The 135,318-nt window shown below is 44.3% G+C and overlaps 1 protein-coding gene across 1 annotated transcript; it reads right to left on the bottom strand.

Moving 5' to 3' along the window:
• Window positions 1-4,594: 4,594 nt before the first annotated feature.
• SCML4 (Scm polycomb group protein like 4) lies at window positions 4,595-109,960 on the bottom strand. Its single transcript, XM_081251124.1, has 8 exons — window positions 109,845-109,960; window positions 64,086-64,300; window positions 43,867-43,996; window positions 41,457-41,657; window positions 36,896-37,090; window positions 16,701-16,991; window positions 7,797-7,942; window positions 4,595-5,214 (listed from the first exon to the last, which is right to left on the bottom strand). The coding sequence occupies exons 2-8, from the start codon at window positions 64,239-64,241 to the stop codon at window positions 5,089-5,091; spliced, it is 1,245 nt and encodes a 414-aa protein (XP_081107250.1). The 5' UTR covers window positions 64,242-64,300; window positions 109,845-109,960; the 3' UTR covers window positions 4,595-5,088.
• Between the last annotated feature and the right edge of the window lie 25,358 nt (window positions 109,961-135,318).

The raw sequence follows: 135,318 nt of genomic DNA on the forward strand, positions 1-135,318 counted from the left end.
ACTTAACCAACTGCTGAGCAGCTCTTGGCTCTCGGACGCATCTCCACCCTTCTTGTGCCCCGTATCAACTATGCGTACCGCACGCTGACCTGGAGGAAAGGGTCATTCATTAGCTCTGCTTGCTGTTTTTCCTCTGGAGGAAATCAAGCTCAATGCTGAGTGTGAGGAGAACCCCAGGCTCTCTGTGTAGGATTTTAAGAGCACAGGTCTGGGGCCCTGTTTAGAAAAGCAGGGAGCAAAGAAAAGCAAAACCTCCTCTAAAAATACGCTTTTGCCCAGAACTGCTTCTAAGTTAGGGGAATTTCCTGCAGCCTAGGAGAGCCAGAGTGAGCGTTCTTCTCAAGTACAGCGATTTGGTGAAGTCCATGTGTGATGATACCACTGTAACCACAGAGGAATTTACCACAGGAAGTGTCCCAGCTGTTGCTTATTAGCATTAGAACAAATTACACAAAGCAAATTGTTAGCAGACATGTTTCCATAATATTTAACTGGTGGCAATAAATAAGAACGATTCTCTTTCAAGTAAATGCTAGATTTCCAAAAATCCAGCTTCCAATTGTCCATGAAGGAATCGTCTTCGATTAGGATAATGGTTGGAGGGAAGCGCACCCTGGAAGCTGAGGCTCCCAGCCCTCTTCCCGGGGCAGCACGGCCGGGAGTCCTGTGAAAGGAGCCACTGGGGTAACATCACAAGATGGGAACAGGACTGTTTGTACCTCTAGACGGCGGACCATCTGCTGGGTTCACCGCTAGGCTTCTCAGCACGGTCATCTCATGCCACGGGGAACATGGCACGTGGCAAGACCACAGCAGAGCTGGGCAGCTACCTAGTTCTTGGAGTGAGTTTGTAACAAAAAATAAACCATGCCCACGGACAGGTGTTCATCCCTCTCCTTAACAAAATATTGCAGTTTTGAGAAATCACCTCCTCCTTCCCAATTGCCTGTCTTGTTATCTGAGGTTTAAGGAAAAAAACCGTGAGTCCCATCTCCTCCTCCTCCTCCTAAGCCCATTGGAGAAGAGTTGAAAAAGCACCGGATCAGAGCAAATGTCACATAGCACTCACCTCCCACTCACACGTATGGAAACCTGGCTAGTTCTTTAGAAAGAAAGCAGAGTATCTCCATCTTTCAAGATCTTCTGACAATGACTAAATTCAAGTCCCTGGTCACTTCTGGGCACTTCCAATCATCTTCAGAGCTATGACAAAATTCTCCTAAAACAATCTCAGAAAGTAATAAAAAACATACTTTTAATTTAAAAAAAATAAGAAATCTTCCATACAGCACATAGATACAAAAATAGGTTACTGTAGCTTAAAGGGTTGGGCCTGTTAGAAGAGGTGCTCTCTTACCGTCTTCCTAGGACAGTTATTTTTGTCTTCCCTTCTTTACTGTTTCCTTCTCACGCAGTATTCCTCGCCAGTGTATTTTAATATCCTATTTGGTTTTCCTGAGGCGCTCCCCACTCCTTTCTCCTGCTGTAAAGGCAAATATGAGGCAGCCCTGCCGAAAAGAAATGATGGAAGCGCAGTATAGCTCCGGTGGGCACTAAACCAGCCCACTGGGCTCCCTGGTGAGGCCTGTCCCCTTAGTCAGACGGAGCAGAGCCTGGGCTGGCTTGGTGAGTCCAGTTAGCACCTGACCTGAGCAGGCCCAGAACCCCAGCACTGTCCCCCAGTTGCCTCCAGGGCGCACCCTGCTGGTGTTAGAGGGGATACTTGGCAGTAACAGCTTAGAGAGGGTTCTGCCTCAGGGCTACAAAGCTGGGAAGGCATTTGAAACCAAACAAATGCAAAAGCTGATACACTCCCAGCCACTTTCAAAGGCTCTTCCCACTACAGTGTAAGGAAACACACACACACACACACACACACACACACATACAGACGAAATGCACTTCTTTTACCTGAAGTCCTCACAAAGGGAATAATGTGCCTCATAAAATATTTTAAATGCCTTAGGCAATAGAACTGTCTCTAGATTTTTTTTTAAAGTGTTTAACAGACAAGTGTAATTGGAAATGTTTGGAACATGTACACACACACTAATTTGAGATTATGCAAAACTATATCATTGTTTACCACAACCTGGAGAAACCTACTGCCATGGAATAACAAGTAACACATCTGTACAAGTTCAAGGGCCCCCAAATAAGCTCTCCCATTCAGATGAGAATGACACACGTGGCATGACTCTGTCTAAGGTCCGTTTAGAGGAGATGGCCTGGCATGTTTTACATTTGCTAAGCTATTTAGCTGCCTGGTTTGACAAGATTTTTGAAAGGGGTGAAAATTAATTTAATTGCAGTATTGCAACAATAATTTGGTCGGCTAACTGCATTTCATTGCAAAAACAGGAAAGGAAGAATTTCCTCCTTAGGTTATTCTCTGCTGTGGCAGCATTCCTTTCAAGAGTAATGAGATTTTTAAAAAGTCACACCTTAAATATCATGGTTTCAGCAATCTGTCCTGCTTAAAGTTTAATGCAAACTGAGATAGCATCTCTGTGAGAGCGGTTCCACAGGAACATGGACCCAGTTTTCTCCTGGACTTGAGATGGGAAAATCTCTCTCCCCTGAAAACTACTCTGAGTATCTCCTTGACATTGTTTGCAGATGATTTTGATTTGGCGGCACCAATGTTGATGTGTTGTACCGAGGGAGGCACTCCTAAGAATGGTAGAAAGTTTTGAAAATCTCCATATGAGGTATATGTGGATGCAAGAGGCACCACAAGTTTCAGAGGATTGAGCAAAAATGGTGGAGTGAGGAACATAGGCTGTCGTGGGATTTTCTGGATCTCACTGCTATCACACTGGCCGTTCTGAATATATACACTACCCATGTTTGGGTTTTTTTTGTTTGTTTGTTTTGTTTTGTTTTGTTTGCGGTATGCGGGCCTCTCACTGTTGTGGCCTCTCCCGTTGCGGAGCACAGGCTCCGGACGCGCGGGCTCAGCGGCCATGGCTCACGGGCCCAGCCGCTCCGCGGCATGTGGGATCTTCCCGGACCGGGGCACGAACCCACGTCCCCTGCATCGGCAGGCGGACTCTCAACCACTGCGCCACCAGGGAAGCCCACTCATGGTTTTTTGAGGGCAACTATCTAACTCCAGATCAGCAGTGAGCACTTCACGATTTACAAACTTTGAGGGACAGAGTCAATTTATTGTTTCAAAATCTTGAAGACGCTGTCCCAAGGCCTGATTCAGGGTAGTTCTGTGAGGTGCTGAGACCAACAGACATTCAGCTCTCCTGCAGCCTGATAACTCAAGCTCAGTTCCATGGGCAGTTTTAGAACACTCTGCTCTATCCCTTTTCTGTCACGCTTTAAGTCCGCCACCATTTGCGTGTCTAAAAAGGATTTTGCTCTGATGTGCTTTCTCAAATACCACTCATCAAAGTGGGTCTAAGAGCGTGGCATGGAACGTTTCTTATGATCCTCATCCAAGTTCTAACTGATTTATAGAGGATCAATATACAAATCTCTCCAGGGCTGCCCTCAGGTTTGTCCAGGTCTTGTCCTGCACAAGGTCACCTGGTGGAGGGGTGAGAAGGCTGCAGTCCCCCCCTGCTCCACTCGCCGGCCAAGACGCCCGCCCAGGCTGCATCCCGAGGATGGCTTGCCTTTTCTGATTTGCATTTGGGCCAAGGGAGGCCCTGAGTGGCCCTTGATCGTCCCCCTCCCAGAGATCACAAAGGCTAGTATTCATCTCCTCCCTTACATCACTACGGATGTCTTTTAAGGAAGAGGACATGCCCACGGCAAAGGCAAATTCATTTTGAAGATATGTTTCCTATTCAGTGAGAGAGGAAGGAAAAAAGAGACAGGGAGAGAGAGAAAGGAAAAGGATAAAAAGAAGAATGGAGACAAGGCTGCCCTTCTGCCTAGTAAATTGTAGATTCATTGTGCATCCCTGGACACAGCTGCAAAAGGGTAGAAATCAATTTTTTTTCTATTACTCCATGGTGAGAAAGGAAAACCTATTTGTAAATTCAATTAAACCCAATAATAGCATGTCTGTGTACATGCTATTATTATTAAAATTAGCCACACACACAACTATATAATCCCACGATGTAACTAGAAATCAACACTCTCCCATTTCAAAGCTTAGTAGAGACATCTTTCTTCTTTTTTAAAGAAGCACCATGGCTAAATGTCACTAAGCTCTTCGGCATGCCAGTACATCGACACCTCAGTAATGACTCTGGAAGGGAAGGAACTCCAAAGCCCCATCTGGGAAGAACGTGCTTCCAAATTCTTGACTTTGGTGCTGGTGCACCTCAGTCAGTCAGTAATGAGTGGATATGAACTAGAACCTTCTAGAAGACGGTTTCTTCCCAAGTTGCAATCTGTGGTGCTGATTGTGGAATAAATTCCTTGTGTCTGTGTAGGCTAGGTCTTGTTCACAGAAACCCTAATCCATCCACTGGGTATTGAATATCAGGCTGCTGAAGTGAGGGTCTGGAAACTACATTAGCAGTCTGCCCTCTAGTGGGGCAACACAGTACTTCAGATAACTAGGAATAGAGAAGATTTTTTTTCCCTTCTCTTTCAGAGAGCAAAAGAATTCAAGTTTTCCAGATAGTGCAAGGTGAGGCATTTATCCTCAGAAGACAGCTTCCAGAGCTGAATTAAGCAAGGCTCACAATGATAGGGTCCCCAAGTCAGAGCTAAAGACAGGTAGTGCTGCGGTGGGCGTCCCCGCAGAGCCTGTAGGGACAAAGGTTCTTCTCACATCCTTGGACGTCTCCAGGGTCCTCCTTGGGTGATAGCATTCAGTTCCCCACACTCTCATTATAAAAACAGTACCCACCCTAAGAGCAACCAACCTACCAGAAATGTTAAAAATAACAGGCTTCTTCGTAATTTTTTTGGCAAATCATTAACACAGAAGAACCTTTCAAAAGGGCCATGTTGAATTTTTTAAAAGGTCAAGATGCACGAGTTTTATAAAAAGACCAAGTCTTTGTGGCTGTTCTTTTTCAGGAGAGAATCTTTGTGATGGTGGCAAATGTTGGTAAGGCAGAAGATGATCTGGAGATCTGTTGTCTGGATTTTGCTTCTATCTTTTAAACACCTTCAGAACTTGGCTTGCTTCAGTTTATCAATATGGTAGCAGAGTTTCAGTGCAGGTCCCAGCTTTAGGCCCAAGTATTTCATGATCATGTCACTCTTCAGCAACAGGAGGGCATTGCCATCAATCTCCTGGTGGAACAGAATCAGAAAAAAGAAAACCCAGAAAGTGGTCAAAGTAATCAAATAGTGACCACAGTTAGAGTATGGTCAGGGAATAAAGTAAGGGAATATGGACTTACTTAGATGCATATGCTCTTAGTCCCAAGGCAAGACCTTAAGAAAATAAACGAAAGCCTACAAATACTATGTGCTCCTCTTCCCATATTCTCCCTGGGGTCATTTGATACACTGGATCTTTCATATTCCTGCTCTCTCCTGATTGAAGGAATCTAACATAATCCCAGCCATATTCCCAATATCTCACATATGTTTATCTCTTCATCCAATCTAGGGCTAAACAAGCAAGAAGTGCTTGTTTAGAAGGTCTTGTTCACAGAAACCCTAATCCATCCACTGGGTATTGAATATCAGGCTGCTGAAGTGAGGGTACCGAAAATACATTAGTAGTCTGCCCTCTAGTGAGGCAGAACAAGACCCCTACCCCCTCCCCAAATTCATATGCTGAAATCCTAACCTCCAAGTGGTGGTATTTGGAGGTGAGACTTTGGGAAGTAATTAGGTAATGAGGGTACAGCCCTTGTGAATGGGATTAGTGTCCTCATGCAATGGGAAGATGGCAGTCCGAAACCTGGAAGAAGAGTCTCACCAAAAGCAGACCTTGATGGCAACCTGATCTTGGACTTCCAGCATCCAGAACCGAGAAATAAATCGCTGTTGTTCATAAGCCAGCCAGTCCGTGGTACTTTGTTACAGCAGCCTGGACTGACTAAGGCAAAGTATCATTCCATTAGACCCTGAAACTAGTAGTTACCTTTCCATTCCAGGTGCTGGTATAAGACCCTGACTTCCATCCATCATCCTAATCTCTGGTTTCTTTTTGTGGGACACTCACTTGCCTTTCGCTGCTTACCAAATTGCTAATAACACTCTATAAGGTATTTCAGGTGTTTTTTGGCCGTCAATAATACTAGGTGGCATACAACTAAATAATGCACCCGCTTCATCTAAAGTTTAGCACAAATAATTACTAAGGGAATGCCAATCCTCTGAGTTCCCAATATTGCTCCCATTTGTCTCTGAAAATGGTAACCCTCCAGACTGCATGTTGAATTCATGAACTTAGTAAGGTTGGGTTTCCTCCTTCACCTATAGTGCTATTTTCAGATTACTAGAGACAAAGGGTAGAGATTTTGGGTGCTCAGGTGGGGAGAAGAGGCACAGTACAGGACTGATATAGCAGCCCCTCTCATTCCTCTATCCAGCCAGCCACTCAGCCAGCACTGATGAAGCACCTACCCTGCGTCACTCAGAGCTCATCTGTGGGCCCTCCCAGGGGCCTCATTGCTGAATGTTCTCTCTTTCCCCCACCTCCTAGACTTCCACTGCCTCCTGTCATGCTGGAAGGAAGCCAGAGTCCTCCCACCCAGATCTGTCTAAACATAACCCCACTGCAGTCCTTGCTCTCAAGGCCCCACTGTTAGCTGAGGTCAAATATATCCCTAATAAAATATGAGTGTTGGATTAGATGATGATTCTCCTCAGGTCTGAGTGTATGATTTCTATGATCTTCAGTTCAAATAAAATGAAAGACAGGGAAGAAAAAAATAATGGTTAACTCTGGTAGACAGAAGAATGCTCCCTCTCCTCCCCACAAGATGTCTACGGCCTAATCCCTGAAACCTGTGAATATGTTAGGTTACCTGGCAAAGGGGAATTAAGGCTGCAGATGGAATTAAGGCTCCTAATCAGCTGCCTTTAAAATAGGAAGCGTATCCTGGATTACTGGGGAGGGAGGAGACAGTGCAATCACAGGTCCCTTCGAAGTGGAAGAAGAAATCAGAAGAAAAAAACCAAAGAGTTGGCAGCCTGGGAAGGACTCAGCTTGATGTTGTTGGCTCTGAGGATGAGAATAGCGAGGCAGGAGCCAAGAATGAGGGTGGATCTCAATGCTGAAAAGGCAAAAGGAAATGAATTCTCCCCAGAGCGTCCAGAGAGAACGTCAGCCCCACCGACACCTTGGTCTTAGCCCGGTGAGACCCCTGTCAGATTCCTGACCCACTGAACTGTAAGATAATAAACTTGTGTGGTTTTAAGCTACTACGTTTGTGGTAACGGGTTATAGCAACAATCGATAACTGACATAGTAAGCTTGGCAGGTAAAGTACTAATTCTTACCTTTTAAAAAAAATTACCATCTTTATATACTTTAGAATCTCCTGACTAATTATGCAAATATGTAGATGGCCTGCTAACCAAAGGCCATCTACGAGCCAGGCGCTGTGCGGAACACTTTATGTGCATTTTCTCATTTAATCCTCAAAGCAGCTTAGGAATAGGCACTGTCTGTTGGCATATTGTAGGTGTGCTATAAATGTTTGTTTATGCACAGACAGACGGATGGATGGGCAGGAAAACAGGCACTCCTGATAAAGGCCAAAGTGAGGGAACCGATGGGACAAACAAAACTAGGTGGTTGTTCCGCTCTGAGAACCCTGTGGTTCCATCCGGCCTCCCTTGAGTGGTGCCCCCGGGCATAGTGCAGAGGCCCCCCGCAGCCCCCTGACCGCCCCCAGGCCCACCACTGCGCGTACATGCTTCCGGAAGAGCTCCACGTGGGGCCCCAGAGCCTGCGGGTCTGCGTCTTTCACGAACCAGACCACATCCTCCACGGACCAGGTAGAGGGGTTCCTGCTCCTTGGCCGCCGGGTGTCCTGCCTGTCCGGAGAAGGGCTTGAGGCTGGAAGGTAGAGCACAGAAAGGGAGGCCATGAGACAGCGGGCCTCGGGCCTTGGCACCTACCTGGTGCCTCCTGTCCCCACCTGGCCCTCGAGTCCAAGGCAGCGGCCTGAGTGACCTCCTGCGACAGAGAAAGGCCAGGAGTGCCTACTCTTGGCAGGACCCTGGAGCACCGGAGGCCAATCCTAAGGGCAGCAGCCTCCCCCCTCAATACAGAGGTTCTCTGCTCTCCCAGGGAATAGAGCATTGGAAAACGGATCTCCTCCAGCAGGTTGAAATGCTGACCCATGTTAGAGTTTTAAAGACCCCCCCTGATCAGGCCGGTCTCAGTGGGCCCCGGGCCTGCTGTAACCAGGTTCCATGAAGCTCCAAATAGACCTCTGTAGTGCTGTGATGCCAAAACGACTTCAGGTCCTCTCTGCCTCCACTGGTGTCACCCTGAGACAAGAAGGACGTGGCAGAATGGAGGGGCATTTGGTGCTTGTCCTGGGTCTCTGGTGCCACAATCTCAGAAGCCCTGTCTGTGAGAGGTCCGTGCCCTGCTCCGCACGTCCAGAAAGGAGACTCACCGCCTACACCGAGCACCTCGCCAGCCCTCGGGTCTGTCAGAGCACGCGCTCCAACCTCCCACTAGACGAGGGATCCCTCGACAACAGGAACCTAATCCTGTGCCCGGTCCACAGCTGGCCCCTGGTCAGTGATTGTGGCATGAGTTGCGTTGCTGCATAAATGCTTTTCCCACATGGCAGATTAAAAGGTGCAGGACATATGAAGGAGGAGAGAGTAGTGAATTAATATTTAAGCAATATTTAGGGGGTGACTTGTTTTGTATGTCCCAAAGGAATTCATCCTCCTTCCCTAGAACCAGCATCCCCTCCTATCTCTCATGTTTCTGAAACCTCAGTGATATCTCTACCTCCTGTCCCTTATTTGCTCCCCGCATTTAATTATTCTGAAGCTATCAGAAGGATGCCTCTCACACTGGTCTCCTCTCTTCCATCCCTGCTACCCCAATCCGGGAACTTCTTACCTGACCCTCTACAAAGGTTTTCTAGCAGATGTCCTCACCTCACGCTTTATTCCTAGAGCAAAAACTGTCCCGGCTTCACACTCTCCCTAGTGCCCCCTTGTGGATGGCCCTCGCCGTGCACCAAGTCCGTACTCTACCACAAGATCAAGGGCTCTCTTTGGTCTCAATAACATCCTTCCTGCCTGGATAGAGAGGAAGAGCTTTGGTGCCAGAGAAACCTAGGGACAAATCCTGGAGCTGCCCGTCGCTAGCTGTAAAATGGCAATGCTCTCCACCTGGAAGGGCAGGTGTGAGGATGGAAATGGGATTGGGGCTGGCCTTATGGCTGACCTGCATCAGGTGGTCCACAGAGGGAAGGAGGCACCCTGCCTGCCTCCCTGCCCGCCTCCCTGCCCTTCTGCGCACCCCCATCTGGGCATACTGGTTCTGACCGAATGTTCCTCCAGCTTCCAGTCTCCACCTTAGCTAGTGCTTTTGCTTCTCTCTAGAAGGTGTTTACCTGCCCTCCTTTCCAAAGAAGCTCTACCAGCCGTCAAAGCCCAGGTAGACCCCTTCACAGACAGCATTTCCATGTCCTGCCATCTGGATGTCATCTTCCTCTACCTGTAACTCCCAAATCTTTGTTTGTTCTTTTCTTAAAGATGCTTTCCACATCTGCCTTGTATTACCATTATGCCTGTGCTTGACTGTAACCTCCAGTTAGTTTTAATTTCTTGAGGATGATCTTTTTCATCTTCCCCCTGTTCATCCACGGACATCTACTGAGTGTCTCTTGTGTACCAGGTCCTGGGCAAAGTGTTTGGTGAAAAATGGGATCCTCTCGTTACAGAGTTTATAATCATTGACTCTCCACAGCTCCATGCAAATATATTTGTAATATGGGTTCAATGAATGTAAAATGAATCAATACACTTCGCAGAAACAGTATAAGTAACTTACACAAAAGCTTTGTGCGAGTAATCCTTAATCCTATTTTCAGGCCTGAACAATGAAGCAGCTTCCCTACAGAATACTCCTGAATTAGACGTTGAGAAGCCTTCACTTCCTTTCCCTTCTTTAATCTCAGGGTGCAGTGGTTTTCTGCTGTCCCCTTTTTTCCTCCTCTTTTCAATGTACTTGAGAAGTGCACAGTTCTCCAGTAGTGCTGAGAAAAGTACAGCATCACATTTGAAGTCTGTCCTAAATACATATTAGTTTGGTTGAGAATTGGATTTACTCTGAGATTTTCCCTGCCTTTTCCTTGTTGGACCTGGAAGGGTCCCCTAAGGTGATTTGGCACGGGCTGGGGCGGTGCATTTTGGCGGGAAACTGTTAATACACCCTAGGGCCATCTGAATGCCAACGCATGCTTATTAGAGATGATTTCACTGCATTTAAAGACATCTGCACTCAACATGGGGAAGAGGAACCACGGAAATCGCATTTGCCTTTGGAGCCTGCCCCATCGGAGCGTCAGCGACAATCAGGGTGATAATAGATGCTCTGATTACAAAGGCGGGAAGTCTTCAGTGCCAAGAATGATTTTAGAGTGATCAGAGCGGAGGTCAAATCTAATTTCCTGTGTCTGACAGGAAGGAAAACCACCAGACCGACTCACAGCATCATCCATGGGAGCCTAAGGTCCTTTGAGCAAGGCCAGGGAAATACTTTCCCCATGAGCCACAGCCATGGAGTTGAGCAAGGTGGTCTGGCTTGTCTTTATGGGGAGGCTCTCCAGGTGATGAATGTGGAGGGGAAGTGGCTTCGCTCCTGGCACCTGGTACTAGCTGTGGGTATTTTCATTTGGCTCTCTGAGGTGCCTCACAGTCATACAAGACAGCAGCGGGAAGCTGGCACACCTCGGGACCTGCTCAGGATCCAAAGCACCTGAACTAGCTCTAGGAGGAAGAGAGGGAACTTTCTAGCAGGTCTGAAGAGGCTTTGCAATGGCCTGTGCTCACACAAAGATAATAAGCACACTAGCCCCTCCAGCTGCTGCGGAGATCTCAGGAAGACAGATGGGTCCAGGCCAGGCAGATGTGACTGGACAGCAGTGAGACTTGGTGAAAATCTCTTTTGCTCCTAAAGGAACAGAGCACGCAAAGCACTTGCCAACCGCCCTTACGGGAGGTGGCATTCTCCAGCGCCGAGAACTTCATACGTGGCCAGGTCTGTTCCCTGGGCAATGCGGGAGACGTGTGTATAGTAAAACCCAGCTGTGAATGGATGTAGAATGAAGGATGGTGGTGGCTGTTTCTAGCGCTGAACTCACATCCACCAGGAACAGACTGACTGTGAATCTGCCTAAAGCAACCCTGGATATCTTCACAGCCCCGGTACTCGTGCTGCTGCCTGTGAGTCGCTCTCTGTCTCACACAGACCCACAAGCACATGCATAATTTCCTTTTGTTCATTCATAATTCAGAGGAAACTTTTTAGCTAACAATAGAGTCATGTGGAAGAATGAAAGGAACAGTGAGCTGGGAGTCAGAAGCCCCTACCACCCGCCCTCTGTGCAAGCGTCTCTGTGCTTCTTTGGTGTGAAATAAGGAGTTGGGAAGGATCTCCAAGGTCCCTTCACACCACAGGCTGTCCCGGGCAACACGAGGGAGCTACTTTCTCACACATCTGAAGCCTCATCAGTGTGTCTGTGTGCAAAGCACAGTGAATGCAGAGCCAATGGCCAGGTTTTGAGCCCCTTCCTGGACCTGATCATTCTATTCTCTATGAGCCTCCGTTTCTTCATCTTGTTTCTCAAAAGTATTGTAGGAGTCAAGTGACTATATGGCTTTGGGCTGGAGCCTGACAAGAAGCATCTTGGAAGGAAGCCCATCAGTCTCCAAAAGGGGCCCCTCAGAATCATCTGTTAACTTTTTTCTCTCTGGAATTGGACGCTGTCAGTGAGCAGGGCCCACGTCTGTCTTGCTCACAGCTCCATCCTTGGACCTCAGAAGAGGCCCTGGCACACTGTGCTCCATAAGTATCTGCTGGCCAGGACTGACCAGCATCTCTTTGAGTCTTAGTTGCCTCACCTGTCAAACGCCTACCATGTTGTGAGGATTAAATAGGATAATGTGAAGCATTAAACAGTAAGAATTAATCAAAAGCTAGTTGCTATTCTTCTTATTATGTATCATTCCATAATGGCCAATAGATTTGTCTTCCTAAGTTCTGTGGTTGTCAGCTCACTTCCCTGTTCAGCCATGTCTGGTGTCCACAGAGTAAAGAAAGCCCAGTCTGCTTGACTTGAACCCCAAATTTCCCACATGATTTCCCTTGGCGTCCCTGCACAAACTCTTCTCTTTCCTTGGAATGAATAAGCCGTGCCGCACCTTCACTCATTCCCCGCCCCCCACATCGAGCACTGTCCCCATTCTTCTTTCTCTTGCTGAATTGTTCTCTATCCGTCACCCAAGACCATACCCTATGGAATCAAACTCCAACCCATGGAAAGCATATGAGTGCTAATAACAATGTCAGAGTCACTTCAATTCTGAAGCTTGGACATACTTGTGGTTGGGAATTCTATAGCATCTCCTGTTAATGTAAATATCAGGAAGCTTTTGTTATCTAAAACCTCTTTATAGTTCTCAGTGATTATATCTTGGATGAGAGACAGAGGAGAGCTCTCAGATTTTCACCTGAGTATCAGCGAAAAACAGGGAAACGTGTCCTTTGAATACATCCCTTCAGAGTCCACTGACAGAGGCGATGGGCATGATATATCAAGACAGCAGGAGGAATTACAAACAGTGCTGCAAAAAATTTCCTTGCACATGTCTCTGAGGAAGTTTCTATAGGTTATGTTCCTAGAAGTATTATTGGGTCATAGGACATGAACATATTTAATGGAATATATACAATAATTTGGGGAGCATTAGCACCATCATGATACTGGGTCAATTGATGGGTATAATTTAACTATTGATTTATTCATTTTTATGTCCTTTAATAATATTTTATAATTTTTTAAATAAAAGAGTTGCACATTTCCAAAAAAAAAAAAAAAAAAAAAAAGACAACAGGAGGCCAGGGTAGGTATTCACATGAGAGAGGACTAAGAAGTTTGTCATGTCGTCGATACCTACTGTCCTGTGCAACCTCATGCCATTTTCTGGCTTCTGCGGTTTTAAACCATTTTGATTAGCACCATGGGGGAGAATCCATTTCTAGGTCCCTTCCAGGTTTATGACTTAGGTCGAACCCCCTTAAAGAGATATGGTTTCTTAATACCAACTGCTTTCACTTGGGATGCAATTTCAGAGCAATACTGAGCACTTCTTTGGGTGGAGGGAAAACTTAACAGCCCTCCAGAGGGCCTGCAGCTGGCACCTGGACTGGCAGCTAGGTGACAAATGGGTAAGGAAGCCAGGGGTTTTCTCTCCTACTTTAATATACTGCCACTCAGTTCAGCATGGTTTATCTCCATGGTTTCCAAATGCATTTAGCTGTGCAAACTTTGTTCAAACTACACAAATGTAGAACCCCACTCTTCAAATGTGAAGAGGCCCTGGTTAAAGAGGGCAGTGTTGAGGTACTATCTGCTCCCATCCCCTCTCTCCTATGCCCTAGAACCTCTGAGGGACCCCTTGAAGCCCATTTTGCATGGTTTGAAAATCCCTGGGATAATCTTGAAAGCCACCTTTGGAGTCAGTTGAAGTCAAATCCTGACTCAACACTTGACTGACCTTCTCTTGATCTTCAATTGCTTTATATGTAAATTGAATATAATAATACCTACAATAATAATATATACTTGCTATAATAATAAATTATAAGATATAACTTATAATAAGTCATAAATATTGTGTGGAAAGTGTCTGGCCCACAGTAGGTGCTCAATAAATAGCTATTTAGGATATGCCTCAAACAGGCCCCTTTCCTGGGGCTGCGGAGGACTCAAATATGAGTGAGAGACCTCATGAAGCTGAGAGTCTGGCTCCTACTATGGGACAAGAGAGAGGAAGTACTAGAGATGAGGAGACAAAGTGCCACAGGAGGAAACAGGATGGAAGGGACATTTCTAATCAGCAGGGCATGAAACTGCCAGTTGCTGACCCAATCTTTTTTCCACTTCTGCTTACATCTTCCTGGCCACAGTCAGTGGCTTGCTTGGAGTGGAAGGCAGCAGGCACTGGTGGGTTCCATTTCTCTGGTCTCACCCAAGATCCTGAGAGGCAGAAGTCCTGAGCTAGTGGGGCTCTCCTGGGGTGCATCTAGGGCTCTGACAGAGAGGGCTCTCTCAGAGCTTGTTCTGAGCAAGGGTCTGGGCTTCCCTTTGGCTAGATTACTCAGACAGTAGATGAGGACCTAATTCCAGGAGAACAAAGGGCTGAAGCAGAGATGAAAAGGAAGGACGGGGGGCTGTTGGAGTTGGGATGGGAGTTCGTCCCAGGACTCTGTTGGGAGGAGGCAGAAAGAGAAAGGGGGAGGGAGCTAAATACCTGAGACCCCTTTGAAGGGTCCTGGATTCCCCTCATCTGGGCCACCAGATGGGCTGGGGTGGGGCAGACAACTCTTCAGTGATGGAGTGGTAGAAGTTCTCTCCATTCAAATCGTGCCTTCCCCTTACTGCTCGAAATCCTACGCTTGAGACATAGGGTCTAAGATTTCACCAACTTAAATGGGAGAGTGAATATCTCCTTTTTAAAGAATGGCAATACTCTTAGGTTTATGAGTCCATTCAATCAGCCTGGTGTCCTGTGATCACCACCTCGAGCAGCTGGGAATTGCATTGAGGAGAAGAGGTTGAGAGAAGGAGACGTGTGACGGGCAAAGGGACCGCAGGATGAGGGCTTTGACAAGCAGGGGCAATGTGAGGGCACTGGGCTCCGTGGGGGGAGTGGAGTGGGGTAGAGAGAATGAATGTTGACTGAACGCCTACTATAGGTCTGATATTACACTAACTCTGGGGATACACCTAGGAGATAACTGCTGCCCCTCATTTACTTTATGAGGCGGGTTTGTGCCAGATTTTGTTCCCTTCTCTTGTTCTTAGAAATCAGATGCAACAACGTCTCTCCCCTTTGGAAAATGGGCTCTGCCCACTCAAACCTGCCTGGCCGACGGCCCTGCGTGACAATGTTGGGGAGCAGGGCCATCCACGTTTGGCAAGAGCCCCCATGGCTGAGGGAACAGTGCCTTGCCCCTCAAAACTGCCTCCCCTCCTCGGCCCACAGAGGCTCACCTGTGATGGTGAGGCTCTTTGAGGGGAGTGTGTGGAGGATCTGAGATCATACGCAATAGCTCACCACTGTGGCTGTCAGGGCTACCAGTGGACGAGCCAAGGCTCAGAACAGAAATGCCAGAGAAGACAGCCAGCCCGCAGGAGGCACCAGAGGGGCAAGATGAAGACTCCCTGACTCCTGGGCCTCTGGCCTCCTTTCTTTAGCAGTTCTCAGGTGTAGAGTTGATGGGTTGTGATCTGTTGAGGGGTGTGTTCACGTGATCTGTGATTGCTGATATTTATTGAGCTCTTACTAACTCTTAGGCCTTGTACTAAATAAATACACATATGAATTTATGTAATCCTCCCAACAAACCTATGAAGTAGGTGCTATTATTATTATTCCAATTTCACAGGTGAGGAAACTGAGGCACAAAGAAGTTCAGACTTGCAAAAGGTCACACAGTCAGAAAATGGCAGATCCAGGATTCCAGCCCAGGCCATCGGGCTCCATAGTCCATGTGATTATCCACTATGCCCTATTCATACTCAAATACTGAACTGAAAATGATTTTATTTAATAACATAAATCAAAATGGACATCAAGCTACCCCTAGAATGACAGTACCTTCCTACACTGCATTCCAATAAGCTAACTTTAATGGGTGAGACAGAAGTAGCATCATAACCAGTATTGTGGGGGGCCTTCCCTAGTGGTCCAGTGGGTAAGACTCCGGGCTCCCAACACAGGGGGCCCGGGTTCGATCCCTGGTTGGGGAACTAGATCCCACATGCATGCCACAACTAAGAGTTCATTCACATGCCACAACTAAGACCCGGCGCAGCCTAAATAAATAAATAAATGGAAAACCAAAACAAAACAAAAAAACTTACGGGACAAAAAAGAAATAACCAGCATTGTGGGAATTTTACTTAACTCTGGTCTGCCCATGTATTTGTACCCTGCAAGAGTCACCCACTGTGCAAGAGAAAAGTCTTTAGCAACTTCTGGTTCTTCTTTTTCCGGGCACAGAGCTAGTCTACACCTCTCAGATTCCCCCAGAGTGAAGTGTGGTAAAATGGCCAGCTCTTGCCAATGAAACGTGAGTAGAAGCAACGGTCATCACTTCCAGGCTCTAGGGATACATGTTCATCTTCCTCGTTTGTTCCTTCCCTTTCTACCACTAGATGCATGGGGCATGGAGGCCATAGGGGACAGGAGAGCCATGAAATGGACAGATCCTGGGTCCCTGAGTTGGGTGCACACACCAACTAGGAACACCCACTTTGGACTCCTGGATAAAAAACTTCTATTGTACTTGAACCACTGTACATTTTGGATTCTACTTATTCCTACAGCCTAACTTACTCTAATACACTATTTTCTTTGCTTATGGTCAAAGGTTGAAGTCAGCTGCCCTCAAGAACAACAAAAATCCATGAAGGGATTTGTGGAAACTTCTAATTTCCCAGTGTTGCTGTGTTCAAACAGCCACAGTCCCCCGGTCTCCCTACATTTGGTGGTCCCAGGGCAAGGGCAGAGGAGGTTAGGTCATGGGGAAGCCAGTGCACGCATTACATTACCACATCTGTTTCCTTCAAGAGAGGTCCCGTTTCTCTTGGGGCTGGAGCCAGGGGGCCTCAGCCCAGGTGCTGAGGGGCCTCCAGAGGACATGGGGCTGGTATGGGGACCGCCGACTGTGGTGGCTGAGCCTCCCCCAAGGTGGCCGTCTCCAGAGTTCTGCCTCTTGCAGTACAACGAAGAGGAGATGGGCAGGGAGCCCCTGTGGCTAAAGGCGGCGGAGGAGGAGTCCACGCTGTAGCGGTTCATGCTCGCAGGGCTCACCAGGCACTCCTCAGTGGTGACCGTTTTTGCTAAGCAAGAAGGCAGGGCAGAGAAGCAGAGATCAGAGAGCAGTTCAAGAAGACACCTGGTGCTGAGTCTTGGAAAACCTTTCCCCAGCAGCACAGGTGCCACTATCTGTGGGGATGGCAGATGAGAAGGAATGGATACCGCGGCATAACCCCAAATAGCTCACCTCTCAGCAGATTGACACCTCACCAACGAAGCATATTTTAGTAGGGATTGGGACATGTGACCCTCCATGCTCTGAGAAAAATGTGATTATCTTGGTTATTGATGACGTGTAAATAAAATTCAAACGAAGGTCTTTCTCCCTCCATGGCTCTGTTCCTCCAGAAGTTTCCGCCAGCTTGTCAGAATCTCCCTGCTCCCTCTTTTCTTGCCCATCACCACTGCCTCCCACACCTGGCCCATGATTCCTGGGAGAGATCAAGCCAGAGTCACAGTGTCCCAGGGTTAGGAGTAACAACTTTGGCCTGGGTTCTTTTTTTTTTAACATCTTTATTGGAGTATAATTGCTTTACAATATTGTGTTACTTTCTGCTTTATAACAAAGTGAATCAGCTATATGTACACATATATCCCCATATCCCCTCCCTCTTGCATCTCCCTCCCACCCTCCCTATCCCACCCCTCTAGGTGGTCACAAAGCACTGAGCTGATGTCCCTGTGTGATGCAGCTGCTTCCCACTAGCTATCTATTTTACATTTGGTGTGTGTGTACATGTCAATGCTACTCTCTCACTTTGTCCCAGCTTACCCTTCCCCCTCCCCTTGTCCTCATGTCCATTGTCTATGTCTGCGTCTTTATTCCTGTCCTGCCCCTAGGTTCTTCAGAACTTTTTTTTTTTTAGATTCCATATATATGTGTTAGCATATGGAATTTGTTTTTCTCTTTCTGACTTACTTCACTCTGTATGACAGACTCTAGGTCTGTCCACCTCACTACAAATAACTCAATTTCATTTCTTTTTATGGCTGAGTAATATTCCATTGTATATATGTATATATATACCCAATATATATATTTACCCATTCATCTGTTGATGGACACTTAGTTTGCTTCAATGTCCTGGCTATTGTAAATAGTGCTGCAATGAACATTTTGGTACCTGACTCTTTTTGAATTATGGTTTTCTCAGGGTATATGCCCAGTAGTGGGACTGCTGGGTCATATGGGAGTTCTATTTTTAGTTTTTTAAGGAACCTCCATACTGTTCTCCATAGTGGCTCTATCAATTTACATTCGCACCAACAGTGTAGGAGGGTTCCCTTTTCTCCACACCCTCGCCAGCATTTATTGTTTGTAGATTTTTTGATGATTGGCCTGGGTTCTGACACAGGTGTGATGGTGCTTCCTCCCCACACTTTTAGTTCCAGTACACACAAGGGCACTAACCTTCCACCAAAGATAACAAACTAGGGACACAAATCCTGATCTGGATGGCCCCATGGTTTTCCCCAAACCCTGCAGATGAGAGAGAAAGAACCAATCTAAAGTGCAGGGGGAGGAGAGGACCTGGAGACTCTACCAACCTCATCATCAGCTCCCCCACCCAAGTAGATCAGGCCTTTCTACACTTTTAAAGCTCATTCTTGCAGCCTGTTGAACTCTGCAAGCTATACCTGTGGCCAAATGGTGTGGGGTGTTTTACTTTGTTTTGTTTTGAAGAACAAAGTCCAGAGGAATTATAGGGATAGAAAGAGGAAGAAAAATATTCTAGTAATTCCTTTTCTTCAGTCCCTCCCACCCCAGACAAGATCATATCTGTCTGGCCCCATCAACAATCATCTATATACTACACATGATCAAAACAGATATAGACATTCCCCAAAGGCATTAGAATAACAAAAACCAAGGGATCCTCCAATGTTGGCAATGAGTAAACACATTTGGGCCACAAGATCCAGATGTCTTCTTCATGTATGGATTCCTTGCACAACATAGGTATTGAAAGATTAAGAATTGATTTTATTACGGGAACTAGCAGGTCTTCTCACAGATGGGGATGCATATGGAGCTTGCCTGGAAATAAAAACCATTGCATATGGAATGCAGCTAAAGCAGTGCCTAGAGAAAATTTGTAACTGTAAATACTTATATTTAAAAAGAAGAACATTCTCGGGCTTCCCTGGTGGCGCAGTGGTTGAGAGTCCGCCTGCCGATGCAGGGGACACGGGTTCGTGCCCTGGTCCAGGGGGATCCCACATGCCGCAGAGCAGCTGGGCCCCTGGGCCATGGCCGCTGAGCCTGCGCGTCCGGAGCCCGTGCTCCGCAACGGGAGAGACCACAACAGTGAGAGGCCTGCGTACCGTGAAAAAACAACAAAAAAAGAAGAACATTCTCAAATTAATAACCTAATCTTCCTCATTAAGATACTGGGGGGAAAAGGGCAAACTAAACTTAAAGCAAGCAGAAGGAAGAAAATAATAAAGATTAGAGTGAAAATTAATTAAATAGAGAATAGTAAAATAGAGAAAATCAAAGAAACCAAAAACTGGCTCTTTGAAAAGATCGACAAAATTGGCGAACTTTTAGCTAGATTGGCTGAGAAAAAAAGAGAGAAGACTCAAATTGCTAGAATCAGAAATGAAAGAGATGACATTATCACCAATCTCACAGAAATAAAATGGATTATTAAGAAATATTACAAATATTACAAACAATTCTATGACAATTAGGTAACTTAGAAGAAATGGTCAAACTACCAAAACTGACAAAAAGAAATAGACAATCTAAATAGACCTATAACAATTAAAGAGATTAAATTAGTCATCAAAAAACAAAGAAATTCCAGGCTCGGATGGCTTCATAGGTGAATTCTAACAAGTATTTAAAGAAAAATTAAAACAAATTCTTCACAAATTCTTCCAAAAAGTAAAAAAAGAGTGCTATGGACTGAACTGTGTCCCCTTCAAATGTTCATATGTTGAAGCCCTAGCCCCCATTGCAACTATATTTGGAGAGAGGGTCCATAAGGAGGAAATAGAGGTTAAGTAAGGTCTTAAGGGTAAGACCTCAACCTGATAGGACTGGTTAAAAAGAAAGTACTGACAAGAAGAGGAAGAGACATGAGAGAGCTCTCTCCCTCTTCACACACATGCACAGAGATGAGGCAACGTGAAGACACAGAAAGTGGCTGTCCACTAGCCAGGAAGAGAAGTATCACCAGAAACTAACCCTGATGACACCTTGATCTCCGACTTTTAGCCTCTAGAATTGTGAGAAAATAAATTCTGTTGTTAAAGCTACCTAGTATGTGGTATTCTGTTATGGCAGCCAGGCAGACTAATATAAGGAGGGAATACTTCCCAACTCATTCTATGAGAACACTAATACCCTGATACCAAAACTAGACAAACTCATCACAAGAAAACTACAGATTAATGTCTCATTAATATGGATGCAAAAATTCTCCACAATATACTATACTTAACATACAAAATGACTTATACATCATGATCAAGTAGGATTTGTTTCAAGAATGCAGGGTTGGTTTAACATCTGAAAATCAATTAATGTAATATGTGATATCGATAGAATAAAAAACAAAGGTCATGTGATTATCTCAATAGATGCAGAAAAAGCATTTGAAAAAAATCCAACATTGTTTCATGAGAAAAACACTCAACACACTCGGAATAGAAGGGAACTTCCTCAAGCTGAAAAAGGGCATCCATAGGGCTTCCCTGGTGGCGCAGTGGTTGAGAGTCCGCCTGCCGATGCAGGGGACACGGGTTCGTGCCCCGGTTTGGGAAGATCCCACATGCCGCGGAGCGGCTGGGTCCGTGCGCCATGGCCGCTGAGCCTGCGCATCCGGAGCCTGTGCTCCGCAACGGGAGAGGCCACAGCAGTGAGAAGCCCGCGTACCACACAAAAAAAAAAGGGCATCCATAAAAAAACCTACACTTAACATACTTAATGGCGAAAGACTGGATGCTTTTCTTCCTAAAATCAGGAACAACACAAAGATGTCTCTATTCTTGCTACTTCTATTCAACATTGTATTGGAGGTTCCAGCCAGGGCAAGTAGGTAAGAAAAAGAAAAGGCATTTAATTTGGGAAGGAAGAAGTAAAACTATCTCTTGTATGTAAAAAATTCTAAGGAATCCAATAAAATACTTTTATTAATTGAAATTAATAAATGAATTCAGTAAAGTTACAGGATACAAAATTAATATGCAAATATCAGTTGTACTTTTATACATTTGCATTGAACAATATGAAAATGAAATTGGGGAAAGAATTCAATTTATAATAGTATTAAAAAGAATAAAATACTGAGGAATAAATTTTACAAAAGAAGTATAAAACTTATGCTCTAAAAACTACAAAACATTATTGAAAGAAATTAAAGAAGATCTAGATACTTAATTGGAAAAAATTCCATGTTTATGAATCAGAGGACTTAATATTATTAAGATTATTACCATCTTACACCCTAAATTCATCTATGGATGGAATGCAATTCTTGTCAGAATCTCAGCTGACTTTGTAGAAATTGACAAGCTGATTCTAAAACTCATATGGATTTTCAAGGAACCATAAATAGCCAAAACAACCATGGAAGAAGAAGAACAAAGTAGAGTAGTCACACTTCCCAATTTCAAAATTTACTACAAAGCAATGGTAACAAAGACAGTGTGGTATTGACTTAAGGAGAGACATATAGAACAATGGAATAGAGTTGAGAGTCCAGAAATAAACCTATGTGTCATGTTCAACTGATTTTCAGTGAAGGTGCCAAGATCATTCAATAGGAAAAGAATAGTCTTTTCAACAACTGATGCTTGGACAACTGGATATCCGCATGCAAAACAATGAAGTTGGACCCTTACTTCATACCATACACAAAAATTAACTTGAAGTGGATCAAAGACCTAAATGTAAGAGCAAAAACTTATAAAACTCTTAGAAGGAAATATAGGGGTAAATCTTTATGACCTTGGGTTTGACAAGGTATTATTAGATTTGACACCAAAGGCATCAGCAACAGAAGAAAAAATAGACATATTGAATTTATCAAAATTTAAAACTTTTGCATTTTGAAAGACACTATCAAGAAAGTGAAAAAATAACCCACAGAATGGGAGAAATTACTTGCAAATCATACCTCTGATAAAGAATTCATATCCAGAGTATATTAAAAAAAACTCTTACAACTCAACAATCAAAAGACAACCCAATTTTAAAATGGGCTTGAATGGACATTTTCCCAAAGAAGATAGACAGATGGCCAATAAGCACATGAAAACTTGTTCTAAATCATTAGTTATTGGGGAATGCAAATCAAAACCACAATGAGGTACCACTTCACACTCACTAGGATGGTTATAATCAAAAAGTCAGATGATAGCAAGCGTTGGTGATACTGTAGAGAAATTGGAACCCTCACACACTGCTGGTGGGAATGTAAAATGATGCAGCCTCTTTGGAAAACAGTCTGGCTCTTCTTCAAATGGTTAAAAATAAATTCACCACACAACCCAGCAATTCTACTCCTAGGTGTGTGTGTATGCATGTGTATATATATATATGTGTATATATATATGTGTGTGTATATATATATGTATATATACGTGTGTATATATATATATATATATATATAATATATTCCCAAGAGGAATGAAATTTCCACATAAAAATTTATATATAAATGTTTACAGAAACACTATTCACAATAGCCAGGATGTGGAAATAACTCAAAAAGCTATCAACTGATGAATATATAAACAAAACATGGCATATGCATACAATGGAATAATTTCAGGCATAAAAAGGAATGAAGTACTGATCCGTGCTACAGTGTGAATGAGCCTTGAAATGTTATGCTAAGTAAAGAAACTGAGCCACAAAAGACCACATTTTAAATGATTCCATTTGTATGAAATGTCCAGGATAGGCAAATCTATAGAGACAAAAGTAAATTAGTGGTTGCTTAGGATTTGGAGGTTGGGGGAATAGGGGTTGACCATTGAATAATACACTTTATTTTTATTTATTTATTTTTTTTGCGGTACGCGGGCCTCTCACTGTTGTGGCCTCTCCCGTTGCAGAGCACAGGCTCCGGACGCGCAGGCTCAGCGGCCATGGCTCACGGGCCCAGCCGCTCCGCGGCATGTGGGATCCTCACGGACCGGGGCACGAACCCATGTCCCCTGCATCGGCAGGCAGACTCCCAACCATTGCGCCACCAGGGAAGCCCGAATAATACACTTTAAATGGGTGAATTGTATGATGTATGAATTATATCTCCATAAAGCTGCTTTTAAAAACTCATTGCAGAGGCCCAGTGTTTGGCTGTGAACACATTTCTGCGAGTGTTGTACAGTCAAGTCCAACAGTGCTTTGGCCGCTTGGACACAGGGAAGCTGAGCAGCAAAGGGTAGGCATGCATGCTCTGTGCCTCGTGCTGTGTGGCTAATGCAGTGCTGAACGATGTCTTCAGGAACCTGGAACCCTGCACCTTCCCCTAGATGGCCTCTATGGCATCTTCCCTCCTGGTCAGAAGACATCAGCAGGAAGGACCTGGCTATGGAGCCAGATACTAGGCTGCTTCTTGAATGGAGCGAGGAAGAGAAAGACTAACATTTTTTGAGCACCTACTATGGGCCAGCACATTCCAAGCCAGTGAGCAGGAAGCCTGCCATTATATTCCCTTCATTGAAAAGTTTTCATAGTCTGGGATACTGATCCTTTTAGTGTCCCCAGTGTCTGGCATGGTGCTTGGCATTCAGAAGGCACTCAATAAATATTAAGTAGACATTTGGGCAGTAAGGCTGCTGTTACACAGAAGACGTGTTAAAATTCAGATTATAAAGAACTAAATATAAATTCTTCATGTAGATGCACGGTTAACAATGAAAAAAATCTAAAACATTTATTCTGTTTATTACATATTTTAAATCCAAATTAAATATGCCTATGGAAGTCTGATAGTCTAAGGTAGAGAATGCAGATAGTTCACCAATCTGCACTACAGCTGGAAAATAGAGACGCAGATGGAATATTGTTCTCCTATGACAACATGTGGAAACGGGGAACAAGGGGATATGGACCTTATTGGTTTAGAAACTGCTGACAACCATGGGTGAGATCAAAGGTAATCAAAGCCAGCTTCTGGGCTATGATCCAAATGAGTTCATCAGAAAGTAAAACCTACTTGAGAGAGCGTCAAGCAATAGCCCTCTACCCAGCAAAGAATGTGACAGTGATTCCAAAGGCGGCCAGGTGGATGGCCATGGAAACAGGTCACTAGGACCCAGCCAAGGTCCTACACAGCCTGTAGCTCCCAGGAAGCCTGGGAGTGATTAGCACGTTCAGGTGCACACATCAGGGCGCCATTCAGAGTTGACCAGATGGATCTGCTCAAACCCGATTAACACAGCCTTTTCCTCACCTTTATAAATAGGGGTGCTGACACTTAACATCATACCTGAGTGTAAAAATGACTGATACAATGAAGGCCATCATCATTCAACCACAGGACTGAAAAGGACCTTCATAGAGCACCCGGCTCAGCATTTCCCCGAGTGTTAAAATGTGTCCCACTGGCCCACCAGGGGATGATTCTTGGCGGTACTTAGGTGTATTAGTTTCCTAAGGCTGCAGAAATTACCACAGATTTGGTGACTTAAAACAACAGAAATATATTCTCTCCCACTTCTGGAGGCTACAAGTCTGAAATCAAGGTGTCGTCAGGGCCATGCTCTCTGCAGGCTCTAGAAGATCCTTTTTTGCCTCTACCTGCTTCTGGAAATAGTCAATGATCCGTGGTGTTCCTTGGCTGCAGACACACCACTCCAATCTCTGCCTCTGTGGTCACATGGCATTCTCCCTTTTTGTCTGTGTCTGGGTCCAAATTTCCCTCTTATAAGGACATCAGTCGCTGGATTAGCGCCTGTAATCCAGTGTGACCTCAACTTGATTACCTCTGCATAGATCCTATTTCCAAAGAAGGTCCCTTTCACAGGTACCTGCAGTTAGGACTTGAACATGTATCTTTTTGGAGGACACAAAAACAGGTGAACGTTATTTTATTACAGTCATATATTTTAGTGCACAGCAATAAAATATAGTTAGCTCATCAAACTATGATTTCACTGATAAGGTATCACTGCTTAAGATGACTAAAGGCTATGGTTAAAAGAAATGAATCCATTTCAAGGAATATCTTGAGTAAACATTTCTATAGGTTTTAGTCAGACATAGCAAAAATTGTGAAGGTGGTAAATTAACGGTGGAATGCCTTGAGCTTGCCCCAAATTCTCTTTTCAGGCAGGGTGGTATTTGGAGCGGAAAATAAAGTAAATAACTGAGCCTCTTATTTAAAAGCTTCCCCAAAAGAGATCTTACAATCTCCTCACAGTTAGGTCACAAACCTCGTTGCCTGAAACGTCTTCCTTACACCTAACCCCAATTCCTCTTGCTTCAGTTAAAACGATGACTTCCGGGTACCTACCCTTTATACTATTAAAACCATTAAGTCATCCAACATACAGGTAAGTTGAATTTAATAAAGTGTGGCTCGTGAATTGTTTGTTACACAAAACCACTATTTAAAGTTGGTAAAAAAAAAAAAAAAAAAAAGGACCAAATCTCCTTGGAGAGAGAACTACACTTTTCAAGCAGTTTTGTGGCTGACTGGTGAGTGAACACCAGATGGGGCCAGCAGACCTGGGATCATCTGCGGAGAGTGCCCTGCGTGGATCCGATTCCCGCACACGGACTTGTGGTAAACCACAGGGCTGACAGATTAAGACGTTCCCAGTCTTTTTTCCTGGATTCTTAGAAAATCCCTTCTCATCTGCAATGAGGTACCTTGTCACCCTGGCACCTCTCATTAAACAAGAGGATCCAGCCCAGCCTCTATTTAAGGCCGTTTCATCGCTGTGCACACCAGCTCAGCAAAGCAGGGTAAACAAGAGGCATTTTATGTGCTTCTCTGCTATAACCCCCTGCCTCTATCCAAGACACTAAGGATGCCACTTATAAATCATTAAATCTTTCCTCCAGAAAAAGGATTAATCTGCTTTCATACGATCACAAGAGCATGCTTAAATAGAAAGGCACAGGCACAAATGGCACATTCAAAGAAGGCTGCCACGTTTTCAAGGTTTGGTGTCTTAGGAACATTCAAAAGAGGCTAACGTGCCTTTTTCATCATAGCTAATCTGCTTGTGGACTATGGTTTCCCCAGCTGCTACGTATAAAGCCTATTAGGCTAAAAAATACTCTAGAAGACTTCAAACCCACTCAAGCCTCAAAGGATACCCCTTTGCTCCTGAACCTGAACCAGGTCTAAGCCTCCTTGTTTGGAGAACAAAGCTCTAGGGTCTGAGTCAGGAGTGTGTGGACTCCTCCCTCCACCCACAGCCCTGCAGAGGCCTGGGGGACGCCCAGCACAGCCCTTCCTGCTGCAGTTCTGGAGGGTCAGCTGAGCACCTGGAAAGTGCAGAAACTCCAGAGAGAAGCAGGAAGAGGCAGAGGGACAGGAAGGAGAAAGCCAAGAGCCAGAGAGAGAAAGAGAAAGTCCCAAAGCGGCGACAGCCGTCCAGGGAGGGAAGAGGCGCCCACGTGGATGAGACTCCAGACTCTGCTGCCGGAGGTTTAGCTCAGGGGGTGCTAGCCCCTCTTCAGGTAGGACACAAGAGCCAACTGCTCACAGTTAAGTGAGCTTGGACTATTTAATTTATTTAAAGAATTTTAAATGGCACTTTACTTGGATTCTCTGACCAAATGAAGCCCTGAACGGCGACAACACCACCGTCTGCAAAATTATTCTCAAGTCATCTCTCTGCGTGCAATAATAACCCTACATCCCAGAGTCTCAGACACTGTTCTTCCCAGCACTAAACAGTTCTCTCTCTCTCATACACACACACACACACACACACACACACACACACACACTCACCCTCCACTCCCCTTTCCTCACATCAGTCACAACTTCCCAGCTGAAGGAGCAACTGCAGAGTGAACCCCTTCTGCAATCAGCTCTGCTACCTTCCCCCAGGCTGAAAGCCATTGCCTCTCTTGGGATTGATTGCCAGCGGGTCTGCCCGGCCCAGCAGGCCACGTGACCCTGCTCAGGCTGACAAGAAGGTCAGACCCCTGGACCAGTGTCCAGAGGGCTCCGTGTGTGAGCGCCTTGGCTCTGCTGTTTAAAGAGATAGCGGCACCACGGATCCCTAGCCCTGAACCCCAGACGAGAAAAGGAAGTAACAGAGTCGGCCTGATAACACCGCCACGTGAATACCCGTGGAATAACTATTCCCCTCTGCTTAACCAGGTGCCACCACCTAAGGAGCACAGCCAGTGAGTTCAGGAATGCAGGGAAAGAGACCTGCAAGGAGAGAAGCAGAAAGAGGAAGCGGGGCAGGAGGGAGAAGGGCCAGGAGACACCAGCAGGTCCCGGTAGAGCTGCCCCTCCCCTGCTCAGAGCCGGACCTGGGCTTCACTTCCTACCTTGAGTGGCTGGGTCTCCGCCACCAGGCAGCCGCATGCACGCTTCTCGCCAGCACCGCCGCCAGCGCCCAGCGCGTGCTCAGCTGTGGGCGGCAGGGAGGCCCTCGGCGGGACTCCTCGGTGTCCGAAACCAGCAGATTTCCTCTCTGCCCTCCTGCCGCCTTTCACTGCGGTTCTTGTGGAGGTCTGCAGGTTTCCTTTACTCCGGCTCGGTCCCGCCCCTTGTTCTGGCTCAGATAAGCTCATCACGTTTTCCCTTAGGGCCCCCTGTGGCCTCTTGTCCCAGCCTTCCTGGTTCAAAGGGCACCAGGCCACACCACCTATGAGGCTTAGCCTTTCGTTCGCTTCAATTAAATTTTCCATTAACTTGGCCTCTGGCCAGTATAGATTTTCTCTTCAAGCTCGTCTCTAAGTACAGATCGCTCAGCCCTCAGAATCTACCTTATAACTCCCCTTGGGTCCATTTAAGTACATTTATACTTTCCCCCTGACACCTGAACTTCTTTAGTCCTTTCCAATGTTGCTGGTTTGCCTGAGACTTTGTCTTTAAGAGTTAAGATTTCCTCTTGTGGAAATTTTGCCCAAAGGCAATTTTGCCCAGCCTCAGCCGTTTGAGAATAGTGAATGCCCTTTCAGTCTCCAGAGGAGAGCAGGTTCCCTAACCACCATCCCTGTGGTTTTTTCTTTGCAGCTTTGCCAAGCCTCTACCCCAAGGCTTAAGGGAATGAATTCCCAGAAGGCGGGGGAGGGTGAGAGTGTGGGACCTCCCACAGTCAAGTTCTGTTTCCTCAATAGCACCCCCCCCATCTTTTTGGTCTTTCATAGAACTCTGGGGAAATTTAAAGTGACCCTTAATCAGGAAAATGTTGGAGTCCCTGGAATAGAGAACACCATATAACTTTTGGTTCTAAATGGACATCCTAATTTTTAGGAAGCCTTTCCCGTATTTCTCAAGTGGGTGACGCAGGCTGCCATGGTGTGAGAAGCTCTGTGGAGAGGCCTATATGGCAAGGAACCAATGGCTTGTGGGAAATGGAATCCTGCCAACAACCATACGAATGAGCTAGGAAGTAGATCCTGCCCTAGTTGAACTCTGGGATGCTTGCAGCCTCGTGAAAGACCCAGAACCAGGGGACCAAGTTAAGCTGCACCTGAATTCCTGAGCCACAGAAACTGTGAGATAATAAATGTTATTTTAAGCCACTAAGTTTTGGGGTAATTTGTCACACAGCCATAGATAAATAATACAGGTGGGAAAGGGGAATTTGTTTCATTCCTCTTGACTCTGCATATCTAGGTTGGAAGTTGTAACTATTAATTCGGTAGCAGCTAGCATGTATCTGCTATAGAATACCTAATTCTCTGTGAGGAAGTTTATGGGATTTTTTTTCCCCCAAAATCAAAGGGTTTGCTACTTATGTCTGAGACCCAGAAACTACCAACTAATAGGAGAAAGCTCATGGAGTTTATCTTAGAAGGCTACTGGTTTCCAAAGCTCCTTCAATTCCTCTTGGCATGGTTTGCCAATTTAACCCTAGTTCTGAGGCACGGTCAGTAGACACTGGTGTGGATAACTTGCAGATATTACCTTAGGACCCACCACAGGGGCTCAGGGTATTAGTCCAGAGGAGCAGCCCAAAGAATAGAGTCTCCAATTACAGCTCCTCTGGGCCCTGGAGATTTGGGGACGGCCAAACCTCATATACTTGATCCTTTGTTTCCATCAGTTCTTGTGCTTTCTGTGTTCTGATGTATAAACCAGAGACCTTGGTCACCATCTCCTTGGATCTCCTTAGAGACCTTGCCCATTCCCTAACATCTACTCTTCCATCAAGGCAGGAGCCTCTTTGGACAGGCCTGCCAGAAACACAGAGGGCCTTCCGCACCTGACTCAGCTGTCCCCAGCATCGTCCCCAGTTCAAGAGTGTCTCATGGAGTAGGGGTAGGGATGTCACATGAAGGATAGTTTCATGGAACAAAGGGGAAGATTTCCAGTAGATTTCTTCATTTGAAGAGAGGCATGGGGCAGGGGTAGGGGTGTCTTTCAGAGGATTCCTGAGACCAGCCTTGTAGGAAGAAAGAGTTCATACCGCCTATTTCTTGGCAGCCTCTTTTTCTCCTCCACACTCCCTCCTAGAAGGAGCTCTCCCAAGCAGTAGAAAGCCTACTGGGGATTTACCACCATCATCATTCTGCTCCTCAAGTCTTTGGTGTGGGCATCTTTAATCCACAAAATGACTTTATTTGTGATCTTGGACAAGAGGAGTGTTATCTTCATTTCTTTTTGTTTCATTTTAATGTATATACTTTCTATTAAAATAGTACCAAATTGGTCACCATGATTCAATAGTAGCCTATTTATCCCATATTTAAAGTACCTTGGGAGGTTCCAACAACTTAATTGGAACATTCATTCATTCATTCATTTAATCAATAATTATTGAATCCTTGTGCTTCCTCAACATCTACAGGATTCAAAAGAGAAGCAAATCATTACAGTGCAAAGGGATCTAATAAATTACTGAGCATTGTGAAAATCTATTTCAAATTCTACAAAACCCAGTGTTTTCCTTAGTGGTTACATTTTTCCCTTTTAGCTCAATGTTTTCAAATAGGTACAGATATTATACTTCAATGAATGATATCACTGAAAATATGATAAATAGTTTTTCCTAAATGAATTCATATTGGCACACAGGAAGAGCTAAGATCAGGAATTCTACAATGGCAAACACTCCCTATTCCATGCTGTAAGAGCTCTGGCTGGGCTTCTCCTGGACCTATCTGTCCGAAAATAGAGGAAGCCCTTTTATATTTGCTGCCGAACTTGCGGACATTCTTCTTTTCATCTTTCCATCAAAACTTTCTGCAAAGATTCTTAAGAACTGAGCTTGACACTGATACTTTGTTCTCCTTCCAAATGACCCCCTTTCCAATGCATGGCTTGAGAACCAGATGGCTCATTTTGTTCACATGGCCCGTGGCTATGACAGGGTGAACATAGCTCTGCAATATTCTAATCATTGGCCTGCACATGCCTTCCTTCATTTCCTTTTTCCCCCCATCATTTCATATATTATTTAAAATACCAGGTCAAACCACACCTACTGTCGGTGGAGTAGGCCACTTTGTGTGGGTTTTGTAGGGATGAGAAAGTTCTCCTGGTGTCCAGGATGATAGGCTCTGACTGTCCTGTGGATGTCATCTAGCAACGATGTAGCTAGGGCACAAGGATAAGGATGAGACACTCCTTGGGGCCAAGATATTAACCCAGAAGGAGAAAAGATAATTGATGTCCCTGGAGTGCAGTTTCTGCCTAGATTTTGCTAAGTGGGCATTTGTGTTTGTTTTGTTCTTTTACATCTGTGCTAGAAGAGGTGACACAGGGGTACCACAAGCCACTTGTGAACATCCATTTTGTGCGGTCAGGCTTCTGAGCAAGGGAACAGGACACACACACACCCCAGCAAGTGTTGGGTAATGGGGCCCTACCGATAGGCTTGGGAGGAAAAGCAAAGGGCCAGAGAGGAGAAGACCTAGGCTCGGCTTCCACCCTGCTGCTGCCTTTCTGTGTGACTCTGAACAAGTAGCCTCAGCTCTGCAGGTATCACACGTAGAGGGAGCTCAGAAAATGTTTGCCAACTGATCATATGGATATTTCTGTATAATGGAACTCATGCCACTTGATAAGCTCTATTTCCTTTTAGAAATAAACAACCTTTTGGAAAGAGAGATATGCTCTGGATAGTCATTCTCTGTAGAGCTATTACATTAGACAAATTTGTAGTTTAACAAGGAAGCAGATTTGATTTCTAGATGCTGGGTATGAAGGTTCAACCACAGCAGAATGTACCGTGCGTGTCTGTTACTCCAGTAGTTTTCTGGTGCCTGGCTCCAAGACCACCAGCCAAGGAAGAAAACATCCAGTCTCAAGAATAAATGTCCTTTCTCATCTCCCACCCCCACTGTCTGTGTATCAAAAAAAGCTACTCAACAAAAAGTAAACAATTTGTTCCCATCATGTCAAACCTTCAAAAGGCAGGAAACCAATCACTAAACTAGATCGTGCAAGAGTTCAGCTATCACACTTGTGGTTTCCAAAGACGATCTCCCCAACGCTTGGTGAGCAGTTTGTTCTGTTGTGTCGCATAGAATTCGAAACAGTAAATATTTACTGTGGACTTGTTACATCTCAGGCTCTGCTGGGGACTGCACGTCCCTGCCCTCAAGGCTACCTAGCAGGGAGACGAGGTCTGGACCCAGGTTCTAGCAGTATAAGGCAGGGAGGGTATGTAAACAAGGGTCTGAGAGAACAGATCCCTAGGGTCTTCTAGGAATTTGGGGAAGCTTAGAGGGCAACAGAGACCCTGCTGCCGGTGGTGGTCAGGCCACACCAGGAAATTTGCCTGTCAGCATTCTTTCCTTTCTTTCACTCTCTTCCCCAGCACTGCAAACCTCCTCTTTCTCACCTGGATTTGCACATGTGCCACCTTTCCTGACTACTCTGCCTCCTCACGCCCCTCTCTTCTTCTCCAGCCCACAGACACCTCCACGGGGCACCAGATCATCTTCAGCAGCAATGCTTTTACAGGTTTGGCACCATCCTAGCACAGAGAGACTTATTTTACCGAAAACCTGAAATAAATTTACCTCTGGGAGCAGGACTCCATCAGCACACACTTTCTCGTTCAAAGTGTGGTCCCCAACCAGCAGCAGCACGGACATCACCTGGGAGCCTGTTAGAAACCAGACTCTCAGGCCCCACTCCAGCCCTCCTGAGCCAGAATCCACATTTTATCAAGATGCCCCGGTGGTACCAGGGCATATTAAAGTTTGAGAAGCACTGGCTAAAGCTTACTTAAAATTGAGACTTTTTTTTTTTCAACATTCAAAGATAAGGTAAAATTTCCCCATGATCATCTCAGGACTTGTGACAGAACCACAAATGTTATCAAATCCATGTTTTTGCTTCTGTTCTCCTAAAGCATCCAGAGAACTGCTCTTCTTCTGAAAACATGAACATTTGGCTGTAAGGTTAATAGATTTGGAGGAGAATGACTAAAATTCTTGGTCTCAAGCCAAGAACTCTACCTTCCAGACTGAATTCAGGCAGCTGAGTGGGTCTGAAACCTGGTTTTCCCTGAATGCAGGAGAAAGATCATTTGGTGACAGAGTTTATATTTCAAAGGTCTGAGGAAGAGATTTGGAAGAAGCCCTCTCTCTGCTCTAATGTGAGCCCTTCTGTCTTGGTATCCTCATCTGCCCCTTAGGGGGACCCCTCCCCAGGGCTTCTAGGGCCTCTCACGTCCTGCTGTCCACGGCCTTCCTCTGCCACCTCCAGCCGTGACTGTCAGCTTGGAAGGGACCAGAGGGGACAGCTTGCTCTTACTCCTCTGGGTTGCCAGAGTTCACCCTAATGGCCCTGACATGTGGACATTGCACTTGTCGCCAGTAATGAGGAGATCTCTCCATCCAAGCAGCTCCTTCTACTTCTGAATGGCTTTGACTTGTCAAAGTTCTTTACAATGTCAACCCCAGCTGAATCCTGAGGGAGCTGTCTTCTGAGAGTTCCACCTGGTTATTCAGCTGCCGAGTCCTCTACGTGGGAGAGTATTCCTGAAACCAGGCTTCTCCAACTTCAAGTGTCTTCAAAACACCTGGGATGTGTCGCGGGCGTGAGGGAGGGCCACTGAGCTTTCCCTTTCCCAGGTTATGACAGTGCTCCTGAGCAGAGCTGGGGTGGCAAGACGTGAGGTTTAATTAAGTCTATCTTCAGGGCCACAGAGGACAAATCCACATGGCCTGCTGTCATACCCTAGACAGAAAACGGTGTCTCCCCAAATCACCCATTGTTTTATATAGTTCCTTATGTGTCACGGCTTTGCATGTTCTCGTTGTCTGATTAACTGTCTTTTGGAAATGTCCTAATGAGGGTTGACAAACCCTCTAACTGTGTGGCACCAAACCTGGAACACTCCAGCTTTGACTGCACAACCTTGGGGCAGAGGAGGATCTGGTTCAAATGAGTTCAAGACTGTACAATCTTGTTTAGGAACGACGTGGTCCTATGGGTGGATACGAAGCCTAAAATCAATGAAGACCTCCATCCCTTCGCTTATAAATACACCTGCCTTTCTTGGCACAATCGTGGGAAAGTGGGTAATAAACTAATTCCTCATCCAAGGTAATAATAACTTGATATGTTATCCTTTAAGGGAACTTTGACAAGGCAATCCTAAAGAGGCAATGTCTTAGTCTAAAGGCAAACTCTTTCGTGGTGTCATCCTAGGCCCCATGGCAGACGGGTAGGAGAGATGTGTGCCAGGGGGCTGCTCAAAGCTTACCGTGCCGTAGCTGCTTCCTCCACCCTCCCTGGGGCCCCAGACACAAGAAACACACAGTGCTTGGTTCTGTAGCACCCAGGGCACGGGGAACAATTTCCACAAGAACTGGAGCAATTCATTTTTTCAAAGCAACCACAGGCTAGGGACGGGCTCACGAAAACAACTGGAGTCGTTACTTCCAAAGCCAAGCCAACTAGGAAAGAAACCAGCTTGCAGGCAGAAATACCGGCCTCAGCCAAGGGAGGAAGTGAGGCGGCTACACTACACTTTTCCCAGGAAAAAGACAGGAACTCCAGTCAGCATGGTGAGCTTGGACGGAGAAAGCGTAAGGAGGAAACCAAGGCAAAGGTGTCCTCAGTGATCACTTAAGGAAAGCTGAAGGGGGGTTCCTGGGACAGGAAGTTAAAATGAAACTAGTTTAGTTTCAGTTTTGCTGAAGCTGCAAGACAACGGTCTCCCCATACCAGAGTGAAGTGTGGAGATCTAGCAAAAAGAGGTGGTGGGAAGCCAGTTTTACCTGTGTAGATGACCACCCACATGCAGCCTGCAAAAGAAATTGTAGAGGTTGAAAAGCAGGTTGAATAGAAGATGAACTGTGGAGAGAACTGCCCCATGTGATCCAAGGGCTTCAGTGTGGCCGTGTGAATAGCTTGATATCTGTCCCTGGAGCTCAAGAGACACAATGGATTATTGCTTGATTTCCATGAGAAACCAAAAAGTCTGGCTGCTGTGATGGCAGGACAAAGGCGAGGTGCCTGCTGAGATCAGCCTGCACGCCCTGAGTTTGTTTGGGCAAAGGATGTTTCTAAGGGACCAGATGCGGGCCATCAGAAGAGAGATCTGAAGTGAGATTTTCTTAGATCCTTTCCATAGGACTGTCTGGAGGCACAAGGGGGCCTCAGCAGAAAGAAGCTAGAGATGTACCCATGGATGCCTTGAGGCTGTGGGAAGAATTGTAAGTGACCAGCCAGAGAAGAGTTACCTTTGTCCATGTCAAGGAACGTGCAGATGAGAGATGGTAGGATCACCAAAGGACCCATGCAAGAGCCCACAGGATGCAGAATCAGCTTGAAACACCTGCCAGAACCAGGGAGGCTGATGCCAGCTCACAGCGGGATTAGTCAAGTAAAAACCCTCCTACCTCTTGCCTCTCCTCCTTCCCTCACTCTGATCAGGAAGGATTGGGAATCATTATTAGCTAGATAAGGAAGGGGCAAAAACATAGGGTTGGGCAGGAGGTGGGGAGAAGCCAACCATGCCCTCCTTTACTGCTGCAGGCAACTGGCCTGAAGCAGGGCTGAGCTGGGAATGGGGAGTAGTTCCATCTTTGAGTGAAATTTAAAGTTTGATGATCACACTGACCTGGACATATTAATTATTTACTAGAGAATGTTTTGTTATCTGAAAGGAGCCAGAAAAGTCACGAGATTTGCCCTAAATTTCATCCAGGGACAGGGAAGAAGTGGTCTCACAGGAGACTTTCATTTAAAGGAGAATGGGAGACATGAATTATGTGGCTTTATGATTATGTCCATGGGTCACTGCTTGTTCAATGTAACCATGACTTTGGGGTGTGCGAAGTGAAATCAGATCATCATCTGCTATTTTCATTGCAAGATTCACTGGAAGATACGTGAGCTTTACAATATGTTTCTGAGTCAACTAAGGTTTACAGGAGAGGCCAGATTCATAGACTGTCAGAAGTGGAACATTACACATGAGCAACTCAGCCCATCATTTCACACAGGAAACTGAGGCCCAGAGACATGAGAAGACTTTCCCAAGCTCACACATATAGAGGCATCAAGAAAAACACAGAAGTATATAGCATCTGCTCACACAAACTATATTTAATTAGGTACATTTCTTTTTAAAGGCCAGATTTCTTCCTGTTTCCCAGGTCTCTGAAAGTTTAAAGTAAAATTGTAGACAAGGCTCTTGACAGGTTGTGAGAAAAATCTGTGCTTAGAATCTAACTTTATCCTTCCCTGATGTCCTCCTAGGCTTAAAACATAGCCACTCCTATTATAAGTATCCTTTTGTTGAATGCTCTAAGGCTGTCTGTGAGCACATACCTGCAAATGTAAGTTTTTCATCATTCATACTGGTCACTCAATACCTCAAAAACTTTCCTAAGCTCACATACATATTTGCCTTATTCCAAGACAGGGTCTCACATGGTGCTTGGAACAGAAGAGGTTCAGCATGTGTTTGCAGAATGACATAATGGTTAGATTCCATTTCACTGTCTATGTGTTCTTTATGTATCAACAACACTACTTCCAGAGAAAGAAAAAAGGCAACATGCCTGTTCATCCTTGGGAACCTGGAATCTAGAACCTGGACTCATGTTCAACTCCTTGCAAATCCATAAGTGGGGGGGGGGAGTGGGGAAGGAAGGAGCAGCCCACTGGGCAGACAACGGTGTGGCAAGTTTGCCCATGTGGCCTTGCTGCCCTTTCCACTGGCCACTTCCCTATGCTGAGCTATTCTGGGGCTGGTGATAACAAAAGGCGTTCAGCCCCTGGGTCACTTTCTATCCTGTGATGAGAGAGAAACACTCTCACTGGAGGACATATGTGATTTATGGGTGGGTCAAATTCCTGCCACGATAGACACTCTGTTACACATTTTATTGACCTGGATAGGAATCTGAGGCCCCCAGACAGGACCAACGTAATCAATTCGTTCATTAGCCCTTGTTTCTTCAGGATTTCTTTGTTCCCTAGGCTAGTAGTCCTTCAATTACTCAACGATGATGAATAAATGCCCAAGAGACTTAATTAGAAGAGAGGGAAAAAATCACTCATTTCATGTGACGTGGTCTCATTGTCTAAATTCTAATAACTTAGGCCTAGAAGCTATAATGTCAGCTCTCAGTAGCTGGAGCCATCTCTTCCCACTGCAGCCTGGGCAGGGACCGTCGGGGTGTCCTTGGTCCTGGTCAGCCTGGACTGTTCCCCGGGCGCCCAGAGGAGCAGCCCGTGAGCTTCCAGCAGCAGAGCTCCCAGGAGCCCCCTTAGTGGCAGCCTCACCTGCCCCGGGAGGGTGGGGACACCTGGAACCACCTGCAGGCCCAGGAAGACAGACGGGCAAACCCTACCTGACTCCATCCTGTCTTCCTGGCTCTCAGGGGCTTCCTCGGAGGCGCTGGTGCCCCTGGGGAACGGCTGGTGGCTGAAGAGGTCGTCACACAGGAGGCTTCGGCACAGCTTGGCAAGGAAGCGGAGGACGTACCCAGTGCTGTTCACCACGGGCAGACTCCTCAGGTGCTGCTTCCCGTCAAAGGACGCGGAGACTGGAAGAGCACAGAGACAGCGACTCAGAGCGGGGCTCTGGAGAAAGCCGTCAGCCCGTCAGCCCTGGGGAAGAGGTTTTGGTTTGTTCAGTTTTGTTTTGTTTTCAACTAAGTTGTAGTGGGATTTCACCAGTTTTTTTCACTAATGTCCTGTTTCAGTTCCAGGATCTCATTCAGGAGACCACATTGGGTGTAGCTGTTGTGTGAACTCGGTCTCCTCGGGTCTGTGACTGTTTCACAGTCTTTTCTTGTTTTTCATGATCTTGACAGTCTTGAAGAGTACTGGTCAGGCATTTTGTAAAACATCCCTCGATCTGGTTTGTCTGATGTTTTTCTTATGATTTTACTGGGGTTATGGGTTTTTGAGGAGGAAGACCACAGAGGCAGTGGGGGGTGGTACATGATAGCCACAGTTCATCACTGGGATGTTAACCTTTATCTCCTGGCCAAGACAGTGTGTGCCACATTTCTCCACTGTATTCTTTGTATTCTGTTCCTGGGAAATAAGTCACAAGGTCCTACCCACAGTTAAGGGCCGTGGAGGGATTAAGCTCTATCTCCTGGAGAGGGAAGAGTCTCTATATCATTTGGAATTCTTCTATAAAGGCAGACTTGTCCCATTTCCTCCATTTATTTATTTGTTTATTCATTAATATCAGTGCAGACTCAATATATTTATTCTGGGGGAATTCCCTGGTGGTCCAGTGGTTGGGACTCAGCCCTCTCACTGCCAAGGGCCTGGGTTCGGTCCCTGGTTGGGGAACTAAGATCCCACAGGCCACATGGTGCGGCCAAAAATAAATACATACATACATACAAGTTTAAAAAATATATATTTATTTTGTGTTGTGGGTTGTCCAATACTATATTATGTATCTTATTGCTAAATTATTCCAATTTTTGTCTTTGGGATCTTTCAGACTGACTCCTGTGTCCCTATGACATACCCTCATTTATTTTAAGCAACTCTAGATAGATAGATCTAGATCAATAGTTAGGTCTACATAGATACGTCTAGATCTAGACATATAGGTATATTCAAATAAACCTGAGTTCGTACTGAGGTCTCCAACTCTTAACACAGCACCACAGTGTTCAGGGTTCATTCAGCCTAAAGGGGAGGAGTCTCTATAAAAGGACAATAATGTCTCCACAGTGATGTTAGATCAAACTCATTTTCTCTAGGGTGACCAGAATTTAGAAGAAACACCTGGTTCTTCCAGCCCAGTGCATGTTTCTTTCTGTAATCCTCCTCACAGCCCTCTGCTGCTGCATGAAGCTCGCAAAGCAGCTCCAGGGTGCAGAACACATGAGAAGATCCCCAGCAGGACATTCTGCTCCCACCTGGGCTCTGCCCTCAGCACCAGCACCTGGAAGGCAGCCTGGATTTTTATACTATATCTCTCAAAGGCTAGCACACTGTAAGGGCTGGGGCAGGGCTACCAGAGCTAGTTTTGATTTCAGAGCTAAAAAACAAACAACAAAAACACTCCACACCCATTTAAATTAGAAAGCCAAACAATCTATTTCTCTTGTGTAGCTTTTTATAGTTGGACAACCTGTCACCTCATTTAGGCCTTCTGACTGCCCTGTGAGGACAGTGGAGAAAAGGTTGTGACTCCATAATACAGATGAGGAAACTGAGGAGAAGGCCTAGGGTGGTTTTTTCCAGCTCATGAGGCCTGCAAGTGGCACTTGCCTGTCACTTTAATACTCCAGATGACTCAGATTAGGAGAGCCAGCAAAGAGCTGCTTAGATGATCAGTAAGGGGGTCATCCTGGCCACTCGAAAACTCTGGGAATTCCCCCTTAGGTGGGCACTGCTGCTTGCCTCCGATACCTTGAAAGAGTAGGTGTGCTGGAAACTGAACCCACAGCAGGAAGGTCTGGGTCATCAGGCCTGTGCCATAAATCAGTGTGTATACATTCCCAGAGGTGCCTGGATGGTCACATAGTAGGAACATTCCACCTCCTGGAAGCAGACATGGAATTTGTGAGATCACAAAATCTACCCCTCTGGGAGAGTGTGACTAAGGCAGAGCGTCCCAACAGGTGTGCCAGGAATGGGTCATGGGTACTGAGATACTATTCCCCCTCAGCCTATGGGGTGGCCCAAGGCCCAGCCACAGCAGGTTAAATTCCCATAGCCCATGGTGCCAGCACCAGTGTTCACCATTTTCTACATGTTATGCCATGGGGATGTTTAGAAAGCAGTGCCCTAAGGATCAGGTTCTAGGTGGAGAGTGCGAGAGTCTGACTATTCCTCCCTGTGACCCTCCCTAAACCACCTGGGGGCTAGCGCCACCTTGCTGGGCTTCCACATCACCATTAGAAACATGAACGCCCACCTTGCCACCTCACAACCTAAGGAGGTGGCATGAGGAGGCCCCTCAGCGCTACTGCATTCTCCATGACCAGGTCCTCAGCTCCGGCCTTCCTGGGAATCCCTCAGCCAAGGGAAACCTGGCAGGGCTCTGCCCGCTCATGCATTGGTGCCAGGCACTGCAGAGCCTCCTCCCCAGCACCGAGGCCCCTGAGGCCACAGAAAAGCTGAGCAGGAGAGCAGGGAGAACGGGGTCAGCTCTCCCAGCTTGAGGGGCAGGGGCCGCAAAGAACTCAGACAGGATTCGCTCAACAGTGGGGACACACGGTACAGGAGGAGCTTTCTCTTAGCACTGGGTCTGCGTCTTGAGCCCTGCTGTTTAGCAAGGAAAAGGACAAGGGCTTCAACCTCAGAGGGCAGGCCAGGATCAAGAACCTGGCTCTCAAAGAGAACCCAGAAGAAGAACAGCCAAGGAGCTCTCAGAGGCCTGACAGCAGGACTCTCCTCCTGGCCTCTCTTGGTGCAGTACTTCTTCGTCCTGTCTCTGCGCACATCTGCTGAAGTCTCTTAAAAGTCACCCTGGGTCAGACACATGCACCCAGACCTTGCCAAGTTCTATTTTAATCAATTACCAGCAAGTCAGACCCAGCTTCCTGCTCAGAGGGAGCTCCAGAAGGAGGGCTGAATCAATCAGAGCTGGTAAAGCTGTGTTGGAAAATCTCCCCGTCTGCAAGCCCTCGGGATCAATCTGGAGTTAAATAAAACACTTATGCTTTGGTTTTTCAGGACGCAGCCACATTAAAGGCCCCTCTCCCCGACCCTTATCTTAGCCAGCCAGCAAGGTCACCTGCACTGCCCCGAGGCTGGGGAATTGTATCCCTTTTCCCTGGTGATATGGAGGCTGTGTCTATGATGCTGGGCCAGAGAAGACACCAGGCTGTCCCCTTGGAGTCAAAGCATCTTGCAAAGGCCTGGAGCTCCAGGGCTTAAGGGCAGGTGGTAACAACCACTGTGCGTGTGGGGAGCCTCGGGTAAGACAGACAGAGCCTCTGCGGGGAAACATTTGAAGTGGGCAGAGCTCCCAATTCTGCCTCAGACTTGTGGTGACAGTTTCCACTCCCTCTGGATGCTGTTGGGTCAGGGTGGAAACTGGAGGAGGGTGGTGACAATGGGAGATGGGATTGACCCTGAAGGCTCTTGTTTAAAAAAAAAAAATGTCCTGTGAGGTGGGGTTTAGACCATGAACTTTCCCCACTTCCCTGCATGGTGTTAAGTGCTATGAATAAGGAATAAAGCAGAGGAAGGGAGAATAAATAGTGACAAGGGCTGATGTGTTAGCAATGTGGTCAGGGAAGGGCTTTTTGATAAGGTGGCATTTGAGTAGGAATCTGAAGGAACTCCAGGAGCAAGTCACATGGACAGTTGGGGAAAGAGCATTCCAGAAAGCGAGAACAGCAGGTGCAAAGGCCCTGAGGCAGGAGGAGCATGGTTGGAGGACACAGGAATGAAGCCACTGTGGCCAGAGCAGAGTTTGGGACTCAATAGAAGTGACCAGGAGATCAAGGAAGTTCCCAGGACCAGGTCACATAGGACCTGGGGGCCCTTGTAAGGATGTGGGTTTTTTCTCAGAGTGACATGGGAGCCATTGAGGGTTTGGAGAAAAGGAGGGGCATGATCTGACTTTGATTTTGAAAGAACCAGAATCGTGAAAGGATTCTGGATATATTTTGAAGTTGATTCTGAAAGGATTCTGGATATATTCTGCAGTTAGAACAATAGGATTTATTGATGGGCTGGCAGTGGGAGGTGAAAGAGGCAAGTCAAAGGAGAGGATTCAGATGTCCAGTCTTCTTATCCAGATGAGGAAGTATCTTCTCCTCAAGCCCCAAGAGACACCTTTGGCACATAGGCTCATTTAAGGACCCTGGAGCCCAGAAGATGGGGACAGACCCTGGCCACAGTCCCCCAAGCCTGATTATAACTATTTTCCTCTTTGGAGACACACCCACGGCCCTCCTCATACAGCCTGCTCCAGGGCTTTACCTGACACCATCTCACCACCGTAGCCCTGCTTGACCAGGGAGAAGACCAGCTTCTGCTGGTGTGCACAGTCGATGCATGCTTGCACGGCCTGCTGCAGGACAGCCGACGGCCTCTCAGGCCCAAAGTGCTCGGGGAGCTGCTGTACCTTCCTCCTCTCCAGGTATGGCCCTGCGTTGGCTTGCTTGTTGATGTAGAGGCAGACTGTGGAAACAGACCCACAAAGCCCTCAGCATCGAAGCACGTCAGGCCAGGGGCGGCTCCTGTGCACACTGGGGGTGCCTCAGCCATGTCCCCTTGGCCCTGGTCTTGGGAAACCGAAGGCCAAAGTGGGACCAGTTCTTCCCAACTTAAGAAGTAAAAGAGGCAATAGAGTCAATCACTTCCAGTTGCCAGGGCTTGCTCTCAGAAAGGCCTCCTGGTTGGGAAGAAATAGGCATGTCCCCTCCAATGTACTCAAATCTGAATTGTAGACAATTATGGACAATTGTGGACCATGTATATAAATGTATTTATGTGCTGGGAACATACACAAAATCTTCCCTTCTCCTCCCAGGAAGCTATCAAGCTATATATAATGTTTGCCATTTTTTTTGTTAACCTTCAGTAATTTAAAAAAATCAACATGTTGCTAATTACTCCAAAGACTACATATTCGATGAAATTCTAAAGAGGATTCTATTTACAATCTCAGGATAATGAACACTCAGCAGTCCATTTAGGTGAGCCCAACCAATGGTCCCCACACTTTTAAAGTAATATACCCCATTGGTAAAAAAATTTTTACCACATGCCCTAACATGTGTTTATTTATTTATAGATTATATACATTCTCAACCGTATTAATGTATTACATACATTTTAAAGATGTAACCAAAAAATAGAAAATTTTAAAGGAGATAAAAAGAAATATTAATAGTAGGTATCATATTTTCTTCCACATGTTAATGACTCCTCTTATGTCTCCCCCTGCCCCCAGCCCAGGTATGAGCATCTTACCCTGGGGGCCACTAGTGCAGAGAAGCGTTAAAGAGGGACTTTAAGAGGAGACCAATAGGACTTTGGAAGGATTAAACAGTAACAACAAAGTTGAAGAAAATTAGTTTTTATTGAGCACCTACTATATTCCAGGCACTGTGTATCCTTTATCTTGTTTGATTCTCAAGATAAGCCTGAGAATTAAATATTATTACTTCCTCTACTAAAGAAGAAACTGAGGTTAAAAGTGGTTAGTGGCTGCTCAGAAAGCGTAATTAATGGTGCAATAGGGATTTTAACTAACGTCTTTCTGATGTCATGGCCTGTGCTCTTTTCACTCTACCAGGCTTCCTTCTTCAACTAATCCCACATGATTAAGGAAAATCTAATTGCTAAGGGACCTTCATGCCAGGCAGTGTGCTAGACCCTACAGAGAAAATCTACACAATCCCTGACTTCAGAGAACTTAGGGCCCAGAAGGGGAGACAGACCTACTCAGAGAATCACAGGAAGTGATGTGGGACCTTGGCTACAAGAAACATTAGGGAGATGCTAGGAGAGCCCGTCCTGGGAACCTTGGCAGGAAAGTCAGTGAACGCTTTCTGGAGGGATGTACCTGAGCTGAGGTACAAGGGAGGAATAGATTGACCCCAGAGGAAAGATCATTCCAGAAGAAGGAAAGAGAATATGCTACGATCCTATGACAGGCCCTAAAGACTAAGAGCAGGGCCTTGTTGGCCATACTACAAAATTTGGTCTTTACCTAACAGCATTAGGAGAGCACTGAGGGATTTAAGTGGGATGGGGCTGCGGATGGTTTGTGATGAGGGTGAACTATGGATGTGTATGTGTATGTGTGTGTGTGTGTGAGAGAGAGAGAGAGAGAGAGAGGGAGAGGGAGAGAGAGAGAGAGAGAGAGAGAGAGAGAGAGAGAGAGAGAGAGAGAGAGACCATCCGACTGCTGTTACTCTTAAGATGGAACTGTTGGCTGGTGGATGCCCCATGAGAGAGACTGGGCCGAGCTCCACCCTGAACTGGACTGGAAGGCACTGGGTGGGATTGAGGGGCATTAGGATCCTTACGAGATCTGGAAGTACAAACACAGGGATAGAAACTCTTCAAGGTGAGCAGGCTCGCTGTTGGTGCAAAGTAAACGTGGCTCTGCAGATAGTCTGGGCCGCCAACTGCTCTTTCTAGACTCCACCCACCCACAGCAACCAGCTGAACCTAAGATGAATTGAAAACCAATTTTACATAATCCAAGCTGTGAGACACTAAACTCCTGTTCTCAGAGAATTTGGTCATCCTATCTATTGTCCAGCTGACACACTGAATCCTTCATTTGAGCGACCTCAGTGGCAGCTCTCTAGTTCACAAAGTAACTTTAGCTGGCGGGCAGGCCATCCCAGCCTTGGAGTTCATTCGCCTCACCTACCTGTGAGAGCCTGTGGTGCTGCCAAGCTGGGTATGGTGGCTGCATCCTGAGGGATGGAGCTGAGGTCGGGCTCCGGTGTGCTCCGCGGGGGTGAGAGGGCTAAAGGCGTCATGAGAACCCGAGACTTGAGCTGCAAGAGAGAACCCAGGGAGGCAATGAAAATCTGGAGATGCTCTCTACACTTTCCCAGGATCCTTCCTGGGCTCAGTTAACCACTGCTACTCTGTCATTCTTCCACACCTTTCTATTGTGCAGCTTTGGGGGCTGAACTTCAGATTCAAGTTCACGATCAAGATTCAAGTTTGGGTCACACCCAGAGGCCAGCTCTGCACCCTGTCCTTACAGTGGAGCCACCCAGGAAACGACTGTGTCAGGCAGCGGGTGTGGGACACACCGAGGTGTGAGGAGTTGCAGCCTATAAGCCTCCTGAGTGCAGGATGCAGGGTGGGGGACAGTTCCCAGCCTGAGCCCCTGTGCTCCTGAGGTTCCTGTGGACAGGTCTTTCCTGACAGCCACCCAGTGACCAGTCCTGAAGCTTTGCTCACTCTGCTGAGTTTTCTGTTCACAAAGATCACTGGGTCCTGCTAGAAGAGACAGCAGGAGCCATTCTTCCAAAAGGTGACATGCTTCTCAGGGTTTATTTCCTGCAGTGGAGACCATCAAAGGCTGATGCTGATGCTGCTGGTCCATGGACCACACTTTGAGTAGCAAGGGTGTACATTCTGTTGTTAATGTATATGCAATCCCCATCCATATCCTAACTTGATTCCTGGATTTTTAGGACGTAATAATAATAGTAGTCCTGGAGAAATAGTATTCCTACTGCTAGTTCTCCAACCATTCTACATTCATTCATTTAGGTCATACCAGTGTTTAAGGAAAAACATTCCAGTGGATGAGAATACCATGTGCAAAGGTCCTGAGGTAGAGCATGCCTGGAGCGTTTGTGCCACATGAAGGAGGCAAGAGTGAGGTTGGAGAGGTGGTAAAACCACGGGGCTTTGCAAGACACTGTAAGTTCTTTGACGTTTGCTCTGAGCTCTTCTGAGCAGAGAAACTACAGACTCTAAACTGACATGTTTAACAATCTTTCTGACTGTTGTATTGAGAAGAGATGAAAGGAGCAAAAGTGAGAGGACCACTGATCTAGAGTACATGAGCGATGATGGTAGGTTGAACAAGGGTGAGAGCAGTGGAGGTGAAGAGAAGGGGACAGATGCTGGACAGATTTTGAAGGTGGAACCAGAAGGACGTTCTGACACACTGAAGGTAGTGTGTGAGAGAAAAAGAAAGAAGTCAAGGATGACTCCGAGGGTTTGGGCCAGGGAGTTTGCAGGTGGGGGAAGGAGGAGGGGAGAGTGGAGACAACGAGGGAAGGTCGGGTTGATTTTGGACATGTCAGGTGTAAGATGCTTAGATCCAAGAAGAGATGGTAAGTAGGCAGTTATGTATACTGGACTACGGAGTTCTGGGGGAAAGTCTAAACGGAGATCGAATTTTGGAATCGTAAGTAGCGAGTTGATATTTAAGGCTATGATAATGAATGAGATCATCAGAGAACTGAGGGTAGGTGGAGAAGAGGATGATCCGTTCATTGAGCCCTGAAAGACTCCAACATGAAGAAGTCGGAGAGAGAGGGGTGACCAGCAAAAGAAACCAGGAACTCTATCCAGTGGGGTAGAAAGAAAAGCAGGAGATCATGGCACTGTGGGGACAAGATGGAGAAAGTCTCTCATGGAGAAGAGAGTGACCAACCATGTCAAATGCTCGGTCAGACACGGAGGACCAGAAGTGGCCACGTAGCAACTTTTCAACAAGAGAGGCTGTGGTGCAGTAGGTGAGATGAGAACCTGATTGGAATAAGCTTAAGAAATAGTGGGAAGAGAGGCACTGGATCAGGAAGTAAAGCCAACTCTTGCAAGGAGTCTTGTCTTAAAAAGGAGTGGCCAGGGCTTCCCTGGTGGCGCAGTGGTTGAGAGTCCGCCTGCCGATGCAGGGGACACAGGTTCGTGCCCTGGTCCGGGAGGATCCCACATGCCGCGGAGTGGCTGGGCCTATGAGCCATGGCCGCTGAGCCTGCGTGTCCGGAGCCTGTGCTCCGCAACGGGAGAGGCTGCAACAGTGAGAGGCCCGCGTACCGCAAAAAAAAAAAAAAAAAAAAAGGAGTGGCCAATTAGCCATAGCAGCAGGAAAAGTAGGACTGAAAGATTTTTGCCCCACAATGAGATACCACCTCACACCCATTAGGATGGCTACTATTAAAAAAATAAGATTTAAATTAAAAATAACACATGTTGATGAGGGTGTGGAGAAACTGCAACCCTTGTGCACTATTGGTGGGAATGTAAAATGGTGCATTCCTCAAAAAATTAAAAATAGAATTACCCAGAAATTCCACTTCTAAAAGAATTAAAAGCAGTGTCTCCAAGAGATATTTGTACACTCATGTTCATAGCAGTATTATTCATAATAGTCATTGTGGAAGCAACTACAAATGTCCATCAGCAGATGAATGGATAAACAAAATGTGGTATATACATACAAGGAAATATTATTCAGCCTTAAAAAGGAAGAAAATTCTGACACATGCTACGACATGGATGAAACTTGAGGACATTATGCTAAGTGAAATAAGCCAGGTACAAAAAGACAACTACTGTATGATTCCACATATATGAGGGACCTAGAGTAGTCAAATGCACTTAAACAGAAAGAAGAATGGTGGCTGCTAAGGGAGGGAGGGAGGGGGAAAGGGAGAGTCATTGTTTAATGAGTATAGAGTTTCAGTTTTGCAAGGTGAAAACGTTCTGGAAGTTGGATGCACAGTGACGTGAATATATTTAAACTACCGTACTGTACACTTAGAAATGGTTATGATGATAAATTTTATGCCATGTGGTTTTTATCACAATTACTTTTTTTAATTTTTTAAAAAATTTATTTTTATTTTTGGCTGCATTGGGTCTTCATTGCTGCATGCGGGCTTTCTTTAGTCACGGCGAGTGGGGGCTACTCTTCATTGTGGTGCACGGGCTTCTCATTGCAGTGGCTTCTCTTGTTGCGGAGCACGGGCTCTAGGCACACGGGCTTCAGTAGTTGTGGCAGGCAGGCTCAGTAGTTGTGGCTCACGGGCTCTAGAGCGCAGGCTCAGTAGTTGTGGTGCACAGGCTTAGTTGCTCCGCAGCATGTGGGATCTTCCTGCACCAGGGCTCAAACCCATGTCCCCTGCATTGGTAGGTGGATTCTTACCCACTGCGCCACCACAGAAGCCCTATATTTTTTAATTTTTAAAAGATTTTTTTTTGTTGTTTTTGAGAAGGGGGAAATATGTTCTAATGCTGGTGGAAATAGCCCAGTAGAGAGGGAAAAATTGATGATACAGGGGAGTGTGTGGATAACTGCTGGTATTGAGACTCTGAACAGGTGAGAGAGGATGAGATTTAATGACCTGGGCTATGGCCTTAGAAAGAAACAAGGACTTTTCATCTACTGCAGTAGGAAGGAAGGAGGAATATGAGGCTCTGGATTTGGGTGGATGTGGAGGTGGGAGCTTACAGAAGGCCTTTTGCAATGGCTTCTAATTTCTCAGTGATGCTGGAAGCTGTGTGTGAGGGTGGAAGAGGGTGGGTTAATGAACTAGGAGGGTGGGAGGCCATGGGGGGAATGGAATGTGGCTGCTGAGCAGCATTGAGGGCAGAGTGGGATGTGCAGAAATGAATTTAATTAATTGAAATGAATTTAAAAGGAGACAGGCCAAAAGTGAGCATGTTGGGTACACAACATGTGTGCAGAGTCTGGGGCTCTTGCTAGAGATCCTGTATTAATCAGAAGCACCAATTAACAATAGATAGTTCATCTTAATTTGAGTTTAGCATTTGAAAAAATTAAAAGGCTCATCATGTAGCAATACCATACTAAGTATTATAAAAATAATTTAAAAGAAACTTCAGTGGTGGGACAGAGTAGATGGGAAACCTCCTGTGACTCAGTCACCATGACTATGGCAGGGTTTCCTCATCTGCCAAGTGTGAAGAGGGCTGCGGCCACTCTGCCTGTTTTCCCAGCTCAGGCACCAAGGGTTCCCCTGGTGGTGTCTCTAGGAGTGGTATCTCTAGGAAGGTACAGCTTGTGATGGAGAGGCTGGTGGTGACAGTCTCCAAGGACCGTGGGCAACAGGCTCTGGAAGAACCTTGGCTAAATCCTCCTTTACAGGCTTAAAGCCCTTCAGTGCCCAACATACAGATAACGGTGTTTGTGGGGGAAAATAAACAGGATTAGTAAGTCGTCATTTTCCCCCCTGTGTTCTTTAAGTAAATTACACAAAGATCCGTGTGATCCTTCCCGAGAAAAATGACAATGGTGATGATGAGATGGATGATGAGAAGGAGGATGACGGCAGCTAAGACTTAGATAGCAGACACTGTTTACTGTTCAGGTAAACTTCATAATGACCCTAACTTTAATACTTGCTCACTATTTTAATATTTATTAGAGGGGGATCTGTCCATTGAACCCACCTCCAATGAAATAATATAGTTGGCTGTTACCTCTGCCCATAATTTCTGCCCAGGTGAAGCAAATGAAAGGGATTAGAATAAGTCAGCTGGTTGCAGGGAAAACCTTACATATTCATTCATTCATTCAACCTGTAAAACAACTTCTGGGACTTTTGAACAAAGAAGGAACCTCATGCAACTGTGGGTGGTATATGACTTTTAAAAAATATCCTTTTGGTAAGAGGATAAATCATCAGTAGGAATATCCTTTGACTCAACATTCTGAAATTTCTATCTCATTGCTTAATATAAAGAATGAATCAAAAGTAAGGTAACCTAGGGCTTCCCTGGTGGCGCAGTGGTTGAGAGTCCGCCTGCCGATGCAGGGGACACGGGTTCGTGCCCCTATCCCGGAAGATCCCACATGCCGCGCAGCGGCTGGGCCCGCGAGCCATGGCCGTGGAGCCTGTGTGTCCGGAGCCTGTGCTCCGCAACGGGAGAGGCCACAGCAGTGAGAGGCCCGCGTACAGCAAAAAAAAAAAAAAAAAAAAAAAAAGTAAGGTAACCTAGAAAAGGGAGAGGGGTAGGTCATAGGGACACGGGAGTCAACTGAAAGAGCTTTCAATGGCCAAACCTGGAGCAACACGAGCAACAGATAAAGAAGGTAGTAGTGGATTATAATTCAAAGTATACAGTGAATATCCATGACTCCATACTCACATAAATGAGTGACTGACTAAGTAAAAATACATGGGGAGAATCGACAGATCTCCCATGTATAAAAATTCCAAATATTTTATTGTGGAGTATAACTCCTCCTCCTTAAGTGTGGGCCACACACAGTGACTTCCTTCCACAGAGGACAGTATGGGAATGGGGGGGAAAGTAACTTTACAGTGGAGAAACTGGTCACACACCACCTCAGCCAGGGGATCCAGATCACCATCCACAGTGATAAACCATGTCGATAGTTCGCACCCTTGATATGACGTCATGGGAATGGCACCTTACCTCTGAGATCTTCTTTCCAAAACTCCATAACTCCCGTCTACTCAGGGGATAAACTTCAAAAATCCCAAGTTGCAGAACATTTTATAGAATACTTGACCAATACTCCTCAAAACTGCCAATGTCAACAAAAACAAGAAAAGTCTAAGAAATTTTCACAGCCCAGAGGAGCCTAAGGAGACATGATGACTAAATGTAATGAGGTATCCTGGATGGATTCTGGAACAAAATAGGGGAAAACTAATGAATTTCAATAAAATATGGACCTTGTTTAACAATACTGTATGGTTATTGGTTCACTAGCTGTGACAAATGTACCATAATAATGGAAGATGTTAACTACAGGAGGAACTAGGTGTCGGGTATAGGAGAATCCTCTGTAGATTTGCAACCCTTCACTAAACCTAAAACTGTTCTAAAGTATAGTTTATTTTAAAAATATCCAAAACAGAATCTGGCAGAATAAACTGGGGAAAATAAAGAGGAAGGAGGGAGGAGAGGCCTCTTTCTTGGCTGCATAAGACTGGAAGAAGATTTGCTGCCCAGGATGCCTTGCTCTGACATGCAGGAGCTAATCCTTGGCCTTCAAAGCCAACAGCCCTGTACAGATGCTGGCAAAGTTGGCACCTTTACCTGAAATTCAAAACCTCGATCAAATGGGTAAGGCGACTCCTCATCCAGGGTATGGTTGCCAGTGGCTGTGCTTTGCCTTCTTAAAGCATCATGGTGGGGTGAAGCAGAGGCGTAGAGGCGGCCCCTGCCAGCTGGAGTCTCCACCAAAGGGGCTGGGGAATCTGGGATCAGCTCATCTTTCTTTTCCATTCACAGATCCAAAATACGGACCTGGAGAGTTTCTTGCTCCCACTGCCTTCAGGGGAAGACCTTCTCTAAGACATTTGCTAGAAAATCACTGCAAAGAGTTGGGAGGGGATTTGTCTGCAAACTGAGATGTGTGGCCAGGGCACACTAAAGAAGAAGGAATCAGCTGATGTAAAATTCAAGTATTTATCCAGAAATATGCAAGTGTGGAGAAACAGAAGTACTGACTAAAGAGTATTTGTTAGATTGACAACAAGAGGTTAGTAAATGAAGGATACAGAATGTGGTCAGGGGGACTATAAAGATGTGTAGAGCCTGCCTGCACATCAGCAGAGGATGAAGCAGCAAAGCAAAACTAAAATAAGTTCAGGATAGCAGTAGGCACATACAATGGAGCACTAGCTTTTGGGTCTGGGTTCAAAGCCCAGCTCAGTCACTCACTAACCCTGTCCTAAGTCTCACTACTTAGACTTTCAGAGCCTACATTTCCTCAACTGTAAGGTAAGGATAACAGCACCTTCTCACAAGGATGTGACAAGAATGAAGTAAACATTTAGCATAGGGCTAGTGCAAAGTGAGAACTCAGTAAGTATTTCTGATCATTATTGCTGCTAGTATTATAATTTTATTATTAGAAATTCTAGAAATACAAGTGAGTTCCAAGTTTCTTGTTCATGTAGCCATGGCAGGAAAGGGAAATTGCCCGTCTTTCTTCTAGGACCCATCTACATTTTCTACACTTACCCACTTGGGATCACATCTTCCCAAATCTTTGAAAACCCACCCTCCTACCTTACACATTGCACATAATCCCCTTTAAGAAATATTCCCAGTACGTTAAGTATTGCTTAGGCAGCAGCTGCCCTTTCCAAGTTGTATCATTTAAGCTAAGTCTAAAAAGGGAAAAAAATTCATTCCATGAGGCAGTCATTTACTCAACAAATATTTATTGAGCACCTACTGTGTGCAGGAAACTGTTGTAGGTGCTGAGGATACATCTGTAAATGGGGGAGATAAGGTCATTGTTCTTGATGAGGTAATATCATAGTGGAGGAAACAAATAAGAAACACAACAAAAATGTCAAATTGTGATAAGTACTACTCTGAGAAGTAAAATATGGGGATGTGATAAAAAGGGACCAGGTGACTAGGGTAGGCTGATAAGGAGGTGACACCTACATCAAGATCTGAATGACAAGAGGGAGGCTGAGAGCTTCTCTGGTGGCTCAGTGGTTAAGAATCCGCCTGCCAATGCAGGGGACACGGGTTCGAGCCCTGGTGCGGGAAGATCCCACATGCTGCGGAGCAACTAAGCCTGTGTGCCACAACTACTGAGCCTGCGCTCTAGAGCCCACGAGCCACAACTACTGATCCTGCATGCCACCACTACTGAAGCCCGCACACCTAGAGCCCGTGCTCTGCAACAAGAGAAGCCACTGCAATGAGAAGCCCACACACCGCAACGAAGAGTAGCCCCCGCTCGCCACAACTAGAGAAGGCCTACACGCAGCAACAAAGACCCAATGAGGCCAAAAATTAAATAAATAAAATGAATAAATTTATAAAAAAAAAAAAGAGGGAGGCTGAGGAAAGAACTTTTTTTTTTTTTTTTTTTTTTGCGGTACGCAGGCCTCTCACCGCTGCAGCCTCTCCCGCCGCGGAGCACAGGCTCCACACGCGCAGGCCCAGCGGCCATGGCCCACGGGCCCAGCCGCTCCGCGGCACGCGGGATCCTCCCGGACCAGGGCACGAACCCGCGTCCCCTGCATTGGCAGGTGGACTCTCAACCACTGCGCCACCAGGGAAGCCCCTGAGGAAAGAACTTTTGAAGGAGACAGAGTGGTCAGTGTAAGCCTCCTAAAGCTTGGCTTCTTCAAAGAACCAGGAAGCCAGAGTGGCTGGAATTATGAGCAAGAGGCAGAAGGATGCAAGATGAGGTTAGTTGGGTGGTCAGGGCCCAATCATGAGGGCTTTCTAAGTCAGTGTTGTAGACTGAATCGTGTCCCTCTCAAAAAAGACTTGTTCAAGTCCTAACTCCCAGTACCTGTGAATAGGACTTGACTTGGAAATAGGGTATTTGCAGATGTAATCAAGTTAAGATGAGGCCATACTGGATTAGAGTGGGCCCTAATGCCAATGACTGGTGTTCTTATAAGAAGAGGGAAACTTGGACACAGACACAGACACACAGGGAGAATCCCATATGACAGTGGAGGCAGAAATTGGAGTGATATGTCTACAACCAAGGAACACCAAGGATTGCAGGCAACCACTAGAAGCTAGGAAGAGTCAAGGAAGGATCCTACCCTAGAAACTTCAGAGAGAGCATGGCCCTTCCAACACCTTGATTTTGGACTTCTGGCCTCCAGAACTGTTGTTTTAAGATACCCAGTTTGTAGTACTTTGTTATAGCACTCCTAGTAAATAAATACAGTCAGATTAAAAAGTTTGGATTTTATTCTAAGAGCTATGGAAACAATTAGAGAATTTTAAGCAGAGAAAGACACAACCCAGTTTTTATTTTATAAAATTAAGTATGGCTGCTATACAGAGAATGGATGGGGAGAGGCAAAATAGAGAAAAGAATACTAGTGAGGAGGTTATCATATGGTCCAGACAAGAGGCATAGGTGGCTGAACTAGGGTGAAAGTAGTGAAGACAGAAAGAATTGGTTGGATTCAGGTGTACTTTGGAGGTGAAATTAGGGTGATTAGAGAGAGAAAGTGCAAAATCAAAGATAACTTCTAGATTTATTCACATAAACTTTGTTTGATAGTATATTTTTATTACATTAGTTTAAAACATTAGCATTTTACTTGTTGCTCATTTAGTTAACTTTGGGGAAGCCATAATACTGGCTTGTGTCTAAGGTTCAAAACATTCCTCCTCTAATACTCAAGCAGTAAAATTTCAGAATACTACAGGAAACATTCTATGTGGAACTTCTGGGAGAGGACGTGAAAAAGAAGTCGAGCATCCACATTTCCTCATCTGGGAAATGAACACTGAGAATTGACATGATTTCACATTGCCCAATGAGCTGCAGGGGAGTGGTGAGAACACAGGACTCAGAGAGGGCTGGGGTTCTAATCCTGGTTCTGCCCCTGACTCACATGGGACTCTGAGCAACCCATTCAGTGCCTCTGGGCTTCATCTTCCAAAGCCATTAATGCGGGTAGGGTTGTTGGCTTTTTTTTTTTTTTTTTTTGGCCTTGCCACTCAGCATAAAGGATCTTAGTTCCTGGACCAGGGATCGAACCCGTGCCCCCTGCAGTGGAAGCACGGAGTCTTAACCACTGGACCACCTGCGAAATCCCAGCTTGTTGGTTTCTAAGTTCTATTCCAACTCATAATGTTGTGTATGTACCTTGCATTAGACTATTTCTGAAATCATTAAAGAGTGTGAGATAAAACCAGTGTCAGTGCCATATTTTGAATGTTGATTAGAAGAAATAAGGCATCCTAAATTTCTTTGGAGTTTTGTTTCTGGGAATATAGAAAATTATCTTATTTGGATTAACTGAAAACAACTACCAACAATGGATAAAATGTAAGATTAGTAAAAGTATGGAGGCGCTAACAATATATAAAGGATAATTGGGCCCAAATATAGGTGAAATCTAGACCGTGGAATTGCCATGGATCAGGGCTCACCCAAAGGGCTACAACCTCAGGGTAAGGGTAAGCTAGCTGTAAACTTGTCCTGCCCTACCCCACCCATACCTGACTCTAAGGAAAGTTGCCTTGACACTGGGGGAGGGGGTGTGCAGAATCCCTGGGAAGATATTGCCACAAGCCAGAGCTCACACAGATTTGCAGCTCAAGTTCACAGAACTTGGGCAACCAAGAAAACTTCAGGCTGTGAAGTTAGTTTAAAAATTACCCAATCTGGCAGTGCTCCCAGGTTGCCTGGAGAAACAAACACAAATCATCTCTGGAGAAAGGTCTCAAAGAAGTCCCCAAAATAATTTTTCAAAGTCAGTGAATAACACAGCCCAAACACACAAGGAAGCAAGGAACCAAAGCAAGAATGGGCAATAAAAACACATAGCAGTAAAACCCAGAAACAGGGCTTCTCTGGTGGCACAGTGGTTAAGAATCCGCCTGCCAGTACAGGGGACACGGGTTCAAGCCCTGATCCGGGAAGATCCTACATGCCGTGGAGCAACTAAGCCTGTGCGCCACAACTACTGAGCTCACGCGTCACAACTACTGAAGCCTGCGTGCGACTAGAGCCTGTGTTCCACAATAAGAGAAGCCACCGCTTCTTTCTTCTTATGAGAAACCCGCGCACAGCAACGAAGAGTAGCCTCTGCTCGCCGCAACTAGAGAAAGCCTGTGCACAGCAACAAAGACCCAATGCAGCCAAAAATAAATAAATAAAAATAAATAAATAAATAAAATAAAATAAGATATTTCAATTATCAAACTTAGATTCTAAAAGCAAGTGTGATACTATGTATAAAGGTATAAAGAACAAGTTTGAAAATATCTCTGGAGAACAGAAAACTATAAAAAATAGCATAGCAAAATGTAAAAGAACCAAATTTAACTTCTATACAATAACTAAAATTAAAAACTAAATAAACAGATTTAACAGCATACTAAACATAGCTAAAGAAAGAATTAGTGTGCCAGAAGATATGTCAGAAGAAATTCACCAAAAAGTAGCATAGAGACAAATAGATAAAAACTATTGAGGGAAGGTTAAAAGACAATGCGAATATGAGAAGTTTTAACATTAGAGTTTCAGAAAGAATGGAACAGAGGTTATATTTGAAAAGATAATGGCTAAGAATTTTCCAGATCTGATGAAAGTTCTAATCCACAGATTCAGGAAACCCAACAAACTCTAAATAAGATGAATAAAAAAGAAATCCACAGGTAGACACAACAGAATGAAATTGTAGAACACTGAAGACAAAGAAAAAGATCTTAAAATTAGTTAAAAATACAAAACCTGCCAGGGAACACTCACATAAACCAGATGGAGAGCTTAGTTCTTTACAACAATGGGCCCCAGAAGATAAATGGAATAATACCTTCAATGTGCTGCAAGGAAAATAACAACCTAGAATTCTACACCCAGCAAATATATTTTTTTCCAAAAGTGAAGATGAAATAAAAGTACTTCCAGACAACAAAAGCTAAGAGCATTCATCACTAGAGGATATATATTAAAGGGACTTCTAAAAGATGTACTGCAGGAAATGGACAGTGATTTCAGGTAGAATGTATGATATGCAAAAAGAAATGAAGAATTTTTTAAGTGGTAAATAAGCAGGTGAATCTAAATGAAAATAACTGTTTTGGGGGATTAAAAAAGCAAAAAAGAATTAAGATGTGTAACGACAGTAATATTGACGTGGGGAGATAAATGGAGTTAAAGTGTCCTAAGGTCCTTGTATGATCTAGGAAGAAGCAAAGGTAAGGTTAACTTTAGAAAACTCTAGTACGTAAGCATGCTGTAATTTCTAGAGCAATCAGTAATACAATAGAAAACATAGTGCTTAAACTTCAAGAAGTAGAAAAGAAAGAATTATATGCTTAAAAATCCAAAAGAAGGCAGGAAAGACAGGTAAAAGGAACATAGAATGAGTGAGACAAATAGAATACAGAAAATAAGACATAGATTTATACCCAAATTTATCGATAATTACTTTAAATATAAATGGACTAAATGTCTAGTTACAAGATAAAGATTATTATACTGGATGCTATGGATTAAAATGTGTCTCCCCACCAAAAGATGTTGAAGTCCTAACCCCTAGTACCTGTAAATGTGACCTTATTGGGAAATAGGGTCTTTGCCGATGATCAAGTTAAGATAAGCTCATTAGAGTGGGCCCTGATCCAATATGACTGTGTCCTCATAGAAAGGGGAAATTTGGACACACAGACAAACATGTACAGAGGGAAGACAATGTGAAGACGCAGGGAGAATGCCATCCACAAGCCAAAGAACACCGGAGGGCCCCCAAAGCTAGGAGAGAGGCCTGCAACAGCAGATCCTCCCTCCCAGCCCTCAGAAGGAACCAACCTGGCTGATCTTGATCTCAGATTTCCAGCCTGCAGGATTGTGAGACAATAAATTTCTGTTGTTCCATCAACAGATGAATAGATAAAGAAGTCGTGGTATATGTACACAATAGAATATTACCCAGCCATAAAAAAGAATGAAATAATGCCTTTTGCAGCAACATGTATGGACCTAAAGGTTATTATACTAAGTGAAGTAAATCAGACAAAGACAAATATCATATGATATCACTTATATGTGGAATCTAAAAAAATAATACAAATGAACTTATTCACAAAACAGAAATAGACTCACAGACATAGAAAAAAAACTTATGGTTACCAAAGGAGGGGGGGATAAATTAGGAGTCTGGAATTAACAGATACACACCACTATATATAAAATAGATTAACAATAAGGACCTACTATATAGTACAGGGGACTATAGTCCATATCTTATAATAACCTATAATGGAAAAGAATCTGAAAAAGAATATACATATTCAGTAATACACATATATAAGTAATACATATATCTAACATGTATATATATATTAAGTGATATATATGTATATCTAACATGAAATTAATACAACATTGTAAATCAACTATATTTCAATAAAAATAAAATTTAAAGAATTTGCACTGTTTAAGCCACCCAGTTTGTTGTATTGTGTTACAGCAGCCCTAGGAAACTGATGTACCAGATTCTATTTTTTAAAAATCATGTTTTCTCTCCCTTCCTTCCTCTCCCACACCATCCGAGGATAGCTTTGTCCACGTCCCTGCCCATAGCTTTCCCTGGGGGCACACTTCTCCTTTAGGCTCACTCTTTCTTCACACGAAACTCCCTCAGGGTTCTGCGGAGATTCAGGGAGCAGGGTTAGGGAAAATTGAATACCTCACCGTGTTTAACCTTAGACTTTAGTCTAAAAAACTTGCCTGTTGGAAATGCAAATCAGCTCCAACAACAAGAAGTTTGTGGCCAATGGCCTAATTCCATTCCGAGGAGTCAGCCTGTTTCTGGGTTTACCCACACCTTTTTCTCCTTTCCCTTGGGAGAGATTAAACATGCAAGGGATGGAGGGGCCAGTATCCTTTGGCCTTGTTTATATTTCTCTTACTCCTTAGCATAAGTGAAAATACCAACTAACATTTATATCTGAGTTACACTCAGAATGCTGGTCAGGAAACATTCACCAGATACCACTGCCCCATACCTACTGCTTAGCCTCACCCCTGACCATTGCTCCAGCCCTGGGGTGAGGGCAGGAGGGCGGGGATGGTCACAGAAAACCCCAGGAGAGACAGTTCCCCGCCCTAGGGTTAGTGTGCACGGAGGCGGAGGTGGTGCTACCATCCTGCCTGGGTGGGGCTGAGAAGAATGGGTTAATTTCCTCCTGACAGAGGGCAGCGGAGAGAGGAACCAATGAAGCCGTGAAGCCCGTACTCCGTGAGTACGAGGAGACAGAAGGAAGAAAAAGGAAAACAAAAATAACCATCATTGGATAAAGTGGGATGCAGAAAAACAGATCCATCCGTGTGAAGTATTTAATGAATGTCGACGCTGCCCTGTGACTCCAACAATCTTTAGTAGAGACCACACATTTCAAGGAATGCTTGCTGTGATGGAGTTTCTTACAGAAACTGGTGAGGGAGCCAAGTTCTATGCATCAGCAGGCGTGGGGTCAGCCCTGAAGACGAGAGTGGGGATATGGAACATACACTTACAGGCATCCTGTGCATAGCAGAGCTCAGAGCAGTGGGGAGGTGGAGCAGCTTCTATTGGTTCACAAGAGGTGATTGTTAAATTTTCAGGAATATTGCAAGTTGTTTGTTAAACACAGCAATTATTAAAAATTAAAGTGCATACACTTACAGAGTATTAATTTTTAAAATATATTAAGAACAAAGGCAGGGCTTCCCTGGTGGCGCAGTGGTTGAGAGTCCGCCTGCCGATGCCGAGGACGCGGGTTTCGTGCCCCGGTCCGGGAAGATCCCACATGCCGCGGAGCGGCTGGGCCCGTGAGCCATGGCCGCTGAGCCTGCGCGTCCGGAGGCTGTGCTCCGCAACGGGAGAGGCCACAACAGTGAGAGGGCCGCGTACCGCCAAAAAAAAAAAAAAAAAAAAGGGAATAGATACCCAAAACTTATCACTTTCTAATTATTTTTACTGTTGCATCTGTGTGGAAATAGAGTACAAGAGTGATACTGCAGCACATCTTTTACCAACTCCACGTTCAGGAAAGTCACATTGGTGCCTTGAAACTGGCCATGTTGGGAATATTTACACCTTGGAAATTGGCAAATGCTACAGATAGGGCTGGATTTACTGTTTTGTTGACTTATAGGCTTAAGAGAGTGATGGAGAAAATATTAAAAATGCAAATTAAACTTAAAAGTGTGTCTTGTCTGTAGCCATTACACAGCGAATAGAATGAAAAAACAAATATTTTTTGTTTTCACAAACTATTATCCAATTCAGAAAAGAAGTCAACCACATCCTTGACAAATGAGTGAAATTCCAACATACAACTTCACTGTTTACATTTCTCTCACTCCTTAACATAAGTGAAAATACCAACTAACATTCATGTCTGAGTTACACTCAGCATGCTGGTCAGGAAACATTCACCAGACACCGCTGCCCCAGATCCACTGCTTAGCCTCACCCCTGACCATTGCTCCAGCTCTGGGCTGAGGGCAGGAGGGTCACAGAAAACCCCAGGAGAGACCGTCCCCTCCCTAGGTGCTGCACACCGTTCAGCCCAAGGGAATGGTCCCTGCCTAGTGCCTTTGTAGTCATTTCCCTCGTGGGCCACAGGTGGTACTTCATATGCACCATCAGCAAGAGGGGGACCTTGAAAGTAGGCACAGGAAAGGTTAGATGTCGATTCTTCCCTTCCATACTATTAGGCTGCTGTTAGTGTTCGTAACTATGACTCTTAAGGCAATACAAGATCTGGATAATCAAAGAAGCACAGAAACCAACTCAACAGTTATAATAAAAACACACTTTAGAAAGAGGCTTTAAACAAATGTTGAAACAAACAAACAAACAACCCTTTCCACTTAAGTTTGAACATTCTCTTAACTGAGATTTTTGTTAACTTGACGTCCTTGTTACACAGTGCCAAGAACACATACTTTTTCGGGGGGGAAAAGGATGACAATAAGAAAGGAGAAACAAAACAAAAGGTTGCATTTACTCTTGCTCTTTAGAAAATTACTTTCTTTATAAAGTGAATTTACCAGTTAATGGAAGACTGTCCTTTAAATAGTTAGCAGAAATTGCTGGCTCTTCCCAGATACCCATGCTCCTTCCTTCATTTATTAATGGAATCCCTGGATTTCAGCTTATCGCGTGGTCCCTCAGCACTACATTTTCGTGCCTCCTGTGGAGCTAAGTGTGGCCAAGTGACTCACTTCCGGCCAGTGAGTTGCTAGTGTGAGGGTGTGTACAACTCTGAAGGTTTCACCCTTAAAGGGGAACAATGTGCCCTCCACCACCTCTGTCCCCATTCTGCTGGCCGAAGTAGTGGGATGGCGGGACCTGGAGGAGCCACCTTAGAGCATGAGGTAGAGACTGTGTCTTAAGATAGCAGAGCAACAATATAAGAGGAGCCTGGGTCCTCCACACGGTGGAGTCATCAAATCAGCCCCACATGGCCTTCCCAGACAGTAACATGAGAGAGAAATTAGTTTCTATCTTCTTTAAGCCACTGTTCTTTGGCCTTTGTTACAGCAGCTGAATTTGTATGCTGAATGATACAATTATTAACATTTTAGAACATATAAACTATTTGTTTTTAATATTTCAGGGATGATATTCTTTCTAGAGCATGTTACACTTTTCTTAGCTAGTTAAACAGAGCAAACAGAAAGTAATCTACTCTTTTTTGAACCAGGAAACACAAATACTATTCTGAACAATAATGCAAAGAGATTGCTGAGGTGGCGAGGGCTGCTGGCCCGACAGTATGTGGCCTCAGGCTGCGGGTCATGGTTAATTCATGGCTAATTCCTGAAGTTTTCCTGACTCCTCTCACTATGAAATTATCAAGGATCTATAAGAAATATATATATAAAGTGCTTAAGCCCAGAGACTCAAATGTAGAAGTGCTCAGTAAGTGTTACTTATGACTATTATTGCTATTAGTATTAATTATTATTATTGTGTACTGGGAACAAACGGCTATCTTAAAAAACCGGCACTTTTTTCTTCCTGCTTAAATCATAAAGACACAGAAGCTGAAAATCCCGCTATTTGGAGCCATTATAATCAGCTATGTCTACTGAATGGAAGTTAGGGTTTATCCCTGGTGCAGACCCTCTCTCTTTACCTTTTTAAAAAGACTTCCATGGTCTCCTTAGTCATGAAATGTAAGGAAAATCTACCTGTTGACCTTGGGGAGTCTCTGAACCAAGGACCTAAATCAAGAGCAGATTCTTCAAACTGAGATGTAAATGTCCTGTTTTATAATGAAGAAAGCTGTTTTCATGGCGGAGTATGGCTCTTCGGAGAAAATATGACGTTAAGAGGTTTTTCCTTCCTTTGACTGGGGTGAGAAGGGGGCAGCAAGGCCACAAAATGATACTCACAGCAGCAAGCATGCCCCAGCAAAGCGGCTGCAGGCCGGGGCCAAGAGACATGGCCAGATGGGCCCTGGGAGGAGGAATGACCCATGAACTCTGGAGCACTCACATCTGAATGCCAGTTAAACCCTTCCTTTTCTGCCTATAATTTGCTCATGTTATTCTCAAGACTCAGAGAAGAGGTTATATATCACAGCCTGTGTTAGCTGTGCTTGGGTCTTAAAGGGAGAGGCTTATACCCATACTTGGACCAGAGAGAGTTTCCACACGTGCAGGGACACAGAGGTGGTTGACAGAGCAGCTTGGGACAGCACCAGGCAAGAAGCGACAAATGTCAACCAGCACAAACCTGTGATAACAGTTGGTACAACCAGGCATCCTCAGAATATCCTGGCTCAAAACTTATCATTTTATTATGATAATATTGTTAATATAAATATAATAATGTGCTGACATAAAGTTATAGTGTTATTATTTTATAACTGATAATATTATTGTATATTTTATTGTTCTAAATTATTAACATGATATCATATAATTATACTTTCAGTATCCAGCTGTGTGTGCAATCTTCTTCCCAAAATATCTTCCCCTTCAAATCAAAGGCTATTAAACTGCAATAATCAAGCTTGTAAGAAATGCGTCTACAATAAAGGTAAACAGACACTGCGGAAGGGTTTGGAAGCATTTTCTTAGTAATAAAATACAAGATCTTTAAGGGTAGATCAAGTAATATCTTATTTCACTTGCTCAGGATTTTTTTTTTAACAACTCTGGCTCCCCAGCTGTGTCCCAGGTAGTTAAAATTGCCAAATGAGTGGCCATTTGGTAAATGGAATCAAACTGTACACTTTCCTTGCTGGCATCTCCACAATTAAAACCATTTCATTACTGGTAAAATGGGGCTTCAGGGTCTAAGAAATTGTCAAAATAAAACCGGAGAGACTTAATATGTTGCTAACTTTATTTTGCCAAGTAAGGACATTTTTTTTAAGATTACCAAACGCTCACAATATATGACACTTAATAAACTTTAACACCAAAATAGCAGGAAGCACATATTTCAGAATAAAGGACAATCCTGGGGCTTTCCTGGTGGCGCAGTGGTTAAGAATCTGCCTTCCAATGCAGGGGACACGGGTTCAAGCCCTGGTCTGGGAAGATCCCACATGCCGCGGAGCAACTAAGCCTGTGCGCCACAACTACTGAGCCTGCGCTCTAGAGCCCACGACCCGCAACTACTGAGCCTGCGAGCCTAGAGCCTGTGCTCCACAGCAAGAGAAGCCACCACAATGAGAAGCCCACGCACTGCAGCTAAGAGTAGCCCCTGCTCGCCTCAACTAGAGAAAGCCTATGTGCAGCAACAAAGACCCAACACAGCCAAAAAAAAAAAAAAAAAAAAAAGAATAAAGGATGATCCTTTAGGTAGAATCATTTTAGCTTTGTGAAGACTTTAGACGTTTTTCTCCTGTCACCAGGAGCGGGTCGGAACTTCATATAGACTGGCACCCGGTTTGGAGTCTTTTTTCTCGAACACGAAGCCCATGGCTTGGGGAGATATCTGGGAGCTGCTGGCCTGAAATAATTCCCATAATTTCCTCAAATATATGGGAGGTGGACTGAAAGAGCTGTGGCCTGTTGTCCCCAGAAAAGAGACCCTGTGAGGCATGGGAATAAGATCCACCTGCCATGTGCAGGGCCCGTATGTCAGCTAACTGTCTCCAAAGCTTTCTTCCTGCCCTGAGCTGTCTCTGAGTGTTAGGAGAACTGAAAACTGCCTTTTTCAGGAGACAGGAAAATTGCAAAGTTGGGTTCATTCCACAGAGTGAATTTCCATTTTTCTTGGCCCCAGAAATGCTGTGTCTGTCGGTAATTTTCTTTCTTGGGTCACAGCTCCCAGGGGAGCAGAAGAAAGGCCAAATAGGAGAGAAAAATTTTCAGTGTGTTTCTTTAGATCCTGGATTCACTCCCTGGCTCTATAAACAGAAGGGCTGCCCTGCTCCAGCCTTTCAGATGCAATTCCCAGACCCCAGCAACTGCACAGGTAGCTGAGCAGAGAGACCTGCCCTGGGCCAGCTTCAGAGACACAATTCTGAAACCGGTGTGCCCATGAGAAAAAGGAAGCTCTCTTTGTTAAAAAAATAACCAGTGACAGAAGGCTTTGCTTCAAGAGCTGGCTGAGTAAAAGCTTCTTTTACTAAAACCAGTGACCCCCAAATAACTTTAAATCACCTTCCCCCTGCCTATTGTGTCTATTTTCCAGCAGTTGGAAGAACTGTGAAGAACCAAAGGGATAGAGGTTGAATTCATTACCAATTCTTCCGGAAGCTTTGTCTTTCTGCTGACCTGAAATAATTTCCATACATTTTCCTAAATATATGGGAGTTAATTGCCAATTTGCATTTTGGTTTGCGTATTCAGATCTCAAGATGGAAACATAAGCTCTTTATTTCTAGAAAAATAGATGAAGGAAAACTTCTGAAGCTCATTTTCTAATGCCCGAAAGGCTCATGGAAAACAACTCAATGATCTTTCTTTGCTAGCAGACTCTTCAAAAACATCTTAGAGGAGAAGCTCTCCCTCGGGTTTGGGTTGTTTTATGTGATTTCAGTTACATCAGAGAATTTATTCTCCACCCCACAGCCTCGCCAAATCATTAATTCTTGAAAGAGTAACAGGATTTTCATTTTGCCTGATATGTCTCCTTGTAGCCAATCTTGACGTCAGAGCCTTTTGTAAGCAGGAAACTATGAATTAACACCCTGAATTTTCATGATTAGTCCCCTTATTGAGGCTCTATTAGGGAAAACTCTTCACGACCTTTGACACTAGCTTGCTCGCATTATTAATTTAAATGTCTCAGGGACATCATCTGCTTCTACTGAAATTAATGACAAATGAGTTCTGGAAAGTGGCTTCCAGAGCCGCCCTCATAAGAACAGTCAGGGGAAAGCTCAGTGTCTGAAACGTTAATTGAGATGCGAGGCTTAATAATGTGTGTTTAGCTATGACCCTAAAATCTGCTCGCCTTACAACTTTCCCCATCTGGTGTAATTTGCTTTCTCCACTTGTAAAAATGCGCATGACAGCGACAGCATGTATTGTGTGCCATGTTGCAACAATGAAGCCTCGTCTGTCACATGCTTCATTGAGAGAAACTTATTTCTCACCCTGTCTTTACCCAGTTTCCAACCTCTCATCACATTCTGCACTGGAGTTCTGCCCAAGCGCCATGCCCCAGCCCAGTTCCACTTTGGAGAAAGGAGATGATGGAGCCATACCTTGTACCCGGGTTTCCGCCCTCTTTTCTTTGGGATCTTCACTGCTGGTAAAGAACCAGCTGAAGCAGAATAAAGGTTATGAAGTGCCATCTTCATAGGTGTTGAGTGAAGTGGGGGTCGGCCTCGCTTTCTCCCCGGGATCCTCTGAGACTGCATTTCTGCTGGTGCCAGTCTTACAGAAGGAAGTGACAAATCACTCACAGGCAGAAGAGGTGCTAAGAATTAGTCCAGACACAAAGCAAAACAAAAACAGAAGTGTTTGTTTGGTTTGCAAGGCAAACATGGATCTGGTTTGGTGATTTTGGCCATACCTACCCCTTAAGGGAGGGGAAAACCAAATATGACAGAGCCAGGCACCATTAGGAGCTTTTAAAGTGCTGTTGGGCTCCTGGTATAATTTCAAGGATAGTGAATTTCCACGGGACTATAGTGAAGTAGGGAAGACACTGGCTAGGTGAGGAGGACAACGGCTTCCCAGCAACAAGCACAACTGATGGTGTCACCAGCAAGGAGACAGCTTTACCTATGTGTCTCAGTTTCCCAGTTCAACTCTGAGCTGAAATAATAACAGTATTAAATAAACACAACCATTTTCTCACATTCACTCCTACCCTTTGGTTGGGTGACAGATTGTTATGACCTTTTTTTTCCCATGAAAGAAATTTAACAGTACAAATCAGTTGGATTAACGTTGATTATGTCCCCTATCAAAATGTGGACAGAGATTTGCATACAGAGATGTTCATTTTGACATGATTCAGAACTGCAAAAATAAAATGGATAGAGCCCAATAACAAGCAATAGGGAATGGTTAATATATCTACAGAATAAAACAGTCAACTAGCTACAAGCCTTTAACAATACTCTTTTTAATAACATGAGGTTGAGTGAAAAAGCATCACACAAATTGCACATAAAAGTTATTTCAACTCTGCAAAAATTTATGTGGTGAAAAACTAGAAGGAAATGTGCGAAAATGCTGCCAATGGCAAAGATAGTGGGACTATGGGTAACTGTTCACCACATACAAATCCTTTCCCCCTCGTACTATAATATGCTTAGCATTAAAAATACTTATAATAAGCTTCTCAAGTAAAGTTGGCTAAATCTTGCAGCAAGAGGTAGTTGATCAACCTCAACCTAGAGAACGCAGCTGTATCATGAGCTCAAGGATCACATTTCCTGGAATGTTCAGGAAAGTGGCAAGTGGGACAGAACTTTAGACTTTAATTCAGGGGTGATGTTAGGTGATAAAATTCATTTCTGAGCATTAGTGATACCTAATAGTGGAAATGAGAGGCTCTTTCTCAAAAGGCTGCTGAAAGAGTTGGAAAAGACAATAGAAGCAATCCCTACACCCTGGTCTGGGCAGCACTGCAGGGACCAGATTGCTTTACTCAGGAATGAAAATATCAAATAGTGGGAATTCTTAAAAACATGACAGGGAAGAGACTCCCCTGGTGGCCCAGTGGTTAAAAATCTGCCTTCCAATGCAGGGGACGCTGGTTTGATCCCTGGTCTGGGAACTAAGATCCCACATGCCACGGGGCAACTAAGCCCGGGCACCGCAACTACTGAGCCTGCGCGCCACAACTAGAGAGAAGTCTTCGCATGCTGCAACGAAAGATCTGCATGCCGCAACTAAGACCCAACACAGCCAAAAATAAAAATAAAAAAATTAATATTAAAAATAAAAATAAAATAAAAATTAAAAAAACATGACGGGAAATCTGGGGCATATCTTCTATAGATGTAAGGTCGCTTTGTTAATTCTGTGAATATTAATGGTATTCTATCAATGTCTTGATTTTTCTTAGAAATATCGTACCTAGTAAATAGATTTTTCAAGCATAAATTAACCTATTGACTGTATTGTTAAATATTTCAGATAGATGGACAAGTTATTAAGGATATCAATTTTCTGTTTTTGTCAGTTTAAGAAAAATACTATATCTCATCAATTCTATGACGCATATTTTCTCACATATTAACATCTTTGAAATCAGGTGCACCCTAAAGCACTGTAAGCATGTCAGAATTCCATAGGGAGCATTTTTTCTTTCTTAGTGGTATATGAAATAATGACATGTGATATATTTAAAGACATCTTAGAGTCAAGGAATTATGATCAATGAAGATAAACCCATATATAGACAAATATGTAAACATCTAGACTATTTCTAGACTTAGTATCTCTGCTCCACAGTGCCAACAAATACCCAAATATTCATTTTCAAAAGAGAGGCTTTTAAAAACATTGAAAAACCACAAAAATTACTCAGTAAGGTTTTTGCTATGTGAAACTTTATCTGAATCCCATTTTGAACTACCATGATCAAGTTTCTGCTTCTTCATAATTAGTTTATCTTTACAGATTTTGGAAACAGGAATTTTCTTAGTCTAGGACAAGTTTCTCTGCCTTTCTACTTTCCTCTAGTGAGGAGGTCAGCAATGTATTTAATAACATCAAGATCAAAAGTCAACAAGAGAAAATCCACAATCAGAGAAGGCACTGAATTTCTTTCCTCTCATGAAAATGTGAGTCCTCTGGAAGGTTCAATTAGCAGCACTCCTCCCCTCGTGAGCTGGGATACTCTGCTGAGACACTCCCTCACAAAACTCTTCTTGTTGAACAGGTTTTGAAGAGTAAAGGAAGGGTAACAGGGCTCCCTGGTGGCGCAGTGGTTGAGAATCTGCCTGCCAATGCAGGGGACACGGGTTCGAGCCCTGGTCTGGGAAGATCCCACATGCCGCAAAGCAACTGGGTCTGTGAGCCACAACTGCTGAGCCTGCGCGTCTGGAGCCTGTGCTCCGCAACAAGAGAGGCCGCGATAGTGAGAGGCCCGCGCACCGCGATGAAGAGTGGCCCCCGCTTGCCACAACTAGAGAAAGCCCTCGCACAGAAACGAAGACCCAACACAGCCATAAATAAATAAATTAATTAATTTTTAAAAAAAGGAAGAGTAACAAACTAATGAGCACATTATCCTAAGAATTTGTATCACTCAAAATTACACTTAAGTATCCCCAAATTTCTAATATGCTAGAAATAATTTCCTAGGAAAAATCGTCATCTTTTAAACTGGATTCTTTTGTTCTACTTCCCTCTCCCCGGCGGGAGGAAAAAACAGGACTCGTGCTACTTTACACTCCCTCCTATAGAAGCACATCCGACGCAGGAGTATGAAGGACCTTTCCAGATAACTAAATCTCATCAACGGACTTCATGCTAATGGAACAACAGTGAAGTATTTTTAATGGAATACTAAGTACTGGTTAGTGGTTGGGGATATACTTGGAGGTAGGGAATCTTCCCACAGTCTCCTCAATTCACCATACCTGAATGATTATGTATTTCATCCATCAATCAAGAAGATGCTGTTCCCCAATTCCTTGTTACAAATATATACCATTTTAACACAAAAATAAATCCAATTTTAAGTAATGGGACAGAAAGCTGTTAAAAACTGAATAGTCTATTTTAACCATGGGGGAGTCTCAAAATGTCTTCTTGGAATAATTTTAGAGAGTTGGAGGAAAGCATCTACAAAATGATTCTTTCAATAACAGATCCAACTTCCTGCGCAGAGGAATTCCTGGTGTGGTTCAACCGCTGGCAGGCAGGCTGTGCTATAGTGGAGGGGGTCCCCCATGAGTGTGGCACTCCGGGTGGGTTACGGCAGCAGTGGCTCCGAGGATGAGGATGAGGCCGGGGGCCCGGGGCCAGCCGGGGACTGGAGGCCGCAGTCGGGGCCAGAGCCCCCTTCCCAGCCAGAAGATGCCAGTACCCGACAGTGTACTGGACATGTTCCCAGGCACCGAGGAGTGGCCTGCAGATGGTAGCGCAAAACACGGGGGCCGGGTGCTCACCTTTCCCCACGAGCGGGGCAACTGGGCCGCCCATGTCTATGTACCATGTGAGTAATGCGTGAGAAGCACGTGGCTGACACTGACAGGTGCCCCTTATGGGAGGAAGCTGGCCCCACCCAGGAGGAAGAAGCCAGAAACCTTTGACATTGGTGGTGGGACAGAGATTAACTCAACAGAGAGAGAACAAGTTTCAAGAACCAGGGGATTTTTCTGTTAACTTCGTTTCAGGTTTTCTGGTTTTTACTTTTATATTGGGGTGTAGTTGATTAACAATGTTGTGATAGTTTCAGGTGTACAGCAAAGTGATTCAGTTACACATATTCATGTATCTATTCTTTTTCAAATTCTTTTCCCATTTAGGTTGTTACATAATATTGAGCAGAGCTCCCTGTGATATACAGTTCAGTTTTGAATTCGTTGCCTGAAATATTTTTTACTAACCCTGCGTATAATGTTCTCCCTGCTCATGAGGATGTGACCAAGGGAGGGTCTAGGGCAGAGTGTCAAGGCCATCCCAGACTGCAGCTGTAGCTGGTACTTTATTTCGAAGAGGGCTGTAGGTGTGCTGGCCTCCAATCCCACCCCACCCTAGCCCTAATGAGTGAGTGGCAGGCAGAAAATACCCAGGCTGCAGAGTCTGACCTCACTCCACTACCCACTACTCTGTGCGCCCTTTAGTAAGTTGCTGACTTCTCAGAGCCTCAGTTTCCTCATCTCCAAAATGGGGATAGTAGTAATACCTATCCTCTAGGACTTTTGTGAAGATTAAATCAGATAATCTATGTCAAGTTCTTAGCACGATACACGGAGAACGTAGTGGCTCTTATTATTTTGTGTTAGATCAGGTAGTCTCTTGGAACCTCCATTTCCCCATCCACAGAATGAGAAGGATTCTCTATACTGCCTACTCCACAGGGCACTTGGGCAAATCGAGTAACTTATTAGGTGTGAGCAGACTATTAACCATGCAGCTCTAGTCACATGTTTGGTTAAAAAAAATGAATAATCTGTGAACACACAGTGGTGGTCCTTGTTGTGTTCTTTGTCTTTATGAACAATTAGGAGCATTCTAAATGTCTATCAGGAGATTCTAAATGTCTAATAAGTGTCTGATTAAAGAAATGAACTGTTTCTGATTATGGGTTACTGTGGAGCTGTAATCATGAGCTTGATTTATGTAATGAGAGGAAGGCTGTCCAACATGTGGTGTTATATGGAGAAAGCCAATCGAAGAACTGCCATGCCCTCAACGTTTTTAACAAATAAGATATATACGTTAGTACATGCACTGAGAAAAGGCTGGGGAAATAGGCATCACATTTGACAGCCTTTATCTCTAGGGTAGTGTCTTGAAAGTGGGCTGTATGTGCCTACGGAAGGGATCAAGATGGTCCATTAGAGAGAAAAGTATTAAAACCTTTTTATGTATTTCTCTTTATCTCATCTTTTAAAATTTCTGTTGTTCCAAGTGTACATTTTATAACACATAATTTTGCAGTGTAGCACATGTATGAAATTTATAAATAAATACACATTTATTGCGGGTAAAAAAAACAAACAAAAACCCCCAGATTCAAACACTTTGGAAAAGATGGTGGCAAAACTGCAGGGTCCCCAAAGTCTCCCTTTCCCAAACTAAGACATGAACAACAACAACAAAAAGTAAAAATAGCAAAGATCAATACTGAAAATAAAGAAAGGTCCCAATCTTGGACTGCAATGGAAACAAAACAGATCGAAATTTTTTAGGGAAAACAAAATTATGGATGATAGACAATCACAATTTATCAAATATTTAAGGAAAAGGTCAAAACTAATAGCAAAGTAAAATACTCAAAGATATATTAAGAGGCTGTCATCAAGCATAAAGAGCCTCTCTGTGTCTTAAGAAACTTCCTTTAAGAACGAGCAACAACGGGCTTCCCTGGTGGTGCAGTGGTTGGGCGTCCACCTGCCGATGCTGCGCCTGCGATGCAGGGGACGCGGGTTCGTGCCCCGGTCTGGGAAGATCCCACATGACGCGGAGCGGCTGGGCCTGTGAGCTATGGCCTCTGAGCCTGCGCGTCCGGAGCCTGTGCTCCGCAACGGGAGAGGCCACAACAGTGAGAGGCCCGCGTACCGCAAAAAAAAAAAAAAAGAACAACAACAACAAACAAAATCCTAAAAAAAATACACTCAACAGCAAAGGGAAAAATCTATAAGCATTTAGGCAGAACAAACAGATCATTTACAATAGGAAAAATAAACAGGCTAGCTGTCCTCAGCTCCATTAGCCAGAAGATAATGGAATCACTATGGTGGCCATTTTTCCAGATATTTATCGTTGCCACACTTTCTCCCATCACAGGGCCTTTGCCTACAATGCTCTTTCCTCCTGCTCTGGCTTAGTCCCCTCATTCTTCATCAATTAGCTCAAGGAAACTTACCCTGAGTTCTCATTAGGGTTCCCTAAGCTTAGAGTTCCTCAGCTGTGGCTACTGCATGTAAAGCATCCACACTGGAACTTGGACAAGAGAAGCAGATGAGAACATGAAAGTTATACCACCTGCTGTGCCTCTGATCTAGCAGTCACCTTTCTTCTGCCAGCATCCATAACACCTGGGTGGGCTAACCTGTCTGCTTGCAGAGGATAAAATTTCAGACCCTTCTCTGTTCTTCATATAGACTTCATAAGAAGTGGAAGGAGTCACATTAAGAAAATAATAGTTTTTGAAATTCTACTTATGCCTTAAAAATAAGGTGAATAAATTAAAAGATTAATCTATCATTGGACAGATGGATAATTTCAAGAGTATAATTTTAACCTAAATTATTCTAAAAATTAAGTGTAATCACATTAAAAAGCCAAACTGATTTTAAGAAAAGAAAGACAAAACAAAGGCCAGCAGGACAGACTTGCCCTTCTGGTTCTTAAAATATGTTATAAAACTATAACAATGGCAGTATTATGGTACAGAAATAAGCGATCAGATTAATGGAAAAGTTAGTCCAGAAATTAAACGTATATTAAGTTTCCATTTGTTTGAAATTTAGGATCATTTCATATCAATGCAGACTGCTCAATAAATAATTTGTGGACAACTGGCACTTAGAAATCAATAAAATTTTAACTATACGTCAGCAAAATAAATCCTAGAGATATCTAAGACTAAAATATACAAAAATAAAAGACACATTAAGAAGTGCCGGAGACAATATAAGTCAACATTTTTATACTCTTGGGATGGGAATGGACTTTCTAAGTATGATGGAAAACTCAGGAAGTGGACATGGAAAGACTGACGGACATGACCACGAATGCTTTCATACAGCAAAAGTACAATCGTGAATAAGGTTGAAAATAAATGAAACTCTGAGGAAACCATTTGCTACATACGGAACCCACAGAAGGTTAATACAAAGAACTCCTTCAAATTACTAAAATAAAAATTAACACTCCAATAGAAAAATGGGCAAAGGACACGGACAACTCACAAAAGGCAGGGGGTGCGTTGGAGAAGGCAAGAAAAAAAAAGAAGAAAGAAAAGGAAGGAAGGAAGGGAGGGAGGAAAGAGAAAGGAGAGAAATAAATGATCAATTATTACAAGAAAAGATTCTAAGCTTCACCGGTAACCTTCCAAAAGGTAAACTGAGATATCATTTGACACTTATCAGATTGATAAATGTGAATAACACTGATAATACTCCATGTTGGCAAGGGGGTAGAGGAAATTCCCATTTACTGTTGGTAGAAGTAGAAATCGGTTAAATTTTCTGGAGGACAATTTGAAAATCACTTACAAGCTTTATACGTGCACACTTCCTAATCTAGCTCTATCACTCCTAAGGATTTATCCTAAGAAGATCATCTGGGAAGAACACAAAGATAGATGGCCAAGGATATTCTTCAAACATTGTTTATGATAGTAAAACACTGAAAGCAATCAAAAGGCCCCTCTCAAAGCAGCCTTCGTTTAATAAATTATTTCACATTCATAAAATGGAATACTCTGTCATTTGTGTGTATATACATACATACCTATATACATGCATTTATGAAGATTGCAAAATAGCATTTATAGTATGATTCTATTCATATCTCTTTTACATATACAGATAGAGATAAATCTGCATGTGTTTAGGCATAGAAAGAAGTCTGAGAAAGATAATCATCAAAAAGGCTGATGGTAGTTGCTCTGGGCAGAAAAATATTGAAAGATGATTTTGTTTTCTTCTTTGTACCATTTTGCATTATTTGATTTTTAAACCATAGGCAGAAAAATAGTATAAAGGGAAAATAAACAATGAGTGAATAATTCTCATTCTCCGGAAGTTTCTATTGGAAATGTGTGCTTCTTTAGATGGCCTTTCGTTTTCTTGTTTTCTCATGGTTTTGGCTCCTAAGCCACAGAACTTCACTGGCCACTGCTTTAACATCTCAAATAAATTGTAATGAAAAGGCAAAAGACTTTATAACCAATAATACAGAGAAAGTTGTTTCAGAGCTAAGAATGTCCATAAACAGATGGTGGACAGGGGTGCTTTGCTGGGCTCCTGAGAGAACCAGCTCACTGTGTTTACTGGCCTTGATACCACCTGCAGGCACTTCCACCCAGTTGGCAGCTGGGTTACTGCCCTTCCCCCAAAGATTTCCACTCATCTCCAAAGACCTTCAAAAGACCTCAAGTGCTGTCCAAGGACATCCTAGCCATGGGCATATAATTTGATACATCCAACTATATAAATCATTTGAGAACTGTCAAAATCCTGAAGTATATATGATACCTCTGAATTTCTCTGCTTTCAGTTGCGGACTTCGGTAAATACAGACTGCCTCAGTTCACTTCAGAATTAGAAGCCATCTTAGAGCAAAGAGCATTAGTAAACATTAAAAGATTCTGTCCTTAGAACAACCTAACATTCACATCTCTAAATCTCCAAGTTATAACCTTTAAGTGGTTGTCAAATCCTGACAACGTATTAAATCAAGTGATTTGCTGCTGGTTTTCAAAGTCTCCCTCTTCTTATCAAAAAAAGGTTTGGCTAGAAATATTATAGCTGAAACCAAGAGAAACTAAGATCTAGTCTATGAATTTGGGGATGACAGTTTACCTGCTTGCCTTGCAGATCTAACACACATAAATCAAGATCCTGGCTAATGGTACTTCATCAAGGTAAAGAACAAGGAATTACCAAATTCAAAGCATACACCAGTCCCATGGGGCCATTGAGTCACCTAATTCAATCCTGAGGCATGTGTTCATGTATCCATTCATTCATTCACTGTTTCATTTATTAATACATCCAAGAAATATCTGTTGAATATGAAGTGAGTGTCAAGTATTGTGCACAGACACTTGGATTACAGACAAGAATAAATAAAACACATCTCCCTAAGATATGCACTATGGAGAAGCAGACAAGTAAGGAGGCAATAATAATATGTGAGGTAGATGGTATAACAAACGTTTCCTATGAAATGCTATGAGAACATCAAGGAGAAAAGAAATCATTTCTTTTAACAGGGTTGGAAAGAGTGGATGCAGGAGAAGCACAAAAAGGTGACATCAGAGCTAGGATTTTCCAAGCAGAGCAAGCTAAACGCACAGAGCTGGCGATACAGCAAGTACGTTCAGGGATGTTTGGTGGCGCATGGAGAAGGGATGGGCCAGCCAGACCGGAAGCAGGGCCAATGGTTTTCTGTTGTTTCTAAAAGCATTGAGATGAGGTAGTTACAAGGCTCTCTATCCTCCTAATGGACTCGAGATTATTTCCTTCTATTAACTGCATGGGATGGGTTTCTGACCTTGGTGTCAGTCATGCTCTTTCTCACTGTCATTTTAAAAGTACAACCAGAAGACAACCCTCAGAATAGGAGAAAATATTTGCAAATGAAGGGATTAATCTCCAAAATATACAAACAGCTCATGCAGCTCAATATCAAAAAAACAAAAAACCCAATGAAAAAATAGGTGGAAGACCTAAATAGACATTTCTCCAAAGAAGACATACAGATGATCAACAAACACATGAAAAGATGCTCAACATCACTAACTGTTAGAGAAATGCAGATGAAAACTACAACGAGGTATCACCTCACACTAGTCAGAATGGCCATCATCAAAAAATCTACAAACAGTAAATGTTAGAGAGGATGTGGAGAAAAGGGAACCCTCCTACACTGTTGGTGGGAATGTAAATTGGTACAGCCACTATGGAGAGCAGTATGGAGGTTCCCCAAAAAACTAAAAATAGAATTACCATATGACCCAGCAATCCCACTACTGGGCATATACCCTGAGAAAACCATAATTCAAAAAGATACATGACCACAACATTCATTGCAGCTCTATTTACAATAGCCAGGACATGGAAGCAACCTAAGTGTCCATCAACAGAGGAATGGATAAAGAAGATGTGGTACATATATAGAATAAAATATTACTCAGCCATAAAAAAGAACAAAATAGTGCCATTTGCAGAGACGTGGATAGACATAGGGACTGTCATACAGAGTGAAGTAAGTCAGAAAGAGAAAAACAAATATCGTATAATATTGCTCATATGTGGAACCTAGAAAAATGGTACAGATAAACCTATTTGCAGGGCAGGAATAGAAAGGCAGACGTAGAGGACGGACACGTGGACACATGCGGGAAAGGGGAGGGGGGATGAATTGGGAGATTGGGATGGACATATATACACTACTATATATAAAATAGATAACTAATGAGAATCTACGGTACAGCACAGGGAACTCTATTCAATGCTCTTGTGGTGACCTAAACGGGAAGGAAATCTAAAAAAGAGGGGATATATGTATGCATATAACTGATTCACTTTGTTGTACAGCAGAAACTGACACAACATTGTAAAGCAACTGTACTCCAATAAAAATTAATTTAAAAAAAAAGTACAACCGGAATCTTATTTTCTCTCGTTCTGGGGGCACCATGTTGCATTCACCAGAGTCTCTAGCATCATTCTTTTGCCAGCAGCCTCATACGTACCTTAATACCCATGGCTCCCCAGGCTGCTTAGGTCTGTATGTGAGGTAGTTTCAAGCAATTAGGATGTGCCTTGGCATCTATCTAAAATTCAACCACTCTTCAAGGTGACGTAAGCCCTCCTGCTTCAGGGTCCTTCCTTTCTCCACACACTGATCTCTCCCTTCTCTCAACTCCTTCACCACCTATTGCCTGTGCCACCAGTTTCAGCAGGCACTGATTAAATGATGGTTTATATAGTTTTCTCATTGCAAGCACGTAAGTGATTTCTGTCCACCCCTGGAGGCCCGGGGGCATGTTTCTTTCATTTGTCACTATGCTCTTCACAGCACCTGGTGCAATGTTGCCCCCACAGAGTGCACCTGGCACCTGTGGCAATACTATTTGCCTTGGAGTCCGCCATCTCACCGAGGCTCCCGGCCCACAGCTGGTGTCAGAGCTGTGCATTCATATGTTTTAATTTTGGCTAGAAATATATGAACGTAATAGAACACTTTGCTGGTCAATGAAAGCTTCATACCATAAGAAGAGGGACAGCAATATAATCTGTTGAATGGAGAAAAAGAATTCCCTTAATATATATTTTTCCCCAATTCTGTCACAAAAATTGGGCCAACAGAAGCCAAAACCAACACTCATGTGTACTCACTCCTGGCACTCACTTTCTGTTCTCTGCTACTATTTTCCACTGGAAATAAAAACCAAGACTCCTTAGAGGTAGCTAATTCTGTATCTTGGGGACAGAGAAAGGCCAGAATTAGCTTGGAACATCTTATTATTACCAGACAAGGATGACTTAAAGAATATCAGGGGTGGTGCTAAGAGGACAAAGAAGCAAGTTGTAACAATTTATGAATCAACCATAATAATAACAATGGTAATATAGTGAATTGAAATAACTGTTTGTGAAAGGCTATGAATTCTTTATGATACTCAGAAGACTAAGCTAAGGTGCCCCAAACTCTTATTTGTAGTTGTTTTAATACAATAGAAGGGAGAATAGAATAAAATATAATTTATTTATCCACTGATTGCATACTGATATGCCCTTGTCTTTCCACGTCTAAATACACATGGGTGAGTACAAAGAAATTATAAATAAGCCAGCTTATTCTGGAAAAATAGCAACTGACCCAGGAACAAGCCCCAGTTGTGCCACATAATAACCAGGTAGAAAGTGGGTTCAAGAGAACGTTGAAGGCGATGAATCTGTTCAGTGTCTTTAGAGGGGTTCTAATGTGCAGACTTACCCCCTCAGTCCCCAGAGATGAAGCTTCTAGATGTGCATAGTAAGTGTGTGGAGACTTCAAGGTGCAGGCAAATCCTGCACAGAACTCCCAGCTCTGCTGCTGGGTAGGCACAAGGGCTTCCCGCCTCCTTGTAACTGGCCGCCGGCTGAGAGGGTAGATTCTAAAGCCTGTCACATCCATTCCACCCCTGGCTGAATCTATAAAAGCCCCTCCCTCCCTGATTCTGCAACCTTCCCTGCATCAAGGAAGGGTGCAGCAGCCAGGGTGATAGAGAGCCAAAATTCATATATTTAAGGGGAAGGAGGAAAGATACATGAAGGAAGAGCAGAGACTATGAGCCTCGAAGTGGGGAAAACACCCATTCCAATCTGCAGGGTTTGGAAAAATGTTAGAACATTTGAAAGAATCAGAGACAAGCACACCACAGAGGTATGAATTATTTACTGGCTGGGCAGCTGCTCGGCGGTACCCTCAATCAGCTGTTTTCTGGGTCCTGCCAGTACCCTCAGCTGGCACAGGAAGAAGAGAAAGCTGCTTCTAACTCCAGCACCGCCATCTGGCCTAGAGCTGCTCCTCAGAAGGTAAACTTCAGAGGACAAGGGAAAGCAGAGGCCAGACCCCAGAGGGACTGGCTGCCACTTCCTTGTTTCAAGTGTTCACCCCTTTTTAAAAAATCCAGTCCCCCACACTGACAGGCCTCCCCCCTCGGGTGATGTCCTTAGAGAAGGCAGCCCTCGGGAGATTCCATGGGCCGGTCCTGGGCAGCCTCCCTCAGCTCCGCCCCCTATACCACGCAGCAGTTCTCTACACCAGGGGCCTGCTCCCCAAAGCTGTTTTCCAGGCTTGCCATGACAGCTGGCTGCTGGCTGCGTTTGCTCAATGGGAAGTGCCGGTCTGTGTTTGGAGGGGGCTGTTGGCATGGGTGAAGCCAGGGCTCTGTCACCCACTGCCTCTGTTTTGCTGGGTCTCCGCCAGGAGCTGCCTCTCCTCTGAGGCTCTAGCTCCCACCGGGCAGGCCCACGTGGTCCCACGCTCTGCTGGGTGGCCTGGCCCTGCCTCCTGCCACACCACCTCGTCCCTCTGCCCCTCTAGCCGACAGTGGCTCACCTCCAGGGACCATGGCTAATGGTCCAGCCTCCTGTGTTGGCTCTTCCATCACTGTGCCACCACTTCCCTGCATTACATGCCCAGCGCCTTAAAAATACTAAAGAGGTTTCCTAGTTAGACCCCGACAGACTGACGTGGAAAGGCAGGTCAGTTCATGACCGGGCAGAACTTTGTAAGAAAGGCTCCTTTGGGAAGTTCCCATCTTTCCTGCCACCTCCAAGAATGGAGTCTGTCTCTCTGTGGCCACACCTGGAGCTCTGCACACATGCAAACCCATGGGTTGTGAGCAGGAACCTGGAGGAGGGAGGAGATAGAATGCTTTCTGCCATTGCTGTGGTCAGCAGAATCGTGGCTAAGAAAAATAAGAGCAGCTGACTTTCAAGATCAATGTTTAAGTTTACATCGTAGCATGGATGGCATGCTACCATATGGTGGGTGAGGAAGATACACATACAAATACATACACTCGCACATATATCCACTTACATATGCATAAAACACCTCAGGAAGGGTTTAAAAATGGTAGCATTCATCTCTTGGAGGTTGGCGGTGGGAGGATGGGGATTTTTCTCTGCATACTGTTTTCTACCTTTTGTATTTTGTGTCTATTCAAAACTAAAAATAACAAACAAATAAATGAGCTCATCCACAATCTCTTACTCCAGAGAAGAATGGATGAGTGGCTCTACCATCCGCAGCCATTGATCAGCCAGGGCCATCTGCAGTAGTATGTACGGGGTAGGATGGGCCAGGTGCTCTGGACCCTGCAAGGACCACGAATCACAAGCCGATATGTGGGTGCTACGCTCATTGGGTGCCATGGCTGTGTGCATTTGTACTGACCAGGACAACTAATAACCCCAATGACCTGACTGACTGGACCAGCAATGGTTTCAACGGGCATTCATAGGCCATAAGGCATAGTATCAGGTGCTAGTGGAAATGACCCCAGATTTAGGGCGCTAGCCTCTAGTCTCAGCTCTGTTCCTAACAGGCAGAGAGATAAAGACCACTCAGACCCTCCCGGCCCCCCTCTAATCTGTGCAGTTTTTATCTCTAAACTCCCTGAAGAACAAAGCTGACAGATACCTCCAGTAAGAAGACAACAAGCCCTCGTTCAATCCAGACGGTTTCTCACTTTACATTGAAGCACCAGCGAGAAGAGCAGCAACGCCCCCGTGTCCCTTGTCCCATAGGACAACACAGAAACAAAAAGGGCCAGATGACTGCACCCTGTTGCTGAGGAGCCCTCACGCTGCAGGAAGCAGTTTTGGAGGCTGCAGCTGCACCCTCAGGGAGAGCCAGGCGAAGGCCTCGCCCAGGAGGCAAGGGGACGCTGTCCCACAGCGGCCCCCGGGCAGATAGGGGGGTGAGTGGCAAGCGGCCCACTAGCAGCTCCTCACAGGCCTCCTGCACGCGCGTGGTCTGGGAGCACCACAGGGGCTCTGCCAAGACTCACGCCAGCTTGGTTGAGCCTTGCCTGGTGGCCTACATGGAGACATGCCATCCCCAGGGTGCCACGGCTGAGCCGGTCCCCATACTCCCCTCCAGCCTTCAAGAAGCTAAGCACCGAGGAGGGGAGAAGAGATATTTGTACACGATATGGCAGGAGGACAGTTCTGAGGCAACTTGTACCCTTAGGATGAGGACCAAAGGGTCCCGGATGCTCAGAGAGAAGAGGTCTGTGGGGCTGAGATTCTTGGGGCCACAGAACAACCCAGGGGAAGTCAGAGCATGGGGCCTGCTAACTTCTCTCCACCTCACCCTCCACAGGTCCTTGCAGCCTGGCACTCCCCGAGGGGCCCTGGGCACCCTCCCCTTTGCTACTGAACCGAGAGGACATCCAAACTGAAGGGGGTTCCCTGATGCAGCCCTGGAATTTTGCCCTGTTACCTACTCCTAGCTCATTTCAGGAGGCTTTCATGGGCTTGAACACAGTGGTGAAACTGATCCGCTTCCAGTCTGACTGAAGGGTAGAAGGAGAACTCAAGGTGAGTGAGTTGAATCACAACAAGTCTCCTCAGAAGCCTCTAAGGTGGTGCCCTCACTCACAGTTTCCTCTAAGGTCGGAGTCAGAGAAGTGCCGTTACTTGATCTTTGCCCAGCTTTTCAAGAGAGAGATCTATCCTTTCCCCAAAATCCATCAGCTTCTCCCTGAAATGTGAGGCCTTTCCCCTTGGCTAGATAAAAAGGAATCACTTTCCTCAAGAAGGTGGCTTTCTAGAGACTCCTCCCGCACAGCTCTGTCTGGATAGGATGTTTCTGTTCTACATCTCCCCAGTGTCTGTGACTGACAATTTCTACCACGACACCACAAACATGTCATTCCATTTATTTGTATCCTTGTCTGTGTCTCCTAATATATCTGAGTTCCTTGAAGGAGGCGCTGTATCTTGATCAACATATCCCATCTAATTTAGCATCTAGTACAACTTAGGGACTTAACAAGTATTTATTGAATAAACGATGAGTGAAGGATCACAGCCCAGCCCCTCTTCCAGGACTCCCTCGCCTCCCCAGCACGGAGGCAGCTGGATCCAGCCCAGGGCACTTGCCACCAGCAAGCTCAGGACTCTACCCCACAATAGCCACTCTCCTACAACAAGGCCACCCCAGCAAGACACAGTGCCCCACATGATCCCAAGACGGGCCTTCACCTACTTCATCTCTATTTACGTTCATGATTCTCTAAGGTAAGTATTACTGTCCTTGGATTTACAGATGCAGAGCTATGGCCCAAAGAGGTTGCATGAGATCACCCATTAGTGGGCAGAACTCAGATTCCACCCCAGGGTCCTCTGCACAGATCCCTACAGCTGTCTCCCAGGGTCAGCCCTGGGTGGCATGCCAGGAGCTGACAATGGAGCTGGTCAGGGGGACAGGAGGGAAGCCCAACCCTTCAAGACACATCTCCACATCTCTATAGGATGTAAAGAGGTGACACTGACACTAAGGGAAAGCTTAGGGGGTCTCGGGCAACCCAATCAACTCACTGAGCATGTGGTGACTGGAAGGATTCAGGAGCACAGTTATTTGGCCAGTGCCTGTGACATACAGACTCATCCAAAGATTTTTGAAAGATTTACAAAGAGCAGTTGCAGGCAGCAGTAAGGCAGCGTGTGCTGGAAGACACTGTCTCTGCTGGGAGGTGGAGCCAGCGACCTTCCGTCACTCGGTCTCTGAACTCAGTCCACAGTGTAGGGAAAGGCACTTTTTAGGGCAACTACAACTATTTCTTTTTTTGAAAACCACAATTTCCTGTTTTGTTCTCTATTTATACTTTACATTTAGTTTTGAGAAAGCACTGGTGGTTTGGTGGTTTGGCTGTTTCTAGTTCAGTCTTTATCAACAGAGCAAATTTTCTTTTCAAGACGATGTTTTATCATATAACCGAACTGTAGACCTAGATTCCTTTAAAATACTTTGCTAAGAAAAATTCTTAAAGCTTTAACAATAAGACAAATCACAACTCTCTAAATCAATGCCTCACGGAATGGGAATCCATTCAGCAGTCCTGGGGTTTGTGAATTCCTCAAGGATTTCACACAGGGATGTTTTAGACAGCATCCTTTTCAACACAAACATTTTCACAAAAATTTTCGGGCACAGAAATGTGAAACTATGCTATCTGCATTATGATGCTCTTTGCAAAACATTGAAGTATCCAAGACACTCTGTTAGTGGTCTGCAATGAGACTTAGCAACTGAACGTTTGCCCTGGAAGAACTCACTGTCTAAGAAAGATACACACCTTGGACTGTCTAAGAAAGATATACACATTGGCTCCACATAGGCAGGATACAGCAGTCAACAGAAAACAAATATGAAAATAACCCAGGAACCAATGACCTCACCTCTTTGCAAGTCAAGGAGAGATGTATGTTAGAGGTGAAAGGCAACAGCAGGTGCATGCTTATCTTGAAAATGATTTTGGTCCTCTGTGTTTGGGAGTGGAAAGCTTTGCTTCCCCAGTATACAAGGGCCGTGTTTCTTTGACCGAGGGGCCAGTAGGAGGAGCTGGTGGTTAGGGTCCAGCGAGCAAGGATCAGGAGAGACGGTTTTGAACTGAAGTGGGAAGTAACTAGAAAAGCAGTGTGACGCTTGGGCTTCAATGTCCAGAGACACCAGTACTTGCCAGGGTCACATCACCAGGCTGCCTTGAGAATCCGATAAGAAAATGACCACAAGAGCCCATCCTAATCTTATTATTATTAAAGAAATACACCCAAATGCATCCAGAGAATGCCACACTCCTCATCTTCATCTGCAGAGCATCACACTAGTCCTGTCTCCCGGCTAGATTATACCCTCCTCATGGGAGTGAAGCTGCTATGGACACCCTGGCATCTGGGGGACTCAGAGCTCTCTAGAAAGCTGTGAGGCTGGAGGGGTCCTTGGTGCCTTGCACTGTCACCATCCACCATCTGTACGTGCAGTCACGGTGCACTGGTTCACTCTTCCCCTTATTTCACAAAGAAGAATCCCAAGGTCTTTAAATAGGAATGGAAACCATCACCAGGTCTGGCAATAGAATGGGTGAAGGGAAGGAGGGGCTGGAACAAACAGTACTGGGAAACTTTTCCCTGTGGTATTTTTTGTTTCTTTGTTTCTGTATTTCTTTTCCTAACGTAAAAAAGGAAGACAAAGTGTAGTCCTAATTTGCTTCTGATCACCAAGGGTCACAAAGGCTTCCCAGTTGTCCTGTTAAGTGCAGTTGCAGCATCATCCCACCAGGGACACGGTGGGCTGGTCACTACTTCTTGGACCGGTGTCCCCCAGTGGCCACCCTTAAACAGCCTGGGGCCCCAGAGTTCACGGTACTACAAGACTAGGGACGAAAAAGCAACTTCTTGGCTCTCAAAAGGGAAGCGCTGGTCAGAAATGGACTCTTATCCCCTTGGTCATCCCTTGAGTGATTCAACAAATATTTTCTGGGCACAGTACTGTGTACCAGGCCCTGTGCAGAGCCCACTGGGGACATGAAGATGAACCCAGAGTGATCCCTTCCCCAGAGACTCTCAGGAGGACAGAAGGAAAGCAGAGCACCTACAGGTCATCACGTGTCCTCAAGTCCCAGCCCATCGTGACCACACACACACACACACACACACGCACGCGCACACCTCCTTCCAGGGGGGCCCCAATGGCACGTTGTGGTGTGCACAGCACAGCCAAATTCTCAGTCTCCGTCTCCCAGGATGGCTCTTAGCCTGGTGACGCTCGCAGGTCACTCAACAAGGAAAAGCAGTCACAGCACACACTCAGTCCAGATAAGGAGGGGTGGCTGGTAACCACAAATACAAAGCCTCTGCAGACCAAGCATGCCAGCCCATGGCACAACAGCCAAGTTCATGTGCGGGTCTTCCCTGAGCAACTCCTTCTTCCCTTGGGACACCCCACCCATGGAGCACGGGATTCCCAGTCCCTCCAGCCCTTGTCAGCGTCTCCCTCACACCTGTGCCCCTGATGCTGCAGGCGCTCTCCCTGGTAGACATGGTTACACATAGGGCCCAGCTCACAGGACCAACAAGGTAACAAACAGTGGATGAATAAGTAAATGGACAACAGAAGCGGGTAACGGTGCGTACATTATTTTGTTAAATTCTCACTACAAGTCTTTAAAACAAGTATTATTATGTACCCCCATGACACGGATGAAGAGTCTATCAAAGCTACACAGGTGATGGCTCAGAGAGGCTCTGTGCCTTGTGCCAGACACAGCCTCTCACCACCAGCACCTGGTTAACAAGATGCTAGTCACTGAGACCCAAGGGGTGTCATCTCCCAGGGCTTTTGTTTCTGGCTGGAGGTGGAGTGGGAGATGTTATATTTTAAAATGTCTGACCGAAAAGTCTGGAAGCCTTGCACACAACCTGAGAGACGTCAAGGATGTTATTACTGCTGTACCTGGGCTGGGTAAGGCTTATGTGACCTGCTGGGGCCCTGCATGCAGTGAATCCTCAGCAAATAGGATTTGATTGACTCATAAAAAGAAGGGGAGGGAGGGGAGCATAGAACAACCAACTGTGGCCTTCTACTGCTTGGTTGTGAAAGAAAAGGTCGAAAAAGGAAAAAATAATGACTCTCTCATCCTGGTCTCTCTCCCATGGGTTAGCAGTCAGCAAACAGGGGCTTCCTGGATAATTTTCTACACCTTCTCCCCTTCTCAGAGGTCTCCTGAGGCTGTGCAACAGCAGTTAAATCAATTCTTAATTAGCTTTCAACATTTACCTTTTGAAAATCCATACCTATATGAATATTTATTGAACACTTACCACTTACTAGGTGCAAGGCACGTGTGCCAGGCCCTGGAGATACAAAGGGGCATCAGGACAAGCATGCAAACAGAAAAGTTTCTGCAGCGGGAGGCTTGCCTGGTCTGGGACAAACCTTGCAAACTTACGGCAAGAGGCAGGCAGAAAAGTCTCATCAGAGATCGAAGCACAGAAGGAGCTGAGAGTGACAAAAAGCACTAAAGAATACAGGGATGTGCCATTGGGTTAACTTTTATTTTTCAAAGCAAGAAGAACAAGGATGGAATTAGCCTATTGCTTAAAATAGACTGGAGAGTTCGCAGGTGACAGTGAGCTGCCAAAAGGCTCGGGGACTATTTGTTCCTGTTTAGTACGGGAAGGGGAAGGATCTCAAACTGGAGGGAGCAGAACACAGGGTGAGCAAGAGGTCGGCTGCCCTGGGTCGGGACAGAAAAATTGGTAACTGTTCATCACTTCAGTGAGCTCAGTCTCTCCAGACTCAGACAAACCCTTCCTCCAGGGCAGCAGGAGTTTACTCATACGGTCTCAGAGCTGCTGCTGGAAATTTCTGAGAAATCGTGGAAAGTGGAGAAGTACTAGAAGAGCAGAGGGGCATATTTTATCCCAATTTTCAAAACAGGTTGAATTCTGGATGTGAATAAGCCATTACAGAACGGATATTTAAACAAATTGGTAAACTCTTATAAAAGAATGTGGCCATCACTAATATTGGAACATTGGCTCGCTAAGAGCAAATTCCCTTAAAGTTTAAGGGTTAACCTAACTAGATTTATTGGTGGGGCGAGGGGGTGGGTGGGGAAGTAGGGATTAGGTTGGAAATCAGGAATGCTATAACCACGGGCTGTCTTGATTACCACAAAGTATTTGGCAAAATTTCCCAAGATTATTTCATGGATCAAGATAGTACATGTGAGTAGAAGGATAATACTTTTGGGTAGAATTGTAACTAATGAGATACCACCTAGGCTCTAAGTTGCATAACTAATGACAACACTGATCTGCAGGTTGTCCCTAGTGGCATGCCACAGGTCTCTAGTGTAAGTTATATTCTCCCTGATGACGTGGATGAAGATTTGGAAAGCAGGCCTATCAAATAAAAGTGGATAACACAAGTCTGGGAGGGACAGCTAATGCTACAGGTTACAGAATTAAGATTAAAAAAAATTTTAACCTGGTAAACCAAATCAATCAAATAGAAATTTTAAAAGACAAAATACTTAAAATCCTCCTTCACAGATGTACAGGAGAGACTTGACAGGAAGGCTTTCTGTGCGAAAAAGATCTAGGAATTTTAGTTAACGACAAGTCTTTTTTAGACTATGGTGTGGGCTATTTTATTAAAAAGCTCACAAGATTATAGATTATGTATAGTGCCCAGATCAAAGGAAACCACCTCATTGTCTGCAGAACATCTAGAGTTTTACACTTGTTTCTGGGGGCAAAAATTAAAGGAAATATTATATCCAAAAGGAGGGGAAAATGGCATATGGAAACTTTCCTCTGTGGAACAGTTGAAATAACTGAGGACCCTTAGCTTGGAGAAGAGATTGATTATTCCATGTGGCACGAGTCAGAACCAGAATATAATAGGCAGCCTCCAAAATGGCCCCCAATGATCCCCATCTCCACTCCCACACTGTGTCAAGAATTTAAATTAAATTATTAACAGAAACACTGATTACTCAGAATTCTCATAATCTAAGACCCAGTCTAACTCAAAACTGGGAAAGCAGTAATTAATGTGCTTCCTTACATCAGCAGCAAGAAGAACTGAGTGAGATACTATGTATTACTGCCAGTGGGTATTTATTCTACGGGGCAGGAAGCCCCTGCATGCACGTGAAACACAGAACCAATAACTGGGAATCATACCGGACAAACAAATACTTAACACGAGCTGAACAGGACAGGGCATTGGCTTCCTCCTCACTGCTTCTGGGCGAGCATTTGTCTCACTGTGACTCAGGTGGACTCACATTCTTTCTGCTTTCATCTCTTTTGTCACTACTTTATAGGCTGAGTTGCACCTCTCTATCTGGGGCAAATCCCAAATTCTAAGAAGCCCAGTTAAGTAAGGACATTAGAGCCTATTAAAACAAGAAGGTCAGTATAGGAAAAGAAAAATATTGTATCCATTCCAAACATCAGACTCTTTTACTCTGGTCTTATTATCAGTCTCGTATTATATTTCATAATAGATTTTCAAGAAGAATCTTTGTTTGCTATGAGACCTGAGGGGCAGAGGTAGTCAATTAAGATGAAACCAAAGATGTGATCACAGCAGAGTTGCTGGCACAAGCAAGGTGCTCTCCATAGATGCTTACTGAGTTGGTTTGCACTATGTTGGATTGAATTGAACAGATTTAAATAGAAGCGCTCAGGATGAGGCATTTAATAAACTGTCATCTAACTGAGCTGGGTTGACAAAATAAATCATGGGAAATCCATATCCTGGAACACTGTGCAGTCTTTAGAGAGACTAATTCCCTGGCCCCAGAACAGCCCAGAGGGGCACATTCAGGCATCTCTCTGTGTGCTAACAGGGAAATGTCTCCAGGATTTATTGTTCCATTAGAAAACAACAATAAGAAGTAGCCAAAGAGTATGTTAGCACGTACACTTATCTCATTTGTTTTATACAAGAAAAGGCGTATATACTTTTCAGAGCACATTTTGTTTACTTTATTGATTAACATCTACTTGAGTGTACCAAACAAAGGTTCCAATACTTAAACTTTGTTCTTTGATAACCTAGTTGAGTAGTGAATTCGTTTCCTAGTGCTCTCATAAGTAATTACCACAATCTTGGGGGCTTAGAACAACAGAAAGTTACTCTCTAACAGTTCAGGAGCCAGAAGTCTGAAATCAAGGTGCCAAGCATGGTTTAGTCCCTCCTTAGGGTCCTGAGGGAGAATCTGAGAGTCTGTCCCTTGCCTCTCTCCCGGCTTCTGGTGGCCACCAGCAATATTTAGCATTCCTTGGCCAGCAACTACATCACTACAGTCTTTTACTCCATGGTCACATGGCCTTCATCCCTCTCTGTGTGTCTCTGTACCTCCACATGGCCTTGTTGTAATGACACTAGTCATTGGATTTACAGCCCATCCTAATCCAGTAAGACATCACCTTAACGAATTTCATCTACAAAGATCCTATTTCCAAATGATATCACATTCCAAGATTCTGGATGGATGTGAAATCTGGGGGGGACACTATCCAGGCCAGTACAAGTAGTATGCATCGACCTTTCATTTGGGGGAAATACTGTCTTTACCTTACCATCTGTGGTGGTATGTTAACTAGAATATGAATTTCTATAGAAGTCTTTTGCTATAATTTAAAGTATTTTTCTTCCTAGATCCCCTAGGAAGATGAAGAAAATCTGATAGCCCTTCTTGTAATTTAACCATAATTTTTTTTACCTTCAAGCTAATCTGTGCAAGTAAAGTTTTCCACTTAAATTTACATTTTCCAGATAAAAATATTTGTTTTAGTTGATACACAATTACATACAGTGAAATGTGCAGGTCTTAAAGGACAGTTTAATGAGTTTTGACAAATGCATACAACAATGTAATTCATATCCCAGTCAAAATTTAGAGCATTTTCGTCACCTCAGAACGTTCCTTTATGCCTCTTTCCAGTCAACCTTACTCTTCCAAAGCCAACCACTATTCTGATTTCTCTCACCATGGACTAGTTTTGTCTGTTCTTGAGTTTCATTTAAATGGAATTATACAGTATGTATTCTTTTGCATCTGACTTCTTTAGTTCATAAACATATTTTTGCACATATAAGTAATTCATGTCTTTTTATTGCTGAATAGTATCCTGTTATATGAATATACCACAACCTGTTAATCTATTCACCTGTTGATAGACATTTAGATTGTTTCTGTTTTTAAGGTATTTGAACAGATCTGCTGGAAACACTCATGTACAAGTCCTTTGTGGACATATGTTTTCATTTTCTAAGGTAAATACCTAGGAGTGGAATCTCTGGGTCACAGGGTAGGTTTATGTTGAACTTTATAAGGAACTGCACAACAATTTTCCAATGGTTGCACCGTCTTCGCTCCCCCAGCAGCGTGAAAGAGCCCAGATGATCCATATCCTCACCAACATCAGTGCTGTCAGTCTTTCATTTTAGCCATTCTAGTGTGTAGAATTTAATTTGTATTTCCTAGATGAGTAGAGACGTTGAGCACATTTTTTTTTACGTGTGTATTGGCCATTCACGTATCCTCTATTTAACGTACCGGCTCAAGTCTTTTGCCCAAATATTTATTGGGTGGTTTACCTATTAAATTATTGAGCTGTAGGAGTTCTTTATATATTTTGGATACAAGTCCTTGTCAAATATCTGTACTACAGAACTTCTCTCCCTGTCTGCGGCTTGCCTATTTACCCTCTGAATAGTGTCTTTTAATGAACAGAAGTTTGGGTTGGTCTTTTTTTTCAGTGAAGTCCAGTATAGCAACATCTTATTGATTAGTGGTTTTTGTGCCCTCTCCAAGGAATGTTTTCCCACCCCAAGACCATGAAGATATTCTCCTGTTTTCTTCTAATTTAGAAGCTTTGTGATTTTACTTATTACAGTTTAAGGTCTCTGATTCATCTCAAATTAACTATTGTGTTTGGTGTGGGATAATGTTCAGGATTCATTCATTCCCACACATAGTTAGCAAGTCATCCCCAACACAATTTATTGAAAAGGCTTTTCTCTCTCCATTGAATTGCTTTGGTGCCTCTGTCAAAAATTAATTAACCGGGGCTTCCCTGGTGGCACAGTAGTTGAGAGTCTGCCTGCCGATGCAGGGGACGCGGGTTCGTGCCCCGGTCCGGGAAGATCCCACATGCCACGGAGTGGCTGGGCCCGTGGGCCATGGCCACTGAGCCTGCGCGTCCGGAGACTGTGCTCTGCAACAAGAGGCTGCAACAGTCAGAGGCCCGCGTACCACAAAAAAAAAAAAAAAAAAAAATCAATTAACCGTATGAATTTGAGTGTATTTCTTGGGCTATTTATTCTTTGTCACTGACATATTTGTCTATCCTTATGCCAATGCCAAACTCTTTTGCTTACTATAACTTTATAGTAAGTCTTAAAATCAGGTAATGTAAGTGCTCCAACTTCATTTTCCTTTTTCAATATTATTTCATAACTTACATTTGAATTTCCACATAGGTACAAAAAAAAAAAACCTACTGGCATTTTGAATGGGATTGCATTGAAACTATAAATGAATTTGGGAAGAACTGAAATTTTACCAGTATGGAGTCTTACCATCCTTACACGTAGTATACCTCTCCATTTATTTATGACTTCTTTGGTTTTTCTCAGAAATGTTTTTGTAGTTTTTGGTGTAGATATCATTCACACATTTTGTTAAATCTATCATTAAGTATATTTTGGTTTTTGATGTTTCCCCACCTCCCTTCCTGGCATGGTGCACTCAAAGTCATCCTTCCAGATGGCTCAAAGGGCATCTCCTTGAGGAAACTCCCCATTCCTACATCTACCTATACCTGCTCACTCCCTAGGTATGGAAGCTAGAGTTCTCTGCTACACCTAGGAAGGGCTCATTTCTCTCTGGAATATAGTTCATCAAGGTTTCTTTGCATCTATCACTTTTTGCTAGTCCCATTGAAAAGTATAGGTTTTATTTTTCTAAGTTTTTCTTGTTGCTTCCCATGTCCAAAAATATTTCACATTTTTTTACATCCTAACTGGAAGTAGAAGCCTCTAGGTATTCTTGCACATGCAAAGACAGTTTCCAGAAGTATATGCTATTACAAGGCTAAAGACTGAGAAGTGTGGAATGAGAGTGAGCACATAAGTGGGTAAAGAGAGACATTTTTACTTTTTACTATGATCTTTGTTAATTCATTCATTTATTCAGCAACTGTTTATTGAGCACCTACTATCTGCCAGTGTTCTGGGCTCTAAGGATATAGTATGAACAACAACAAAAAGTCACTGCTCTCATGGAACTTATATTCTAATGGGGAGAGACAGGCAATAAACAAACAAATAAACAAATATGTTATAAGCTAAGTGATGGTAAATGCTATAAGAATAAATTAGGTTAAGGGGGATAAAGCCTGATGGCAATGAGGGTGCTTTTTTATATTGATGGCCTGGGAAGGCCTCTCTCATCAAGGGATACTTGAGCAGAGACCTCAGGGAACTTGGAGAATGAGCCATGGGGATATGTGAATGAAGAGGGTTCCAAGCAGAGAAAACAGCAAGTTCCAAGCCCTGTGGTGGGTATGTACTTGGGTGTTCCAGGACAGTATGGAGGCCAGGATATTGGGCGTAGACTGTCTGAGGGGAGGATGGGAGCTTAGGTGAGAGAGAGAATAAGGGGCCAGAGACTGTAGTACCCCGTAGGCCACTTATGAGTGTTGGTTCTTTCTCTGAGATGCAGAACCACCAGACGTTTCCAAGCCAGAGAAATAATGTGACTCGCTCTGGCTGCTGTGGAGAGCACAGCTATGTGAATTCTGTACCAATTTACTAATTTTCATTTTAAACATGAACATGCGTGTGTACAACTTGTATATCTTGAAAAAATAATCTAAAATAAGTAAATAACCCTCAACAGCCTGCTACAAAGTTAAGTCCTGGCAGAGTGCCCACCATTATTTAAGGTCAGGCCCCCTGGGAAGGTAAGATGGGGTCCAGGGCTTTGCTTCTCAAGTTTCATTTCAGCCTTACAGATGCAGGACACCCAGAGGGGAGTCCAGAGGAGACAGAGAAAATGGGAGCCAGATTCAAATTGCAATATGTTGTTTAAGCATCCAAGTAGACCTAATATTGGAATCCAAACACAGTATTTTATACCTATCTATGTATATGTGTGTGCACACACACAGACACATACAACCTTTAATTTTAAGAATTGGCTAGCCCTCCAAATTTCTCCTGCTAGCAGAGGATATTATCCAGTTGTCCCATTTTTTTCTCAGCCCTTGAAAGGAAAAAGTGTGACAAAACTGGGGTTGTCGAGGCAGCCCAGAGCCGAGCTGGACACGTGGCCCTTACCTGGGAAGAGGCCCTGGTCTCATCCCGGCCTGAGGCGTGAGACCAGCACCGGTCATCTGAGTGGGGTGGGGTTCAAGTTCATCTCTCCCCCTCATCCCATTCACGAATGCCTTCTATGTTTGCCAGACGAACCACACCCCCGTACTTGCTGCCCTCACATGCCCTGGCTCTTGCTGGCACACATGGGAGGCATGCAAGCAAGCACGCTGATACCTTCCTGATACCTTCCTTCTTCCTCCTTGCCCACCAGAAAAATATTCTCAAGCCTGCTCCACTGCTGGACATGACTGATTGCAAATTCTTCCTAATCTTGAGCTCAACCTTGCCTCCCAGAAACTTCTCTCCCCGGCCCTAGTTCTATCTCTGGATTGACATGTGAAGTCCACTTTCCCCTCCATACGGAAGACTAATTCTTTATGTTTCTAGAGGATCATGGTGAGACTCACACCTTCAGTCTGCCTTTCTCATCTTGCCTCTCTCCATTCCAGACCCAGGACATGCTCCCCCTAATCCACAGACAGACTGTCTTGCACATACTGTTCAGCCTGCTGGAATCCCTTCCCACCTCCCTTCTCTGTCCGGCACACTCAAAGTCATCCTTCCAGATGGTTCCAAGGGCATTTTCTTGGCAAGACTCCCTACCCTGTCCAACAGCGAGGACCCATGGCGCTTTGTGGGAACTCCTCTTTGTGGGAACTGGCCTCTAAGTGCCTAGGAATGAGTGATGTAAAGTTTCCCATATGTGGTGAGCTGTTTTATAGGCCCTCAGATCTAAGAGCACACGGCAGCTATAATATTCGCAATCAGACCTGATGAGAAATCAGCCTGGTTCTGAAATATGATATTCCTAATTATAATGAGAACAATGGCATTGAAATGGACAGACATTATCTCCGAGGAGACCCAGGATTGGCAGGGGATCAGAGGGCACGAGAACCCAGGGATTCATGTGGAGAAGGCCACAGTTATGAGTTCATGATCTATAGATTTCTGTCAGCCTCAGAAGAAGGTCTAAGGAGACATTCCTTTTCTTTTCTTTCCTCATTGAACAAAATAAGATTTATCATGGGGTCAGGTGATACCACAGAGAGTCCTATGCCTACCACCTTCTCTACTTCTCACAGGCAGCTTTCAACTTAGAGGGCCCCTTGTCAACTCAGAAGGACAAACAATCAAAAAGAGATTTTTGTCCTAATAGACAGTGAACAGGGGCTCAGTTGACAATCCATGTGCTAAATGACAGTATCATATCAGCTTCAATTTACTGCACACTCCCTGTGGCCAGGCAATATGCTAAAAGTGTTATACCCATCTTACCTCATTTGCTCCCCATGGCTACCTGTGATATAGGTGTTCATGTCTGTAGAGCAGCGGGCCCACCAGAGGTCAACACTAAGGAGCAGACCCACCCAGCTGTGCCCTGGATGGTGGTTACTGGGTCTCACTGTTAGTGGAGAAGTAGAAACCAATTAGGGATGTTACGTTTGTTTGTAATCAGTGAACTTGTCAAATAATTATTGAGCCCCTCTGATGGGTGAGACACATGGAGTAACTTACTTTGGCCATGCAGATAGACAAAGTCAGGTCCACTAGCACCAGAAGTGGGTCTCCTGCCCTTCAAGGACCACCTCCTCCAGGAAGCCTCCCTGTCTTTCTCCAGTTCTTGTTCTTTCTCTTGGAGGGGGATTCAGGTCTGCACCTCGATCCCCTGCTCCCTTAGGTCAGAGGTTATCTATTCTGTGTGTTTGTGTGTGTGCGTGCACGCGCACACAATTATGTCTTCTCCTCACTTAGGGCAAACTCTGAGGACAGCTGCTGCCTGGCACTCAAGGCTCTGTGATGCAGCATTGGTGTCCGAGCAGCCCAGGGTTTGAATCCCAGCCCTGCCACTGCCTCTTTTCATCTCTGATTCAGCCATCTCCAAGGCCAAATTTCTGACCTGAGGGCAGTTGCCATATCTTTCTCTTGGTTCCTGGCTCTTTGCCCATGTGGTGCTGGTAGCTGGATGAAGCCTTGAGCTCCGCCCTGTAAGAATCCTCCAGCCTGTCTGATGGCAAAGAACTGGCTTCCCCTGCCTTAGGGCTCAGGTGCTCCTGTGTGATAATTGATAAATCGCTGGCAGGCAGAGAATGTACATCAGCAACAGGGGAGGGAGAGGAGGGAAATTTTTTTTCTTTTTTTGTGCGGTACGCGGGCCTCTCACTGTTGTGGCCTCTCCCGTTGCGGAGCACAGCCTCCGGACGCGCAGGCTCAGTGGCCATGGCTCACGGGCCCAGCCGCTCCGCGGCATGTGGGATCTTCCCGGACCGGGGCATGAACCCGTGTCCCCTGCAACGGCAGGCGGACTCTCTACCACTGTGCCACCAGGGAAGCCCGAGGAGGGAAATTTAAATGAGTCTTAGGGGATTGGAAAATTATTTGGTGAAATGTTCCTAAGCTTTTTCTACTTAATACCCATAAATTTCAGGGGCCATGTGCGCTAACAGCTTTTGATTTATGGTGTCTGTATTCTTGCACTGTATTTATGCCAAATTATGAAAAGGTAGCAAGACTCAAAAGAACCTTTTAAAAATGCTTTGGGACCCATCATGGGGTCGAGCCATTTATGTCAATCTTTGCCACTACTTGGTTAAAACAAGGGCTCTGGGTGCTGACAACCGAGTAGCTAATTGGTGTTGGACCCCAGCCCACCAGGAGTCCTCCTCTTCTTAGAAACATTTTCCTCCCTTCCTCCAGACCCCTGCCTCAGGTAAAACCTTTTAATGGCTGCTGAGGGCAAGGAGGAAAGCCCACCTTGGGTAAACTTCATGGGGCCAGGTCTCACTCAGCTGCCACAGCACAGAAATATTCCCAAGACCCCTAATTAAAATGCCTACAGTCAACCAATATGCTCCTGCTTCATTGCCCAGGGGTTGCAAAGCTCCCTGCTAAGGCTGAACACTAACTAAACACTGTGTCAGCCTTTCTTGTCCCATTACAATGTTATTGTCATATTTATTAGCACAATTCCCTGTTGGACACTGGTTGGAATATCTGAAAAGTGAGTTAAGCACTCTCCTTGGCTAGATGGGGAAAATACTTGGCCATTTTGGCCATTTCCCTGAACACGCATCAACTTTGCAATTTGTGCTCACAGCAACTCCCCGCCAAAGACAAGCCGCCCTGCCGGTGTTCCTGCACTGGATGGAGAAGTTCTCGCAAACTGTAATTGTCTTGCATTCACGAAACTGTAAGATGACTAGGTTGTTGCCATTGTTTTTATTTCAAAGAACGGTTCTGTTATCTGTTTACTAAAACCTAACAACCTACAGCACTTCCATGAATTAATTACAGTGTGAGGGGAAAACAAACACAAACATCACCCATCACGTTGTTCCAAATCACTTCAGCCCAATTGCTTGATATTTGGAATTCAGTTTACTTTTGCACATCTCCCTGAATTACTCCCTCCTGCTTTGTCTGTCTGGCTGCCTGCTTCCGCACTCATTTGTGGGAGACGTATTTTACCCAGAGTAATAGAGAAGTTGGATGAGGAAAAAAGAAAACAAAAACAGAAACAAAAACCTCTTCGGGATGCTTGACAAGGAAGGAGAGACATGTTACTATTACAATTTTGTTCTTGGCCACAACAGGGATGCATATCCCGATACCTTCCTTCTTCCTCCTTGCCCACCAGAAAAATATTCTCAAGTCGTGCAGCAGGAGAAGGTTAAGGATCTAAATACTATATATAAAGTCTGTGTGGAGAATATGTGTGGGGAATCAGGGTCAGGGGAGTGATATGTGAGCAATGTCTTAAAAGACATAGAATTTCATCACATGGAGAAGTGAGGGAAGACATGGGAAGAGAAAGTGAAAAAACACAGAAGCTTTGAGAATGTATGGGAAAGGGCAAAAGGCTCATATGGCCTTTTTCATTTCTATTTTTGCATATGTTTTATAATATGTATACTGCATTAATACAAGTGTATGTATATAATCTATGACTATACATACACTGGAAATGTGCGCTCAAGGAATTATTTATGATGGAGAACACAGTCCAAACATTTGGCACCTATTGATGTAAGCAGTGGAGTCTATGTGAGATGTTTAAGCAGCTGAGTGACTAGAGTGGATCCATGTGTTACAAAGGTAACCTTGCTGCCATGCATGAAATGAGTGACGGGAGGAGGAACTAGGCAGAGGAGCAGGGCTGAAGCCCGTGGTCCAGGAGAAGGGTGACAGTGAGGGCCTGAGCAAGGGCAATAGAGGGTGGAGGGAGAACCTGAAAGTGCAGGAACTCTTTTGGAAGTAGCATCAATTAGAACTTGGTTTCTAGTTGGAAGGCATGGGGTGAGGAGAGTTAGGGATTCTGAAACTGTTATCTTGGGTAGCTGAGGAAGCAGTGATCGCTTTCATGAAGTCAGAATAAAGGAGAAGGAGAAGATGTGGGGAAGGGAGCAAATAATGAGCCCAGCTTTGGAAATGTTGAGTTTAGGGTACCTGTGGAACACATGGGTGGAGACGTCCATGAAAACAGTTGAAATGCCAACCTGGAAGTTGGGAAGCTAGCCAAGCAAGTCTGTGGGTGCATAACCCCCTCAGGTAACCACCCATCCCGCTTTCTGTCCATACATCTCCTTCGATCCCTCTGGAAAACACAGGGAGCAGCTCCACGCCAGGCCTGCTGCCCTCGTGGTCCAGGGAAGGGGCGGCTAACAGAGAGGCCATTCGTGGGCGGATAAGGCACTAGCCAGTTCAAGCATGGCCTCTGTCCTGGAGGCTCACACAACAATCCTGATGCTACCACTATCAGCTGAGGAATTCAAGCACAGGGGCACTCATTCTCACTCCCCTCACTGCAGCCCTCTTCACACTGCCTGCCACATCGGGGCCAAGAGTCACCGGAAATCTTCAGTCAGGGGCATCAAGTGGTATGCAGATAAATAAAGTCACCCCAAAAGCCCCCAGAAAACCCCTGGCCCCCAAGTAAGGCGGCTATCCCAGTGCTTTCCCTCAATGCCTGGACACCAACCGAGTCCATGACAGTCCAGTCAAAGCCAATTCACACCATCAAATATGAGTGAGGAGAGTGCTTCAGTTATATGTTATTGCAATGTATTTTCAAACTTCCTCATGCACAACCATCACATATTGCCCATCCTCAAATGAGGGATTCTAGGAAAACTTGACAGGTTAACGTTGACAGCGGCTCTGGCCTGGGATTCAAGAATGCAAGCTCTTCATCCTAACCCTGCTACTGTCATGGACCCTGCAGCAAGGGTGCATCAGTCTCCTTGCAACGAAGCTTGTTACCAGCGCACATGCATCCAAACATCAGTGTCAAAATTGAGGTCACAACAATTATTATTCATTTTCAACTGGTTAATCTCTCAAGAATAAGAGGGAACTCCCAGATTGAAGAGTTCAAGAAAATCTAGTTAAAGGGATGAAACTTAGATTAATAATTTTCACTTGAATAGAATCTGTATCCTCAAGACTCCCCCACCCAACTGGTGAACAAAGCATCTTAGGATGTCTCCTAAGACATCCTAAGATGCCTTATGTCCTACTGGGAAAGGTAGAATGCACAGTGGGAGCTGCGACCACAGCATAAACTCTGAGGTGCTATCAGTACAACCCTCCTTGTTGAGTTCCATCAACTTCATGAACTTTGTGAACTTGCACCGCTGGGGGAAGAGGAGAGAGGGGGAGACTCCAGTTGCCATTTAAAAAGAATTTGGAGACATCAGATCACCTCCTCTGCCCTGAGGGGAGAGTTGGAAGCTTTGTGAGGTAGGTCCCCCAGCCATCTGGAGTGGGTTCGACAGATATGTGACTGACCTAAAATTCAAAGAAAAGTAGGTGTTTGCTAAGTCATGAGAGGCCATCATGAGGCACATTTAGCATTGATAGTTTCCAAGGAAATAGATGAAAACTGTCCGTTGAAATCTTAAAACTGCTGTGCACTGAATTATACACCCCCAAAATTCATATGTTAAAGGCTTAACCCCCAATGTGATTATATTTGGAGAGGGCCTTTAAAGAGGTAATTAAGATTAAATGAGGTCATAAGTGTGGGAGCCTGATCCAATGGGACTGATGTCCTTATAAGAAGAGGGAGAGACACTAGGGGTACTCACGCACAGAGGAAAGGCTGTGTGAGGACACAGCAAAAAGGTAGCCATTTACAAGCCAAGGAAAGAGGCCTCAGAAGTGAAACCACTAACACCTTGATCTTGGACTTCTAGCCTCCAGAACTGTGAGAAAATAAATTTCTGTTGTTTAAACCACTCAGTTTCTGGTATTTTATTATGACAGCCCAAGCAGACTAACACAGACACTATGAATATTTTCTTCTTTAGTACCAGAAAGAGATCACTGCTGTTTTCATCCTATAGATATATAATCAAAATAAATACAACTTGTTTTTGTGAACTTCCTTGTTTTCCTTTTTGTGTGTGTGTGGTACGCGGGCCTCTCACTGTTGTGGCCTCTCCCGTTGCGAAGCACAGGCTCTGGACGCGCAAGCTCAGCGGCCATGGCGCACGGGCCCAGCCGCTCCGCGGCATGCGGGATCTTCCCGGACTGGGGCACGAACCCACGTCCCCTGCATTGGCAGGCGGACCCCCAACCACTGCGCCACCAGGGAAGCCCCCTTGTTTTCTTTATTGCATTGTTTGCTTCTTGTTCTTCCTCATGTTACTTCTGAATCAACTTACCCCTACTCCTTTCTCTAGTCTGACCAGAACTCATCACTTCAGGGAGTGGAAGTTTCATCCCTCTCTCAGACATCGAAGATAGGGTGAAGACAATTACAGGCTCTGCTGATTTGCAGCACTTTGTGTAAATGAGGGCTGCCCAGAATGCCCCCAGTCAAAAGGCATCCTCCTGGAGAAGAAGATGTGTCTTCTTCAATCCCACTGAAGTGCCCACCACTGATTTTCTGTTCTGCTATGACATTAAGTCAAAGAGGTCAAAGAGATAAAAATGCTGCCCTAAAGACTTTTTATTCCACTTCCAAGGGCAGTTTAGACACAAATTCACAGAGAGGGGACAGTGGGTAAGTGAAATTGATGGTGCTACATAGCATCATCCAAACAAGCCCAGCCCAGAGGGGGACATGAAAATGTTCAGCTCCCTTCATGGTCATGAGACATGGACCTATCATAGCTCCTATGATGTCACATCGTATACATCACATCTGAGCTCCTTGTCACCACTGAACCAGGCTTCACATTACATATTGAGACAGGGTGTCCAGTGACCCCGACTTCTGGGGCAGACATTCTCTCACCAGAGAACCAAGCTTGCTGTGACATACAATCCTGTGCAGGAGCTGGCAGGCAGCCCGAACGGCAGCTGCAGAACTGTGGGCAGCTCAAGGCACCGACAGCAAACATGGCAGCCAGCTGGGAGAGGCAGGGAACGGCCACTCCCGGGAAGGCAGCCAGAAGTCTGAAGGGTGGCTCAAACCTCCCCAGAAGTAGAGTCACCAACAGGGACATTCTCTAAAAGCTGCTCTGAAAGCCAAAGAATAACTCTTCCAGGAGACACTATGGGAAGGATTCAGAGGATCACAGTCTCTATGGGTGAACTAAGCAATATCACTAAGGATTTCAGCTCCAAACCCTCAGACCAGAGATAGGGATGGCCTAGGGCACAGTGGAGTGCTTAGCAAACTTTGGATCCTTAGCTACAACCTTCGCAATATTTGTCATGTCTGAACACCTCCTATGATGGTTAATTTTACGTGTCATCTTCACTGAACCATGGGGTGACCAGATATTTGGTCAAACTCTATTCTAAGTGTATCTGTGAGGATGTTTTTGGATGAGATTAACATTTGACTCTGTAGACTGAGTAAAGCAGATTTGCCCTCTCTAATGTGGGTGGGGCTGATCGAATCAGGTGAAGGCCTGAATAGAACATAAAGGCTGAGTAAGAGGGAACTCCTCCTGCCTGGTGGCCTTTGAGCTGGGACATCATTTTATTCCTGCCCTCAGACTTGAACTGAAACATCAACTCTTCTTGGTTCTCAAGTCTTCCAGCTTTCAGACTGGAACTACACCATTGGCCCTCCTGGGTCTCCAGCTTGCTGACCACAGATCGTGGAACTTCTCAGCCTCCATAATCATGGGAGCCAATTCCTTTATTTATTTATTTTTTGGGGGGGGCCACTCCGCATGGCTTGCAGAATCTTAGTTCCCCAACCAGGGATTGAACCCGGGCCCTCGGCAGTGAAAGCACCAAGTCCTAACCGCTGGACCACCAGGGAATTCCCTGCCGACATCTTAAAATAGATCTCTATCTCTAATCGGTCTGTCTATCTATCTATCTATACTATTGGTTCTGTTTCTCTGGAGAACCCTAATAATATGCCTCCTGTACCATATTTACTTAATACCTACTAAATCTTTAAATAGTTTATTTAAATAAATGCATTTTAAAATGCAACTTTGTCATATTGACAAGTTTAAATCAAATATTTTTGTTAAAAATATAAATATATAAGCTAACTGTAAAATTAAATACACACTTATTAAAATAATAGTTCCCCTGAAAACACACACTTCTGATGGTAACTGTATATGGCACAAAACTTCTGTCTCTCATTTCAGTCCCTAGCAAATGGAGATCAACTATATTTTATAGTGAATTTTACCCTCCTTTCAAGTGGAAAATCCTTTCCTCTCAGGCATCAAAAGTAATACTCAATACACAATACAACAGAGAGAATGCCATTACTATGTGCTTCAGGTATCAGTTGCTACACTTAAAACTACTCCAAGCTTTGGCTTATTGTGTAGGTCTCACCATTTTGTGGGTCAGGAATTCAGGAAAGGCTCCACTGGGCAGTTTGTCTCTGATCCTTGTGGCATCAGCTGGGGAGGCTGGGACAGGAAGATCCACTTCCAGGATGGTATCTTCACTCACATGTCTAGTGGCTCCGTATTTCATGCCTATTCCTCTCTCCCCTTGGTGTCTCATCCTCCAGCGCCTCTCCACAGAGCTTTGACTTCTCATGGCCTGGTAGCCCTGGGGCAGTCACACTTCTTATGTGGCGGCTCAGTGCTCCAAGGGTGAGCATTCGGAGAGTCCCAGAGGTTCCTCCTGTCTGTCCTGGAACGTGACTTCCGCCACATCCTATGAGCCAAGGAAGTCACTTAGGACAGCCCAGAGTCAAAGAGAGGGAATTAGACTCCACAGCTCCATGGTAGGAATGTCAAAGAATCTGTGCCATCTTTATTCCTTCATCCCATTCTTATGTACTGAAGAAGGAGAAAGTCCTCAGACATGGGATTTCCACATCATGGATAAAAGTGTATCGTCTAAGAACTAAGGCAGGAGCCAGGTCACACTGGAGCACAGGCATCAGTTTGAAGTCAGACACACCTAGCTTTGACACCAGTTATACCACTTGCCGGGTGACCTTGAGTTTAAACTCACTGACTCTCGGGGGTGGGGGAGTGTTGTCTGTAAAGTGGAATAATGGTATGTTCCAGGGCTACCCTGTGGATACCTAGTAAAAAGCCTTACTTCAGTCAGTAAGAGTTAATGCTTTTAAGCAAACCCAGAAAAAACTGATGATTTTACAAAGGTATTTTTAAAATACTGTATTTATGATAAAACCTATTCATACTCTGAAGGAGAATGAGACATGATACAAAGAGCCTTCTCACTTAGCTTAAAGCTGCAGTTTTTGGAGGAAATTCGCTAGCGAGCATCTTCTCAGAATGTCAAAGTCACCCCCAAATTCCTGCCATGATATTTGAGATGGCTCTGTTTAGTAATCATGTAGGGAGCTGGCAAAACAGAACCATCTCTTTTCTAAGCCATAATTAATCAGGTGTTTGGGGAGGGAGGAGAGAGTGAAATCCATGGCAGCTGGCATGCTCTGATCCACAGGTGCTCGGCGGTGGTGATCACACCCCTGCAGAGGGGCATTTTGGAAATGCGTTGGTCCAATGAAGGGGGCAGGGTGAGCATTACTGTACTTGGAGGGCAGAGACGAGAGACGCTGGGTGCACGCAGCTGTCGCACATAATGAAGCACTTGCTCACCGTACAGTCACATAAGTGAAGACCTCATTTTTCTGAATCTAGAACTAACTTCGTTTTGCGTATAAACATAATGTATTTCTATTCAGCTATAATATTTTCCAAGAATTCAAGTAGTACATAAACCAAGGAAAGACTGTCTTTATTTTGTTCAGAATTCCAAGAGTTGTTTACCATTTTGGAAAATCATGTCACTGGCAGCAGCAGAAGCTTGTGCTATTCAAGTCTCCAGTATCACTCGCCTGTTTTAGCTGCACTGGAGGTAGCGAATGTCAAGCACCTGATCACGTCACTGGCATCCAGAGCCAGGCACCTGCACTGGAAGTAATTACAAATTATGCTGCCTTCGTTCCTCTTTGGATCTCAGGTGTGACATCATGCTGATTTTTCTTAAATTGCAGATGTGGGTGGGTTATATTATCTGGGAAATTCACTTCAGGACTGTAAACAGGGCATTAAAGATATTTGTAATAAAAATGAGGGTTGAGGGTGACAGGCCTGAGAATCCACTGCTTTAAAAGAAGTTTGGGGCTTCCCTGGTGGCGCAGTGGTTGAGAGTCCGCCTGCCGATGCAGGGGACACGGGTTCGTGCCCCAGTCCGGGAAGATCCCACATGCCGCGGAGCGGCTGGGCCCGTGAGCCATGGCCGCTGAGCCTGCGCATCCGGAGCCTGTGCTCTGCAACGGGAGAGGCCACAGCAGTGAGAAGCCCGCATACCGCAAAAAAAAAAAAAAAAAAAAAAGAAGTTTGTGTGGATCAAAAATGCCTTTCCAAGTGGAAACACCAAGGAATCATTTCCTTTCTGGAACCTGCTGGACCTAGGAGCAGCCCAGCCAGGCCAAGCAGGAGCAGCTGGCATTGAGGCATGAAAGAGCTCTTTCTCTTCAGCCCTCACAGGTGAAAAGACATGGATGCTTCATCAGCTTTTCAAAACTTAAGGCAAGACTCAGGAGACTTCACATGGCCATGTGACACACGACAAGTTAAGCCTCAGTTTCCTTATCTGTGTAATGGAGATAAAAATAGCCCCTCCCATATTGACTTCCTATGTGGATTAAATCCAACAAATGAGATAAAGCATGTTTAGTGCTTCCCTCAGCACCCCTGAGCATACAGTGCTCAATAAATGGAAACATGAATTTATTACTGAGATAGGCTGGGACCTGGGACCTGGGACCCGTTGCTGCAGTGCTTGCACCCGGACAAATGTCTCCTGAAGCAACAAAATACGAAGAAACTATAAGGGACTAAAAATAGCTGTGTGCACGTGCAGTTGGGGCAAATCATGGACCAAAAGACCAAAAACCCAACTGCCACTTCTGAAGAGCCAGGAGCAAAAGGAAGGTGCTGGGAGCAAAAGCAGGGTACTGCGCATGCCCCCTGCACACAACACCACCAAAGGGGTGGGCAAACCACCTAAGCTACCCCTCCAGCCTGACCCCTGGACACACTCCTTACCCTCACCCCATATAAGGAACCAGCTGGCTTGCCCTCAGGAAGCCAGCAAGTGAGCAAGGGAAACTTACTTGTCCTCGCTCCCTCCTGCTGCACCAGGGGCCCCAATAAAGCCTTGCCTGAATTTCTTGTCTAGCCTCTGATCAATTTCCATTGATTAAGGAGGCTAAGAACCCTCGTTGGTAACATTACTGTTCATACAGCACTTTACAGTTTATAATGTTCTTTTCTATATACTGTCTCCTTTGAACTTTATATACATTATCCCAAGTAATCTTCCCAACTTCTGAAATATTATATCCTATGATCTAGTAAAGTAGGGGTAACACCAGAGAGTGTGCATGCCCTTTCCACAACACTATGCTGCCTCCACCCATGCCGACATTATTCATTTACTCATTCATTCATTCATTCAACAAATATTTATTGAGCACTTGGCATATTCAAGGCACTGGGCCTCAGCAGTGGGGACTAACAGGACTACCACCCCTGGGAGGAGGGGAGGTTCAGGACGACCCAGAGTTGCCACGATACTTGAACTGGGTCACACTGGTAGCCACTCAAAATCCATGCTGCTCCATTCAGATTTATTATGTGCAGCTCTGAGGACAAAAGAACACCCTCACGGTAGGAAGAATTTACTGGAGGACGAAGCCGAGGGAACTTCTGGGGGAGAGATTCCCTTGCTAACAATTGGAGCTTCCAACAGTGGAAAGGGGCAGCCCCTTGAGGATGTAGGCTGCATCCTTTGCAGACACTAGGGGAGAGACTGAGGCTGCCCTGGGAGGGAGGCCTTCAAAACCCATTCAGTTAAAGAATCTGGGAATCACTTAGAGATCACTTCTCAGAGTAGAGGTTTTTACTTTTAACTCTTCCCTTCAAATGTCAGATGTTTTTCCCTTAAGCTCATTATTTAGGTTATTACTTTAACCTTCCAGCTTCCACAGAGGGGTGACCTGGCTAGAAAATGGTCTGGGACTTAAGTGGATCCATGGCCCCAGTGTAAATTCTTCTTATCCTGTCCCAAATCCGTATTCTCAGGGATGAAAAACAAAACCCCCTGGAAACTGATAATCAGTCTACCAAGTACACAAGCAGAATACATGAAATCTCAACCAAAGGGCAGCCTGGGACTGCTTAATTTTGCCCAGGAAGCCATGTAACTGTCCACTGTTAGAAATCTACAAAGACTGGCTAAGTCTTTGGTCCCATGGAAATATTTTTTCCTCAGGCATGAAAATGCCAAATATAGTCATAAAAGCAGTGGCCTAACAGAAATAGATTTTTTAAATGATTATACTTCCCATTTATTCCACACTACTCTGGTCTCAAGCCAACTAATAAGAACTCAATTTCTCCACACCTGACACTAGCAGATTTGGGCTGCTTCCAGGGAAACGTGTGTAAAAGACAAACATTTCTGAATGTGCTTTTTCTTTACTCTGCTATCAGAGAACTTTCAGGTCCTTTATTCTTTACTAGGTTCATGCCACAAGACTTCTTACTAAAAGGAGGGCAATAGAAAGAAAGGACCAGTCAATTATACCACCACACATCGTCACACACCATTGCATCCCAACTTCAGTTTCTGACTTCAGGTCCCTGGAGACAGTTTATATTCACCTGCTTTCATTAATACAATACACATTTGTACTGTGCTAAATACTTAGTATTAATTACATTACAAACACTCAGTACAAGGGCTATATTTTCACACTGTAGGTGGTGATTTCAGGCGTTAGAGCCAGTTGTTGTTGGTTTTTTTCTTCTCATTGTTTCTATGCTTAATTTGTGCACCAAAATTTAAAGCTTTCTACAGCTTTCCACTTGAAGCATCTTTGCAAATGAGGTCTTAAAGTGATAAATCAAACATGCTTGAGTATCTTTTGGCATCTGTAAGGGGGAATTCTCAATAGAAGTGGGAATGCACTGATGGCTATTGGGTTGACTCCCAAATTTCATGGCAAAGTCCCCTAGCACAAGCAACAAGGGCAACAGTATGAATCAAACCAGTGAGCACAGGTTTCTCAGGACTGAAAAGTGACACAACTCTATTCCCACAGTGGAGTTCCTTCCTGATCAATAAACCCAATGCCTCCCCCAATGTTTCTGAGTTATTCACTTTAGGATAAATAGCATATCTTAAAAGCTAATTGTTTGATTAAGCCTTGGCATCATCATAATTTCCCAATAGTGAGAGCACTGAATCCTAGAGGTTGTGAAGGAAAGAGGTCAGCCTCTTTTCTGGAAGGCCACAAAGAATGAGAATGATTCCTGTTGGCTTGTAATAGTTTAGACATGGCGAGGCCCAAAGGAATTAAGTAACACAACCTCCAAATCCTGGCTCCAAAACAAAAAGTGTGAATGCCCCGAAGTTGGTTTTCACCTTGGGTTTTTCTCCTCAATTCTTCTTTTTTTCCTTTACCAAGGCCCTGTCAAAACAGGATTCAAATCCTGAGGCCAGTTCCAGGCCTGCTCAAAGACTGAATCCAAGGCAGACCCTCACACATGGCCGCTGTTAAGGGTTAACATCAGTCTGGTGAGAGGGCTCAGGGCCTGCCTCCGGACACCAGAGGAAAACACACTCCTTGGCGCTCCACCCTGGTTTTCTCATTAGAATGATGATGTCCCAGGATGACTTGTGGACAAATGCGAAAGGGAACACAGAAAATCTCTCCTTCCAAAAGAAGACAAACAACCCATAAAGCTCTGTGAGCCGACAACCTTGTGCTCCTGTTGGCTATTACCGAATCCTTGCTGCACTGCACCAGCGGATACAGGAGGGAGGGTGATGCCCAAGTCCTCACTGGAAGAGGGATGGAAGAGGCTCTCTCCTCTGGGTTTTATCTTTGTTCAGTGCCATTTTCCCTGGGCTGGACTAGGACCTAACCAGAGTAATTCTTTGCTCTGCCCAGATCAGCATTTGCTCCCAAGTTTAGGGCCCGTCTTCATAAAAGGCTGTATATTTCTTTAGAATGAATTTCAGCCCTATGTGTGCGTTTTGAAAGAGCTGGGCTTTTGCTCTAGAATGGTCAGCACAGAGAGACAAAAAGGGCAAAGTCTTTTGTTACCAAATATTCAGCTCACGAAAGTTGAGTCACCATCACAGGGCTAACCAGACAACGTCACCACCTTTCAAAGCACAGCGTTGACACTATTTTTCCCTGGCACATTAATTTTCTCACAACAGCCAACTCCACTCCTCTGCTTCTGCACTGAATGCCCTCTGGAGACAGTAAGGCCACCCCAGAGTGCTCAAAGGAGGGTGCAATCCTTCCTAAAAAGCAGCAACACTGGGACCAAGTTCCATTTATGCGATCAATAAATGAAGCTGATGAAAAAGAATGCACACCTGCCTCCCCACAAATAAAAATTTAGGGAGAACGTGTCTGAGTTTGTGGGAGAGTAAAGAGGAGTTTATACAGTTTGGTGCCACCAGATTCTCTCTAAATCACAACTGGTCAAACAGTAACAACAGCAACCCCAGGGAAGCCCGCGACGTGGATCTCGGAATATACTCCTGTTACTCCAGGTGTCACATAGACTCAGTGGAATGGCCTAATGCAAAGTGAGAATTGCCACTGGGTAATAAACTCCTTTCTGTCCTAAAATAATCACTGCAAGAGGCAGTGATAGTCCACGAAGTAATCACTTCAAGAAGCAAGAGGTGTTTTATCTCCTCAGTGGTGGCAAAGTGCCTCTTCAGATTGAAAAATGCTGATTTATTCCAGAATGCAGAAATCCTGCTGGCTGTTCGTCTTCGTCCCCCGCTCCTGAAGGCAGGGATGTTCTTGACTGTGTCAGAACTGCCAGTTTAACCCAGCAGGAAGTTTTGTCTCCAGGTCTATTAGCTGAGAGAAGCAACAGCTCACCAACGCTAACATTTGAAGAACCCAGAGGGTGGAGAGAGAGGTCTGACTCCTGGAAGGAGTGATTTGCACACATCGCCACTTGCCTTCCAGCTGCTGTGCCCAAATAGCAGCGTCCCTCCTCAGGCTGCCCCTGAATGCCACCCACAAGTGACCAACAGCACTGGAGAGTGGGGCACGGGGGTTTTGTTATGGAGCAGGCTGCTCTGAAGTGCCCAGAGCTCCTGTACCTCCTCAGACATTTATACACATAGGTCAGAATAAGCCAAATTTCAAACAGCCCTGAGCACGTCTAAAATGGCCTGCAGCTCCTCTTCTTTGAGCCTCAGTCTGAATCTCAGCATCTGACAACCCCAGGGCGAGAGTCTGAAGACATATCAAGGAACGAACCCTTGCCAGAACTGAAGCCGAGATGAGCGCAACAATGAAAAACACTTAGAACCTCGTGGACTCGCAGCCAAACACTCGAACTTGGTTTGAACGGACCAATGAATGCACCATTCGCCACAGCGATTTACAGCAGAGATTCTAGCAGAGATTTACAGCAGAGACTAGCGTGTGGCCCTCTTGCAAATGCAGAGGTTTTGGGGGGAAAGGTAGAAAAGGAAAATGAAGGAAGAGAAAGCGACAGATGCAAATGAATCCAAACACTCCGAGTCACTCTTTCAACCTCAGATATTTTACAATTTGAGTGATCCTAATGGTCTTCGAAGCACATTGGGAAATGTCGCAATAGATGTTTGAATTAAAATCCAGTAGGTTTGCCAGAAGACCAATTGTTAAAAATTGGCAAGATTCCAGAGAACTTACTAGGCTGCAGACTGCCCGGGGCTGAGAGAATTGCTAATTCCAGAGAAAGTTAATTATCACCTTATTGATAAAGGGGTAATTTTTAAAGCTTATGGTGTGGCTTTTGTGACTCAATTAAAATTTAGAGTAATTTACTAGACACAGTGGTGGCTTCTGTTACATTATATAGTATAAAACCATTTGATTTTTCTCCTAGGGGCTGTTTTTTATCCTCTTCACCTCTCCTCACCTGTCTGCCTTTGAAGGCAACAAAAACATTAAAAACATGTAAATCTCAAACTAGCCTTTTGAGAGATTGCAGGATTAAGAAGTAAGATGTCCAGGAGACACTTAAACAAAGCTCTCTCCTAGAAATGTCAGATTTGTCCACCGAAATTAAGAATCACATGTGCTCACACCAAAAGGGACTGCTTTCACAAACTTCATTTCCAAAATGTGAGACCTAATTTTATGCCCTTTGTTAATTTGATGGGAAAAGAGTCTTTCCTCATCTCTTTTCCCTTCTCTCCCACACCATCTGCAAATAAAAGCAGAGGCTCCGTGGAAGAAAAGCCTCACTGAATGAAACTGGAGGTGCTTGGGCTGTGAAGCTCCCAGGCAGTGTCGCCTCCTGCTCTCTCCAGGACGTGTTGATCGGGGTAAGCACGCCCAGCCACCTGGCCTCAGTGTGACGCTGAGACTTCCAGGGGTACAGACTCGGGAGGAACCTCGTCCCGCGGAGCCCTGCCCGGGGCCCCAGGGAGCCACTTCCGAGCTCCACCCCACCTCTGCCTGCCAGGACCCCGTGTTCGCTCTAAAGTGTCTTCAGGAGAGAGTGAATGTGTGTGATGTGTCAGCCAGCCACGCCGAACTGCAGACCTCCAAAACACTCTAAACTATAACTTCCCACGTGTGCGTAAAGATTATTTCTCTCTGAGCATTCCTTGTTTTGATTTAAGGGCACTTCGGCAATGTTTCCTTAAACTTGTTTAAATATTTAAGATCCAAAATTTAGATTAAAAAATACATAAAAGCCGCCACAATATGAGAGGTTTCTGCTTGTGATTTTTCACATCATTTAAAGTTTAAAAAAATTTTTTTAATTCTATCTTTGTACTCTGGGGCATCGCTTGAATTTTATAATAAGCAAATGTTATTTCACATTTTAAAAGTCATTATTCTTTCAAAGTTTCAATATAAAAGTTTTACAGCAGAGACAGTACCTGGGGCTGGCTTGTGTTCTAGCAGCTGGTCTGCTTGTCTTACCTGCTGTTGGAGGAGCCCCTGCGACCCCAGCCCACAGAAGCCAAGAACTAGAAAGTGAAACTGCTGCTGGTTTCACTTGCCTCAAAAACACACTACCAAAAGCAGATAAATGACCCAAAGCAATTTACTCTTGTATCTCTTATTGTTTTCTTTCTATTATTGTTCATTTACTTCTCAGGTTGTTTTATTCTTGCTGTTGTCGTGGTTTTGGGGGGGTGGGTCCTGGCAGCAAAAATATAAGTCATTTTAGTGGCATAGGGAAGAAATTTAAACACGTTAAACATAAAAGAACTGGGTGCTTGTGGAATTTTCACTTTTCTTATAATTCCACAAATCAAGCAGACATAAATTATTTACCAAAATATTACACAGCCTCTCCACACACACAAAGATAAAGAAAACACATTCATATTTTTAAAAATATCTGTCACAAGTATGTTTGAAAGGTAGATTGTGAAGCCACCAGACAACTTCCCTAAAACTGAAGGCTCTACATTCACATTTTATTTGAGTCTAGACAATTCACTACTGCTTTTCTAGGTAATCTGCACCAAGCACTGTTGCTCAAATACCCGCTTCATTTTTTCGGGCTAGTTCTACCAAGCAACACACAAAAAAAATGCTGCACATGAATATTGCACCCCTAGGTAGTTTACTTTTCCACACTATAAATTCCTTCATAGTTATTTTTATGCTTTCACTCCAAATATCCTATCTTATATATATATTTTAAAGTCTCGAGGAAAAAAAAGCAACTATGTTTCTCACTCTTCAAAAATGGTTCCTCTGGTTGAAAAGGAAGAAAAACAGAGTATACAACAAACATCTGGATTCTGAAGTGCCTGGATTACTTTCTCAAATACCGCAATTTCTGAGACCAACCAAAAAGCCACTTTCTCAGAAAGCTACTGATTGTCAGATCCTCTTGAGTATCATCACAGAATCCAGCGCCTCCTCTCCTTCACTGTTACAGGTAACGGGAGGAACTTTTGAGCACCTCAACCATCAATCTGATGATTACCTGCAGCCCGCACCTCACCCTCATCCACTGTCCTATCCTGCGCAGCAAGCAATCACGCCCCTGGATTCAAGTCACACAAAGCCCTACCTGGGAAGGAGGTGACTCTGTATTTGAACTTGGGAAAACTGCTCCTGACACTCCATAGTCACCTGGTTTTTTTCCCCAAAACTAACCAACACCAGCAACTAACAGTAAATAGTATTCTCATCTATCCTGGTAAATTAGGAGAAACTAGTACAAAGACATAAAAAGTATTCCATCTGAGATATAAAAAACAAAATCCAATTTTAAAAACCACTCTTACATGTTCACAACATACTGATTATAAAAATTAAATTTTAGATAAATATTTTTATCCCAAGACATACTACAAGTTTTTAAATTAAAAAAAAACAGAACAAAGCAAAGTGAAATCATCATGCCAAAAAAAAAAAAAAAAACTAACCAATTATTTGAGTGCACATTTGGGAAAAAAAATAACTTTCTACATATTCAAATGCAGAGTGAAAGAGTAGTATATGTACCCCAAATTGATAAACTATATAATTCTATACTATGTCTTCCCCTCTGAGACCTGGTCAAGAAATCAAACACTGTATTTTGAGTCGGAGGAACTAAAGTTTACCTGCCTGCCTCAGCGGTTTTAGTGCAGGACACTCGTGCATTGCCGTAAATGTAGGCATGCAATCCAGAAGAACTGAAACAGGTAATCTGTTATGCTTATAGTGAAAAGAGAAGGATCCCATGTCAACGGCACACCCTCCGATTGTGCATCTCCCTTACCTACAGCTCGTTCACCAGAGCCCTGATCAGGTTCTTTACCAGGTCGGGAATGTTGACTCAGAAGACAGATGACTTTCAGTACATGCAAACCGAGTATTGCAAAAGCTAATCTTCCACCCGTGTGTTAGTAGCTCACAGTTAGTCTCCAGCAGCCCCGCTCTCCGGCTGCAAACATCTCATTAGACTAATGCATTCAGCACAGGCAGAAAACTCGATTTACCATAGCTACAGCAATGAATTTCCATTACGATGACAGCTTCAACCACATCATGTCCAGAAAACCAGCCAACCACTGGCTTTTAAAGAACACACACATTTTACATGCAGAAAACGAGGCGTGCGAGTGTGTGTGTGTGTGTGTGTGTTTTGTGTTTCCTTCCTCTTAGCAGCCCAACTAAGAGAAATGTGCAGTGTAGCTTTTTGCTGACATGAGCTGCAAGGTAATGACACTTCTGCTTCTTTGGTAGTTACGTCCTTGTAATAACCTGAATTATGTCACAATTGTCAGAATGGGTGTTTCCAACATTTCGGTTTTCATTACCCCTCCTCTGTTGCCATAGAAACCAGACTGTAACATCATCTCTTTGTCCCAGTCCTGCAGCAGTGTGCCAGCACCGGGCTTACAAGATACTGGTGATCTGAAGGAGTGAATGCTTGACTTTGAACAAATAAAATAAAAAGAATTATTCTAATGACCTCGTTGTTCAAGAGAGACTGTGTGTTTGCCGGAGGAGTGTGCCTATACAGGTAAGCACACCATGCTCATACGTACTGACTCTACAGCTGCATACAACACATATGGTTAGTTCTTTTAAACGGGGCACTGACTTGGGCTCCAGATCTGTGTGTAAGTGCAGAAGCGTAAACATGGTTTACACTCATAAACATGGTCGGGTCCTGCATGAGGTAGAATGGTCCTCACATGGGATAAGGGCCACTATTCATCCTCCATGCCCTACTGTTTTCTCTGTGGCAAATCAATTTATAGTGGTAAAGGGACTTTTTCTTCTTTTTTTTGTAAAGTGGAGCAAGGCTCCCAATTGCCCATTTCATTCACCCCATTCTGGCACTTTATTCCCAAGTATTTCCTACAAGATGAAACATCTGTTTAATATGTGACCACCTGCAGGCTTATTCCTGGGGGTGAACAACAAGCAAATTTAGCCAGGACTAAACATCAACCAGGGATAATTAAGGTTTAGGCCACAACTTGGACAGTTACTGAGAATGAAAAAAATGAAATTACAATTTGAGGTTTTTCCAAATATATATACAGAGTCACAAAAGAAAGAAATAAGAAATCTCTCTCCTCAAATTATAAACATAGAAAAAAATTAATTTTTTTTGAAGTCAAAGCATTGTACTTATTGAACAAGAAGTAAATTCACTACTTAATCATCTAATTTTGTTGTTTTGTTTTGTGTGGGAAAAGGCAAGTTTGGTAGTTTTTCATTTTGCTCATTTAATATAAGTTCATTTCATTAAAGGAGGAGGAGGAAGAGGAGGGAGGGAGAGGAAGAGGAGGAGGAAAGAAAACAGGACCCAATGGATGAGTTCAATTTGGCCAGCATTTCTGCTGCAGCCACAGTGGTAGTATTTATGCCCATGGCCTTGAACACAATCCTACACTACACTCAGTGAAGCACCTTGGCCTGAGATGCTAGACCAGTCTTTGCTTTAAAATATTTCTTCAGATAAATCAAATAAAAATTTCCTAGATAATCTAGAATATTTCCCAATTTCTGCAAAAGAAGAAAAAGGCTTGTCAAGATCTGCCTGAAATAAAGGAGTTTTCAGTTTTCCTACCCAGCTCTAGAGAATTTGTGATTCTGGTCCTTGGGGTGCACAAGACCCATCCTTAAGTCAAGTGTGTCTGGGATGCAGGCACTGGCATCACAGGTCAATTGCACAATGAGGCTTAAAATGGAAATTAACTAAACCTCGCTTGCTTTTAAAAAGTAGATAGATGCTTGATGGATAGATAGATAGATGATAGATAGATAGATAGATAGATAGGTAATTTTACTGGGATTTCTTTCTTTATACAACCATGACTGTGGGTCTTAAGTAATTAAGTTCATGTTTTTAAAAATCCTCAATTTTTTTTTTTTTTTTTGCAGTACGTGTGCCTCTCACTGTTGTGGCCTCTCCCGTTGCGGAGCACAGGCTCCGGACGCGCAGGCTCAGCGGCCATGGCTCATGGGCCCAGCCACTCCACAACATGTGGGATCTTCCCGGACCAGGGCACGAACCCGTGTCCCCTGAATTGGCAGGCAGACTCTCAACCACTGCGCCACCAGGGAAGCCCTCCTCAGTGTTTTTGTTTTTTTTTTCTTTTTGGCGGTATGCGGGCCTCTCACTGTTGTGGCCTCTCCCGTTGCGGAGCACAGGCTCCGGATGCACAGGCCCAGCGGCCATGGCTCACGGGCCCAGCCGCTCCGCGGCATATGGGATCCTCCCAGACCGGGGCACGAACCCGTATCCCCTGCATCGGCAGGCGGACTCTCAACCACTGCGCCACCAGGGAGGCCCCTCCTCAGTGTTTTTAATTCCAAAAAAAATTTTAAGTTAAACATGTAAGAGAAAGGAAATTTGGTGGGATGGCTGCATACAAGCTAAGAGCTCTGTTGAGAAGACAAGGGGCCCTTCCAAGCTAATGTATCTCCAGGTTTTATACTTCCCTGGGCTAGGATCAGGATGCTTAGGCTATGCCACGTTGTTAATTTTCTTTGGTACTGTGGTTACGTTTCTGTCTCAGACCACAGGCAGCACGTTTCACTCTTTCTACACAAATGCTACTGGGTTGGTGGTTAGCAAGAGGCAGCCAGAGGGAACAGGTTAATTTGAGGGCATCCCAAATGCAAACCTACTTAGAGTAGCCTCTCTCTGAAGAGTAATCCCTATGTCAGCTGCTGGTAAAGAGTTCTGGTTCCAACACAAGAATCAGTTGGAGAGGGCTGTGTCCTGGACAAAGGAGTCAGTGCTATGGGAAAAACAACCCTTGTCATCATAATAATAGCCAACATTTACTGGGGAAATATCATGTACCAGCCCTTTTCATATGTTATCTCATTTACAACAACCCTATGAAATAAGTATTATGAGTACCATCCCCATTTTACAGAAAATGAAACTGAGACTTGAGGACTTTAAATAAGTTGCTTGGGCAACTTATTTAAATTTAAATACTTATTTAAAGTATGCAGCTCAGAAGTGTTGCATACAGGACTGACCCAGTCATTTTGTCCCCAAAGACACAGTACTTAGTCATTTGGCCACATGGCCTCCTGGCACTGCCCCTTGTTCCAGCTCTGCCATTAACCCAAAAACATTGGTCGAATGTTATTACACTCTCCTTCTATAACATGGGGATGGGAGTAGGAGACTAGATCACCTTTGTGGTCTCTTATGGTCCTGACATTCTACAGTCCAATGAATTGCTTTATCTGCTGGGCTGGAACAGGCAAATGCTTTGGGCTGGAGGAGAACTCAGTTATGGTTGTGGCTATGGCCATGACTACTAAGGGGGAAAATAGCACCCTCTCTTTCATTAGAATAAGATCTGATAAACTCGTGCTTTGGACTGTCAATTTGGGATGGAGGTAGAGGGGAGAGAGCATAGAGAAAGAATAGGGAAGTTTTAAAGGCCAAGATCCCATTCCTGAAGTAGCAAAAGGAGACCAGTTTCCCACAGTCAAGAAGCCCCATGACACTGCTTCCACATCATTCAACACAGACTTTTCCCTGAATGTTTCTGAAAATTTGAGAAGTTTCAGGGTTATGGAAGGTATGAGGCTTATGATCCCGTTTTGCCAGAGGGGAAATCGAGGCGGCAGATGGTTAACCTGATTAGTCAGACAAGAGGTAAACAGTTAGTAGACCCAGATCTCCTAGTTCCTCCAAACTGCCACTTCTTCAACCCAAAGCCCTACCTTCCACAGGGCCAGATCTTTGTTTAAACTACACAAGCAGGAATCTTTCAAAATTAGAAGCAAAACTGTTCTTTGTAGTGAAGTTAAACGGGAAACAATCTCAATGTCCAATAAAAAGAGATTATTTAAGTTAATGTATCATGTGTCCATACTATAGAATATACAATGTAACCACCAAACAACCAAAAGGATGTCATAGAAAGCCATGACATGAAAAAATGTTCTCAATATATAGTTGCCAAAAAATGCAAGTTACAAAAGAATATGCAGAATAGAATCTTATTTTGAAAAAAAAGAAAAAGATTCGAAAAATACTGGAGCTGTGGTAATAGTGATGATCCCTTGGTGACAGGATTATGAGTAATTTTTATCTTCTTAATCTCTCTTTTTTATATTTTCTATAAAGGAACACCTACTTTATGTGGTAATAAAAAGTTAATGTGAATTAATTGATTAGGGACAATTTTTCCTTATCACATCTGCAAACATATTTGCTTATAATTCTCATAAATCTTAAACCTCAAATTTCTTTTACATCAATGAAATAAAAATAAATCCTGTGCCTGGTGGTTTTAAACTACATTCAGCCATGGCCTTAGCCAGTGCTTCAAGCTTGAAGACTGCTCCCCAACTCTCTCAAGTTATCCTGTTGTCCTCCACTCTGGGCTTCACCATCACCTAATATCTTTGAGCCCATGCAGCGTATCCAGCACAACTAACACAAAATCAGGGACAGACTCCCTATCCTTCTATACCCAAGGGCTCCCACGGTCTGTGGGGTCCTTTCACACCTGATGATACTCAGTCTTGCTTTAGTAAAGCCATATTCTAAAGATAAACGAGTTGGTGAGGGGAGAAGGTGATCAAATGAAGTGAAAATCACTCCCATCCAAGGAAAAAATGACTCATTAAAATTCTCTTGGGCCTAAAACTTAGTTCCTTTCAGATGGGGCCTACTGTATTTGTGGCTCTGGGCCTGTGGCCCTGGCTGATATTCAAGGATTGACTTAGTGGAAATATTTGTCTCAGGGTCTGGCAGTTTTGGTGGTAGCAAGTCCAGTGACCCTCATCCCAGGTGCAGTGTCTGGTAACAGGGTTAGTCAGTGAGGGCATGTGCTGACAGCCAGGAGAGCTGCAGGGGACAATAGCTGGGACTTTTCTTTGGTAACTAGTCTGTAGATTCCAAGCTGCCAAGGAACCAGTCTTGTTCTCCACTGAATCCCCAACATGTGTCTGGTCTGTAGTAGGAAATCAACAAATAATTATTGCTTAATGAATAAAAGAAACTAGTGGTTAAAAAGGTGACCTAATCTTAATCAATATTAGTATAGGCTTTAGACCTGATTCCTTTTCCCCCCCAAAAAGTGACTGACTTTGGATATCTGCCATCAGAAAAAAAAAAATCCTAATCTGTTAAAACTGAAAGGATGACTTCCATTTCCTATCTCCCTCTACCTTTATGCTCTAAAAATGCTATCTCCTTGGGATCACTTCTGCTTTGAGCCATGTTTGTTTGAAACTGATGAATTTTTATTCAGCATTCATAAAGGTGATCTCCAAATACTTTTGGCTATTTGATAGGTTTCCTTTAAGCTCCTAAAATATTTTCCCCAAGTTAAATATGAGCAATCAATGTTGGAATGCTGAGAAACTCCTAGAATTAGAGAAAGTGAGCCTCAGCCATACCTGTATGTATACTCCAAAGAGACAGAAAAAGAGACTTCAAATAAAGTAGAGTATATGCAATTTACTCTTTTTTAACCTGAATAGCCAAAGCAATCTTGAGAAAGAAAAACGAAGCTGGAAGAAACAGGTTCCCTGACTTCAGACTATACTCAAATCTACAGTAATCAAAACAGTATGGTACTGGCACAAAAAAAAGACACATAGATCAATGGAACAGGATAGAAAGCCCAGAAATAAACCCACACACCTATGGTCAATCAATCTACAGCAAGGGAGGCAAGACTATACAATGGAGAAAAGACAGTCTCTTCAATAAGTGGTGCTGGGAAAACTGAACAGCTACATGTGAAAGAATGAAATTAGAACATTCCCTAACACAATATACAAAAATAAACTCAAAATGGATTAAAGACCCAAATGTAAGACTGGATACTATAAAACTCCTAGAGGAAAACATAGGCAGAACACTCTTTGACATAAATCACAGCAATATCTTTTTGGATCCATCTCCTAGAGTAACAGAGATAAAAACAAAAATAAACAAATGGGACCTAATTAAACTTAAAACCTTTTGCACAGCAAAAGAAACCATAAACAAAACAAAAAGACAACCTGCAGAATGGGAGAAAATATTTGCAAAGGATGCATCTGACAAGGGATTAATTTCCAAAATATACAAGCAGCTCATACAGCTCAATATCAAAAAAAAACAACCCAATCAAAAAATGGGCAGAAGACCTAAATAGACATTTCTCCAAAGAAGACATACAGATGGCCAATAGGCACACGAAAAAATGTTCAACATTGCTAATTATTAGAGAAATCCAAACCCAAACTACAATGAGGTATCACCTCACTCCAGTCAGGATGACCACCATCAAAAAACTACAAATAATAAATGCTGAAGAGGATATGGAGAAAAAGGAACCCTCCTACACTGTTGGTGAGAATGTAAATTGGTACAGCCACTATGGAAAACAGTATGGAGCTTCTTTAAAAAACTAAAAATAGAGTAGCCATTTGATCCTGCAATCCCACTCCTAGGCATATATCCAGAGAAAACTATAATTGGAAAAGACATACACACCCCAATATTCATTGCAGCACTATTTACAATAGCCAAGACGTGGAAGCAAACTAAATATCCATTGACAGATGAATGGGTAAAGAAGATGTCGGGTACACACACACACACACACACACACACACACACACGCACAAAACACACAATGGAATATTACTCAGCCATAAAAAAGAATGAAATAATGCCATTTGCAGCAACATGGATGGACATAGAAATTATCATACTAAGTGAAGTAAGCCAGACAAAGGCAAATATCACATGATATGGCTTATATGTAGAATCTAAAAAAAAAAGATACAAATGAACTTATTTACAAAACAGAAACAGACCCACAGACATGGAATACAAACTTATGGTTACCAAAGGAGAAAGGACAGGAGGAGGGATAAATTAGGAGTTTGGGATTAACACATACACACTACTATATATGAAATAAATAAACAACAAGGACCTACTATATAGCACAGGGAACTATATTCAATATTTTGTAATAAACTATAAGGGAAAAGAATCTGAAAAAGAATTGATATATATATATATACACATACATATACACACACATATAACTGAATCATTGAATCACTGTGCTGTACACCTGAAACTAACACAACATTGTAAATCAACTATACTTCAATTTTTTAAAAAGGAGTATATGCAATTTAGCTGATAAGTTACTTCTTCTGGACCCAATTTCTACAGAAAGGGGTGTGTGTGTGTGTGTTAAGTAGGAAGGACGTACCAGGGGGCTCAGCTAAAAGAAACTCTACATTTTAAAAATGTCATTTAGAGAATAGCCTGTTGGGGGTTGCCTGCAGTTGCAGTTGCAGTTTCTAGAATAAAGTCATTGATCACCTGAAGCTCCATCTCCCTTTATTTGAGGGAAGATCGCCAAGATGGGCCCTTTAGTTACCAGAAGGCAAGAACACAACCATTGTCCTTGAAACAGAACTTGAATGCAGATGATGCAGTCTGAAATTTTTCACTGTCTTTAGATTAAAAAGTAGCTGGTGGGTGAATAAAAAGCAACCGGTTGATGAATTCCCTGCAAGGATAACCAACTTTAGTATGGGCCACAATTTTAATAAGCCCACTTGGTTAGAAGCTGAACCCAGAAAACTGAGTCTGGGGCCAAGAGGAAGGAAGAGAGAAGTAAGGTTGCATTGACAGTAAAAAATGACTCAGAGCATTCACTGGCAGGGAGTCCAGTGAGCTTTCAGTGAGGCTGACCCAACTCAATGATACGACAAAACACCTGGTCTGAATCATCCTATGCCTGGCTTCCCACATGGTCACAATATGGCTGCCACTTGCTTCTAGGCCACGTACTTCCCCATTCACATTCAACACAAAGGAGAGCTTCTCCAGGTACCTTCCACAGAGGAGCTAGGAAGCTTCTTTCCTAGAGCAACCTGCCAACATCTCTCTCATCTCACTGGCTGCAATTGGGCCATGCCCCATACCTGAACCAATGACAGCCACTAATATATGCTGATTGGCTTAAGCCCACCTTTGGAGGGGGTGGGAGGTGGATTCTGTTTTGCCCCAGGCACAGGAGCTGCCTGGGGAGGGCTGGATACCTGAATAATTGCAGCGCTCTTGGCCAAAAGGAAAAGGAATGGGTGCTAAGGGACCATAACCAGCAAGAAGTGACTGATTAGTAGAAGGTAGGGAGGGGGAGATCTGGGAGGAGAGAAGAGCTTGGTGGGTTGGGGGATAAAGAGATGGCAGGATGCTGTGCGCTGCGCATGTGACCCTCACTCCTACAGCACTCTCAGACATGATCTTCAGGAAAGACCACAGAAATTGTGAAGTGCTTGATGTGGTTGAAGTTCTTGTAGAAATTGGTGAAGATGCTGAGTTTTGCTCTGTTTTGGTGAAGATGTTGAACACATGAGAAGCCAGGGACGAATACCAAAGGGATTCAAAAACTGTTAAGCCTGGGGAAGTAGTTAACGGCTAAGCCATATGAGGAGAACTCTGGACTTCCCTGGGATGTGAAAATCAGGAATTTAAGGGACAGAAAGGCAGCCAGCTGACAAAGGGGCTACAGCCATGTAAGTTGGGTGTATATTCAGCTATACTGCGCTCTTAAGTAAAGGGGAGGGATATTCTGGAGATCCTTGACTGGAATTGGTGCTCTCCAGATGAGCTATTCAAGACTGAATGACTCACACTTTGAGAAGAGTACCTTAATCTAGCTGCACAGTTCACCCCTAAACTGCATGTGTGTGCTTTGTGAGATGAGAGATAAAAGCCAGGCCCTGACTGAAGGGAATCGATGGGAGGGTCGGTTCCGTCCTCTTGAACAATGTAGGGGCTGCAGGCAAGCCTCGGGAAAATGGCCAGGTGGAAACTGAAGGAGTTCCTACAGCTTAGGGCTCAAGGGATGCTGTAGGGACTCAGAGGCTACCTGCTTTTGGCAGCAACAGGACATGTGGCAGCACCCATCTGGGAAAGGGTCCTTTACTGACCTTCCAGTGATGGAGACCAGGAACAACCTCTGGACTATTACAAAACCCAGAGAGTCTGGGGGACTCTCCAGTGAGGGATGCCCATCTTCTCCCGGTTTGTGGGAGTTATATTCATACGAACACTAAAGGAGATGGGAATAGCAAAAACTAAAATGAAAAGAAAATTTAACAAGAAACATACAAGTTTTATGTGAAGCTCAGTGGCTCAGAGCAAGTATTCTGGCTTGACCCCATCTGTGACCTTGGGTGAAGAAACTCAACTGCTCTGTGCTTTATTTAATTTCTCTTGTCTGTAAAATGGGCATAGTACTACTGTTGTGAGGATGAAATGAGTTAGAATAGATATAATGTCAAGCTGTTAGAATAGTGCCCGGAATGAATGAATGAATGAATACATAAATAGCTATAATAAGGAAAAGGGAATCTAAACGGCACAAACACACTTGAGAAACAGGAGAAAAGGGGGATAAAAGCAACAAAATTGTAGAAGCTGCAAAGCAAATGGGCTGATGGACGAGAGGGATCTGACCTGGTGGACCCACGATATCTGAACCTTTATTCTGAAGTCAGGGGTTCCAGGATGCACACACTTCACACCATGAAAGCCTCTGAAACTGGAGGATTCAGGAATCTCCAAACGTGGAAGTGAGAGGGGACTAAGAACAAGAAGACCAGACCCCCTCCCCACCCCTATGCTGCTGGTGATGGCCCCTCAATCCTGACCAAACAAAGGATTACTCTATTTTTTTTTTTTTTTTTTGCGGTACGCGGGCCTCTCACTGTTGTGGCCTCTCCCGTTGCGGAGCACAGGCTCCGGACGCGCAGGATCAGCGGCCATGGCTCACGGGCCCAGCCGCTCCGTGGCATGTGGGATCTTCCTGGACTGGGGCATGAACCCGTGTCCCCTGCATTGGCAGGCGGACTCTCAACCACTGCGCCACCAGGGAAGCCCCCCACAATCTCTTTTTACCTCAAATGTATTGAGAAAAATGATTAATGTGCTCACAGTGGATCAAGAAACTGATTATTTAAATGATTAGTAGGTACTAATTAGCAGCCACAAGTCTTAAAGGTGTGCAGGGTGTTAAGCCCCCAACTGCTCCTGGGCTCTCAGCTGGACCGAGGCTTCCTCACTTTGCCAAATAACTTTATTTTTAAGGACAGAATCCAATTCGTTTTCCAAACAACTACCTCCGGAGCCCCAAATGGCGATGGCCGTCACAGCAAGGGGACTCCCTCCCTGAGGTCAATTCTCCATCCCATTTGCTCAGATGCCAAATTTTGTGCCTCCAATACATTATATTTTAGGGAGATTAAAAATTCATATCCCCAACATAGTGAGACAAAGGATCTCATTTTGGCAAAAAGGACCATTTGGAATTATGCCTGGGAGAATGAGTTGTGAAAAAATCTGTCCTAAAGCAGCAGGTTGTGATGGCCCTGACTACTAAGTTAGCATTGCTGGAGCCTGGAGACTCTCCCAGGGAGACCAGTAATGGTGGGAAATTGCATGTGCTATTAGCCTGTTTTCACACTGGACTTAGCAGCTACTAGAAAGGTGATGGTTCTCTGGAAATTACAGAATAGTTGACTGGATTCTTTTTGTCTCCATAAACCAGTGGAGGAACTGGGATTCTCTCCTTTGCATGAGTTCCTGTTACTAATTAGAATATTACAGTCTTATGGAACAAAAGGGTGACCAAAGTCTGAGTTCGAAACTCTGCAGTGACTATATTCACCTAGAAAGAATTAGGCAAGGCATTATTTTGAATCCTCAGATCTCAATTGTGTGTGACAGAACATGGAGTTGCATTAGAGTTTTATCATCAGAGTAAGAGGATACAGTCTGGGGAAGCTGGGTTTTATGAGACCCAGATCGCTATGAAAATGTACTACACGTTATTAAATTTTTACCTCAAATCCTCCAAATGCCTGTTTTTCTTTCCTGGACCAATTCCCAGCTCCTCGGTGAACTTGGGTGCCACACATGTTGGACAAATCCATGGAGGATGCTCTGCTCAGGGTCCTCTTCCCACCTGCAGTGAGAGGAGACAAGTGGGCCTCTGCCCTGGGGAAGACAAGGACCGCTCCCTGAGGCAAGCCTCTCCACCATGGAAAGGTTCACTGTGGAGAGGAAAGCGCCTCTCCTGCCAGGAGCTCAGCTGATGTCTCAGACCAAGTTTAAGTGTCTGACAGGAACAATGTTCTCTCCCTGGAAGCCAGCACTTACTGAGTTCTAGGAGCTTCCTGACCAAAGCTCCAGCCTGGCAGCCAACCCCCTGTCTGTCAAGGTGCTGATGGGACCCCTTCCCCCACCCCGCCAAGAGTCATCTCTCAGGCACCAATGTATTGCACTTTCATTTATCAGGGTTTCCTTGGTGTTATGGGTTGAATTGTATCCCTCACAAAATATGGTGAAATCCTAACCCCCAGTTCCTCAGAACATGATCTTAATTGAGACAGGGTCTTTACGGAGGGGATCAGGGTAAAGTGAGGTCGTTAGGGTGTGCTCTAGTCCAATATGACTGGTGTCCTTATAAAAAGGAGAACTTTGGACACAGACACAGACATGCATTGGGAGAAGACAATGTGAAGAGACACAGGGGAAAGATGCCATCTACAAGCCAAAGACAGATCCTGGAATGATCCTTTCCTCACAGCCCTCAGAAGGAACCAACCCTGCTGACAGCTTGATTTTGAAAATCTAGCCTCCAGAACTGAGACAATACATTTCTGTTGTTTAAGCCACCCAGTTTGTGGTACTTTGTTATAGCAACCCTAGGAAACTAACACACTTGGCTTTCTCTCCCCCAAGACTAAGCAGGTCAGGAGCAAAGGGGAGCATATCTACATCTGAGTCAGTCCTATTTTGGATGGGATTCAACAGTGGAGTGAAGGAAACAAGCTCAACAAGGGCCAAGCAGTGTTATTAGGAATATTATAAGGGTTCTGGTCCCTCATAGGGGATTGAGTCCTTTGACCCAAAATCTAAATGTAATGGACACATAGACTGTGTGTGTGGTGTCCCATAGGACAGTGGGTGTAAAATGGTTATCCAGAAGCGAGGTCCCCAGAAGGCTCCCACCAGGCTTTGTTCAGGGTGGTGCAAAGGTGGTATCATGACTTCCATATTTCTGCCCTACCCAACAGTTCCTATTCAGCATGGTCTTCAGTCAGAAAGTAAACCTCTCTAAGAATCCACCTGTCAATGCAGGGGACACGGGTTCGAGCCCTGGTCTGGGAAGATCCCACATGCCACAGAGCAACTAAGCCCATGAGCCACAACTACTGAGCCTGTGCTCTAGAGTCCGCGAGCCACAACTACTGAAGCCCGCGTGCCACAACACAACTACTGAAGCCTGTGCACCTAGAGCCCGTGCTCCACAACAAGAGAAGCCACCGCAATGAGAAGCCCGCACACCACAATGAAGAGTAGCCCCCACTCGCTGCAACTAGAGGAAGCCCACGCGCAGCAACGAAGACCCAACGCAGCCAAAAATAAATAAGTAAACTTATAAAAAAAAAAGTAAACCTCTCTGCCAAAATAGCAAAATACAGATTTGTCTATTAAAATAAATTAATGTAAAAATATTAAGCTTCTCGAAAAGAAGTTTCCATAGACATAGAGAGCAGCAGCTTTAGCTGAATTTCATGATCTAAATGATTGCTTCTTCTTAAAATCTGTTAAGAACGCTGATGGCTTGTGAAAAAAGTCACAGACAAGGTTGTACTTGAATTTAACTGAAACAAAGCAGAGATTGGATTTTTTTAAAACCCAGCCAGGTTTTTATAAATGGAATTTAAAATATATAGATAAGAAGACCTTCAAAAGACAAAACAGAAATGAATCTCTCTCACGATGAGAGCTTCACGCATTCTTTCATTCGCCCACACCTTTCCGTTCCTCCCTCCACATAAATTCATTCCTGGCTAGAGTTGCCAGAAAAAATACAGGACACTCAGTCAAATTCGAATCTCAGATAAACAAGGAACACACACACATACACACACGTACATTTAGTATACCAAATGTATATACCTTACACATATATGCATATTTATTAATAAATAGATTTATATATATATATATTATGTAATATATATTTAGTGTAAGTGTTTTCCTAACTATATAATATAAAAATATATTTAATATACATTTTAGTATAAGTATATAACAAATATTGCATTAAACACACTTAAATACTAAAAAATAATCTGTTGTCTACCTGAAATTCAAATTTACCTGGGCATCCTTTGTGTGTGTGCTAAATCTGGCAACCCTGTTCCTGGCCCCAAAGCCAGGCCCCTGACAGCTCCGATGGAAGGTGTGGCGGTGAGTCCTAATGAGGATTATATTTATCCAGGGGGGTGGCTGTATTTCCTCCCTGCTCTAGCGAGAGGCCCTGAAGTTCACGGGGTTACCCCTCCGAGGCAATGACCGTGGGTAGCTGTCGGCCCCCAGGGTGGAGTTTCGGGGCTGAATCCTGGGGACAGTGGGGAAGCCCCCGCCCCGAGGACGGTGTGCCAGGTCTATCCACCTGAGAGACGAACAACGAAAGCGGCAGTGACTCCCTTTGGCCTCCAGGGGTCCGAGGAGAAGCAGCTCGGTCCTGGGAGTGGGCAAAGGGGACATGGTCGGGACTCCGGGCCGCCCGTAGCTCGGGCGTGGCTCCGGCCACAGGGCCTCGCGCCGCGGGCTCACAGGAAGGCGCCCCGGATGTCCCGGCTCCCGACGGCCTGCTCCCGGCCTCCTCGGCCGCTTCGCGCCCCCTGGCGGCGGCAGCTGGACACGCCACTCACTCGCTGAGTCCGTTCCCGCCTGAATCCCGACACCTGCACTGGAGGTCGAGAGTCCTGGAGAAACTAGTCCTTCGTGGGGCAGGGCAGAAGAAAGTAACCGTTTCCACCGAAGACACCTATTTCAGGGTCTTCAGAGACAAGGGAAGACCTGAGCTCCTGGTAGTAAGTCTCCTAGGACAATCGCACTGCTCCTGAGAGCATCTTTGCCCTCGTCTTCCCCTCGTTTTCCACAGGTATTAGGTAGCTTAATGCTCTGCTGGCCCCATCACTTAGACCACCTTGAGTAAGTGTGATAGGGAATCCATCTTTTTAACTCCAAGACTTGCCAAACTGTAAGAAAAATACAAGTAGACATCTTGCTCAGTCAAAATTAGTAGTATCTCTTGCTGCAAACGCAAAACAAAAAGATGAAGGTCTTGTGTCTTGTTTTACCTTACTCACGCAATGACGCCATCCTCTCCCCTTCTCACAATGCTGTACAGACGTTCTCTAGGCAGACAGGAAAATCAAGAGACAGATGTTCCAAGTGAAAACCAAGGGCAAGAGATGTCCTTGCCGCCAAATGACTGTCTCTCGCCCTCCTTCTCCACCCAATGCAAGTTAACTGACAAACACTGTCAAGGTCTTCATGGTGGGTGTTTTTTTTATGTGTCCGCTTGGCTTGGCCAAGGTACTCTGATATTTTGGTCAAACACTGGATGTTGCTGCGAAGGTATTTTTTTAAACGAGATTAACATTTCAATCAGTAGACTTTAAGTAGATTATCCTCCACAATGTGAGCAGGTCTCATCCAATCAGTTGAAGGCCTCAAAAGGAAAAAGATTCACTTCCCCCAAGGAAGCAGGGAATTCTGCCTCCAGACTGCCTTTGGACTCAAGACTGCATCAACTCTTCCCTGTCTCCCAGCCTGCCAGCAGCTCACTCTGGAGATTCTGGACCAGCCCAGCCTCTACAATCGTGTGAGCCAATTCCTTAAAACACCTCTTTCTCTCCCTCTCTCTCTCATACACAGATATAGACATATCTATATCTGGCTGGCACCCTGCTCAGCCCAGACCCATCCCTCTCACCTACTCCAGAACTTGGCTCCAGCAATACCCCTCTCTTGCCTTATAAGTTTTTCCTCTCCAGTAGATGATTTCCTTCTGCATAAAACATACTGTTATTGCTCTCATCTTTTTTTTAAAAAAAATCTTGATTTCATTTCTCTTCTAGCTGCTACTCTCTTTCTTTGGTCATCTTTGTAACAACATCCCTCTAAAGAGTTGTGTGTGCTCTCTGTCTCCAAATCTTTCCTCCCGTTCTCTTTGTTTGCCTTTTTTATTGTGAAATACAACACATATACCAAAAAAAGGGGGAGTGGAGGGTAAAAACAGAACCATACAGCTTAATGATTTATCCAAAACAAATACCCTTGTTACCACCATCCAGGTCAAGAAAAATAGCACGTTAGCAAGAGCACAGAAGTCTTCCTTATGCTTTCTTCAACTTCCTGCCCATCTGCCCCCAAAGGTAGCCACCATCCTAACTTTTATGATCATCACTTCCTTGATTTATTTTATTGCTTTACCTTCTAGGCATGCATCCCTCAACACTGTACTTTAGTTTTACCTGTTTCTAGAACTTTAAATAATAGGATCAAAAAATGTCTTCTGTGGCTGGCTTCTTTCATGCAATATCATGTTGGCAAAATTCACCCATGTTGACAAATGTAACTGCATTTCATCTATTTTCATTACTTTATAGAATCCCATTGCATTAGTTATCTATTGCTGTGTAACAAATTATCCCAAGATTTAGCAGGCTAAAACTAATATTAATTATATCACCTATGTCCTGAGAGTCAGGGATCATTTGTGGCTTAGCTGGGTGTTCTGGCTTTGGGTGTCTCGAGTAGTTGCAGTCAAGCTGTTGCCTAAGGCTATAATCCCTGAAGACTTAACTAGGGCTGGAAGATCCACTTCCAAATTCACTCACAGGGCTGTTGACAAGACTTGGGCCTCTCCATAGGTCTGCTCATGACATAGATTCCCCAGAGCAAATAGTCCAAGAGAAAAAATGTGAGTGAAGGCGCTCCCGAGATGGAAGCTGCAATGTTTTTTATAACCTAATCTCAGAACTGACCCACTGTCACTGCTGCTGTTTGCTATTGATCACACAGACCATCCTGGTCCAGTGTGGGAAGGGACCACCCAAGGACATGAGCACCAAGAGTTAGGGATCACTGGGGACTATCTTTATCCTTTCTATAATCAACCAATATTTGGATTACTTTAACTTTGGGGCTGTTATGAACATTCTTGTACATGTCTATTGGTGTATATGTGCATGCATTTCTGCTGGATAAATACCTAGAAGTGTAATTGCTAGGTCACTGCCTACGTATAAGGTCAAGTTTAGTTACTAATGGCAAACTGTTTTAGGAAGTGATCTACAAAGTTACAACCCTACCAGGAGTAGATGTGATTTCCAGTTGCTGCATGTCCTCAATACCACTTGGTATTGTCAATCTCTTCAAATTCTGCCATTCTCATGAGCATGTACTGATATCTCATTGTGGCTTTCATTTTCATTTCCCTGATGGATAAAGAGCTTGAACAGGTTTTTTTATGTATGTGTTAGGACCTTGGGATATAGTGTTTTGTGAACTGTAGTAGATGTGGAGACATGGCACTCAGCTCCTCCTTCCAGGAAGGACTCGCTGCCCAGCAGCTGAGTGGTCCCCAGACAGCCTCCAGCCAGTGGCTCCTTCAGGGTCAGCCTCAACTGTAGAGAACCACCTTGTCCAAGGTCACGCTCTTCCTGGGGAGCCCATTCTCTGACTGAGCAAGGCAGACTATAAAGGTACAGCCGTACCAGCCTGACACGGGACACAGGACACATTAATGAGCACCCTCTACCAAGTTAGCCTGGGCTTTGCTGGGCCTACATCGAAGTTCATCTCTTTTCTGTGCCCGATCCTGCTTCCTCCCCCTTTTGTTCACAATAAGCATCTTGATTCTTAATAAACATCTTGCACCACAAACTCCTTCTCAGGGTCTGCTTCTGAAGAACCCAATCTGCGACACAAAGTGTCTTTTTAAGCCTATTGCCCATTTTCCTGTTGAGGTGTCTGCCTTTTTTTTTTCTTACCAATTTTTTGGTGCTTTTTGTTTAGTATGGGTACAACTCCTTTGTTAACTGCATGTATGGCAAATATCTTCTCTCACTCTGGGGCTTGCTTTCTTCATTTCTTTATTGTGTCTTTGGACAGAAGTCCTTCATTTGGATGTAATTCAGTTTCTCAATTTTTTTTCCTTTTTAGACATGTTCTTTGTATCCTACCCTAAGGTCATGAATATTTTCTCCTATATTCCAAAAGCTTTTATTGTTTTGCCTTTCAGTTTTAGACTTATATGCCAGCTGGAGTTAATTGTTGTATAAAGCATGAGACAGAAGCCATGTATCTTTGTTTTCTTTTTTCCCAAATGGATATCCTATTGTCCCAGCATCATATTTTGAAAATGCCTTCCTTTCCCCCACTGCTCTGCAGCACCAACTTGTCACATATATCAAGTGCATGAGTCTATCCACACGTGTGGGGCTGTTTCTGGATTCCCATTCTGTATCATTGGCCTCCTTGTCTGCTCTTGTCCCAATATCACACTGTCATAATTCCCGTTCTGAATTTCAAAGCTGCTTGGAGTGGGGTTTTTGTCTCCAGTTGTTCCACTGAAATGGCTCTTATGAAGATCAGCAACATTTCCTCCTGGTTAATCCAGGGGTCAATTCTCAGTTCTCACCTTTCTTGTCTTCTCAGTGCAGTTGACACCAGTGATGATACCTCCTTCTCCTTGAGAGCGTCTGCGGGAACCCCACACTCTTGGTTTTCCTCCCAGCACACGGTGTGCTCCTTCTCTGTCTCCTCCGCCATCTCCTCCTCACTCCAGCCTGGTAGTGTTACCCTTCCTCAGGGCCCAGCCGTCTCTCACTTATTTCTTTGTTGATCTCATTCAGTGAGTAAATGCCATTTCAACCCAAATTTCTATTTTGAGGTGGACCTTGTTCTTAAGCTCCAGACATACACACTCAGCTGCCCACCTAACTTTTCATTTGAAGAATCTCAAACGAACATATCCAACACAGAACTTCTAATCTTTCCCCCCAGATCTGTTCCACGTCTAGGCCTTGATCTTCTCTGCTGACAGCAACTCCATCCTTCTAGTTACTCAGGCAAAAACCGTAGAAGGATCTTTACTCCTCTCTTTCCCTCGTAACAGCACATTCGCTTCATTAGGAAATCCTGCTGGATTTACCTTCAAGATATGCACATCCCAAATCCAAACACTGCACCCCACCTCCATGGCTGCCGCCCCATTGAGGCCTCCATGCGGACAAAGGGATAGCTATACAGGCATACCTCGTTTTATTGTGCTTCACAGATTTTTTTTTTTCCACAAATTGAAGGTTTGTGGCAACTCAGTGTCAAGAAAGTCTATCAAAGCCATTTTCCCCACAGAATTTGCTCACGTGTCTTTGTGTCCCTCTTTGGCATTTCTTACAATATTTCAAACTTTTTCCCTATGATATTTGTTACCGTGATCTGTGACAGTGATCTTTGATGTTACTATTGCAAAAAGATTATGACTTGCTGAAGGCTCAGATGATGATCTGCTTTTTAGCAATAAAGTATTTTTAAATTAAGATATGTATGGTTTTTTAGACATAATGCTATTGCACATGTAATAGACTACAGTATAGTGCAAACATAACTTTTATATGCCCTGGGAAACCAAAAAAATCTTATGGCTCACTTCATTGCGATATTCACTTTATTGCACTGGTCTGGAACAGAGCCTGCAACATCTCTGAGGTATGCCTGTATAGCATCCATTGCCTTATAACACATGTAAAAATTCCAGGGAGAATTCTGCAGTAACCTTCTAATTGGTCTTCCTACTTCAACCCCTCTCTCCTTAGTCTTTTTCTTTTTTTTTTAACATAATAGCCAGAAGTATCCTTTTAAGACATAAAAGGATCAAAACCCTGTCACTCCTCTGCTCAAAACCCAGCAGTATGGGCTTCCCTGGTGGCGCAGTGGTTGAGAGTCCGCCTGCCGATGCAGGGGACACGGGTTCGTGCCCCGGTTCGGGAAGATCCCACATGCTGTGGAGCAGCTGGGCCCGTGAGCCATGGCCGCTGAGCCTGGCGTCCGGAGCCTGTGCTCCACAAGGGGAGAGGCCACAACAGTGAGAGGCCCACATACAGCCAAAAAAAAAAAAAAAAACCAGCAGTGGCTCCCCCTTCACTCAGAGTAGAAGCCGAAGTCCTTAAACTACCTGAAAGACCCTGCCTTCTGCGACCTTGACCTTCGATATCTCTCTGAGCTCATCTCTTGCTGCTCTCCCCTCGCTCACTCTGCTCCAGCCGATCCAGCCACTTTGATGGCCTCTTTGATGTTCCCCGCACTTGCCAGCCACTCCTGTCTTACAGCCCGTGTGTCAGGTTTTTTGGTTTGTTTGTTTGTTTGTTTGTTTGTTGCGGTACGCGGGCCTCTCACTGTTGTCTCTCCCGTTGTGGAGCACAGGCTCCGGACGTGCAGGCTCAGTGGCCACGGCTCACGGGCCCAGCCGCTCCGTGGCATGCGGGATCCTCCTGGACCGGGGCACGAACCCGTGTCCCCTGCATCGGCAGGCAGACTCTCAACCACTGCGCCACCAGGGAAGCCCTTGTGTGTCAGATTTGCCCTCTGTCTGGAACACTCTTTCCCCAAATATCTGCACGGCTAACTTCTTCACTCCTGCAAGCCTTGGCCCAAATGTCAGCTTGAGATGAGACCCCTCTTGACCACAAAAAGTGAAACCTATCCTCCATCTGCCTGCCTTGTTTTTCTCTACTTTCTTTTTTCCATCACTCTTATCACCTTCAATTATACTATTTAAATTACTGATTATGTTTATTGTTCATTCTTTTTCTCCTCTTTTAGAATGTACAGCAGGGGTCTTTATTTGCTTTTGTTCTTTTCTGTTTTCTTTGTATCCCAAGCACAGTCTACTGTAAGCTTTGTCCTCCACCCCTCCCCTCGGCCTCAGGTCCCTGCACCTGGAGCCCATGAGGAACCCGTCAGTGATGGTCTTCCGGGGTAGCCCTGCTGTCAGAAGCAGTGGTGCAAGTAAAGACACGTGGGTTGTACAGTGCAGCCCCTGTGGGGGAAGGTGCCTGGGTCCCAGCTCCAGCTCCGTCACCAACTGTGACAAGTCACTTCTCTTATCTGAGTCTTTGTTTCCATGTCTCTCCCTCACGTCAATGCCTGGCCCTCTGTGGGCGCAGCTGGAAGTGTGATCTACTTCAAACCAGAGCTGCTGAGAAGGGGCCTCCCAGGTTCTCAGCACTTGCATACACGCTGTCATGAACTCCCCACGGTAAGGCCACCCCATGGAGGTGGCACCAAGACTAAAATCCATGGATTTTGTTCCCATACCTACATTCTCTCTGCTTATATTAGGCTGTGGAGAGACTGGGGGACAGGCACTTGGTTCAATCAGATTATAAGTACCTAGCACTAAATGCAAAGAAAATTTTACGAATCATACAGAGGGAGATGGAGGAAGGCTTTTTTTAAAAGATTTTTGTTTCTCGCTCTAAAAATTATTCAAGACACTGAAACAGTCACAGTTCTACTCAAAACTCAGTTTTAGTATTAGCAAACCTAAAATCGTCTGAAGTGTGCTGCCCCTCATGTGTCATTCCTGACGCTCGGAGGGATACCCTGTCATCAAGTCAGCAGACTTGAAAGATGTGGAGGTTCAGTGTATAAAGAAATAATACTGTGAGTCATGACACTAGTTTCGTCTCCAATTCTCAAAAGCACTATTCGGAAAAATCACAGTAATCCTCATAATTTGCATGATAATGGGCCCGGATCAGCATTTTGTGAGCGGGGTAGGGTAGCTGGAGCAAGATCTCAGGACGGTGGAGAAAGAGCGACTGCAGAGTCCGGAACCAGGAGTTGGTTGTGGGGAAAACAGCAACTCCGAGACATTTGGAAGGGATGCCCTACTTCCCTTCAACGTGGGGCACCTCTTCTGGTGCTCCCCCTTCTCTCTCTCATATACGTGTTGTCACCTCAAGAAGAGGAGGCTCTGGAAAATTTTGGAAAGTTGATGTACAGCACAGCCAGCAACAGGAGTCCCAGGAATAGGGCAGAGAATCAAGAAATTACAAAAAGCTGGAGAAACTTGGGATGTGATTATAAAGCAAGTAGACTCATTTTTACAAAGATATAGATGCAGAGTAATTCATATAAATGAGGGAGGCTAGAGTTATCCCAGTAATATTACTGAAGGTCTCCTTGGGAGTCCTCAGATGCACTTTAAATACAAATCATGATTTTTAAAAAGGCACCCATTGAATTTTAGTCACATGCTTAATTTTCATCGAAATATCAGCAAATTTGACTACCCTCCCAATTCATCATCTCTAAGTGACTTTTCACAGTAAAAAAAATAATAAATATTCTCTCAAAGGATGTTCAAATGCCAGCACAACTGTTCAGAAGAATATTTCAGAGGTTCCTCAATTATTTCAACCAAAGACACTCCAAAGACTCCCTGGACTTGGATAGCATCTTAGGAAAAAGGACCCCACTAAAGGAATGGCAGCTGTTCTACAAGGATCCACTCACTTGGAGGCACATGTTCAGTTTGTTGGGAAGAGTGGGATTTCGGGGGCGGGGGGGCAGGACACGTTTTGGGTTGAGGTTTTGGGCAAAGGTACAGAGGCAATTATCAAAATCTTTTATGGTTATAATATATAACAGCTATAGTGCTCATTTTTAGACACCCTGTTTGCACTATCACACTGCTCTGGATTCAATTTGGAAAATTCTGTATTTTTTTTAGTTGGTGCACATGTTAAGTGAACGGTCTTCAGTTGTAACATAAAACTATCTTTGACAATAAAACATTTGCAAGAGGTTTAAATGCACATTCTTCTCAAGGAACATGGCCTCACTGGTCCTAACGGTCACTAAATAGAACTCATTCTCTTTTTTTGTTTGTTTGTTTGTTTTTTTTTGCGGTACGCGGGCCTCTCACTGTTGTGGCCTCTCCCGTTGCGGAGCACAGGCTCCGGAGGCGCAGGCTCAGCGGCCATGGCTCACGGGCCCAGCCGCTCCGCGGCATGTGGGATCTTCCCGGACCGGGGCACAACCCTTGTCCCCTGCATCGGCAGGCGGACTCTCAACCACTGCGCCACCAGGGAAGCCCAGAACTCATTCTCTTTGAAAATAAGTACTCTATACCTCTTTGTAAATAGAAGTTACTATATATTTTGAATTCCAACTTTTGAGAGACCATTTTCTATGAATATCTCATGTTTCTGCAAACCTTGTGAGCAGAGGCACACTGCTTTTGTTCCAGACTATCTTTTTATGAGTGCATAGGAAACAGCCTTGGAAGAAAGAGTATCTCCGTCTTGGGCAGCTTTGCTTGCATACTCTTTTTTTTTTTTTTTTTTTGCGGTACGCGGGCCTCTCACTGTTGTGGCCTCTCCCGTTGCGGAGCACAGGCTCCGGACACGCAGGCTCAGTGGCCATGGCTCGCGGGCCCAGCCGCTCCGCGGCATGTGGGATCTTCCCGGACTGGGGCACGAACCCGTGTGCCTTGCATCAGCAGGCGGACTCTCAACCACTGCGCCACCAGGGAAGCCCTGCTTGCATACTCAAAGAGTAGGTTTCCTGAGCTCGAAATTCCTCAGCATGTGCAGCCTCCACCTGAGCTACTCCAATCAGCCCCATGGAACTTGGGAGACAGAGGAGTAGATGGGGAACAGGAAGCTCACGCAGCCTCCCGTGCCTCTGACTTGGGAGTCTCCTGTCTTCTGCCAGCATCCATGGCACTGTGGCAGGTTGTTAGCTTGCACACAGAGTAAAAATTTCAGACCCTTCAATAGTTTTTGACACCTACCATCCAAAAATTAATTTTGTAGATAAAAGGATTTTTTTGTCCTACCTGACTTACCACCTCTCTCAAGCAATCTAATACATTTGTATTAATAAACGTGGATTGTCTTCGGGAGTTTGTTGCAAAGGGGCTTAATGTTTCTAGCCAGAAAACCGAGAAGTAAATTTAATATGTTAAAGGACACATGTAATAAAGGCTAGGGTTAGACAGGAATACAAAACATTAAAGGGAAGAAGGTAAGCCTAGAAGGTGGCGATAGAAATAAATTATACAGCCCTGTCTTTAATTTTGGTTCTTTGTGTCACAAACTAAACCATTCTTTGCTAAAGAAAATTATAGCCCTATCGCCCTCTACCGGAACCAGGCTAGAAACTACAGCGAAATAGTTTTAAAGTTCTTTATGGAAGCTGCTCATAATTATCCAGATTTTAAAGTGTACACTTCAGGTGTCCAGTAACCCAGCCTGGCAGGTTAATGCTGGACCATCTAGTGCCGAAAAGAGTGGACAGTCCTTCTCATGCTCACCTGTAATTTGTAGCAGCCACTGACTGCAGGGACCACTAACAGAGCTGTAGACTTTGCTGCAAGTCCCTGGAAGCCACACCTAGCACTTCTGCCCTCACCTGTCCCACTTTCCTTCCATGGACAACAGCTGCTTAGAACCCTCCCCTCATCTATTAACCCCATCACCAAACCTACTCAGTTCCACCTCAAAAAAATCACTTTGCTACACAGTGAATGCCAACCCTTCAACTCCAGCAGAGTAGCATCGTTTTGTGAACTCAAATGGTGAGTGCCAAAGGTCCAAACCTTCATTTTTGCTTAAATGGCAGTATAACAACACTTCAAAGCAGCATATCCAAATATTTTGATCATGCATTGAAATCAGAAAAGAATGTATAATGCACCAATAAATGTATTATTTATTTACAAAGTATAGAAGTGTACAATTGTACAATATATTATGTACATTATAAAACACACAAAAATAGAAATTTAAAAGGCTGAGATTAAATACAAACAACTGCTTTAACATTTTCCCAGTGGACTGATAACCTGCATATTCCTGGGATGTACAAGCCCCCACCTGAAACCACAGCCCTAAAGCAGGCCAATGATTGCTAGACTTGAATTTTTAGCTCAAGTTACAGAAAAATGTACAAGATCACAGCTTTTTTTTTTCGTTTTGCAAAATAGCTCTAGCATCAAGTTTAAATGTGTGAAGATGCTTGATGCTAACTTTTTAAGACATATTTGGGCTAATCACTGCACAGCTGGTAGGTAAAATGTCACATTATGGTTCACTGATAGCTGTTTCAGTTACCATAAGGCAGATTAAATAGGGGATTTCATGGAGTTGAATAAGAATATTTGGGGAGGAAAATTCTTTAAAGAAACACTTAATAATAAAGGATGAAGGTTTGCCTTTTTCTTTTTTTAAGCCAACAAGTAGCTAGCACCTAAAAAAACTCCTCTGCCTACAGTGGAAAGACAAACAAAAAAAGGCATTCCAAACAATGGTCATTAGCCAATGCAAATGGATTAAAACAGACTGCCACACATCTGCCTGCCCTAATACCTATGAGTCATTAAGAACGCAAATTCTTTGATTTTTACAGCCCTGGTGTCCAATCACAGACCCAGCCACACTGAAACTCAGTAAATATGAGATGAATGATGAACAACCACTCAAAAAATATGCGAAGTGCTTGCTGAATTACATTTGAAATAACAATTGTTGCTAAAGACCACTCCAGCATCTGGTTTTGATTGGCTGAAGTGAATAACTGGATAAATGTTATGGTCGAGAATAATATGCTCAGAGAACCTCATTACATTCCTCAACACCCTTGCTCCCTTTTTCCACATCAGTCCATTGGTGTCCACCCGCTCTGTTTCCACCCAGGGCCTGAGCTTCCACCTCGCAGTGAAGCCCTGCAGCCAGACAGGCTCATCATCCTTCTGCACCCCTCAGTGCAAGCTGGGAGAAATAGAATACAGTGATGTTCTACACAGAAAACTTTATTCAATGTACTCAATTTTAAAAAAATATTCACAAAATTTTTTTTTTTTTAATTTTAAAGGACATGAACACCTGACTTCGAGATTGAGATATGCACGTGGGGCCTCAATCAAGTTTCATAACACAAAAATTTACAACTGAAAGACTTTCAATTGTGGTCTCCTCTGGACGAGTACCTTTTGTTTTAATAGGTACTTCACCAATTTAAAGAGAAAAATATTATACAAGTAGCTTAATTTCATAAATAACCAGTTCCACTTTGTATACGCACACTGAATGTTTTCGTCTATATATTCATCTATTCTGTTGACAAAACGTCAGCGTTTCTTGATGGGAACAAAACTGAAACTGCACTCAGTGAAAGTTTCCATTTGATTAAGTGCAAACCAGGGTAAATTAGTTATTAAATCTCAATAATAGAGAAAGAAAGAAGGGATGTAGAATTCAGAGACTTGCTGGAAAGATGAGAACTATAAAATGAAGGCTCATTTCTTTCCCTATTGCAATATGGAAAGAACTCATTAGAAGAAAATGTA

The sequence above is a fragment of the Mesoplodon bidens genome (genome assembly GCF_964165515.1).
Source record: "Mesoplodon bidens genome assembly, chromosome: 12".
NCBI classification, from domain to species: Eukaryota; Metazoa; Chordata; class Mammalia; order Artiodactyla; family Ziphiidae; genus Mesoplodon; species Mesoplodon bidens.

Bases quoted from the DNA above. Each gene is read 5' to 3' on its own strand.
- SCML4 (XM_081251124.1), bottom strand. From the start codon at position 64,241: ATGCAGTCTCAGAGGATCCCGGGGAGAAAGCGAGGCCGACCCCCACTT. The intron at 43,997-64,085 runs GTATGGCTCCAT...TCTCTCTTGCAG, and splicing joins GGCGGAAACCCGGGTACAAG to CTCAAGTCTCGGGTTCTCAT. The intron at 41,658-43,866 runs GTAGGTGAGGCG...CTGTTTCCACAG, and splicing joins AGCACCACAGGCTCTCACAG to TCTGCCTCTACATCAACAAG.